General features: G+C 42.9%; 3 protein-coding genes across 6 annotated transcripts; all 3 read right to left on the minus strand.

Annotated features, from left to right (window-relative positions):
• Positions 1-12517: 12517 nt before the first annotated feature.
• Positions 12518-57326, minus strand: LOC119150299 (gamma-aminobutyric acid receptor subunit rho-2-like). Its single transcript, XM_037392717.1, is given in 11 exon segments — positions 12518-16861; positions 19865-19989; positions 19992-20049; positions 20051-20061; positions 22118-22270; positions 22497-22637; positions 24212-24294; positions 28434-28657; positions 32305-32372; positions 45516-45622; positions 55324-57326. Coding segments are annotated over 11 exon segments (1467 nt in total). The 5' UTR covers positions 55512-57326; the 3' UTR covers positions 12518-16552.
• A 120-nt stretch (positions 57327-57446) lies between these two features.
• UBE2J1 (ubiquitin conjugating enzyme E2 J1) lies at positions 57447-100414 on the minus strand. Of its 3 annotated transcripts, XM_037392721.1 has the most exons (10): positions 100328-100414; positions 95947-96048; positions 94275-94357; positions 76878-76951; positions 74963-75094; positions 73684-73768; positions 72146-72251; positions 69715-69844; positions 65616-65747; positions 57447-58620 (listed from the first exon to the last, which is right to left on the minus strand). In XM_037392721.1, exons 4-10 carry the CDS (start codon positions 76935-76937, stop codon positions 58363-58365), a joined length of 903 nt encoding a protein of 300 aa, XP_037248618.1. In that variant the 5' UTR covers positions 76938-76951; positions 94275-94357; positions 95947-96048; positions 100328-100414; the 3' UTR covers positions 57447-58362. The 3 variants fall into 3 exon arrangements, with proteins under 3 accessions (XP_037248618.1, XP_037248619.1, XP_037248617.1); XM_037392722.1 differs by lacking the exons at positions 94275-94357; positions 95947-96048; positions 100328-100414 and adding exons at positions 84495-84873; positions 89699-89901; XM_037392720.1 differs by lacking the exons at positions 94275-94357; positions 95947-96048; positions 100328-100414 and adding an exon at positions 89699-89901.
• A 493-nt stretch (positions 100415-100907) lies between these two features.
• On the minus strand, positions 100908-120109 carry RRAGD (Ras related GTP binding D). Of its 2 annotated transcripts, none has more exons than XM_037392719.1 (7): positions 119772-120109; positions 113337-113632; positions 112726-112925; positions 111607-111721; positions 105723-105865; positions 103760-103908; positions 100908-101819 (listed from the first exon to the last, which is right to left on the minus strand). In XM_037392719.1, exons 1-7 carry the CDS (start codon positions 119914-119916, stop codon positions 101668-101670), a joined length of 1200 nt encoding a protein of 399 aa, XP_037248616.1. In that variant the 5' UTR covers positions 119917-120109; the 3' UTR covers positions 100908-101667. The 2 variants fall into 2 exon arrangements, with proteins under 2 accessions (XP_037248616.1, XP_037248615.1); XM_037392718.1 differs by lacking the exon at positions 119772-120109 and adding an exon at positions 114887-115920 and having other exon boundaries at positions 100910-101819.
• Between the last annotated feature and the right edge of the window lie 2052 nt (positions 120110-122161).

Below are 122161 nucleotides of genomic sequence, written 5' to 3' on the forward strand. Positions count from 1 at the left end.
ACGGGGCTTGGATGTGAGACCATCAGTCTTGGTACCTGATTCCTTGCTATGCCAAGAAATTGTTTGGGAGCCAGACTTCTTACTAACACAATCACTGTCTAGAGCTGAGGTATTTATCCTGTGCCATGGTTTTAATTTCTCCCTTTGGTTTGCAAGAATATTTGAATCTTTATACAAGTATGAACTGATCCTTAGGAAAAAGTCTTTTTTGAATGTTTGAATTCTTTTCTGATGAGCATACAGTGAGGAACAGGCTTGTTTTCCTGCATGATCTACTAAAAAAGTCTTGATGGTACTTTCTGCCTGGGACACCCAACTTAGACCAGGCTTCTCAGGGGCCCGCAGAGTTGAATTTTGGATACCTCCAAGGGTGAAGTTCTCACAGCCTCTCTGAGCAGCTTTCTTCTTGTACCCTGCTGCAGCTTGTGACTATTGCCACTTGCCTTTTGCTGAGCATCACTGAGAACAGGTCTATGACTCTCAGAAAACCTTAAAGCCTCCTGAATGTGCTGTCAACATTGCTGGGTGAAGCAGTGCTTCCTGTGCTGACCTGGGAGTGGTGATTAAGCAGGGAACATCCAGCTCAGCAAGGTCAGAGGTGCCTTGACCTGCCATGAGCAGAAGCTGCACAGGAAAAATAGAATGCCAGATGTTGAAAAGAAAGGCGTACATCACTGGGGTTGTAATGTGGTAGGTGAGCTGCGTCACAGAAAAAGACAGTTCTTTTTTGTAACATCCTCACGTGGCTTCACTGTTGTTTCTTTTCCCTTTCAAACCAGGTCAATGCCAGCTATGTGAATCCATGCACATCCCACTAAAGCAGTCACGTGCAAAGGCCATTGAAAAGCGCCACTGAAGTGTATGAGCAAGCATGAGGTGCAGCACTGGGGGGACTGGGGCACAAAAGGTCCATCAGAAAGATCTCAGCAGCTCACTGAGGGGGAACAGATAGAAAAGGCAGTGTTTATCTTTCATGGCTCTAATTCCAGATAAAACAGAGAAAACTGGATGTACACCTCCTCGCAAGCACACCAACAGAGTGGTAGAGTTTAAAACAGATACACACACAAAAGGGGAAAGCCTCAACAAAAGTAGAAACATAATTAGTACAGGTTTTGCTATGACCATTTTGTGTTCTCACATCATTCCTTTTTTCACATTTGTCCTCTTCACCCTCTCACAGCTAGCACCTCACCTTCTCAGTTCAGCCTCTTGCTCTCATTTCATTGCACATTCAAGACAAGATATGCAGAAGTGAATGAGCCGGAGCAGCAGCAGGTCAAGGCAGCCCTGAGCAGCTGCCTGTCCCTCAGGATATGCATCTGCATCCTGGCTGCCCCACTTATGCCACCAGAGCTGTTTTCTTGTGTCCCACCTGGGACTGGCCTTGGGGACCTTTTGAGATGAGACAGGATGGGAGGTGAGCCTTACACCCAACACTGAAGTCTGTGGCTGTTCCTGTAACTGCAGCCAGGGGATTGCCTGCAATTTTTGTTTCCACTGGGGTGCAGGGACATAGAGGATAAGGAAGAGAAAGGGTAAATTTTTGTTATTGTCCATTCTCTTTTTCTTGTGCTTTTCCATCTAGAATACCAGCTTGATACTTTTTCTTGGCCAAAGTCTCAAGCTATGCAACAGGCAGCTGCACTGGGAAGCAGTGCTAACCCAGGCTGGCTTTCTGCCTCTTGGAGTGCAGTGTGAGCAGTGGTGCAGGCAGTGGCAAGGGAAGGAGTGGGGGCAGCAAGGCATGCAGGTGGGCATTGGTTGGGACCGTGGTGTAAGCAGTCACACAGGCAGGCAGCAGCAGTGCAGACAGGCAGCAGCAGCGCAGGCAGCAGCAATGCAGGCAGCAGCAGTGCAGACAGGCAGCAGCAGCACAGGCAGGCAGCAGCAGCACAGGCAGCAGCAGCACAGGCAGCAGCAGCAGCAGGCAGCAGCAGTGCAGCCAGGCAGCAGCAGCACAGGCAGCAGCAGCAGCAGGCAGCAGCAGCGCAGGCAGGCAGCAGGCAGCAGCAGCGCAGGCAGCAGCAGCAGCAGCAGGCAGCAGCAGCGCAGGCAGCAGCAGCGCAGGCAGCAGCAGCAGCAGCAGGCAGCAGCAGCGCAGGCAGCAGCAGGCAGCAGCAGCGCAGGCAGCAGCAGCACAGGCAGCAGCAGCAGCAGGCAGCAGCAGCGCAGGCAGGCAGCAGGCAGCAGCAGCAGCAGGCAGCAGCAGCGCAGGCAGCAGCAGCAGCAGCAGGCAGCAGCAGCGCAGGCAGCAGCAGGCAGCAGCAGCGCAGGCAGGCTCCCACCTGCTGGGGACACGCAGCTCCACAGCTACTTTTCCCGGCTGCCTGGCAAGAGGGTTCGCGGCGCCTGGCTGGGATGTCCACACTGTGCAGCCCCAGCAGCATCGCCCAGGGGCCAGGGTGGGTCAGGGAAGGGGGGGGGAAGGGGGGGGGGGAGTGGGATGGGGGAGGGGATGTTGTGGAGCAACTTGAGGCTGCTTGTTTGTTGGTCACCCTGAGCAAGCCATGGAGGAGTGGAAAGGGAAGGAGGAATAAAAACAATACGAAAAACTCTTTCCAAGGGGAAAAATCATTTTTACATGAAAAAAACACATGACCAGGAGACTCTGTTTAGTATATGTGTTGCTTTTGAGGGTCTCACTCATGCAATTTGATATATCAGGGAGTTCACCCCAGCATGAAAAGGGACTGTAAGCAGAGGCGTATTTATACCTGGAAGGAAACAACACCTTTCTGGTACCCTCTGGGGAAGGAAGAGGACTGGGGAGGCCCCTCACGGCCAGTGAAACTGCCCAGGGTGGGGGACGCGTGAAAAAAATCCAGGTTGCTACAGTCCACAGCTGCCCTAATGTGTGTGTAACTGGAGACTTTGGGGAGCTGGCTGAGCAGCTTCTGCAAGTAGTAGAACTCACCCAAAGTTGCAAAATCCCAAAAAAAAATACATCTATCTTTTCTTCCCCCTCCCTCTTCAAAAGGCATCACTCTCTAATTATGAAAAGCCACCTAGCATTAGTGATTTTGTTTATGGCTTTGGTCTGAATGGCAGTTTCAAATGAACTCTCAGGCACTTGAAAATGGGCTCAGATTTCTTAGGCCAAATCCTTTCCCCTCCTTCTCTGGCAAAAGTGAATTTGTTATCAGAGGCTTGATGCTAATTGCATTTGAATGGTTTATCATTAAAGGAAAATAATGTAATTATTTCAGAGAGAAATCCAGGGCAGAGCTAATAGAAGGGGAAGCAGTGGTTTGAGATGCTCTGGGCAAGGACCCAAAAAGCAGACTGTGAGCATGTGTAGTTGCAAGTTTATGGCTTTGCAGCACAGCCTGCTGATGTCAGCCCAGAAATAGTCCAGGAAAAGCAGAAATCTCCTCTGGAAATTCAGCCCATGGTATGTAAGAACATGATGGCTCAGTTTTGTGCTGCATATATAAAGCATAACATGCCTGGGAAAACAACATATGCTTGCCAAAAGAAAGAATATTCTGAGATCAGGCTGGTTTTGATTTTAACAGGAGAGAAAGTTGTTTTTTCATGAAGGAAAATGGAAACACAGCATAATTACACTCATCCATGGATTATAAACCTGCAATCACTGTAGGAAATGGCACTGCACATTTTTTCCAGACGTGGGCACTTTCAAGGTGTAAACGAGAGACCTGGGGTGTCTGATTGGGTTGCTGAGCATACCCACCGCTGTGAGGGAGTACCGCTTTATGGCCATACTCCGCTCCTCTGGGCATAGAGAGATGTGGACAAATTGCCCCATGTGCCCGTGAGTTCCCAACACACGGACATTATCATCGGTGGCCAGTGCATGGTGTACTAGACTACCACCCAGAGCTGAGCTCTGCGAACACTGCTTCTCCAACACTGAAAAAAAAAACCAAAACAGAGCAGAAAAAGACCCCAGAATCATCTTCTATTAAAATATTTCTGCAAGCTTTTCAAAGTTTAATTTTGTTCACTTTCTTCATTCCTCTAGCTTATTCTAATAGTAAGACAGCAAGGAAATGAAATAAACCCATAAAAACTACAAAGCAAACATTTCTAAAGCAGTGCGTTTCCAGACAGGAAGTGTTGGTAAATGTTTTTTTAAGACTTGATCCTTTTAAAACCCCAAAGCCCCAAATCATATTGTGATTTCTGCAATACGTTGTCTGTTCTTTTTTGTCTTTCTCTAGTGCCAGAGCAAATAAAAAAATATGGTCGGTATTAATTTGTACATGCTTTTTGCACGTGGCTTCTGCAGCTCCTTGGAAGAGCTCATCTCTCCATTTGGCATTAAAGGCATTGTCCAGTGCGCCAGCGCCGAAACAGCCATTAACCATCTCCAGGCTGGCATCCCTTTAACCGTAACTTCTTTCACAGGCCAGACAAAGTATTAGAAAACATTCAGCATTTCTGAGAGATGATCAAGATGATCTCACGGGGCTGTGCCATCTCTGATGTCAATAATCAAATGTTTTCATTTCATTGCTCACTTTTTATTGGTGTCCGTAAGTTTTCTGTTGGTTATAAATGTGGCCTGTAATTTTCATTACAGCACATGCAGGGTTGCCCATGGGTAAAAAGAAGTTGGATTTCGCTTTGTGCTGGGAAGCATAAAGCTGCTCATGCACTTCACTGGTAAAAAACAGTGTGTCAAAAAGGCTCAGAGAAGAGGCAATGACCATCTTCTCTAGAGGCTCACATCAGTACCCAGCCCTCATCGCTTGCATGGCAGCCTACTAAGAAGCCTCGTTTGCACACCCTGGTACCATCAGCTGACAGCCCTTTGGTGGTCAGGGACTCCTGGAGATGTCTTCCCTGGGCAGCGTTAGCCTGGGCAGCAGCACCATGGTGGTTTTTTTCGCCTTTCTCTGCCACAGTGGCTAGTTTGAGCTGTGGAGCAGTTTTGGGGTGCGGCTGGCCAGGCTGTTGCATTGGCAGCATGATCCCTCAGCATTGGTGCTCCTGCCCTCCCATCCCTGGGACTGGGGTGATGGAAAGCCCTTAGGGGCAACATCATGCTCCCCGATAAGAGCACAGGGATTTGCCAGGTCCCCTTAACACAATTGGCAAAAACTCTAAGGAATCACTTAAACAGAAGGTTGCAGAATTCAGCCTCGCTCACACAGCCTGTGTGCCTCGCTCCGGTTGCACCGATTAGTTGCAAAGTCAATCACCTGATACATCTCTTTTGAAGTCTTTGCCTATGACAGTATCTCTGCCGCCAGCCTTTCTCCTTGTTTGAAGTTCTTTGCCTGCACAGAACTTACTTGTTCACACACTTCTTAGAGATTTAATCTGCTTTCTGCAGCTTGGTATCATTGCAGAAAAGCAAGGTGAAACGGAAAGGAGATGAAAGAAAACCCCAGCATCTGAGGCAACCCATTTTACCTGCTGGGGACCCACGCTGCTCAGGAGATGAGAGCCTCATTTGCCTTCTATTCACATGTCGCAGCTTGTGGGGCTTTTCCTGCTTTATGTACATGTATTTTGTGTAAGTCAATACACCATAAAAAATAAAATGCTCAAGCAAAATGAAACTATTCTTGCTTTAAGCCGTAATTGTAAAATTTCTTCCAAATTTCCTATGAGATCATCAGTAATCAGTAGGAAGATTCCTATCAGATCGTGAGTAAAATGAAATGTAGTAAAAAACCAGTCCTTACAAGTACAAATCACTTTCCTGTATGTGAACTGGTTTTATTATACCCATATCCTTAGGTCACAGGATAACTAGCGATTTTTCTTCTTCAGTGGTTGAATAATTATTGACATTATTTATGGATGTTGCCAGCGGATTTGGCTTTCTAGTGAGTTTTTGCTTTGATCTCATGGCTTTGGGAGAATATCTCAGACCTCTGTGGGGGTGAGGGCAGGTGCCTTTAAGCCCCCCCCTGCAAGGGTGACACTGGCACAGCCTGGAGAGGTGGTGTCACCTGCCCAAGAACCAGCTCCTAAAGCCTCATCTCAAGGAATGTCTTAAGGGAGGGAAAGTGACCGAGCCAGTGTGAAATGCATTGCTTTCTTGCAAGCAGAAATAAAGGTTCCAGGAGTCTCCTAATGGCTGCAAGGGTAAAAGCCTGTGTATGTGTGTGTGTCCACCATGACACTGGCTTCTGGGATCCTGGTGGCTGCATGGTGCCCTGCCAAGATCCCGGCTGCTTAAGCTGGGTTTGAACTCCTGCTTTTCACAGCCAGTTTCCTTGTGGCTGCTGAAAGGTGAGGGCTGCATACCCCAGCCCAACACAGCTGCACCTCTGCTCCTCGCACCTTTCTGGGGCGATTCTGTGTCACCCAGCATGCCCTGACACCCATCGGCCAGCCTCAAACACCCGTGGGGGTGGCCAGGGAGCTGGCATCATCCCACCAGATGTGAGAGCCCTGGCATGCCTGGGGCTGCATGAGGCCATCTCCTGCGTCCCTGGGGCACGCGGTCTGCACGGTGCCCCCCTCCCGCCTCACACTGCCTCCTTCGGCACAGCCGCATCACCAGGCTACGGTGCAACGTATTGTACTCTTTAGGAAACAAGCTCAGTGCTCCTGGAATTAGGATCCGAATGACGCTGGCTGAATCATAACCTTTAAAAAATAGCAGATTTTTGGGGTTTTTTTCCCTTGGTCTATTTTTCCAGCAGTAGAAGAAAGCCGGATTTAAAGGTCTGCCGTGGGTGGATGATTGCAACCCTTGATCCCTGGCCAGAAGAATTACATTACATAATGAGTTTTTTTCTTCATTAGGAATTAATCTGTGCTAACCAACTGTCAACTGCTGGTAACAACCGTTTATTAACATGCTGCCCTCCCCAGACTAGGGGCATTTAACTGACTTATTACATTAGATGTAATATGAAAATGCACTTATCCATAACCCAGGCGTGCACGGGGCCTGGCTTTCCGCCTGCCTGCCCACACATGTGCTGGCGCAGGGGAGCGAGAGCAGCCGTGTAGGGAAGGGCAGGGGCTCAGTCCTCCTGCCTCTCCACTGCCCTGCTGCAGGAGGTGGCCTCAGCCCATCAGAGCCTCGCTGTTGGAGAGTCGAGCCGGTAAAAGAGACCCATCCTGTGAAAGTCCTGCTTTGCATTGTACCGGGGACATTATCCACCACCATGGCAGGAACGAAAGGTTGCAGTGATGCAGAAGGCATGGAAAAGCACTTCTATGTATTTATGGAATGCGTGGGTATGTTTTATGGTTAAGTCAGGAGAAGGGCTTATTCTGCCCAGTAGAATTTATGTAAATGTTCAAAACTAGTCACTTCTGGGCTGCCAGGTAACCTCAGCAGGTGTTGTGGAAAGGATGGGGCTGTCGTTCACAAATAAGTTATCACCTGTTTGCAGCATAATGCGACATTTAATAAAATCGCTGAAACACATATATGCAAAAAAAAAAAATCATCAAATTCCAACCTCAAGCCATGCTGCTTCTTCTGCAGAAGGAAATGGTAGGAGCGAGCAGGGCTTGTACAGCTTGGTTGCAGAAAGGCTGCTGTGAGGCTTTTCTGTAAAGAAACGGGGGCTTCAAGGAGGGTCACAGACAGTGGAGATCACCAAAGGAGCGAAGAGCAGAGGAAACCTGATAGATACCTGCACAAACTTAGGTACATAACCCTTCCCTCGTATCCACTGCAGGTAGCACAGGGTGTGAGAGACCCAAGTTACCGCAAGGGACATTCAGCCAGGCTACAAGTAAACACTTTCTGATTTTAAGGCTGGTTAACCACTGGTATGAACTGCCCGGGGAAGCTATGGGACTGCAGGGTTTGAAGAGCAGGCTGCATGAGCATCTGTCAGAAATTAAGTGCTGTCAATGCTGCCTCTGGGCGCGGGAGCTGGCTGGCCTCCTCGCAGCCCCACCAGGCCCACTGTGCCTGACTGCTGTGGCAGCACCGGCGTGGCGGCCTGGTCCTAGGCAGGGGGACGTGCCCCAGGGGTACGGTTCCTTGGCCGGCAAGGTGTTGGTGCAGGAACCGGGCTGAGCCGCGCTGCACCAGAGCCCTGCCACACACCGAGCCCTTGTGCCACATGTGCCTGCTCTGCCCAAGCACCCAGGGACCAAGATCAGCAGCTTCACCCTCTCCAGCCTTTCCATTTCTCGAAAAACATTTCTCAGCCTCTTTCCCTCTTCTGTGGTTGCCATCAGCTTGTTTTGGTGTGATGTCTGATGTCTTCTCGCAACCTTATGAGGAGCAGAAACAAGGATTAGGGTAGACACCAGAAGATGGCTGGAGGGGTTGGCAGCAAGTGCCTGTTGGCAGCAAGTGCCTGTGGATTCTTTGTGTGCATGACCTGCTCTAATGACAGCAGAAGGCAGGGAGGCTGGGCTGAGATATGGGCAAGGTGCTCAAGGTGTTGAGGCACATCCAGGTTCACAGAGGCAGCTGGGAAATGGTACCAGGAGCAGCTCAACATCACAGGGCTGAGCAGAACTCGACAGCCAGTTGGGTGGATGAGCCTGAAGGCTCATGAGAAATGAACACCAAGGCATTCAGCCCCATACGGACTAAACCAGGGACCAGGAGCATGCCTTGGAGCTGCCATGAGGCTTTGGGGCAGGCTCCGTTCTGTAGAGGAATGAAGCTGGGTTAATTATCATTGATAACATACAACTGTGGGCTCCTTCAGGGGCGGTGGGTTGGCCGATGTAGACAAGGTGCAGCTGTGGCTGGTTCTGTGAAGAGGTTGGGCAGCCACAGAAGAGAGAGGAGGGAGAAGCAGAGAGAAGTGAGTGTGTATCCTGGATGAGGAGAGACAAGGAGAAGGCAGCAGAGGGACTGGCATGAAGAGTGTGCTGGTATGTGATGGTAAAGGGCCTTGTTGTAGCTGGTAGTTTGGAGAGTGCTGCGACACCGCACTGGGAACGGACATGCCTGGAACTACCTATGAGCATTTTAGGGCTTAGGTGGCAGCCCAGCAGTATGGGATGGAGAGGCTGAGGGATGAAACCCTGGTTCTAAAGTGCTTCCTGGGTGGCTACTCCAGTCCTGGGCACACTGGTGTGTCCTCCTGCGGGCTGCCTGCTGGTGCTGCACCTGCCAGCCAGCTGGGCCAGGTCTGTCACAGCTGCATGCCATGCATCTGCACCGTGTTGCTTGGTACCTGAAGTGAGGGTAAACCTTCTTTCCAAAGCTGCTTCCTTCTCTGTGAAGTCAAACAGCTTTGGGTGGGAGGTTTTTTTTGCACTTTTGGTGGTTTTTTTTTGGTTCCAGGCAGGTACCTCCTCCCAATTAAAGTGCTTCAAGTAATGGGTTTATTGGACTTATATGGTAAGGAAGTGATCTTACAGGCAGAGTTTGTACTTGCAAAACAGCCTGGATGGTTTCATCCCTTGGCAGAGCACCAGCACAAAGGTGGTTTGCACTGGAGCTGTTAGTCACTTATTTTCATGGCTTTTGTCACCAGCTGAGGCGTGGGAACAATATTGACATGCTGTAATGCTTATATCAGTTGCTGGAGGACTAAGGAAGAGAAAGCACAAATGTTACAGCTGTGATTACGGAAAAGCTGGAGAAGCAAGGAGCAGCTAATGGCTTGGTAAAATACTGCCTTTGGCACAGTCACAAGAATACTTACTTTCATTTGTGGGGGTACTTTTTTCATTTACTTGCCTCTTTCGCCTTCCCTACTGTTTTCTCTTTTTTAAGGAAGCCATGTTCTGCTAAGCACTGCGTGGCTGGGCCTGCACAGGGGTGGGCAGGAGATGGGGAGAGCCCTTCTGTGGGCGACTGAGCTTGGGGAAGGGCAAGCTGATGGGCAGATCTGCTCCTGGGCAGCATCACTGCTGGGTACCATCACCACCAGGCAGCATCGCTGCCGGGCACCAGGCATTCCCGTGCATGTTAGTGAGGTAAAGAATGAGACCCACAGAGCTCCTACCCCAGCCCTACTCCATGTGAGCAGCAGTGAGAGCTCTGGGCAACTCAGTGAGTGACATTTCCATTTAGCAGCTCACTTGTTGCAGAGTTTTCCTGTCCTCTGCCATTTAGGACACAGTGTCCCAGAGCCTGGGACACATCTTTGATCCCATGTAATCAGCTGGGCCTCCTATTTCGATCCTTCCATTTGCTTTCTGTGCCATACGCCAGCGCCTCTCCAAACCAGCCCTTTGAAGCAAGAGCTCCTCTTCCTCCTCTTCTGGGCCACCACTGGGGTGAAAGGGAGGTCTGATGTGACAGGAATCTGACGGGAAAATCCTGCAAACAGGCACCACATCTGCAGACCAGGGCACCAGCCTCCCTCATGGACGTGACACACATGGAGAGCCTCCACCGCCCCAGCCCCAGAGAAGGAGAAAGATTTCCTTCATTCCTTCAGTGTGCCATCCTGGGGCCAGACCAGAGCCATTTGAGGCAGGTGGACACTGACCCCACAAAGAAAGGGTATCACAGAGACATAGAATGTTGGACCAAGCCCTGAGGAAACATCCTTTGTCACCTTTTCCCAAATGGCAGTTTGCATCCTTGTCACCATCGTGGCTGGGGGTGATGGTTAGGGTGACAACCATCTGAGATGGTGAGTGTCTCCAGCTCTGGCCCGAGCAAGGAGTTTCCTTTTCCTCCCCGCACAACCTTACGAAGTACTCCTCAGCACAGCACCAAGCACCTAAAATATGTGTTGGTTACCATCTGGAGCAGATGATATGGTCTTTCTCTTGCCCAGCTCCTCTAGGAGTGTCTTGTCTCCAGGCCTAACACTGAATAACTCTGCCTTTCCTGTTTTGTGGAGTGGCAGCTCTTCTGAAACTCTAGATGAAGAAAGAGCAGTATTTTTTCTTGGAGGCTGCTGCAATTAAAATCTGTGTGCAGCACTGAAGATCTCCCAACTGTACCTATAAAAATGTGGTCATTTCCACCTTTGTAAGAAAGGTTTAAAAATTCATGGTTAAAATGAATTTGGACCCTAATAAAAATCCATAAAAATGGAAAGAGCCAGGAGGCTAGAGAGTTTTACAGCTCTAATGTTCTGTCCCATTTCCCAAAATATATTTGTTCAAGTAATTCAAACTGTCATTACAATTAACTTCTCCTTTCATTTCCCTCTCTGAATTCCCTCTAAGCTAAACACACAATTTTCTTCTATAAATCTGCGTGACAAGTAGAGCAGTAAAATCTTCCCCCCACCCCCATCACTTATATGCATTTTGCACGGATGGAGTTGCCAGGAGCTTTTCCTAAGCTAACATCTATGGTTCCAAGTGTGCACATCCACACTCGGAGACCCCGAAAAGACTTGTGGGAGAAGTCCAGTTTGGGCAACTGGCCAAGATGAGTCTTACGCATTTTCTCCAAGCAGGAAATCTTAAAAATCAGGTGTGAAATTATCTCCTAAGGGCTTTGCTGCTTGCTCCAAGGAGCAGGCAATGCAGGGCTGTCCTGGTCACCGGGTCCCTTGCAGAGGGAGGTCTGCCTTTTGTGGCGTGCTGGTGATGTAGCTCCCATCTCTCCAGTGCTGGTGGGACGAGCTGGGAAGTGGGGGCACACCTGGGGGCTGTACATGCCACTTGGCGTTGGCATGGAGGGGCCGCTGCCGGGTGTTTCTCTGCCCAGGGCTGCTGCAGGCGTGCGGCTCCCCCGTGAAAACCTGGCTAAAGGCCAGCTAATGACACGCATGGCCAGAACCAAACCCAAACCTCTAGCCAGAACGGCCATATCACCTGCGCTGCACCACCCCTCGTGACCGCCCCATGGCTGGTGGGGATCCCACCACTTCTGGCAGAGGATTGCTTTTTCTTGCCCAAATCAAGGAGTGCCGCACAGGGATGTGTGATGCCCAGGCACCCCGTGCCTTGGGAAAGCGGAGTCCTCTGGTCCTCGCCTCCACAGCGGGCTCTGCACAGCCTGGCGGTCACCTCTGCGCTGCCACAAGAGCCCGACGCTGAGAGCAGCGCCTTGCCCCCTGCTTGTGCACAAATTCCCTCCCCACCCCTCCTTGCTTCATCTGAAATGGTAATTCCTCTGACCAGGAAAGTAATGACCCTGATACGTTATTTCAAATATCATTTTTGCAAAGGAATTAATCAGCTTAGTGTGAGACAGGATTACATTTTAATTTTAATAGCGCTAAAGTCTTGCTGTTTTTTAAATGCATTTTTCTGCTCTTTAGATTTCGGCAGGGCAGCATCTCAGCTAGATAGTACCTTGCTGTAATCTCTCCATTGTGGAAACCTGACAGACAATAGCCATTATTCAGTGGTGGGGAATCGGCCTCGCCTGTGCGCATCCCTTTAGTCCCATTGTCTGCATTAGGGATAATGGCTGAGACTGGGCAGCCAGGACCTCAGAGCAGCTTTATCTTCCATGGGTAAGTGTGGAGACAATCTTTTCAAAAGCACAAAGGAGGAATTAAATGACAAGTTTTCATTTATAGTCAAATGGAGATAGAGAGATATATACACCTGCCATTTGGGGTTTTGAAAATGCGCCCTTAAATGTAAAGTAATTATTAAAATTTCTTCAGTTGTGGGCTGCAGTTTTCACAAGAGGTCTCTGTAGCTTATAGCTGTAATTAACGGCTCGGTTTTCCCAAGGAGCTTTGCATACTTCCAAGTACTTGTGTGCCTTCCACTACATTTCTTCCACCTTTTGAGATGTTTTTTTATTTAAAATCAATTACAAATGAGGTATTTATTCAAATCCTTTACCCCTGAGCATTAGCTCACTGATAAGGGATCTCAAAACAGAATTAAAATCACATTTTAAAGTTCACGCCACCAAATGGACTCTTTTTCCAGTCTTTCCATCCATCATTTTATTACCAGGTTTGATTACAGCAATCAGCACAGTACTTACTGTACATCAAGTTTAACATCAGTCTTTCTTGCAAACTCCTCAACACTTCCTTTTTCAGAAGGAAAATGTGAAAGAACCTATAATTTTTGCCAATACCTCATTTCTTGGCCCTTGGCTTGCAATAAGAGCCTTTTTCAGTTCAACATAATAAGTTTTCTGGGAATAATAAATGGCGATTTACATACGATATATTACAATTTCACATATGTACACTATTTAACATAGGTACGTGACCCAGCATCTTCGTTTGTTATATGCTACCTGCATAGACATTATATGTATGTGTACATATATTTATATAGAGTTACTTTCTTTCAAAAACATGATTTGGGTTAGAAGTAAGTCAAAGTACAATGGAGCCAGATGCAGAATGAGCAAGGCTAACATTTTCTTTCTTTGCCATTGGAGCAGGTTACTCAGAGAAGGCATATTCATTAAGTGGCTTCATTTGCCCAGATCTCTTGTACGCTTCTGAAAATCCTGTCCTTTGGTAGGTTAATTGTCCAGATGCTCAGTGCTTCACAGAATTGGGTTGTATCCATCAAACAGTATTCAGAGCCTAGCTTCAGGCACTGTTTCTCAAAACAGTGAATCTTGAGACTAGAAGTCAGTGCTCATGGTGTCTCTTGTAATCCAGGGGAGATGAAAGGTAAAATACATTGTCAATACCACACTTTAGATATTTGTTCTAGCTTCTGGCCTAGCTGCTTTCCCCTTAATAAGCAGAAAAATACAATTCATACACCTCCTGAAGGAGATGTCTTTGTTTTATTCGCATCTATATTTTTCATCTAATTTTTTAATGAATAAGTGTAAGTGGTGCCTAAAATAAACATTTATTTGTTTTTTTCCTTTAATGGAAAAATACCCTTCTTGATGGTTTTATAGGCTGTACAATTATGTCTGGTAGAAATAGACATCAATCTATCAGTTATGTAGACATGCATATAAAATAACAGTAAGGTAGCCTCTCCAAAATATGTTTATTAGCTAACATTTGGACTACAGGCTGTGCTAGTACAGAGATGATAGGATCTAAAGTTCTGTCTTTGTTGCCACGTAACTTCTGAGGGAACAGGAGGTGTGATAAAAACAAATGGCAAAGTAAAGCACTAGGACGTCTCTTTTTTGTATGCCAGGAGGCATTATTCGCTGACAGTGCGTGCTCACTTTTTGGCTGTTGGGCTACATTTATCTCTGGTTTAATATCATTATAATGTGGGGGAGTTATCTGGCTTAATATCATTATAAGGCAGGGGAGATACCCGCTTTCTTCCAGCTGGACTGATTCAGGGGACACGTTTGAAGAACTCACTGGTAACTACGACAAAAACCTTTGGATTGAGTGACCTTCTCAGAAATCGTAACCGTGCCCCAAACACATGCTAGCTAAGCAAGTTAAGCCCTTCAGCACCTCTGAGGTAGGTAAATGTCATTGCTCCCCACTTTCCAGGTGGAGAGATGAGGCACTGACAGGTTAAATGGCACATGCCATGGGTAATGCAGAAAGACTGGCAAAACAGGGAGCACAGGAACCGAGTTTCTCACTCCCCACACTGGTGACTTCCTGGTGCAGTGCTGCTGCCTTCCCCCAGCAAAGGTCCCTTCGCTGTGCTGCCCTGCTGCCAGCAGTGGCATTGGTTCCAGTCTTACACTCAAAACTGAAGAATGCACACTCTTACGTCCAGGCTTCAACCTCTCAAAAGATGAGTGGGAAATTTCTTTAATATTTTTTGCATCTTTATTGTAGTGATCTCCATCTGTCAATGTGAGAAGTGTCCCGATTTCAGCTCCAAGAAGAGCTATGTGTGGTAAACGCACTGACCTGGTGCCTCAGGAAAGAAGTGGCAGGCTGGGATGCAGGGCAGTCCTTCCTTTCAGATACTCTCCTTCCATGGCTCCTCTTCTTGCCAGTAATTTCAGGGCTTTTTTCACTGTTCTTACTTCTATGAAAGAACAGAACTCCATTCATGTCAGTTATTAACGTGGCTGATGAAAGGAGAACACAGTTCATTTTAGTTTCTGTCATCATTTTTGTTTCCGGTAAATCAGTGCAACCATCAGGGTGACTCAGGAAGCAATTTCTGAGGCACAAGGGAAAACCTGGGTATTGTTGACAGCCTGGAGTTGACACTTCCCTGCCATCTTCTACATCCCTTGAGATTTAGGACATAAGAATTACTGCTACAGTAAGCAGAAAATTTCACACACCAAAAAATAGTTATGTTTTTATTAGTATTTTTGTTTGCTTTTTCTTTATTTTTGTGATTTATCTGAATCTTCATGGCCCGACCCCAGACAGATGTATAACAATCTTATCATTGAGTCAGCTTCTAACCTCAGTCTTGGGTCTTCGTGATTCAGGCTCTGCCCACCCTGCTGAGTTGCAGCTTGGTAAACAAATATTTTGATGAACACAACCTCTACCACAGCCAAAAAGTCACCGTGTTTTCTAAAAATAAGAAGCACACAAACCTGTACATCATTGTCTTGTTGCTATCATGTTTCTACATTTGGGTTTTGCTGCCAGTGTTGTTAGCAAAGGAAAAGGAGATATCACGGGATAAAAATTGAAATGCCAAGCACAGAAGCATGTTACAATGCTCTCCAGCAGTTTCAAAGAGCTTACATCGACCTTGGAGCCCACAGGATTATTCACTAATCTCTGACATGCCTGTGCTTCTGCAGAGAGATGTTCTGGCAGACACCTCTCCCTCTTGATCCAAAGCAGCTGAACAGAAGAACAACATGTTGACTGGGAGAGGCACATTGGGATATACAGCTTCTCTGTGGGCTTCAGTTTCCTCACAGGGCTGAGGAAAATACATGAAAGCCACCAGTGCTGCCTCCAACACTGTTTTCTGCTTCTGGAGAGAGAAAGTGATGATCCCCGTGACACTGCCCACTCACCATGTGCTGACCGTACATGCTACACGTCAGCTTCCCCTCTCGGCGGGCAGGTGCCACATATCACGTGCTGTGCTCGTTACAGGGAGAACACATGTCTACACCTCCCTGTTTTCATTACCCATATACCCTGGGAGCCATCTTCTGTGAGTCTGTGGACTTCTTTGCTCTGCTTCATCATCACTCCTTGCTTCTAATCTGGAAAAAAAATGACCACCGACTCAAACATACCATCAGCACGTAACCAGCCCTGTTGACCCTGGCCAGCCGACTGTCCTAAGGGTATGGATGAAGGTCCTATCCAGAGAAAGCAGAATTTGGACCCTAAAAGGAGGTCTTTTTCATAAACCAATGGAACAAAACATGAAGTTCATATGTCAAAGATAAATAAAATTATTTTCTCAAAAGCAGAGATTTTGAAAAGGAAAGGCCTCATTCAGTTCCCTTACAGGAGATGCACTGTCCAGACCTCCCCTTGCAAGCTGCAGTAGTCTAATCCCTGACAGCCCACATGAGCACTGTCTCCGGTTGTCCATTGCACGGCGGGCCACCAGCATGGCTAGCCCCAAGCGAACATACAGCACCTTTTGGGTGAACGGTGAGCACATATTTTCAAGTATGAGAAAAGACGCGTCTTAATGGAAGTGGGAACTGGGATGTGGGTTGGAAAGCAACCAGAACAGCAGGTACCTCCATGATGCCTGCGCATGAAGTTGCCCACTGGAGGATGTGCCCTGCCCTTTACCCTCCAAAGAAGCAATAAAATAATCAGTTTTCTGGCTTTGCATTCAGGTTAGGATAAAAAAGAACCAACAAAAGAAAGTTTTGTAAATGTCTTCTGCTTCAGTCACTGCTGAGCCAGCATGCTTAGCTAAAGACAGACCAATATATCAAATTAAAAAATATAAAGGTGCCTGGAAATATTAATCTTGAGTATTTATCAATTGCATGAGTGTTCTGGATAATGCGCAAGCCCACATGGCCCTTCAAGCCTCTCTTCCTTGATGAATTAGATTCATTGCTCATAGCTAAGTGCACAACCATCTTTTCTTGTTTTTCTTCCTCTGGGACCATCTGGTTTCTTGTATATCCTGCCAGGCTGTTGGCATCAGATTCACTGTGATTTCCATCCAGCATCATAGTTTTCGAATGAGGTATTCCACACATACATGGAAACTAGGAACATAAACAAGAAATATAGCTGAACGCTGGAAGAACACATTAGCAACAGAAATGATGCCTTTCTATTAACAGACAGCTTGTAAACAGTGGAGCTTGAGATTTTAGTTGAGATACTGTAAGTTTCTCTTTTTTTTTTTCTTTTTTTTCATGCTTGTGTTCCAAAAAGAAGAGGCGTGGTTACACTGCTTGGACGAGCAGCTTCAGAAAAGATTAGAAAAATGCTTCAGCGGACATAAAAACTAACCAAAAGGTTTTCTTAGCGATCACTGTTCAGCCTTGCTGTCTTGAGGCTCCTTATTTTGCAGTCTTTGTGTTTATAAATATTCAAGGACAAGATACAGTTTTAGCTCTGGAAATGGCTTATCTAGTACACATTATAGACAAAGAGGGGCCAAGTTAGTTCTGGTTTCACAGATGCACATGTTTTCTTTGTAAATCTGATTTTAAACCAAGGAGAGGACCAGCTAAAAGCCTGATGTAAAATCTCAGCTCTGTTGAAGTTAATGTCAAATCTTGCATTGACTTCAGCAGCACCACCAGGAATCCCACAAGTCTAAAAAACCCAATGAATACAGGTAGAATTTTGAATAGCAAATACTGTCTTCTCTTGTTTAAAATCTGCAGGTTTTCTGTTCCAGAAATATGGATTATGTATTTGTATGCTATGAAAATGGACTCCAAAACCTCCTTTCTGCTAGGTGTTCCTGACTGATTCCCCACAGACTGCTTTCCTTATCCGAAAATACTTTGCTCCCAGCTCCCTCCTCCACCAGCTTTCTTGTGTGGGTTTTCCAAGGACTTGTTTGCAAGGATAAGTTCAGCTAAAATAATTAAGTGTATATACACAGAAATGTATATATCCTGAATAGATATATAAATATATGTGTATGTAAATAAATTTATATATACCTGAATATGTAATATTCAGGATGCCACTGGAAAACTCTGCACTCAAGGCTTTTCTTCAAATTATTTAACCAACAGATCACATTGCTTACTGAAAACCTGAAAATCAACTTAAGACTTGTTTTCTGTGTTCTAGTTATAACAAAATGATAACAAAATCAGCAGATTGTGTGCAGAAAAACATGACAAGTTTGTAGCCCGTTTGCTCTACTTGTTAGACTTATCACTCCAGGAGTTTTCTGGAGCACTCCATGGGTACAAGTTTTAGAAACTAAGGTTTTAGTTTAGATACTCCATGCCTTGGTCCCAGGCACATTTCATTTCTTAATGTAGACATAACATAGGGCTCTTCTCTAGGCAGCCTAACATATTCATATTAGGATTTTCTTGGTCTTTCACAGGGGAGCAGCACTGACTAACAAGATCTACATTTACAGTGAGAAATGTCTCTTCTGCTTCTTCAAGAGCACTCATCTACATTTTGCCACAATCCCCTCAAATAATGCTGCTTGTTATCTCTGTTCCCATTACCGCCACTGAGGATTAATATTGTCACATGCTGAAGACTGCCTAGAATATTTTACCTTGTGCAGTAAAAAGGCATTTGCTGAATACAGAATTCAATGCACAAGACTCAATAAAGGGCAGATTTGTGGCATAAATAACAAGCTACGCCATCACTGGATGGGGAAAACATTCCTGACAACTTAGCTAAACAGCAACAAACCCTCTCAAGTTCATTTCATGCCTCCAACACAGTTAAAGACAAGGGGGGGAGGGGGGGGCTTTCCAAAAAAACAAACAACACCCCACCCCCCAAAAAAACCAGACCAAGTTTATTCTAGGCAAGTCGAACCTAGCAAAGATGATTTTTGTTCTTTCCCGTGTACTGTCAAGAAGCCATCTTCTTCCTACATGGGAAGTGTGAGCAGGGCTGACTAAAAGGCCACTGAGCACTGCTCACCTGCAGGGTAAGGCACCCTTGACTCACTGTGCTTGCACAGAGCATCTCTACCTTGTGTGGCAGAGAATTTCTGAGTCCTGGGTGGGGACTAGGATGGGGGCACAGATAAATCCAAGATACTCGGGACCTGTTCAAGTTGTTTTCCAGAATCACACTGTTGTTGAAAAGGCCTTGGAGAGAGGTAAAAATTCATCACAGGAGTCTGTTGAATTAATTCCAATCACTTTTTAAAATGTATCTAACTAAATTTTTGATGACATGTCAACTTGGAAAGGTACTGGGCTGATAGGTGGTCTACTCTGTACTTCAAGGAAGTCATAGGAAGAAGCGCAAGGTGAAGACCAAGTAGGTGACCAGTGCTGCCTGTGTACTGAAGTGGGCAGTTCCTAATAGGGAGAAAGAAGCTGTAAAATACAGTGATGTTCTGGGTATATGGGGACTGAAAAAATTTGGTCCCAATCCTTAGTGTTAAGAAGGTAATGGTGTTTTGTTTAATTACAAAGAAGGGCTCACAGGTATGTAGGATAGATAATTCAGGCTGGAAAGGACCTCAGGTCTCCAGTCCTATCTCCTGCTCACATCAGGGCCAGGCTGCTCAGGGCTGTATCTGGTCAAGTCTCAAAAAACTCCAAGGATGCAGGATAAGACCTTTCATAGCACATTAAAAAGTTCAAGCATGAACTTGGTTGACTGTTTGTGTTTGATAAGGGCGAACAACTCCACTATTACATCCATTGAATCCAGTTTCCAGAGTAAAGCTGACTGTAGTGGGAGGAAATGAATTTGCTCTGAATAACACCTTTAGTGTAAAAATACAGCAATTGTGGCAGCTGCAATGAAGTATCAGATTTGATACTTTCCCTTCTCATCCCCACACAGTTCCATGTTGCAGCCTTCCTCAGTTCAGATCACACTCTTCTCTGGTGTTTCTGTGAAGACCCATGAGACCAACTCCTGTTTTTCTGGTGCTAGCAATTCAGCCCGAGGCGGAGTGGTCTAAACATATCTAATTATGCACACATAGATGCCAGTGTTTTTCCCATTTATAGACACAAAACAGTCAATATGAAGACCAGATCAGCTGTAAGAAACAAAGGAACACATGGATAAACAAAAGTTTTTCTCACCTTGTCCCGCAGTTTCCTCTCCTTCCGCTCTTGCACCGTAGTCAGGTAATTCACAGCCGCGTATTCCAGCACTGAGAGGAAGACAAACACAAAACTGACCCACAGGTAAATGTCCACTGCTTTATATAGGAAACACGAGGCATGGAGGCGTTCACCCCAGTGATGATCGTGGACATGGTTAGCACGGGTGGTTATCCCTGAAAAGGACCAAGAGAAATAAATGTTATTGACTGATACAGTCCATAAGGCTTTTGTCTCAAGAAAAACAGAAATTGTGCTCCACATGGTGCTCTAAAAGATGTTAGATATGAAATAAATTTGTTGTAAGTATCTCTCCTGCCTATGCAGAACTGTTCCACTGTCTGCACTTCTGTGTGCCTGATGGGTTTAGTATTGAGGACCAACGGAGCAGCCATCATTTTTCTAGGAATAGCATGTAACTCGCTCCTTTACACCTAGGGTTTAAACACACTGCTTAGGGTCAGGTCTGCTAAAACCAGTGGTGACAAGGACTCCTGTCTCCCAGCTGTACCAATCTGTGTTACAGGCACTGCCAGAAAACAACCTAGTATTGACTTTTGGTTACAGCTAAAGAGGATTTTATCTGAATTGTTGATCCTAAAAGGAACGTGTTATAATGATAAAATGTTTTGCATGAAACCATGTGAAAAAAAAGCATTGTGTTTTTACCTGTAGGAATATTTGTCTGTAAGTTCAAGTGCGGGAATCAAAAAGTTTTGAATAACAACCATTGTATTTTATATATATAGATGTGTGCATGTGCATGTGTTTATAAGCATATATGTATGTATTTATGTTTATATACATATATATGTATGTGATTATGTGTATATATATACACACACACACATATGTGTATGTGTGTGTATATATATAGACAGAGATAGATAACATCCTGCAACATAGTATAGAGTTTTGATCATCATGTAGAAAAGAATATTTACAAGTTCCCAAAGCCACTTAAACAGAGAATACAAAGCCAAAACGCATTCGTGGCTACTTCAGCCATTTCAAAACAGTCACCACTGTAAACACAGCTACTGTTGTTCACTTTTCATTGGGATCGAATTCTTTTTTAAATAATATCCACTGAATACATTTCTTTCAGTAGAGCAGACTCTCAGCTGCCTCTTCTCATGTGTTTGTTGCAATGCCTATCCCTCTGAGTCAGAGCTGTGGGCTAAAATACTGGTTTCATGCTTTCAGTATTGGAAGCCTTACATATTAACATTCAGAGATTTTTCCCATTACGTTTTTGCCTTCCTCTAACCTCTGCATGGAGTGATAAACAAATCAGCTTTTTTTCTGCTCTGCTGAAAGAGAGCCCTGACATAGACAAAGCTCCTCCTGATGGGTTTTAGATGTCCGAAGAGGCAGATCAGTGTGCACAGGATTTTCGAAGCCATTCCTTCTTTGCTTTCCCACTCCTTCAAATGAGAGACGTCCCTAGCCCAGAATCATTGGACCCTCAGTGCGATGCCCCCTGGGAGAGGAGAAACCCAACCTCTGCCTCACCTTGGGGCTGGTGGCCTCTCATCCTCAGCGCTGCAAGTGTCAGAGGAAAGCCATGTTCCCTTCACTGCCCTGCTGTTGCCTGAGGCCTGATGTTACAGAGATGCCCTGAGTGTCCCCAGGGGCACATTACTGCAGATGCTTGTAAGACTAGACCTCTTGCTGCCTTCCTTTCCCAACTTTGTCAGGATGTGCCACACTGATGCCCTCCAGGCAGCCTGGAGAAAACCACCAGCCACAGCACTGATGCTGGATGGTTGAGGAGGACATGTACCTGGACTGGGACACCTACTGTTGCAGCTGGGGACACGGCAGCATCCTGCTCGTTAAAATTAAACAGAAGCCTTTAATCCCTGTAGGTGCCTAAACTGTAAACTACCCTCACCATGGCAACACGTGTCTCAGAACTGCAGGACTGGGACAACAGGGAAAAATCTTGATCATTGAATCATAGATACTGAAACCTCTCTTCTCTGTCCAATTTTATTTTAAAAACCACATCTCTTTCTGTCCTGAGCTAAGTATAGATCAGGAAGATTCCTTAGTGATAAGGACTTAAGGCAAACTGCAATTTTTTACATTATATTAATCATCAGATTAAAAAAAAAAAAATTGTTTGCCCAATATTTTTAACCATCAAAATGAACAGTTCCCTTTCCTGCCAAAACTTCGACATTCAAAGATTTTCACACATTCATGGCTTTTTGCAGTTGTTCTCACCCAAAGAGACTCTGGCAGGAACTGCTCGGCGATCGATCCAGAAGGACACCCAGGACAACATGACCATGAGGGTGGCGGGGAAGTAGGTTTGGAGCAAGAAGAAGAAGATGTGTCGGCGTAAAGTGAAGTTTATGTAGAGGCGATTGTACCAACCTTAGAGAAGGAAAGCCAGAATCAGTGAGAACAGCCTGGATGGTAGATCTTTCTTTTGATCTTTTATTTCTAAAGGGTAGTGAAAAGAGAAACTCATCTTTCAAAACATGTATTGTCCAAACCGTGGAGACTACATTCCGGTGACATATAATCCCAAGAGCTCTCTCACAAGTAGTTAATACAGCATTAGGTTTAGCAATAGCATTAAATCAGAAAAGGCCAATACCTGTGCTACTGTAGAAAGCCAGTCTCGATGTAGTGTGGAATTTTTGTATCAAAAACTGAGATAAAGAAATCTTTTCATCGGTTTTCAGAGATTCATTCCCATTTTTCCAATACAGCATCAGATCTTCATCAGTGTAAGCATCTTAGGGAAAGAAGAAACACAATGTGATGTGACTTTAGCTTAGAGGGGAAACAAAAGTTAATAGAACCAGTCAAAATTAACCAACACCAAAGCATCTTCATCATGAAGTAATGTCACAAACAAGTTTGTTAACACCAGTGAGTAAAAGAGATCTCGCCATGTGATATACCATGACAACAAGAAGAAGAACAACAAAAAATCCAGGTCCTCTTAATTCAGGGGCACACATCCTCTTTTTTACTCCACATTGATGAAATGACAGCTAGAATGCTACTTTTCTGAGCATCGCATATCAAAAATAATAGACAAGGTATTGCTATCTGATAAGAATAACTCAGGAAATAGTCATGGGTAAAACACCTGAACATAGAGGAAGGAGGAAACACCTCAGATTTTCTTAGAATGATAAAAGCAAGGTGACAGGTGTGATATGAAGCAAAAGTCTAGAAATATGTGATAGCTGTAATGAAAAACTTAAAAAATTAGTTAACGTACTAAGTAGTAGGAATAGGGAATGAAAAAAGGGTCATCAAGATGGTCAGGGGGCTAGAGCACATGGCATAAGGCCAGAGGCTGGGGGAGCTGGGTTTGCTCAGCTGGCGGAAGAGCATTCTGTGGTGGGGCCCAACTGCTGCCCTGCTCAGGGTCGTAGAGAAGACGGTGGCAGGCTTTTCTCAGACTCTTCTCTAAGATGCAGAGTGAAAGGACAAGAGGCAAGGGTTCAAGTTGCAATGAAGGATTTTTTCAAAGCAGGTAAAAGGAAACTTTTCAGGATGAGGGCTGTCAAACGTTTGAACAGGTTGCACAGAAAAGTTGTAGAGCCTCCATTAGCTTGGAGATGTTCAAAACCCAACTGGACACAGCCCTGAGAAACACACTATAAAGCTCTCCCTGCTCTAAGCAGGGTCTTGGAGCAGCTGACCTCCAGACTAATATAAATTATCCTGTGATTCTGTGATTCTGTTGTTTGTAAAGGAAATTTTCAGTTAAATAGCTGGGAGAACCTCAAAACAACTAGATGTTAGCCTTGCCAAACCCCAGAGAAAGATTACAGGACAATTATGAAAATCTTACTGTTCACTTAACTATTTCTGCAGAACAACGTCCCTAAGAAGCTGAGCCCAGGTCACAGTGTTTGCCGGATCATGGTTATACCATACATAAACCACACTGATGATGAAGTTTAGAGAAAATCAATGATCACTACAATCAACTTTTTATCGTGACACTTGAAAGTACCACATTCCTGTCAGAAGCAATGAACAGCGCAAAACTTCCCCAGTTTTCTCATCAGCAAGCTGCTGAGAACCAGTGTATGTTGAACATTTCTGTTCGTGGTTTTTTTGAAAGTGCCATCTACTAAAATTCATACAGGGATGCTTTCCTTGCAATTTCCCTTGTCTTGCAGCATAAGGGCTAGATATACAGCATGCTAAGTCAGTAGAAAGACTTTCAGTAACTCTGATGAACTACTTTTTCAGGCTCTATAACAGGCTGCTCTGAAAGGTGTCCGGTCTATTTTGTGGCAGCCAGCCACGGAGCGTGTGTTGCGGAGAAAGACAGATACAACGTACAGCTTTCCAGCTCCAGAGAACATGTCTGAGAGTCCAGGGGGAAGCGGCTGAAGTCCATGTTGCACATTGCTGTCACTGTGATCCTAGAAGTCAAAAATGAGAAAGGTTTTTTTCTATGAGGAGCAATGAAGAGGAGAACATTGTCACAGATAAATCATTCTGTAGCTTTAAAGCCAGCAAATATGCATAATATTAGCATAAAATCCCCAGGAAGATGCCTACCAGTTCCCCGAGTGAGATGCATTATACACAGAGACATACAGCTCCAAAGGAAGCTGTAATTTCAGTATCTATATCAAGGAATTAAAGCACCATCTTGGACATCACAGTAACACTAATGTCAGTATGGATATTGCCACTGTGGTTTATATCCAACTGTTTCCCTACAAGGCAACAACATAAAATAACTTCACCATTTACATTCAAAGGTTCCTTTATGTCCAGTTTGATTAAGGTTTCCTCATTTTCCGCATTGCTCAGTGCCCTCCATAGTCACTCCAAGAATGACTGAACCCTGAGGAATGCAACCATCCTTATTGCAAGCCACAGAATTCCTCCAGTATATGTATGTATTTAGGCAAAACCAGTTTCTTTCAGTCATCGATCAAATTCTTTTGATCTGGGGGGTGTTTGTTTCTGGGGCAGGGCGTGTAGAATGGGTGCAGCTGTTTTTCAACAAGTGCAGTTTGCCCGTGTTAAGTTTGTCTTAGCTAAAGAGCTGCAGCAATGACAGCTCCAGTTCTTAAATCAGTCCAGTTGTGCACAACATTACATAACAAGTTTTCCAGTGGGTCAGTGAACTTTCTCTTGGGACAGATTGCAGCAGAGCCCTGATTTAGTAGAGGCAAATCAGCTGTGAGTCGTTGTTTCAGAGGCCAACTTATGTCGCCCATGACCGTTTTCTAGACTCATTGCAGATGTTGATAAAGGACTTTTCTTCTGTTCAGGGGATCGTGATCCAAATCCTGTGCTGACCTGTGCACTCATCACCCCTGAAAAGCACACACTGTTCATTTTGACTATAAAACTAGAGAAAAATTTTGCCATATGAGCAAAACTTAAAGAAGTTTTTTGGGGATATACTCCAGAAGGTGTACTGTAGCAATGACCTCGCCTAGCTGTGTGTAGCATTTAAGCATTGTATAACCCAGTCTCACTACAATGTGCTATTTTCTCTCCTTGGGGTCACCTGAACTGTGGCACAGCCTGTGGTCATTATCAATTCATTAGTCAGGGACAGCACAGAAAACTCAGCTCATCAATAAGATATTGCTCAATTTAAGCACATTGTTCAGGTGTCCTTGAAATCCCAGGGCCCAGATAAGAAATGAAACATCCCTCAGCCCAGCACCAACCCCATGCAGACATCTCAAGACGCCTAAGAGCATTTCTGACACCACTGGACACCCATGCTTGGTCAGCCGAATCACGTTCTGAGTGTCCTAAACACCACCAGGCCCTAATACCATGCAGGTTCTTGTCCTCCTTGGGTTTTACGTATCAAATTATCCATTTAACTCTTGTGTGGTCAGCTGCAGTTAACTCACATCCTCTTGTGAGTAACATTAGCAAGTCACATCACTTCCTCCACAGCTCACAGAAAATTTTGGAAGTAAATACTCTGCATGTGGGCAAATGAGCAGTTCTAAATAGAGCCAGTGTTTGCCATTAAAAATAGTCGTTCCTTGATTTTGGTTATTGAGCACTGCTAACAAATGGTGTGTTGCTGGCTTCAGCACATGAGAACTGCGGGGTGTGAGCAATGGAAACTGATATTCAGTTACACTGATCAACATCTGCCAAGAAGGTCCCTACGCTGCCTCCTGCCCCTCTCCCCTCAGTGCTGACCCAAGCTTACAACTAACTTCCTTCTTCATTTTTCTTTCTCCTTCTTGTCTCTCATGCTACATAGCACCTTCATCCCCATCCAGTTCTAATAAAATATACAGCGTCTTCAGGTGCTTAGTTAAGGTGTGGGTAATCAGACCTTTCATGCAATAAACGGATTCATTAAATGGGTTCAGAACAGGGAAAGTGTTCCCAAGTGTTTGGTTAAGGTGGGATTTTCATCATTAAGACCAGGCAAAACAAAGTGGCAATATAGTGCATACTCTCTTTCTTACACAGACACACACGTTATCTTAATTTAATAATTTGTCCAATTTTGTTGTTCTTTTTATAAATAAATTCAGTAGAACTATATTTGGACTATGAAACCAGTGAACTTTAGAGCCCCCTGGTTTGGTGGCATATTGTCCTACTGGGATAATATCACCCACTATGCTCATTCTTCAAAGAGAAAGCCTCCTGAATCAAACTTTATAGAAAACCTTTCATAGCTTTTGATAATTATTTTACCATAGCTGAAGTAAATAAGTTCCAGAAAGATCCCAGAACAGAATTCCTTGGCTACAGAACATTCAAAGGTCACTGTACACTGAGAGCACATTTTCTGTCCTGGGGAAATATCCTTTTGCCTGGGCTCTCAACCTTTTCTCCTCTGGCGGCATATTTTTCTCTGCATCTCTTTTTGCATTCTTCTGAAGGACATCTGCTGGGATGTTGAAGTGAGCAGCCATAAAGGTGGCCTGGTTAGAAGGGGGAAATCACTGAGTAAAATAAAATGTCTGCTGAAAAATATTGACAGAGCAAGGGCTGCCAGCCTAGGAACCAGACACATCCTTGAGAAGCACGGCCAGGCTCTGTGAAGTGCAGACAGGGTACCTAGAAATTGGAGGCATCCTGAGATACCACTGGTAAGTGCAAAAAAAGAGATTGTAAAGGCAATTTGTTGTCTGAAAAGGTGGAAAACCTGGAAAATAAAAATTGATCTGAAAGAACAGAAAACATCAACATCTACTGGCCGACACATATCAAAAATAGAGATCAACAGCACCTACTGGCTGCCCAAAGCGGTAGTGTGATGGCTCTGTGATATGAGGGCACAATTTTTATCCAAAATAAAACCTTTCTCTCCGAGACTGTGCCATACTGCACATACTTTTCCATTCCTAAACAGGCTGAATTCACTGCATGAACTTTCTGCCAGCTCTCGGACCTCTCCCTGGGGGCCACCTGGCTAGCTGCAGACTCTGTGACACAGAGCAGACCAGAAGTGAGAATCTATTGTCTCATCAGTCCTCCTCTGGGCCCAGTTTTGGGGTTGTTTTTGTTTGTCCTCCCACCCATGGGGCGATTTCATTCACTTGATGATGGTATCACTTGATACCAGTATTATACATCATACAAGCAATCTACCACAAGTATACCTGTTATTATACTGTTGATGAGTTGCTCCACTAATGCTAAGTTTGTAGTAACCTGTAACAGTATATACCTAATTAGTTATTGCTGTTATTGGCTGTTGTTATATATATGTTTTATATATGTGATTATATATGTTTGATATTATATATGATTGATACTATATTATTGATCGCCTATAGTAATTTTCAATAGCCTGAGATAGATAGATAGATAGATACTCACTTTGTTAATCATAGATACACTTGCTAGTGGTGATTTTGTGGTATTTTACTTGCTAGTGGTGATTTTGTGGTATTTTCAGTAATCTGTAATAAGGTAGAGAAGTTTAGAGGATTAAGCCTCCATGTCCTTGTGTATTACAGAAAACTGGAAACGCACGGTCACGGTCTGCATACACCCACAGGCTGGGTAACCCTTCAGGTCATGACAGACATGCCTCAGGATTCTTCCAGCTGACAAATCTGCTAGAAAACCAGGGACTATAGGATGTCTTTAATACTGCTATTTCAGCTTCAATAAACTTAAACCTTTACATCAACACACAAATGCCAACAACAACAACAACAAAAAAAAATAACCAAGTTTTTCTAGACAAACAGGAAGCAAAATAGGATAATTATAGAGGTCACCATCTGGTATGTCAGCAGCTTCCAGTTTAATCACACACTGACCCTGAGATGAACATTCCTGCTCGACTAAGCCCTTCTCTGAATGCAAAGAGTTGGGGCAAATGCTCCCCTTGGGAGGAGATTATCCTGTTACTGCCCACAGCATGGTTTCTTGCAGCTTCCTGTGAAGCATTTTCTACTGGACATGCTGGAAACAGGGCTCTGCATCAGCAGTGGGAGTAACAGGGTTGGCAGTAGCAGTCCTGGCATCACCAAAGACATGTCAGGAGCAAAACTGACAGCAAAGCCCCAGGGGATGCTCAGGAGCAGTGGGACTGCACTGTTACCTCATGCTGTAGAGGACGTGACCATCAGGGAACACTCGCAACATGATGTTGTCTGTGGTGGTATCGTGAATAAAGGACCTTTTGGAATGCACAAAGAAGACATCGGGGACCCAGATCTTCTTCACCAGCCTGCCATCAAAGGTCATGCTCTTGTTGGTGGTGCTGGGAAATGAGAGACGCTCATCCTTCCAGTAGTGCCTTAAGTACAGTGTCATAGTGAAATCCTTCACAAAAATGGGAGAGAACAAAAGAGAGGTCTGTCAGTGTTGCCCACTACATCTAGGAAACACTAGAAAGAAAACTCACTCCTACCAGGTACATGAAATCCCTCCCCTCTCAAGTCTTGCTTCTTTCCTGGACCAATGCTCTGTGTGAATAGATTTTCCTGACAAAATAATTTCAGCCAAGACAAATCATAAACAACCAATCCATGTATTACAGCACCTGGTAATGTTCAGTCCCAAAAGGATATACATATGCCCCAAGAGAAGCACCACCCCACAGAAACGGTTCTTCAATCCTGGCAAGATGATCTTGAAGAACTATGGTATCAGCAGCATGTTCAAGAGGAAAAACTTTCAAAATTAGCTTAATGGTTAGTCTAAACACTAAGCAATGTATCCCCAAAAGAACTAAATTGTTGCAGACAGCAACCAAATGAGGGAACTGTTTTTCCTACCATACCAGTGTTTAAATAAAGCTCTCTTTAAGCTCGTTGAGGGGGCAGGAGCTTCAGTCACACAAAGGAAAACATCTGTTTGTTGATCCCAACCTGGCAGCTGCTGCTTTCAGAGCTGAACCTATTCTCTCGTGTTGAGAGATCAAATACACTTGTTTTCTTTATATTCCCAATTAAGTGAGCGGTTACGGGAGCCGCAGCTGCTAAGCCCGGGCAGGCAGCAACACAGGCCAAGACCTCCTCCTAACCACATGGCAACTGCTTTCTAAAGCCGCCGCCACCACCACATCTTGCTCTGCTGATGACAAACCATTGGTTAATCTGACTCTCTGTTTCTAAGGGCTGCCTGGCAGCAGCCACACATTACCATGAAGTTTTTCACGAGTTTGTCGAAGAAGTTGTTGGTGCCAGCCCTTGCCTTGCTGGCTGGACACCTCCCTCCCTGACCATGGCAGAGACCTGCCAGAGGGACAGTTCTGCTCACCCACCTGCAGGTACCCACCTTTGCAGACTGGTCCCAGCCTTCGTCCCTGCTCCCCCCAGGGATGCTGCCAGCTCCCGTTCCCTACTGGCCGCTGGCCACTTTCCCCTTATGGCTACAGTCCCAAAGAAACACTTCCAGCGCCTGCTGCTACCGGCATGGCTTAGGCTGCAACCTGGCTGGAGGAGCCAGCCTCAGGGCTGGCCATCAAGTTCATCAGCTTGACCAGTGCTGGGAAAAAGGAAACCAAGGAAGAGGCATAACTGGTGATTACTTAGGAGTCAGTGCCAGTTACACCAGAAGTCAAAAAAGGGGTAAAAAAGAGCCTGGCTGTTCAGGGTCACCAGTGCCCACCTCATGGCCTGGGGGCTGCCCCAGGCCATGACATGAGACAAAGGGACACGGGGCCTTGGGAGAGGAGGGCCAGGCAGCCTGAGGCTGCAGAATGCCTCTGGGCAGCTCCATCATCGGAGCACAGGGAAACGGGGGCTGATGTGGCATCAGCCAGGCACCCTCAGCACGACGATAGAGCCCACCACAGAGGAAGGGGAGGCACTGCCTGCAGGGACAGCACAAGAAAGGCCACACCGCTTTCCAGGCCACCCTCTGCCCTGTCCCATCGGGCAGCAACCCTCTCTTCTCTCGCCTTCAGCCCCCTTCTCTCTCCAAAGAGGCTTCCAATGGCCAGCACACAGGGCACAAAGTGCTGCAAATATGAAACCAAAGTGGCAGCTGGTCACAGCTTCTAAGTATAAAATCTAACTTATGGATGTTTTCTGGTGGCGTGAGTCAAACAAGGCAGTTTGCAATCACTGACAGCTTGTTCCTTTCTGACCAGCACACATGCTAGTTACAAGGAGAGAAAAGTGGTTTATTTCAGCACTCAGGGGCAGGAAAATCCCTTGAGAAACAAGTGTTGCAACAAACAGAGAATGCTAGCACCTGCCAGAGACACAGCAAACGAGCACACACAAGTGCCTCACATTTGGCAGCACATTTCACGTCTATGCCACGCTCCAGGCATACTCAAGAGCATGCCCTGCCAGCGCACGCAGCAGCAGCCCATCCATGCTGACTGGACCAGTTTTAAAACCACGTGTGCTTTAAACAGCCCCTGGCTGCTGTCATTGACACAAGCTGTCTTGCAGGTACGGTGGGCTCCAGCTGGTGACGATGCAGTCTGGTGCTTCTTCGGAGCGCTGGGTACCCGCTCAAGCAATGATAAGTAAAGGCTACCCAGCCGAGGGTCCCTGATTTCTAGGGCCAGTAACCCTTCAGACTGGTTAGCAGCAAGCCCTGCCTGCAGCTCTGCCCTGCCCGCAACGGAGAGCCGAGGAAGGCACCCTGCTTCAGGCACAGCCAGCCCAGGCCCCCTGGCCTTGCAGACAGCTTACTGCCCCCTCCCCTCTCCGCAAACACCCATGCTGGGATAGACTGCTGGAAAAAACACAGCAGCGTAACTTAGACTGACCTGGGAGACCTTTTTTCCACCCCAAATACAAGACAGCAGCTGCTGTGGAAAGTATTTACCCTATGCTAGGAAAATAGGATTGTGGAGCTATCAACAGCAAAGGGAGGGAACTGACATTATCTTGATGTATCAGAGCCCCAAGCCTCCTTGCAACAGCCGTTTCCCGCACAAACAGCTCCTTCCCACACGCTACGCTGCCACTGCATGCATCCCCCCAAACCCTTTCTTTCAATATGCAGGCAGGCAAGCTCCCTGGTTTTAATGAAGGTGTAACTGCACCACAGTAAAAACCAATCAACCTAAAGCTCTGCCTTTAAGTCTTCATGTTTTGTCCAGACCAGAGAAGGTGCCCAAGAACAGGAATGAAAAGGCGGAAGGAGGAAGGAACTAAGAAGTTTCCTCTTCTCCTTTATGCTCCCCTTTCCACTTCTCTTTCCAGTGTTTTTACCCCATTCCCTATAGTAAAAAAACCTCAACAACAAACCCTCAAAATCCCCACAAAAACCAGGAAAATAGATGTAAACACTTCTTTTGCTGGGAACACTTTGAAACCTGTTGAGGGTTAACAACTGCATGCATTTCTTCCTCTTTTTTAATTAATAAAAAAATTGAGATACTGAATCACAATTGAACTTGGTGCAAATTTCCTGAACAGTGTCATCAGTGACTGAAAGACTATTCCCCCACACCAAATTCCACTTTGGCAGAGTCAGTTCAGGCTCCCCCTGGCAGTTCCCCCTCATTCACCTCAGTGAGGTTACTCCCAGTGACAAAGATGCAGGAGAAACTCCTCATTTAAGATGCAGGAGAAACTCTTCATTTAAGTTGCCAACTTAATTTTCTAATGCTCCTCCCAGAATCATGCATTTGAAACAAATGGATGCAATGGCTCCCTAAGGAAGAAAACTCTTGCAGCAAGCGTGGCTTATGTGAACTTTGCCATATACCTTCAAACCATCATACACAGATGTTCATAATTTTGGCTGTGATAGGTCCTTCGTAGTACTGATTATTCACTAAGGTCCCTTTTTCCTTCATGCTTCTAATCTTTATCTGAAGATACAGAGACAAGTCTTTGATCACCAGGTATTATCAAGTCTTTAGTTCTGAATGCGAGCCTCTGAGTTTGTCAAATGCTGCCACTGCTTTCATCTGACCAATAATTTGAAACCCACAAGTTTCAACTGGGAGGGACTTTTTATGATTAGAAATAATTGACACTTAAGAGAGGATTACATACCATGTCAACCTCAGAAATACTGTCCAAGCTTTCAACTTGCACATCCACCCCAACAGGAATTGCAGGGCCTGTAGGAAAATGAGATTTAGATATGTAAATACCTGTTCTTCTGCATTTAATTAGAGCTATAAGGTGGCATGAAAAATATTTCTGAACTTATGTTATACTTTTCTGTCCATGACCCTTCATGAGGGGGCTAGTAAAAGAGCCAGTGAATAACCACGTGAATCCCCTTTTGAAACACTGAATTATCTCCTCCTGGGCATGCACTGCAATGTTGACACTCTGCCCAGCAGAGTGGATGAAACATCTGCATATGTTTTTAAAAATTGAGCCATCCCATCATAAACTTTAGGCCTTTATGAACAAATTTAGCTCCAAGAACAAGGGACTGAGAAGAGGAAACTGCAAGCAGTGAGCAGCTCTTCCTTGGAGGTTTCTCATTTCTTATCAACATGACAAGCTACATGGCTCTCAAGAGCCCATCACCATTTTGATTCCTATGACTCATGATGATATTACTAGTTTTCCACAGCAGTTTTTAAATTATCAACCAGAGAAGTCACAAAGAGTAAATAAGCAGAAAAACTCCAATAATAAATGCACACTCCTCTATTACTAGAATCCCTGTATCAAAATTTCACTGTGGACTGCTGCTCGTTGGTGACCAGAAGGTCCTCAGGTTACTCAAGTTCCCCACAGTGTGTCCTCTCACCTTTTTCCCTTCTCCGGTGCACCGAGGGGGTAAGTGCCCACAGAGACGTGCACGACCCACTGAGGCAGGTCAGCAGGGACTGCTGAGGAGCGGGCCAGGTGGATCCACTGTTATCTCGAGCTCTCAGTGTGTGGCAGTGGGTCTCACAGGGCTTACGCCGATGTCACTATCTAGAGCATATCTCCAGCCTGGGCACGGTCAGTGGGCCAGGCCACGGCGAAGGAAGTAGCAGCTCTGCAGACGTGTCTGGGACTTGCCCTGCAGAAATGAATTTTCTGAGGGCCATAGTGGCTTCCATGAAGGTTTGCAAAGACTTTTAGCACCTAGATTTTGAACCTGATTAGCACCTGGATGGTATTCAAGAGGCACCACCATCCCTTTGTAGATCCAGACCCATATTTGCACAGCGCCGTGCACAGCAGGGCCTGCTGCATGCATGTATTTAGCTACAGTAGCATCTTCCTCAAGACTACATCCAAGCCCTGAATGCACTGTAATAAGCCTAACAAGGCAGCAGAAATGCTGTTGTGAGAAAGCAGAGCACTTTTGCAAGCTGTCATCCACCCTGCTTCTGTACCTGCAGCAGCACGCACAGGCTCCCACGCACCTTCAGGGCTTTTGAACACAGCCTTATGTTTGCTGCTGCTGGAGGAGAAAGAAGCACCAACTCAGCTTTGGTAGTGAAAGGGTAATTGCAAAGCCCACGAGACAAGCAAGTTACTGTGACTGGCCCTGATACAGACTTTACTAGGGCTTTGATAAGCCAGTCTCACCGAATTACAGCAAAGCATGCTGATGGCGACGCTGTTCCCCTTCCTCACGCACGGCTCCAGCCTGCTGCACCCACGCCATCCGTCAGCAGCTGTACTGGGTACAGCCACCCTGAAGCAAGCCCTGTAGAGCAGGACCAGACTCCTCAGCACCACCAATTCCAATTTAAGTGACATGCCCTCAGCAATAAAGCTGAAACATGGCTAACTCAGCACTTTTAGATGACTACTAGATGCTTACAAACACCTGCATGTCATATTCAGACACATAGCTGTGCACTTCATGATTAAAAAAAATGCCAGCAAACATTTGCTTGCTCCTATTCATGTCCTTATGGTGTCTGTCCAAGCTGAAGGGTGCTTGCAAGAAAATTTTCTTGCAGAGAAATTCCAATCAATCAGCACTGTCACATCTCTTGGGAGCTCAGAGACTTTGGTAAGATTTTTCGCTCCAATGACATGAGCCCCTCTTGCTCCCTTTCAGTTGCTTATGTATCATAAGGAATCTCTGGAGGTCAAGGAAATTCTTACCCTATTAGTACTCAGTTTCCCTTCTCCCAGGTATTCCCCAAAACTGGGAAAACCCACAAAGCCCCAGTCTGCACCTGCTGATGAAATGCAGACATGTTGTCACAACCACATGGAGACTGGAGATGAGCGGCATTCCTCAGGGCTCAGTATCGGGACCGGCACTGCTTAATATTTGTCGGCGACATGGACACTAGGTCTGTGTGCACCCTCAGCGAGTTTACCAGCGACACCAAGCTGTGTGGTGCAGTCAGCATGCTGGGGGGAAGGAACCAGAGCAACCTTGACAGGCTTGAGAGGTGGCACTGTGCAAACCTCATAAAGTTCTACGAGGCCAGATGCAAGGTCCTGCACATGGGCCAGGGCAATCCCCAGCACAAATACAGGCTGGGTGGAGAATGGACTGAGAGCAGCTCTGAGGAGAAAGACTTGGGCATGTTGATTGACAAGAAGCTCAACATGGTCCAGCAATGTGTGTTTGCAGCCCAGAAAGTCAGCGGTATCTTGAGCTGCATAAGAAGAAGCATGACCAGCAGGTTGAAGGAGGTCATTCTCCCCCTCTACTTTGGTCTCATGAGACTCCCATCTGCATCCAGCTGTGGAGCTCCCAACGTAAGAAGGACATGGACCTGTTGGAGTGAGTCCAGAGGAGGGCCACGAAGATGATCAGAGGGCTGGAGCACCTCTCCCGTGAAGACAAGCTGAGAGAGTTGGGGTTGTTCAGCCTGGAGAAAAGAAGGCTCCAGGGAGACCTCGTAGCAGCCTTCCAGTACCTAAAGGGGGTCTCCGAGAAAGCTGGGGGGGGACTTTTTACAAGGGCATGTAGTGGTGGGACAAGGGGTAATGGCTTTAAACTGAAAGAGGGTGGCTTTAGGTTGGATACTAGGAAGGAATTCTTCACTACAAGGGTGGTGAGACACTGGCACAGGCTGCCCAGAGCAGCTGTGGCTGCCCCATCCCTGGGAGTGCTCAGGGCCGGGCTGGATGGGCTTTGGGCAACCTGGTCTGGTGGAAGGTGTCCCTGCGCGTGGCAAGGGAGTTGAAACTAGAGGATCTTTAATCTCCCTTCCAACCCAAGCCATTCTATGATTCTATGAACCACACCCAGCAGCAGGGCTGGAAGTGCTGGAGGACTTTAACTCTTGCACACAGCTTTACAACACAGCTGAGCTTGTTCAGCAAGCAAGAACAGTCCTCAGCCCCCTCCTCAAATTACACGGGAATGACTTTCACCAAATGGTGAAGTTGCACAAAGGAGTAGACTGAGTGCAGTGAGACCTTCTCTAAGACTGTTCGGCTCGCTGACCACAGAAAACAAACCCAGCCAAAACCAACAGCAGCAGCAGCAATTGGACTATTTTCTTCCAAATCAGTGACTTGAATCAGCCCGGGAAAAGACCTGCCAGGTGACCGAGTTGACCACCAGGGCCAGAGGTGAGAGCTGTGGAGGAGGATGGCAGGTCAGAGAGCCATCTGCCTTTGGTGGCATCGGCTCCCTCCTCATGAGTCAGTCCCTGCCTGCCAGGCCAGGAAATGTGCTCAGTCGCTACTGACCAGGCCACAGGATGCAACCATTCACCAGCTAGCAGATTTCTTCTCGGACCATTGTAACTCATCAAAGAGAGGCAAATCCATGGCAAAATCACAGATATCTTTTCCTCGTAACCCTTGCCATGCATCCTTTCTTTTGACTGCCTCCTTGTCCCGGGAGGAGACATTGCTTACCTCCGTGGCAGTTGTGTCCTTCCTAATACGCAATCCAGCATCCTGCAGACAGTGACTGCCACATGGCCCTTCTGTCAGCTCACAGATGTGTCATCTTCTGGTTTGACCAGAGGAAATGGTGGCTTCATTAAGTGGAAATATTGCAGCAATGGCTTTGCAGTATTCTGTTCCCTTTCATCCTCATTAATTGAGTAGTTGTGGAGTATGATAAGGTCTAACAAGCAAATTAGCTTATAGAGTGCTATTTTTAAGGAGGTGTTTTGTTACTTCTGGTTCTTTCAGTTGACCTATTAAGTGATGCTATACCTTACTACATACCCCCACTTGTCTCACATACAGTATTTAAGGCAGTCCTTTTCAATCTGAAATCACTCTATGAGTTTATACCTTGTTTGGAGCCACACTTCCTTCTACTCTTTACAATTATTTAGGACATTGAGTAAACAAAGTTAAAAACAACGCCAAGAGAAAGAATTTCTACATGACATACCTCCCGCTTAGTAAAACGTGCTTGTTTTTTTAAAAACAAGGTAGTAAAAAGCACTGTATCTGTGGTGATAACGAGGACTTTGATGTGCAGTATAATCAATAGGGAAACAATGCCAGCCTGCTGATGGGCAGTGCCCTGCTGGTGGCCAATTAGACTTCCTTTGCTCAGGCACCTCCTGAAGTCATACATGGTGGCCAGGAAGAACTTGGGCAATGATTCAAATACTTTTCTGTTCCCTTAATGCCTTTAAATACTAATAGCTCTTCAGTGTGGTCATGTTTGTGACACTCAACTTGGACCTCTGCTACAGCGAGGCTCGATGCTCAGGGTAAGACACACTGTGGTCCAACACAGCCTAGTCAAAGCAGGCACAGGGCTGCTTTCAGCACGGCCTCTGGCTCTTGCCAGAGAAAGCATTTGTAATTAATATTGTCTGAGGTCAGACACAGCTGTTGACGTCACAGCGGTGCCCACAGCGCTTCCAAGCAGCCGTGGCGTGGCAGGCATGGCGCTAACAGAGAAGACACGGTCTCTGCCAGGATGGCTTCGCAGCGCAGTCAGGCTGTGCCAGAAGAGGAAGGCAGCAGTTAGCCATGGCACTGCCCGCTGGGTCTCCCTGGTGCTGAGGATCTCTGTGCCCACCGCATGCTGGGCAGCCCCCGCAGCTTCCAAACTGCTAGAGACACTCTCTGGTGGGAATGCTTAATTTAGCTTTGATTCCGGAAATCAACACCCATCCAAAGTCTATGTACTGCTGCAATTTTCACGCTTGTCTGAACACTGAACACAGATTAAAAAAAAATAAATCAACAAACAACCGAAAACCAAACGCAAAAATACAAACCCACAAACAGAACACTGCCAAGTTGGTATTTGACCCTCTTTCCTATTCCTTCCCTATCTGCTCTTGAAGATAAAATACTATGTTCATATTCTTTTCTTTTTTTTCATGCTCCTGCACCAAACACTCAGTTCGGCTCCCAGATAACCAGCAGTGACCTCACTGCAAGGATAAACTTTAAGGTTCAGTCTGGAGCTGCCATGAAGCTTTATTACACTCAAAAATAAAGGGTGTTCAGTGTAGAGCTGGACAAGCTGGAAAGCCCTTGAGAGAAGCCTGAGGTTGAGTTAGGTGTCCTGTACATCAATGAAACTGCTTTTACTTTTTTTCTTTTCTGCAGTTAATCACGAATTTGAGGAGTGATAAAACAGTGAGTATAATAGAGAAAGGGAGAAATCGTTTGATCTCTGGACTCAAATGTGAAGTTCTTCATACAGACAGTATGAAGACGTAAAACTTACTTATCAGTGGAAATATTTACTCTGCCTTTCTTGGGCAAAATCCTACTACTGTCAGCAGGAACAATCAGTGCTTTTCTCTTCTCCCCCCTCCTCATTCAGCACCTGGGGCTGAGGCAATGAGAAAGCACACAAATGGGAACAAGGGCACATTGAGACACCAAGACCCTTTGGAGAAGGCTTGGACAAGAGGTGGGGCTAAGCAGGGAAGAGTGGGTGAAGGGCCTGGGAGCTAGTGGCAGCAATCAAACAATTGTCGAGCCCTGCTCTAGGCGATGAGCATAACTGATAATGATAAATGCATATTCACTTAGACCTTCACTCTTCAAAACTTCTACCAAGATGCAGTTTTGCAGAGGCACTTGATGCAAACAACACTGTAAATGCATGCAGTGTCTGAAGCAAAACAAAAGCCTTGTAAAGAAAAAAGCTCAGAAACTAACCCTGAGTTTCTTAATGTCATCTTGGCTACAGCACGTACCATTGAATTAAATGGCTGTTGGTCAGTCACCGGAAGGTGTCAAGAGATCTTTGGTCTCACTAATCCTTGGAGTGAATTAGGAACGGCTAGCTTTTTAATCTTGTCCCTCTGGAAACTAAACTGTTGAACCACTGGGGCTCCCCGTGCTTTGCCAAATTCCCCATCAATGCCACTAGGGATGAGCAAACAGAAAAAAACCTCTTTACTGAGAGGGAGCAGGGGGTGAGGAAGGTGTGACTGGGCAGGGAATAGAACAGCTGGGGTGGTATCTGACTGAACAGGTAGACAGAGGACAAGTAACTTAGATTATAGCATTAAATGTAAAAAGACCCCTCATCAACTAGCCTTTCCTTGTCATAAACAACATCTTATCAATATTCATTTTTTCTCCAGAGAGAGGAAGTACTGAGGGATCAGCTTGGAGAATTACAAGCAGGGAAAGACCTGAATACTGTAACACTGGAGGAATCTCAAAGCTCAGGCTCCTCTCTAGGATGTTCACTGCTGGACAGGAAGGTAAACAGATCCATGTGAATGCTGTGGGTTTGGCTAAGAAGAGGAAGCTGTGCTGCTTTGCTCAAAGACTGCAGCCCAGCAAGGCTTTTCAGCTCATACTTTAAAGGTCTCTGAAAAGCATCAGCCAAATTCATGGAATTATTCAAATTAAACATGAGCTCAAGTATTTATGGATCAAGGTCTAGAGAGAAATTGTATAACCTTCAACTGAAGCATTTCTTCCAGAAACAGCAAACATGTCAACATCCATTATCTCCATCACCCTCCACAGCAATATCTTGCAGAACACAAATCCTAATTCAGCAGGACTGATAAAACCAGAAAGCAAATCCTGGACTCTTAAAAAACTTCATAAAAGTCGCTGTCGTGGTTTAACCCCAGCCGGCAGCCGCTCGCTCACTCCCCCTCACCCAGAGGGATGGGGAGGAGAATCGGAAAGGAATGTAAAACTCAAGGGTTGAGGTAAGAACAATTTAATATGTAAAGCAAAAGCCGCGCACACAAGCAAAGCAGAACAAGGAATTCATTCGGCACTGCCCATGGGCAGGCAGGTGCTCAGCCGTCCCCGGGAGAGCCGGGCTCCGTCACACGTAACGGTTACTCGGGAAGACAAACACTGTAATGCTGAATGTCCCCCGCTTCCTCCTTCTTCCCCCAGTTCATATACTCAGCGTGATGTCATATGGCATGGAATATCCCTTTGGTTGGTTTGGGTCACCCGTCCTGGCTGTGTCCCCTCCCAATTTTCTGTGCCCCCCCAGCCCTCTGGCTGGCAGGGCCCAAGGAACTGAAAAGCCCTTGACTTAGTATAAACATCACCCAGCAACAACTAAAACCATCCGTGTCCTATCGACAGCGACATCGTTCTCACATCACAGGCAGAACACAGCACTGTACTAACTACTAAGAAGAAAATTAACTCTGTCCCAGCTGAAACCAGGACAGTCATAGACTTCCACCTACAGAAACGAAGCCACCCATAAACTATTCCCCTTGCATCCCAGGCACAGCATAGTGGCAGCTTCCAAGAAAACTCAAGACACTCGCACATTCATTAGAGCATTTGATGGTACAAAAGTTGGAAATGGAAAACAGGAGATTTCCCTTTTGAAGGAGATATTTACATTTGCATGTTGAGAGAGGACTTAAGTGACCTGAAGCACAACCCAAGGCTGACGGGAGCACTTCTGCATTCTCTTTTACTGGGCAATCCATTAACCCCACAGTTTCTGCATAGAATTTACATGTGACATGATGGATCATCTTTGGACCATCTCACTGTAAATGTACCGCCTTCCAAAACTGCATCAGCAACATCTTAATTCTGTAAATTCCTGCATGTCAGTGTCCTTGCCTTAAATCAAACTTGGGTATTAGAAAGATGCTCGGGAACCAGCCTGTCAAGGTGCTTGTGACTTTATATGGCTTTATTCCTTTGCCAAGTTCACAACCCAGTGTCTTGAGAATCAGTGGCAAGAGTTCTCCCTCACTTCTCTTTCCCCTGCAGTAAGCTGCCCTGTTTTGTGACCTGCTCTTCAGTGAAAACCATTACACATTCGACTTAGGTGCTGCATATAGGAAAGATGCTGTACAGTATACCTTTGGAGAAGACTCACTTAGCGCCTGCATTCAGTGGTTGTACAAGGGGAACAGACAGACCCAACAAGTCTCCATTTTGGGTGGGTTCTGACACCAAGAAGACTTTGTGGCTTGTTTCACCTTGCAACAACTCCAGTTTGAATTTCAAACTCTGCCTCAGGTTGGATGGGACACCTGGTCTGAGGCTAAGCCCTCCAGGGAAATCAGGAGGTTTCCTGAAGTCCCATTCAGGAATGACTTCAGAAATGGCCCAAAACTAATGCCTATTGCATCCCAGCGTGTCTCGGCACCCAAAATCACACACTGAGGGGAAGCATGCAAGCTGCAAAGAGTGACTTCATTCCCAGTCAGAAACAGATACTGGACACAAACATTTTTTTATTTTTTTAACACTGGAGCAGGCTTTGGAAGATAGGGAAGAGCGTGCTACCATGAAAATGCCTGGAGTCAGTTTTCCACTTCAGCTCTGAGACTAAAGCTTTGCCACATCTCTTTAATTTTTCTCTTTGGCAGCGATTTCAAAGGCTCTTTGTTCTCTAAGGCAGTCTCTCTCATGTATCTTTGAAGGAGTTAGGCAGACATAGGCCCTGAGATGAAAAATAAAATAAAATCTGCATGGGAAACAAGCAGGCTTGAGACTTCTCTACTGCCAGATATTTTGTGCACACCCAGAGAGGCTTCCAAATGTCCATAAGAGATCCCATGCCTGCAAGCTGCAAGAGTCTTCAGTGTTTCTTCATGTATGTGTGTGTGTATATATATATGTTACCTTTTTAAATGAATGTATATATGTTTGGGACCTCTTAGGTGTAGGCAGCTTGCAGGCAGCCACCACCAGGATATGCTCATCAGCTGCTACGTGCCTGCAGAGCGCTTCATTCCTCTGCAGCTCACTGACAGCTGGTCATCCAGGGAGAAGCAAGTTTTATTCCAGCCCTTCGTACTAACCGTAAGTGAACTACTTATGCTTCATTCACCCCACCATTCATCCATCCTGACAAAAAAATTGCCCAGAAATGGCAGCGAGGACCAGCTGACATTAGGCTATTAGGCAGTGAAGAAATATAAAAAGTATAGCATGAGGCTCTTCCCCAGCAAAGAAGATACAGCTATTTTAAGTATCAGCTAAAGCTGCTTATTCACAGGCTCCCTGTAAAATACGAGATGTCATAGATGAAATGCTTAAAATGGATGTTTAAGGAAGGCAGCAAAACAAACATTTGCATAACCTTTAAGTACTAATATTTGTAAATAATACCCAAACATCTGCTAGCCAGAACGAGGTCACTGACATGGAGATAACTCCCTAAGGGTCAAAACTAATGCAGTCTGGTTTAGCTTGTGGAGGCTGCTTGGAACATCAGCAAAGCAAAAAACTTTGTCATTACCATCGTACCCACTAGCTGCCTCTAACGGGCTGAGAGCAGGCAAGACAAGCATGCTTATTGGGCTGCTAATAACACACCTTACACAACATTTGCTTGCTCGCTTGCTCTTTACAAAGATACTTTTTCTCAAAAAACCCTTCACCTTTTCTCTACTGTTTTTCTTCCATGTTACCTTGCAGAACCCCAGCCTGCTCTGCCCAGTGGCCACAGCTGCGTTGGGCTGGCAGCTGGCTGACTGTCCTCTGCACGCCAGCAAGAGTCACTGTGGCCACCACACAGCAGCTACAGACCCCGTTCCCTTTTTAGCTTAAAGTTCACTGGTGAAGTTGTAGACTGGTCCACTAAAAATGTTGAAGGGTAACAGCTGCCCATCATTTCGCCAAGCTTGGGAACCATCTTAGTTGCAGAACTGGGTTTCTTTGTAGTTTAATGTCACTCACAATTCCCTTATGATATTATTTATGTTTCCCAGAGTTGAGCTGTCTTTCCCACCTGCACCGTAACATCACACGCCCCATGCAACGCCGTGAGGCTGGACCCCCCGTTAGACTGTGGCCCTTGAGCTGCTCTCAGAAAGCAGGCAGCGTCTTAGGGCAGCGACCGGTTACAGTCACACGTGTCCCACAGGCTCCTCTACTCCGCTTCTGCAGTACAAAAGCTTTTTCATCCTACTCAGGTCAGACCACATCACTCTGACTGGCATTGCCACAGCAAAGCTGGACGAACTCACAGTGCATAGCAAGTCACTGTGACTGCCTGATGAATAACGTTACAGAAGAAAATGTAAGGATCACCTCTTACCAGACTTTTGTTTTATTTCCTTTTTTTTTTTTTTTCCATCGGGCTTACCACCTGTCACTAAAATACACTGTGTAATTCTACAGCCATGCAAGAACCTGTAGCACCCAAGCTATCTCCGTGCATGTGAGTCCAGCTTTCTAAGGCTGGAGCCTCAACAAAGCTGTTGCCATATTTTGTTCCTTATCACATAGAACTTCAGCACAACTTTGCCAATACCTCACCTTTGTCCCAGGTAGCTCTGCAAGATAAGGAAGTTTTGAGCAAAAATTAAAGAAACACCATGTTTTTCCTTTATAAATAAAGTCACCTTTTCACTGAAGGCTGTTAGAATATTTTTCAATTTTATAAATGTTACTCCAAGTTTTTAAGCTCTAGGAGTACCCTAATGCCCTGATGGGAGGTAACATGGGAAAACAAGACAAGGGAGATTAAAACACAGTTTTACATTAGCACTGGAAGAGTAGCCGTGTAACTATGTATGTTTGGTGTGAACTGTGCACAAAGACGACCCTCATGGGCTCTGTGACACTGATAAAAATAGCAAAAATTTGGTCTGCAGAAATACAGTGCAGTGGTGACACCGGACATTGAAACCTAAACCATTAGGACATGTGCTGGGCAAGCCACGTGGGATCACCGATATCCATGACGGAACAGCGTGCCAACAAAACAAAGCCAGACTGAGGCAGTGGACATCCAGCCAGCACCTCACAGGTTCAGCCTTTGCAGGCAGAACAGAAGAATGGAAAAAGGAAGGCTGAAAAGTCAGGTAAAGAAAACCAAGACCAAAAATAGACAAACAAACAGGAAACTGAGCCAACAAGGTGGCTGGCTGGACAATCCCGACAGTGACCATCTCCTCCTGGAGCCAAGAGGCTTTAGGTCAGTGCATGAAACAAATCTCATGGTTCCCCAGTCTTTCATTTTTCAGAGGTCAGGTTCCTTCCTAAATCCACCCTGCTGAAAGGCTCACCTTCCAAAAGAAGCAACCTGGCAGGAGAGGAAACACCAGCAATAAACCGTAATCTCCCTTTCCCACCAGAGAATGTGGCAGCAGTGTCACTGCCAAGCCAATACCCACCTGGAGCAGGTGAGGGACCTGAGGGCAGCTCACTCCGCGTCACTTTATAGCCAATTCAAAAAGGAGCAGGCATGGCCAGTGCCTCCAGAGCCAGCTCCCAGACCTCAGCCCTGAGCCTCAGCTGCATGCCTGGGCTCCTCAGAGGTGCTCACACCAGCTCCAGGCAGATTTGCCTATATTCCACCCAGAGGACAATTTAAGTCAAACTCTTCAACCTTAGAAAATAGCAGATCAAGTTTACCACTGATTATCAAGAGCTACCTGCAATGGGCAGGCTGGACTGCAACATGTTAGTAAATTACAGCGGGGGTGGGGTGAGGACGGGGAGGGGGACACCACTAGTGATGACACGTTTTGGAGTCTGGAGTTTGGAGATATATGAATAGTGAGCATGGGGAGAGCGCTGTGCTGTCTGATCAGCACATCTGCACTGCGGGGCGAGAAATGTCTTCCCAGCCACGCCAGGAACGGACGGGTCAGTAAAGCTCTGTTCTACAGACCAGGTGCAAAATGCAAAATACCTGTGTGACCCACTGGACAGGGAGATGTTGCGCTTCACCCTAGAAGGCTGTGTTAGAAGGACGCAGTATTAGTCATTCATCAAAAACTACAGAAAAATCTTCTCTTAGCTCATCTGATCAGAAGAGGGATTTCTATACTGGTGTTCCAGTACATTTTTTATTCAGGTACTCTCTTACCTCTGCAGTAATAAGTCTAGAAAGATCAGGTGAGCACATTCCTGTAACCGGGCATGACAGAAGGCAGAAGTGAAGGTGACGGAGGTGTCCCCTCCTGCTCTTTTGGTTGCTTTGAAACAGAACAAGGTCTTAAAAAAAAGATTATGGTCAGGATGAATTTGGTACATTGCTCTGGGTGATGCTCTGTTTGTGTACTCTGAATAATTAGAAAAGTTTCCACTGACAATGTTAAAGGAATGTACTCTGAATAATTAGAAAAGATAAGGTGGGCACCTGAAGGAGATAAGGAGACCCTCAAGTCAGGAAATCGTTGAACAAAGAAAATTGAAAGGTCTATTCCACCTAGATCCCACCTATTGTGAATGGAATGATTGGGTGTCAAAATCAAATGAATATGTATGTTAAGATGTTGTGTAACCTCTCACAAAAACTGTATAAAATACCCAACTTTTCACTGAAAACTTCGGAGCTAGTTTGTCCAGTGTGAATTGGCTAGCTCCCCAATGTTACATGAAATAAATACCTTTGCTGCTTAAAGACAAAATTTGTCTCTGAGCAGTTACTCTGTGCCGTTTTGGCATCAGCTTTAGAGAGTTTGAGACATGATTTTATCTGGACAAAACTACTCCCATTTTCTCCTAGCGAGGATGGGCTGTGATCCACCTAACGAGTTCTTTACTTTGCAATTTGATCACATCAGCTGAAAAGCACATTGCAGCTTCACAACTACAAATGGACATTAAAACCCACATTATGAAACAACAACAACAAAAAAATGAGCATTGAAACCTGTTCATCTTTTCAGCAGAGGAAAACACTTACTGGGAGGGTCCATCCTGAGCTCTGGGGAACGCTAGCCAGAAGGAGAGCCAACTTCAGCAACGGGAAGGAGTGCAGGAGCTCTACAGAGCACAGAGGGCTACGAGGTGAGGATGAGTTCTCTCTGAATTGCCTCAAACATCTCCTAAGACCACCCAAGTCCTTTCCCTTCACACTGGTTCATCTGCCCAGGCATCTGGCTTTTTTTTTTTTTTTTTTTTTTTCATTAGACGATTGATTAGATGATCAGATGATTTTTGATTAGATGAGCATGAAATCAAGAGAACCATTTTATTCTCACCTCCAAAAGCCGGCCGCATGGTGAAGTCATGGTCATCGACTCTGAGAAGCTGCTCTGTCTTTCCTTTCCAGGTTTTGGTTACATCACGGTTCTTCATGTAGATGTGACTGCAAAAGACAGCAACAGTCGGTCTGCCGCCTCGGTGCCCCGCCGGCTCTGCGGCCAGCGGCCCAGCGTTGGCAGGAGCAGCAGCGCTGTGGGCACAGCCCCGGGAGGGACGCGGGGTGGCTGCTGGCACCCCAGCACGGGCCAGCGCGGCAGCCTCGGCGCTGCCGCTCCACAGCATTCACTCAGACCTGGCCTCTCCTGCGGGCAGCCTGCTCTCCGACCGGCTCCGAGACTGGCACCGTGCTCTCTCCACCTGGGCATCACGGCTCCCAGGGAGGCACCGGGCTGAGAACGCAGCGTCTCACCGAGGAGCTGGGAAGCAGCAAATGCCGCAGCCCAGAGCAAGGAACAGCAGAAGCAGCTGACTGCCCCACATGTTACCTGGCCAGGATTTGGCCAGATACCAAGGTGGCATTATCATGAGGAAGCTCTTTTTGATGGTCACGCAATGTCATACACTATTCTTAGACTACCTATCCGCCTCCTGAACACCAGTTCAATACTGGAAGTTTGTGCGGACAGAGGGCTTCCTTTCTCTTCTGACTTCTAAACAATGACAAAACCACCCGTTTCCCTCCACAGCAGCAGCAGAAAAAGAGGGTTTTTACCTAAACAAGTCAGCAAGATCTGGAATCCTCGCTTTTCTGAATATTAAGGGAGGAAAAAAATTTATTTAAAAAAACAATTATTTGACAGATTGTGCAGTAACAGCAGAACAAGGATGACAACAAGCCCCTGAGAAAAGTGCAAGACAGTCACTAAAATCACATAAAGGGATAACTAAGCAGCAGAGAGACAGCTACTGCGTGCATTTCTGGAAGAAAATCCAGATCAGCACCCCTGGCCGTTCCCCAGTGGTGCAGGGAGGAGGACTTAGACCATTACGACTCCTCAGCCCCTTTGCACTGGGCATAAGGTCTGCCAAGGTTATAAATATTGCTGCAATTAGCCGTTCGTCAGTAATTTACTAAAATAGTTAAAATAATAAATAGAAAGAACTTCATACAAAAGGGTTGTGATTCACTTGCCCGCGTGGGAGAAATACTACTGACAGTAAAGAATAAAAAAATCTTGGAGGAAAAATAAAGGGACTACTCTAATAGATACAAAAATGAAAGTGAATTAGACTTAAAATCTCGGTCAAAAACTCAGAGCTTACAGAACAATCACCACACTCATAAGCGTTGCTGTGGAAAGGGATAGGCAGCATAACTCACAGATCAGAAGAAAACTTTCCCATCAGAGCATTCATTTCAAAAAAGAAATGATAAAACCTAAGGGCTGTTGACAGCTGCTGCTAACATTGATGAACTATTTATTTTAATAAGGACGTGTGAAGGAAGCAACAGAATTTAAAAAATTGTATCAAATCGATGCTTTGAAGCAATATAAGCCCCTGTGCTCCAGGGTACATGCTCCATTGGAAAGTTTGGATCACCCTCACCTCACTTCGGGTCCTGTTTAAATCAGGGCATGGGATCATCTCTACCCCTTCTGGCTGTAAAAAAGGACCCAGCTGGAGCAAATGCACTCCGAACACGGCTGCATTAACGGTTACCCAAAAGCAGGGTGATAAACCCAAGCACAGCCATTAGCGGGAATGGTTGGAGGCAAAAATTTAGCTTTTAACTGCTTGCTGCAGGGGGACGTTGTGTTTCTTTGCAAAGGCTAGGGCTGCTGACAACACACGCCGTATTGCCTCTCTGCCCGAAAAGCTGGAAGTGGAGAAGAATGAACTTCCAGTGTCTGCTGGACTTTAACCGTCAGGGAAAGACCTAAATACCAGTGAATGTTCAATCAAATCTCTCTACTCAAAGAAGCGGGTGGGGAGTGGTGGTCGTGGGGTGTCAAATTAAAAATCAAATAAAGCTTTGGATTGCGTGTTCTATGCGGAAATAGCATGGAAAATCCTGATGGTATTACAGTAGCACCTTGTAAATCAACGGCACGGCCTCACTGAAATGCCAGGCTCTGATCAATTAATTTAAAAATTATCAAAGAGCAAATAGCACGCAGGAGAGTTGCTAAGAACAAGTTTGTGGCTAAAGAGGCTTCAGGGGTTTGTCTGGGGACACTGACACTCTGAGGAAGAAAACAGGTTTTCAGGAACTTCCAAGCCAGGGGTTGCATTTAATAACCAGCATTTAATCATTAATTCATGTTCAATCCTTCAGGCATGATGGACGATTCAGAATTTACAGACAGAGGTCTGTCATTTAATTTTTAATCAATTTAAAAATATTTTGTGGAGAGCTATTTGTAATGACAGGCAGTCTACACAGACTTTGAAATGTATAGTAACTATTTTTGTCAATTTAATCCAAAAGCAAGACCAAGTTTGTTTGAGAAAAACCATTCTTTGTAGCAGCACATGACATCAGCTATGCTGGCATCTTTTGATCCTCTCCAGCCAGCATCCCATGCCATCTCCACCACTGTTTGCCATAGGAAGCATCTCATTATCTGCAGCAAAGGTGAATAGAGCCGCCAGTGCCTTTGCAGAACTGAAGGACGCGTGGAACACTCCTGCCCATCGGGGGCCTTTACTGACAATCTGATCATCAGTATCTCATAAATCCTCCCTGATGTACTTATGGTCTTTAGCACTTCTGATTATAGATTTGTCAGGGTTTCTTTCAGCTTTATGCACTCTCTGTAATTCACCACTATTCATTTAAAGCCATCCACCTCCCTCTCTCTTTTTTGCCATGTTTTTCATATAAGATTTTATTGCTGTTTACACTTTGTTCAAGTGGGACGAGTTTGATAAAACTGTCCATTGTAAGGACTTGTTCCTGTTTGCAGAGGAGAGAAGAGGACAGGTATCTCATTAAGTTTCTGTAAAGGCTTCTCCATTATTGCCTAAATTCTTTTTATATATTTTCCTTTCTAGTCATTTTTTTTAGAATTGTTCTCAATTGCATAAAGTAGATCCTTTATATAAAGAAAATTAATTTTTGACAGCACAAGGCATGACATTTAGCAGCTCAGGAGGACACAAAAAAGCAGCAGGTATCTACGCAGACATGCGGACCTTTCCAGAGCAAGATAAAGAATTAGAAAATTGGAAACAGTCCTCGTGCTACAGGGTGTAAGGCAATGGCTGAGTGTGGAGCCTGAAGGGACACGTGATCTCCACCTCAAGCGTGGCCTAGCTGCTGGCAGCCAGCGCCTGGGAGGTTTCTGCACCTCTCACTGCAGAATTCAGCATTGACTTTGGCCACAGGATGGTATCTCATGGTCATGGGACGTTTGTTCCTATTATCCTGTTTCCTACTGGGATTCAGAAAAGTATTTCTACAGTTTCAGTGACAGTCTTACCATACTTCAGTATATTCTCTGGGGAAAAAAACCAAAACTATATAGAGAAAGGTAACTGAGGTTCGCTTCTCGGTCAACGGTAACTAGAGGGTTGATTATTGTTTGAGACTCCCAGAAGTTTTCTTAAATATCTGTAAGGAGTGTGCTGAAGCGTCGCTGAGTTTGTATAGCAGCCACAGCAAGCTGGAAGAGATGCACACTCTGTAAACCTAGCACCCAGAAAGGTACAAAACCTTCTGGTTTTTTCTAACCAACCGAGCATATGACTGCTGCAAAGATCTCCTAGAAGATAAATGAAAAAGGGAAAGTACAATAACAGTTTATGACTGCCATAACAACTTGCTCCTAGACGAGCATTCAAAATTTATTACATCCACTACGCTACGAGTGTATCCCACATAGATGTGTTATTTTTAACATTATTTGCATGGATCACATGGGATCAGATACGGTCAAGAACTTTCTGACAAGCTGGGAACCTCAAGGTTTTGGGTGGGGGTCTCCTTGCGTTGCCTCTCAGGGCCACCAACTCAAGGACCTGACAAGTCCTGACTGGCCAAGAGGCTTTGGTAGCTCCACCACAGGCCAGGTTTGCTCTGGTTTACATAGATGGCCACACCAGTCCCTATTGTTCCAAGACTGCAGGGGAGAGAGGCTCTGCTGCCCTACCTCTGCATGTAACGTTCTCCGTACTGACTCACCTGGGGTTTTATGCCTGGAGCAGGAAGGAAAGTGCCTTTCCTTGCCACATTTCTAGAAAAAGCTACATCAGACTCTGGAAAATGATGGACACAAATTCAAAGGATGTGCACAATGACTGTTACTGCACATGTTAAGAACATCTCATGGCCACATGCCCAACACACCTTATCATCTATTGCTTAGGAACTTCCATTTTTGCTTGGATTTATAAAGTATGGTTTTTAACCAGGAAAAAAAGAAAATCTGCTCTACGGTTGTTCGTATTTTTAGTGTATTACTGATTAATCAGAATACCTTTGTTCTTCACAGCAATAATTTTTTTAATTTTTTTTCTTTTTTATCTTTTGTAATCAAGCATGTCGCAAATGCCACACTCCTTGGCTCTTCCTACATCCAGCCAACCCAAAGCCAACAACAGGAACATAAGCCAAGGGTAAAATTCACAAGGATGTTTTACGCAGCGACACTCCCTCGCGAGAATAAAAGGCTCAGCCTTTTATTTTCACTATTTCAGGGCAGAACTATCCAACTTGCCTGGCTGTCCCCACGCCCCGGTCACTTAAGACGTCGTCTTGGGCTCATGAAAACAACCAAAAAAAATTACAGGCTCTCCTCACTGTGAAATCAGTGCAATTTGCACCCACATCAGCAGAAGCAAAAGTAAACCAGCATGTTTAATTGCAGAGGTACAGCACTCGGCTTCCCAGTACAAACAGGTTGCTTGGGCAGCGCACACTGCAATGAGCCGAATGATGGAGATACGGGGGATAACGGGTCTAGCCAAGGGAGCCAGAAGCTGCTGCTCTGAAGAGGCAGGAGGAGGCACGGCTGTTGAAGAGACAGCACCAAATGCACACAGGCTGGTGAGGAGCAGCGTTGCAGCTCTAAAACCTCACAGCCCACACAGACACCTACAGAGCTGCAGCACAGAGAGGGCAACATCAGCAACAGCAGAGAAATCATAACTGCAAACGTGAACCCCAGCTGGAGCACACAGCCAAGGTAAGGCATGAGGTTCGCTTCTCCGGTCTTCTGTTGCCACTCTTGCGCATGCATGCCTCTCCCTGCGCTTGTTTCACGTTGCCATTCGGCCCTGCTGTGATGCTGCAGTGATGGTAGAAAGATCTCAGAAGACATCAAACCTTGCATAACTAGAGGCTGTGCAATGCCCTGGACTTGAACCCAGGTCAGCAATGCATCTGTGAAAAACGGTTATCAACATTTGAACCTCTGAGCCACTTACTAATATTGAATCTTCTGAGAAACCATCACAGAGCAGAGGGGATCAGCAGGGGCTGGGAGGTACCAGAGGGCAGAAGACATGTCTGCAGCACCTGGCTGAAGGTCGGGGAAAAAATGCAGCCCTGCAAGGCAGCAGAGGGAACACCCTGGCCAGCAGCAGCTGTTTCACCAAGGATCCCAGCGGACCACTCTTTGGAAAACCAGTCTGTGTGCTGAGCCTTGCGCTGCCATGACCTGATGGTTGTCTTCTGCTTCTGGGTCCCAACCTAAGGCTGGCATGTAGCATGCTCTGAAAATTACATCTCTAGTGAGATACTCCAAACCGCTGACCAATTCCAAAAACCTTGGCCAGGAAGTCTTTAGCTAACAGAAGCTCAAAGCCACTTTCACTTCAAAAGCACAGTGTCTCTGCTGGTTGGAGCGTGAGGCTTCTGCTGGTGGGAGAGGAACAGGCAGCCTTGGAGCCAGACAGGTGGAGGCCACTGGAAACACGGCATTCACCGGCAGCGCAGCTGGGGTGGCAGATGTCCCCTGAGCCCCCTCTCCCAGGACAATTTATGCAGAGTAATACACATTACCAGAAGCATTATCAGCAATTTTTATAGAGCAATAAATATTAACCAAAGCACTACTTTTCAGAGTTTCTTTTTCTGTGTGGAAGTTCTGCCTGGCTGGATAGTCTAGGAGGACTGCTGGTTTGTTTGCAATTCCTGAGATGCAACCACTGCAGAGCTACTTACTGAAGAGTACTCCAAACTGTTTCAAAACCCCAGTATCGGACACGCCAACAGCACTTGCTTGGCACTTAAAGTAAGCCTGATGCTCCAAGGAAGCTTCAAGCACACACAGACACACTCCGTACTGTCAGTACTGCACACAGCAAGTCGGACACGCCTTGGCAGCAGTAGCCTAGACAGTGCACACAGTGCTCTGGAAAATCCCAGCTAGCAACACGGCAGCAGAGACCATGGTCCATCCGACACACACACCTGCACCTTTCCACATTTCCACCGTCCCCTTGAGCACCAGTCTTTTCTTCTTCTCTGGAAATGTATTCCCTGGTGTGCAGGTAAGGCTGGGGCCAACACCCCTGCCCAGCAGTCACCCAAGTGACTCCAACAAAAGGTTTTACTTTGCAGTTCATTTATCACTTTTTCCCAAACAGAATGAAACATCAAATTTTTTAACCAACAATTTGTTAATTATAAGCCCTTGGTGTCACTGAAATCAGGAATAAGAAACCTCCTTAACACCAACGTAGCACTGAGAAGCAGGCATTCCTTCACTGCAGCGCTGGATGCACAGGGGATCGTTCCACCTAACGTGCATGCCGTGTGTTACATTTAGGCAAGGTTATATAGACCATACATATGTTTATGCATTACATTTCTCGGAAGAGTCATACATATTCATTCATTTCCCAAGAACAGGTGGTACTGTGTTAATTAAGCATCGTGCACACTCCTTACAGGTATTTTAAGAAAATTCCTGGGGGTCTCAAACAACAGTCGACCCTCTAGTTACAGTTGACCGAGAAGTGAACCTCAGTTACCTTTCCCTCTATGGACTTGTTTTGACCACAGTTCAACTCCTTTTGGCAAGTTTGGTTTCAAATCCGGCTTTGCAAGAAGATCTTTTGTTTAAGTTCCTTCTTGGAATTATTAATTAACCTTCCCTTAACAACATAATGTTGCACAACTGCTGTTTGATGGCAATTATCCATTACACTGAAACGAACAGTAAGTATGTGGTGACATTGGTTTCACGCACCGTTTGTCAGTTTGCACATCAGCAAGAACACCCTCCACTCCAAACAGGTGTCACTAATATCCTTCACTCAGTTTTGCAATATAAATGACGGAGACAGTATCCCTGGAAAATGTCCAGAACTACCACCAAAGTACAAAGCCGGGAGCTGTTACTCAAAGGCACCCCCCAATTTCCTACACACAGCCTGGGCTCTCCAGAGCGTAACGTGATGCTGCGCCAGGCAATGGTCGCAGCAATGACGCACAGTTACTCCTTAAAGTCCTACCCCAACTTGCAGAAAAAGAGTTGTTATCAGTGAGGTGGGGGAATGCGGGAATACAGGAAAATTAAACACGATACAGTTTCCAATTAAGCAAGCATTATCCATTCAGCATGCGTGATACCTAGAAAAAATAATGCATTACAGCTCAACGTTAACGTAAAACAAGGGGAGTAATTAAGGGTGCACAGGCAACGCTTAACCTGGCGTTTCTTAATTTGGGTTCCGACCTCCACAGCCCTAACCTGGCTTCACCATCTCCCTTTCCCACGAAGGCACAGGCTCACCAACTTCTCTGTGTCCCTGGCAACCAGCTGTCTCGGCACCTGCAGGACCCCAAGCCCTCAGAGCTCCACGGGTAAGAACCCGTATGCAACTTTCAAGGAATGAACCAAAGAACTGAAGATATTCTGCACTTGCACAACCCAAGCTAGCTTCTTGAAATCAATATAAGGATCTTTAGATCAGGCTGATGCATCACCTTAGAGGACACACCAAATATTGAACTTATCAAATGTAGATTCTAAAACACAGGAATAATTTTTTTGGCCGTTTACTGTAAAATTTACTGTATTTCTTATGGTAAGTCAGCAAGAGAAATCCTAAGCAGAAAATGTGATGAAATAATTCTAAAGGACACTGTTTTCATTTCTCTTACACAACCAGAAAACCAGCATAGACACTATTTTTAATTTCCTTTTACTAGAAGAGTCTGCTATTCATTGCTGGTTTAGAGACAACTATGTTGTTTCTTTGTAACTGGAAGAAGAAACACTCTCTTTTTTTTCCTCCCAATAACTGCAGAATTCTCTGTTTATAATGTCATTCCTGTTTGACAGTCCCTAAAACTCCATTTTCATATACTTCTAAATAACCACATTGCATAGGAAATATATATATATATATAAAAGGCATATAGTTCCCTAGGTTCTACCTGGCTGGAAAACCATTAAACCAAATAATTAAAATCATTTTTCCACAGAAAACCAAATAGTATCAGTTAATCTTCACAGTAAATAAATAATTCTAGCAGTGTTTTGTCTTCCAGTCTATCACAGCTTCACAAAAATAACAGCACTGTAGAAATTGCAAATTATTTTAGCAATCTGTAAATAAAGTACAAAATATTCAAACAACTTTTAACCCAGAGAATGGTACTACTTTTGGTCAGTCATGTTTAAAAGAAGGATTTATACCATCTTGGTTCTTCAAAGTAGATGATCTCTACTACATGTGAACGGTTTGCAAGAAAATGCCACTATTGAATCACCCACATTCCCCAGAATATAAACTTGGAAAAATCTGCAGAGTTAAATGAAAGATCTTATTCAATAATGGAGATTCTGTGTAAATCAGTGGTAAAACTTCAGTTGGCTTTAGGACTGCAGGATCAGGCCCTAGCTGTTTGTAACATTTACGTCACTAAAAGCAAATGCTACTGTACTTTTTCAATATGTAGTAGAAATCTGAGTGCATATTGGCTATTCTTTGCTTTCAATTATATGACGTTTCTTGGTAAAACATTCAAGTAACAACACTCGCTATAAAAGTGTTGAGTGTTAAACCAGAAAACCCAACAAAATAAATGGAAAGTTGAAGGTTTACAGCCATAGTGAAGTGATTTAATAAGCCGAATAAACCCAATTTTATTTTTGAGCCCTTTGAACAATGAACAGTCTTGTAAGATATAATTGCCGCTGGATGACATAACTGCAAAAAAAGATAACATACTTTGGATTGTCTGACAGGTTTGGAAGATTATCTTTTCTAATATAAACCTCCAGTCAAATCTCAGCAAAAGGAAATCTAATAAACTACTAAGACCTTTAACTCTTTCTTTTGCCTTTGCTTGACTTTAAAATATGGGTGGTTTTTTTAAGTTTCCATGTATTTCTTCAAAATACATTTTAATTTTACAATCCCTGGGTAATTTCCAGGGATTTATTTATTATTCGTTAGTACAATGCATGCTAACCAACATTCCTACCTCAAACTGATGGAGAATAATATGCAATTTCAAAGGAACGCAAGCAGCACTGACATTCCAGTAAGCGGGGTAAATAACCTGCTCTTGCAGCGGTGCTGGAACAGTACGTAGGTTTGAACATCACTATTAACTGCAACTCCTCAGAATTCTCCCAGTAATTCCCACACAGGGCTAAGAATATTCTTACCACGATCACACTGAATTGTTCAACTTCTCTGCAAAACCTGCCTCCTTAAGAGTTAATGAAGGTTAAATACGTCCATTTACAGTTGAAACGGATTACCAGAGTTATACAAAAACATTATCTACGAAGCTGTTTGCACACACACAGACACTGACAGGGCAGATTTTTATGTCTATGTAGGAATGTATTTATAAGACTCCAGCAAGAGAAACATACCTATTTTAATAACCCTTACCTCGCCCTCTGTACCTCCAGCTGGCTTGTCCACCTCCTCCTCCTGTGCTTTCTGCTTTCCACAAGAAGAACTAAGCAAAAGATTAATAAAAGGAGTTTTGCAAAATAAGGCATCTTGCTGGAAATAGCAGTCGGGCACTCTGTACTCCAGTAAGCTCCTGTCGTATAAGTCCCCCTGGGTTTAAACATTGAATCAACTCAAATTCCAGCGTCGAGTGTCCATGGGCGATGAGTGGTAGAACCGCCGCTTTCCTGACGTGGTGTTTTCCACAGGCTTTCAGAGGCTTCTCACTCAGAGCTTCTCCCTCATCACCGCTAAATGATTGGCCATGGCTCGTGAAGTTTGCCTCACCAAACATTTCCACTGGGTCCTAAAGGATATTTACTAAAGCCGTTATGTAAAACCCCGCAATTCTGCATGCCAGCTTTTTGCTCAGTCCCCTAATCTCAGCACAGTGCTACTCTCCTGCCAGACCGTGTAAAACCAGGCTGTCCCTTTTCATTAGGTTTTCTGTTCCTTCACACAGCATCTTTTTTCAGCTGGAAACTGCCTGTGCCACGTTTCAGACATGCATATCGTTGCAAAATGTATGTGCTTTGATGGGTTTATAGCAGCTGAGATTTTATCTTCTGATCTAGTCTCACTCTTGATGCTGTTAAAAATAAAAGGTGAGCTATTTCCTCTGAAAACGATGACTTTATTTACCGTTAACTTTTAAAGGAAACTTAAAACATACTAATGCCCAAAGTACCTATACATGCAATTGACTCCTTACATAAAACAAGCTCCCATTATTTTTTTTTTAAATAGGTATTTGCACAACCAGGCATTTTAGATTTTATTAATGAAGATTGAAATAAAAGTGAAAAGCAGCTATTTCCTTAATTGCAAAAGGCTGTTTTCAGAAACCCTTTGAAGCTTATTTTCTCCCAGCTCATTCCGAGGGCAATGCAGAATGCCTCTTTGCAGAAGGCTTCCCTGCTTTACTAACAGCCAGCACGTGGCACAGGTACGAGAGCACAAGTTTGCTTGGCATAGCAGTGAGTCTCCAGGAGAGGAAAAGCACATTCAGAGCGAAGTTTCTAGAGGAGTAAGCAAGTCAAAAGCCAGCAAAACCATCTTCTGGGTCAGACCTCTTCCAGAACTCTCCTGCGAGCCCAAGCTTGCAAGACTTGAATATTTAGGGTATTCAAGCAACACACCAACTAGGAAACAAAACTTCCTCTCAAAGATTCTTAGAGGCTACAGGACGTGGAGAGGTTTGGGGGGGATTTGGTGGGGGTTTCAAGGGTTTTGTATGGTATTTTTTAATTTCTAATGAAATAAATGTACAGATGATTTAGAAATACATCAATATATTGCCATCAAATTGTTCTGCAGCAGAATGTAACTGCTGAACTGGCTGAACAAACTACATACTTCTGTCTGAACCTCTGAAGAAAACTGTTTTGATCTTTGTTCCATTGTACCTGCAAATTAGATTTTCAATAACCCACAAGAAATGTTAAAAAAACCCGCGGGTTTTGGTTTTGTTTGTTTTGGTGTTTTTTTTTTTAATTTCCATGTTTAATTTTAATTTCCTTATTTTAGGAGTTGTTATAGCTACTTTAACGTTTCAAAACACTAACACATCCTATATTTAACAAAATTTAGGAAAACTGCAGACAGCTTGGTAAGTAGTTGCTGAGAAACAGGATGAGAATCTCACTTAAGTCAGTGCTATCATGTTTGACAGCAACAAAACAAAAGTTAGCTAAATTTCACTGTCTTTGAAATAAACATGCTAGAATACATTTAAATCTGAACAGTAATACCAGATGAAAATTATTCCACTGGTTGCTTTCTTTTCGTTCACTGCAGTACTTAAAACATTCACAGACAAAACCACTCAAAACCCTAACAACTGTTGGTCTATTGCTTGTATATGTGATCTCACAGCATTCAAGAATATTACCAGTTGTTCGGGTTTTTTTTAATAAACTAATCAATAAGAAAGCCTCTGGGTCCAATACTGATTTTAGGTTAGAGAACCCCACTGTAACAACAACAAAAAAGCCCCAACATAACCAAACCCACAAACAAAAAACCAAAAGGCCATGTGACACTTGAAACATAACTGAAGATTGGCTTTAAACTGTTTATTACTACCCAGGTTTTAATAAATATTTCTCTTAAGCGTGTTCATACATATGAGAGTTTAAGTTTTAAATTTTCTTTAGTAAATAAAACCACATATGAAATATCCAGTTCAACACATTATGTATATTTCTGGTATAATTAAAAGACAATAGCTCTGGGTAAATAATTATATTACATATTTATAACTATTGCAAGAATAGACATGTTTTATATAATCTTCAAATTTAAAAAAACCAAGATATACAATTGAGAGTATTAGAAGAGGACATTCAAATCTTGCAAAAGATTATCCAATCTTTCTTCAAAAAAATAAAAATCAAAATAATGCAAGCAGTTTTCTGGCCCCTTCTTTCCTCCCGTACTCCTTTCCCCCTTTCACACACACAAAGCAGCATCATAACCAATTCGTATGTGTTCCCCCTCTAGAAATGTGTCATGGTAAATAAAAGTGGTTACTAAACTGTATCCCCTCTAAATTAGGAGTTCACTGGACACAAACACATAGCAGTGTTACATTTTATAATTCCTTCTCCAATATCAAATCTTATACTAACTGAGATGGGGTGATTAATTGCATTTACATTCCACAAAAGAAGTGAATGAACCGCTTTTTTTCAGTTGTCTTTTTCTAGTTGATAAATTACTCAGATTGATTTCCCTACCACATGCCTTAATGTTACTCTTCCACTGCACTTTCTCTTGTGGGCGCTCAATTAATACTTGTTGTAGTTAAATAGCCGACTTCGCTTTTCTTACAAGTAATGTATCTGTAGGTACATTAGCATTCATAAGGATTTAAGCGTGAATACAAAAGGTAATCTTTGTAAACAGTTCTCATGTCATACCCAATACAGAATGTTCAATGAAGCATTCAGGTCACTGCTGTCACAACGAACAACCTTAAAACTCAAATATATACTCGTTAGCCAAACATATTCTACGAAATATAAGAGCTGCCAATGCAAAAGTCAGAAGGACGATCAGAACAGTTGATCCAGTGTGGTTCATGTTGACTCTTGGTTGCTGCACCCGATTAAAGTCAGTTGAAGACGGAGCCCGTCTCTGACTCTGCTGCTGGGCACGGCGCTGCCGAGGACTTAGAGATGTGTTAGTGGACACCGGCGGAGTCTGCTCTTGACTGGCCGTGGCACTGCTATTCTGAGTTCCACAGTAAAAAGGAATCATGGAGAATTGTGAGGCAAGACAGTGCATAAGATTAGCAAGAAATAAAATCATTAGGACTAAAATGTACTCTTCAGATAACTGTCAATACTTGAAACACGGTAACACATGTCACTAGTAATGACAAGATTGTTAAAGCCATCATTTCTGCCCACACACTATCCTGAGAAGAAGTCTATTTCAAGCTTGCAAATCAGCAGTTCTAAGGACAACGTAAGTCTGGGGAAACTCTGTCAAAACAGTATTTGAATTCTAGACCGGTTCCAAATCAAGAGATTTCAAATATCTTTGTCTAGGATTTTCTTAAGTCTTTGCAGTTGAAGAAATCTTTAATAGTCCTCCAGATAGTTAAATCTCCGAGGATTTGTACTGTCACCTACACTGAAGGGGAAACAAGTTGGGGAAGTCAAGAAAAGGAGAGAAGTCGAGGGAACTGTAATTCAGCAATGCTGCAGTGCATCCTGCGGACAGCTGGGTCCAAAAGCCTGTTCACATCCCCAACAACACTGGAAAAAAACAGAACAGAAGTGCTGAACACAGAACGGCCCAGCCATTCCAGCAGGGATCGCCGAGCACCGTGTGTGCCGGCACGCACCTATTGCCCTCTACTGGTCAAACGGCGCACTGCCACTACACGCAGTAAAATATACACACGCAACCGATGTTCAGCTCGGAAGAGAACTATCCTGAAGAAAATTTTCCAGTTTGTAAGATCGAAACCATGGATTCAGAGAGTCCACCAGCCTAATCCTGCTTGCAATAGCAAAAGCCTCAAGCTTCCAACGTTTTAATATTAATAACAGTGACACAGCACAATTGTTGAAAAAAAAAAACCCCAACATTTTACAAGGTTCAGTTTTAAAGTGTTTCAAAAAAAAGTAGCTCTGACAAAAAGTTGTGGGATGGTTGGGTTTATTTCCAAGTCTTCTTTTCACTTCTCAGAACAGTTTGCAGGTATTCCCACTTACAGCAACCGCTATTTTCCAGAGTCAGCTTTCTCTGAACCCTCCCTTCTTCTAAGAGACCAATTAGCATTATTGCAGATAAAACTAGAATTCTGGACAATTTATACGTACTTCCGAGGAAAAGCCTTTTGATGGACATAATATCTACAACCCTAAGCACTGCTTCGGCCAGCTACTATATCCATAAAAGATACTCCTTCCACATGGCCAAACCGGCAGTATCCTCAATAGTGTATTGGGTTTGATGATCCACAAGACAGAAATTAGCCCTTGGTCCCGTGACTCTTTGGCCATATATCTGCATGCAGGAAAATAATTCCAAATTTTCACCTAGTCAGTGATTTCACTAGCCCAGGGAAGAGACCTTACCTTCCTTTCCTACCTCCTCATCATTAGGATTTCCTACTATTTATTATCAGCAAGGAAATACTGGTGTAATTACTTGCCACATTTCACAGCTTGCCTGTTTACACAGGTTTCTTGCCTAAGCTAGCAAGCAGCTTGGGTAGCTTCAAAAGAAAAATATTTTTACAAGATTTATTTTATCAGCAAAGACAGCCAAGAACACCACAAGCAGCTTGCCACAATTTCCACTACACTGCAGAAGTCATTCTGCTTCATATTGAACCCACTTGAAAGCTCCTCATGCCAAGGAAAATGAAGACTTAAGGAAGCTGAACCTTTGTAAAATGAAGCTCCTAGATTCACCTACACTCTCATCTTTCAGAAGAGAAGAGGGTGAGAAATTAAATCAGGAAGCAAGAACTGCAAATTCAGCAGGCAAAGCGTCACTCTTCTTAAAGCAGCTTTCAAAAAAGGAACTAAAAAAAAGTTCCAGAAATATTCCTGATCCTTCATACTCACTAACAAAAGTAACTAGTGCTGGCTGTCACCCACCTGGGTTTCTTCAAAACTGCAAAGTTTTAACTTAAAAGTAAAACAGAAGGGCACTGTTCTGAATGAGACAAGCTGCTGTACACTAACATCAGTGGAGCTGTGATTCAAGAGAAACTTCACGTACAACCGCAAGGCTTTAAATTATTTTTTGGAGGACATTATATAGATGCATCAGGGCAGCGGCAGACCGACTGCTTCACGCAAAGCTCAGCTAACCCACTGCCTGGGAATTCCCAACATAACCAAGGACCAACTATTAGCAGACATACAGAAGCAACTTAGGTAAGAAAGGAGTGATTGTTACCCAATATAAATCTGGGACCAGATGCTACTGTATCTTAAATAATACATACATCTAGATAAAGATTTTTTTGTTTGAAGACTTTAATTGTTAAGAATCCCCAAAATGGCAGATGTCTTCACTTACAGTAAGTTTTTAAATCCTTCTCAAGCAAAAACGTCAAGATTTTTAGACTAATGCAACACCTCACATGGCACAATTTCCACCCAATTTTAAGTCATTTTCTGCCAACCCATGCTGGGAACGTTGGGGATGAGGGCTTAACAGACTGAAAATACAAAATATTTAATAAGAGCTACACTGTAGTCACCTTTAGCATCAGATCTTTACAGTCACTGAATATGTACTTTGTGTGCTATATTATTTCTGAAGCTTCTGAAGAAACTGCTAGGACTAGCCAAAAACTTAGCTCCAAGAACATCCAAGTCGGATGAATAAGGCTAGTTCAGTAACATATATTACATATATACACTACATACATTAGAATTAGCAAGAAGTTCTATCATATAACAAGATGCAAGTAAGGGAATTTACACTATGTTCAGTCTACTGAAGAATAGTAGCATTCACTGCATCATTTATGTTTCCAGGCCATTATTTGAAAAAAAAAAATATTAAAATCATCAGAATGCTGGAAGTACTCAATAATCATCTTAGAAAAGAGTTTTAAAATATAGCAAGCTCTAGGAACTCAGAGCCATATAAATCCTCTGGGTTACTGAAGCCTCTCAGTTATACTCATGATCTCATTTTTTTATACTCATGAAAGATACAGGAATAAGAAGATACAAGGACCACTGAAATAATTGTTTGCCCATATAACTTCCAACCGAAGAACAGCCAAAGTTTGACACAGCATGGCTTAATAGCTAATAAGAAAAATGTCTATTTTTCAACAAATCAAAGCTGGGCAAGTACTCCTGATTGCTCAGGCATTTTAAATTGTTGCTCTAGTACTACAAAACTTCAGACAACACTTACTACTGATAAAAGGAAACCCTTTTTAACAATATATCATTCAGAAAGTATGATTAAAGGTAAGGGTTTCTATAAATCTCATGCATCAGAACATAGCCTCATTTTCTCACAGAAACCTCCATCAGTTCAAGATTAGTTGACTTCAGTTACACTGCTTATTTCATCTCCCCTCATCACAAGGCTTCACCCAGCCAGCATAGTAGCGCAGGGCACTACTTACTACAGTGGTTAGTAACAGGTGCACTGAGGTTTAATGTATTCCCAGGTTTAATCAGAGTTTTTAGCTTGTCACCTTATAAGTCGTATCAAGTATCAATTTTATTCATCAACTATAAGCACCAAGGTGGGACATCATACCACATCAACACACTAAATGTAGGTTGCTACAGGTGTGGTAGCTACGAGTTCAGGCTCCCATCATATTCCACATGGATTTAGTCATTGCAATCAGGGGTACAGACAGAGCAACGTAGCCTACCAACCTCTGCTTCTCAGTAAGCTGCAGTTCTCTCTAGCCTAGTCTAACTAGTCCTGCAGACTGTGATGAGAATATGGTATCAACATTTAGGAGACCTTTGGCATAGTAGGTGACTGAATCTGGACCCGAGTTCAACATGAGTATCTGCAATATACTCATTCAAAAACATTCTTTTGCTCAAATGTGGAAGGATCTCATTTTCTTAATGTTAAGGTGAATTACTCTTACCGAGCCCACTTCCAGTAGTACCTTGCTTGCCATTTGAATACTCAAACAGGAACAACGTACCATTACTTTGCCCTGAGCAGACATCAACAGCTACTACTACTAATGCTTTAGGTAGCCATTTGTTTTAGCCTTAATAATGCTTAAAGCCTGTTATTTGCAGCTCTGTATCCTTTTACCCAAGCTGCTGTGGCAGCATTTTCCAGAGCCTCCATGGCAGCATCGTTCCTTTTATTGTTCTCATTGCCTTGCACCAACAAACCTCAATAACGTTATGGCAAGTTCTCCTGGGAAGCAACTATCGCTGGTGTGAGAATCATCCCCTTTCCCTCCTTGTTCTTTATTCAAATAAAGTAATTTAAGTACTTGATAAATATTCTCTAAGAATGTAGGTGCACAAAATTTTAACCGCCAACGTGCAACATCTGCACTAGCGTTGCACACTTCAGTCATTGCTAGCAAGGCCATGGATGGGAACAACCAACAAGTGGGTTTGATGAAAAGCACATAGTACCAGGGGAAAAACATGGCAAAAAACCCCTTCATCATCAAGTGCTGCACTGAAGAGACAACTTCTATCCTTCCGTCTGCTTTTTAAATGGCAGGAACTAAGGAAATACATACACAGCACTGCACTGGGAAGGTATTTAGTCCTCTGCTAGAGAGCAGACTGAAGCGGACACTGTAGTAATTTTAACTGTGGCATCAAGATACTAGCTGCTGGTCTGGCAAAATGACAAGAGAAGGTGGGGAGGGAGGGCTGTGACCTAGAAGATGAGGTCAGGCAGGGAGAGCACAGAAATCAAGAGCACTGAGTGCACCTCTCCAACAGCACAAACACACCCACACGACAATTACATCACACAGTAAGTCTCTTCACAGGCAAAAATCTCTAAAACTAAAAAGTAATAAATAACACAACAGCTCACACTATGATAGCATTGCTGTTGATATAACAATTGCCATTACTAACACAAACTATTTCAATTTGAGTTTTGAATTCTGAAAAAACAAGTATCATTAACTGAAATACTGTAAGTCTTAGGGCTTCTTTAGTCAGTGAGGCTATATCCCTTTAAGTGAAAGGTGACAGAAGGGAAAGCTAATTCAAAATATCTTTTCTTCTAATGAAATGAAAAATTCTCTCTTCAGGAATAAGGCCGTGTGTGGAACAGTGAGAATGGAGTAAAAGTGATGCCGTGCCAGAGACACATGGCATTGTGCTTTTCACACAAGAATTCAGTTAAACGTATGCCGGAAAGGGCAACACTGTGCTCACAAATACCTCGTCATTAATTCATTGCAAAATCTCTGTCCTTTCAAGCAGCTTAAAAGGTAAAAAACATGGAAGAGACGATTGGTGCTGGAAGAACAAACTCACCCATGATGCAGCCTGTAGATTGCTTCTCCCATAGTGATAACATAGCCTACAGATTCTCTCCTCTTCACCTATTTACCATCATGTTTTCAACGAAGACTGGTTACATTTTAACTTCGTTACATTAAATGAAGAGGGGCAAACATTTTATCCAAAAGAAAAAGAAAACTGATCTGATGTTGCCCACACCTAACACCTACAACTTAGTAAGGTAGAATTAAGTCTTCATACAAGAACTAAGACAATAAATTGATTTTACACATGCAAGAAGCCCAGTTGAGCAGAAAGGATCCAACTTTGCACGGATACTCTTTCAGATCAAGGCCTCCGGCCCCCTACTTTGGGAAGATTTCTGTCAACTTCCACATTAATATGAACACAAAAATAGCAAGCTCAAATTCTTTAAGTAATCCTTCCTGTTACACATTTCTGTCTTCCATTGTGTGGCTGTACATTTTCACTCCCCAATGGCTCCAGAAAATTTCTAACACTCGAAATGGGGCAGCCCAGAAACAGGGGTATTGCTTCAAACTCAAACTAACAATCATGACTGTGATCCCTTAAAATATGAATCCACTTTTCATCGTTTACAGTTTATAACATGTAAGTATTTTTACCTACATTTATATATTTAAAGGTCTCATTTCACATGGGACTGTTCTGCTGAACATTAAGTTAATCATTACTTATTAAATCCGCATAACTTATTAAAATAAAATCTCTTAGAAATGGGATTAATAAAGAAAAAACAGTCTTTTTCCCCAGGAAAATGCTAGCAATGCCTTGGTATTTTGGCTAGTACTACTATATTAGGCAGGATTTGCAATAAGAAGAATAAAATAAAATGGTTTATTAAATCCTCAACAATCTGGAAAAATCCTTATTGTGGAAAAAAGTATGCTATTAGCATGTTTATATTTCTACATAGCTTGAAAATATGTTGCAAACACACAACAGATGGTCTGACGTTATTTGACGTGTTTTAGGTTTTTTAACCGATCTGCAGCCCCATCTCTCTAAAAAAGACAGCTTAGCTGGGATTTGCCCGCAATTTATCAGTGAATTTAGATTGCATTTGCCACAGTCATAACAGCAGCTGCCTTGGCCCACCACCAGGCCTCGGTCACTTCCAAAACCATTATGTAAGTCCTACACCTAGTAGTATTAAAACGTAAGTGTCATACTTCAAATGGTAAGAATATTTCAGTCAGACTTACTTGAGAGCTTATAAAAGCTAGGAAGATCTATTTAATCAATATTAAATTAAATTATTTATATATCTAATTTGCATTAATTTATATCTATTATTTATATTAAATTATTTATTAAATTAATTATTAGTTAAGCTATAAATTATCACAAACATTTTGCCTCTGGCTAAGAATTCTGTTGCAAAAGTCTGTGCTACATTATGCAGACAGTAAACTGTAGTACTTCAGACACTGCAACTTTTTAATGAACTGTTAACCCATATATTAAAGAAACTACTAGGAACAAGAATTGCTAAAATAACATTGTTTATAATTTTTAAAAGGAGGAAGTGAAAGCAAAGTGATCACTATATCTAAAAGTGATTCAGCATACTATTTGCTCATTTTACACATAGATTTTTTTATAAAAGTATGCAGTTTTAGAAGAAACGTATTAACTACATACTCTTAATGAAGCCTCGGATCAGCTTAATGGTACTGATTTCACGTTCAGACTATGTCTGTACTTGCACTGATAAAGCTCAGAGACAGACCATACCATTGCGCTTGCTGGGTCCTGGAGCACTCTAGCTGTACCATCCTGCTGGGGCTCACATGAAGCGGCAGAGTGGTTCAGTCCCGATGTGTTTGACGGTCCAGCATCAGACTTCCTAGATGAATTTACTTCTGCCTACAAGGAGTACGTATGTACACTTCAGAGGCAAGATTCAAATCGCTCCAAAAAGATTTGGCTTATTTTCAAATATGTATTTTAATGTATGGAGAATATGAGACATACTGAAATGTAATAATCAAGTACACCAACTGCATTTCAACTACACACCAACAGGTTTAAGAAATTCTCATTCTTTAGAAATGAGACTATAGATGTGCAAGCATCAGTCTAAAAAAAATTCTAAGTTCCTTTGCACATAGCAACATGTATAACATTAAAAAAATGCACATATGTATAAAGCAAAAAAGAAAATTCTTTATACGATCCAGGACAAAATAATGCCACAAATGACACCATTTTTTAAAACTTCTGTTTCTCATGTCCTTAAGACAATGCTGACTACCGTTGTTACAAATAAACTAATATAACCTGTTTCTCAGCAGGGCTAACTAGCCTCTGCTAAATGCTAGTTTAATGTGGTTATACTTCTAGTACCAACGTTGCCTCACAACCAGAGTGGGCATAAACACATGGCACTACACTGTCAGGCACACATTCCACAGTTTACAGTATTTAAATTTCAGCACAAGCAAAGCAAAATAAAAATAAAAGTTTTATAATACTGTTTTTGTATGCATTTATAAAATGCCTAACAAGCATAAATTCCCAGAATTTAGATTTCATGCATTTGGAAATTTGAGACAAGAGATCAGTAGTGACATAGAAGTTCATGTTTAAAACAGTATATATGCCTGCAATAATCCTTTGGGAATGGAAAGGAACATAGCATCAGAGTCCTGAACTGAAACACTTTAAAATTTATACATTTAATCTATTTAAGAAAAAATAAATTAATGATCAGATCAATTTTTATCAGCAAGCATGTCTCCTTCCAAGTCATGTATCTAGATCTCGATTTATTACACAAATGACAATTCCAAATCTAATACCTGTTTGCAAATGCAGATGTAAGTAGTGGTAGTAATAGTAAGAAATACAAACAGTGTATTAGAAACCAACCAGTTATGGTGATAACAAGCTGATAAGATCAAAAGATAATGATATTCTTTCAGGATACTATTTTGTGTGAGAAATTAAAATTCCCTGTTTCTTCATGTGTATTATCTCAGGAGAATCCAAAAAAATGTCACTGAAACAACCTGAAGATGAATTTAAACTTAACAACACTTAATCTGACAACACTGCTCTCCTTTTGCACTTCACTACTATGAACTGTAATAATATTAGATAGGACAAGTTCTGACTCAAATATGGACCAGCAACAAAGCATCACAGGATTATGAATAATTTAGGCTGGAATGGACCTCTGGATGACACCAGGTCCAACTCCCTCCTCAAAGCAGAGTCACATTAAGTCAAGTTGTGAGCATCCCCAAAGATTCTACAGCCTCTCGGAGCAGTCTGCTCCAGCATTTGACAACCTGCAAAGTGAATTTTCCTTTCCCATATCCAGTTCTAAGTTCCTTCCCTGGAACCTGTGACCACTGCTTTTCATACTTCTGCTTCTTCCAATACAGCCTTCATTTCATCTTTACTGTTAATCTCTATAAAGCACATACACTACAAAATGTGCATTTGATTTATTTTAGTTTAGGAAAGTACTAAGTCTAGTATGCTAGACTGAAGTCAGACTAACATTCAAATAAATAACCACCTGAAAGTTCCCAAAACTGAAGTATCTTTTTTGTCACATAGTCTCATTTTTCTCCAGCCCTTACCTCTGCTTCCAGAAAAGTTGGAGAACACAGACAACAAGGAAAGAAAATCAACATATGTAAATGAAATAATGAGGGTGAGAATTAGTTTTACTGCACAATATGCCTTGTGATGGCAATATGTAGATAAACTATAGTGTTTTACAGTCATGTGTATGCTATAAGTCATCTTTCTTTTTTTCTTTGAAGTGGAATGGAATTTATGGTATATAGCACCTAAAATGCAGAAAACAATCTGCAAGTCAAAGTAAAACTAATAAAAAAATATGCAGTTTTCTATTAAAACAGACAGGAACAAAGGTGAAGGCTCACAGAAGCAGAAAAACTAACAAGAAAACGTGGTTTATTTTTCCTCCTGAATTTCATATTCCTTTCTCAACACCTCATATGGTTTGTTTTTTCAAAAATTACCATTTTGCTTAAGGCTGGTATGAAATGATTTCTCATAATCCCAGGATCATCTAGAAAAAGATAGGAAATCTCTTCTTTAAGGATCAAGATAATGCAGAGATTGCTAGTATGTTTGCTAGTAGAGAGGCTCTCTCCAATTATACATTCAATCGGCAATCTGATGTTAAATCTTACTCCCTAAGTTGACACGGACTATATCCAAACTACTAAAAAGCTTTTTGTGTTCTCTGCTAGTAATTCATAGTATTAGTTTACTAAAAAAAAAATTAATCAAATGCCTCAACCTAACATCAATCAAACAAACAATAACAAAGTCAAGGAAAGCAGAGAAGCAGGAAGCTTAAAAAAACCCAATCCCAAAAATTTTATTTGAGAAAGGGAGGGAAGGCACAACCAGAGGACAGAACTGATTTACCTTGTAAAAAAAGCACAAAGGATACTAAAAGGCTCTAGAAACCTGAGGCTTTTGAAGCACAATGGATACTTAAAGGCTCTAGAAACCTGAGGCTTTTGTTCATTCTTCCCTTGCTGAGTGCTTGTTCTTAGCAGGTGGCGTTAAGTACGTGGACACATGAAATGCACCAATATTCTTTAAAGGTCGATGTCCCCAAGTCTTTCATTTTAAAACTGAAAAAGGTATGAAATGAAGTTGAGAGTTCTTTCTTTAAAAAAAAAAAAAAATCATACTCCAATATTTCTAGAATTTCTTGGATGAGGATTAGCAGTTCTCAAGTAAAAATTAATCATATGTATTTTAACCCTCATATATTGTAAAAAAGCCAGGAGGCAGGCAGTCCATTGCTCCTCCAAGTAGTTCCTTTTAAAATTCTGTCCCTGTATCTCCTCACCTTTGTAAAATATTTTGAGATGGTTTTATCATATTATTACACACAGACCGAACCATGTCAACATGTCTAGATGCGAGATCACACAGGAATACACAGGTCCTGCAAAACTGGAGTAATGCTCAGTAGAAGGCAATCTCACTCTCATGGCACACACACAAAAAAAATGTAGTCTTGAGGACAGTGTTAGGAGAACACTGTTGATACAAGGGGACATACCAGAGTCCCCAGCCTCAGTGAGGATGCATTCTGCACCAATGCCATATTGTCATAATATATTTCATTGTAGTTCCCCGCCCTCATGCACATCAGTCTTCCTTAGTGGCCGATTTAAAAGTTTAGTGGAAAACCCAGTGAAAAACAAGACTGTGCATGCAAGACATGCAGTTTTCTAAGGCACGTATTTGGCTAAACAAATCTTACTTTCACTGAAACACAAGCTAGAGAACACCTTTTTGGGTAACAGCAACTTCCATACCAGAGTTCAACTTTCAGTATCTTCAGCTGCAGGGTAGTTCAAAAGAATTTGCAACCATTTTTCAGTAGGAATATGTTTTATTCCTTCCATAAGCCAAAAGGAGGAAGAACAAAAAAAAGAAAAAAAAAAAAATCACAAAGGAAAAAAATTTAGGTTAGCTTTGGCCGAACTTTGCTAACACACTTACAGTAAGACTAATTCTGGAGAATTTAATCAAGTTACTAGTGACCAAAAACATGGAAGTAAAAGCAACATAGTTAGGGAGTTCTTACCACAGTGCTCACCACTGAAATCAAAACTAATCAATCGGTGCTTGAGATGCACAACTTATTAATCGGCACATTTCAAGAGATCCACTCCTGTATTTCTCTTTCAGACTGTCCTAAAAAAGCAGGTTTCCACACAGAGATTGATGAAGGTTTATGAAATGAAGCCTTCTGCAATTTACAAGTGTTTCCTCAATATTATTTTTTTTAAATTCTATACAACAGAAGTTTAAACAGTGACATCACCTTGAAGCTAATTTGTCTGGCAAGTTCTTTAGCTTCCTTGTCTGCCTGGCTTGACACGCTTCCGGATGTCAGTGGTAAGAGAGCCGTCTTCATAGATGTGCCACACATTTCACAACAGAAGTCTTGTGACCTGGCCACAAATGACACAGCTCAGAATAGCATGTTCTCATGATGGTCTTGTGCGCTTGTTTAAATAAACTAGTTGCAAAACAACCCACAGAAAGACAAGTGATGTCAAGACCAGTAGCTTAAAAGTACTTGCCACCGCCCCAAATCACACTACTCTGAAAAAATGTTGAGAATAATCTATACTACAATGACATATTCTCTTACGTCATTTAGGAAAGTATTAACAAGTGACTTACATATTGCTATTATCTATCCTTTATTAATAATTTGTTACATTTTAAAACTTCTTATCTGCAGCAAACTAAAATTGTAAATTATAAAGATCTAACTATTATTACAAATATTAAATTGGAGCCAGGAGCTCACACCTCAAATCTAGGAATTTCAGCTTCTGCAAAAGCATTACTTTTCCTCTCTTGCACACAAAATTTATCTACAGGGCACACTGCAGGCAGCTCTCCAAGCCAATGAGAAACCGCACAACCTTGATAGCACAGTATCAAAACCAACCCACTAAACCCTGCCTCTCACCAGGGCTTATTAGCTTTGACCCAGTGCCATGCTAACAGGAAAGCTGCAGCTTCCGATTGGCTCAGAGTGCAGGCAGAATAAGCTCTCACCTGCCTGCAAAATAAGTTACTAGTTACAATTTAGAAGACAGTAACTTTGCTTATAAATAGGGATACAGTCTTTCAAGTACCTTCTACTTCCCAGATGAGGAAGGGAGAAAGACCAAAAAGAAGGCAAAGGTGTAAGACTTCACTTAAGGACTATCACAGAGTAATTGAGCTTGAGAGACACCTCTGGAGATCATTTAGTCCAGTCTCCTTGCTCAAAGCAGAGTCAAGCAGAACATGTTGCTCAGGTCTGTTTCCAGTCACATTTTTAATACCTCCAAGGACAGAGATTCCACCACCCCTCTGGGCAACCTGTGCTAGCGCTCTGACCATCTCCACAGCAATAAAAAAAAAAAAGAAAAAAAAAGAAAAAAAAGTGTTTTCTTGCATCCAGATCTTGTAGGTTTCAGTTTGTGCCCATTGCCTCTTGCCCTGGCACTGGATGCCACTGAGAAGAGACTGGCTCTGCCTTCTTTACACCTTCCATTCAGATATTTGTACACGAGTAAGATCCCCTGAGCCTTCTCTTCTCCAGACTGAACACTCCCAGCTCTCCTTATATGAAACATGTTCCAGTCCCCTGCATCACCTTTGTGGCACTGCACTGGATTCATTCCAGTAAGTCCCTATCTTTCCTGTACCTTGACCTGGACCCAGACTCCAGATGCCTCCCCAGCGCTGACTGGATCTGTCGGCAACGCTCTTCCTAATGCAGCCCAGGACACCATTAGCCTTCTTTGCTGCAAGGGCACATTGATGCCTCATTAATAGCTTGGTGTCCACCAGGTCCCCCACTTCCAAGCTCCTTTCCAGCTGGTTGGCTGGTGTTACTCCTCTGCAGGAGTAGAACTTTGCTTTTCTTTGTTGAACCTAAGGAGGTTCCTCCAGCCCCTTGAGGTCTGGTTTATCAGCCACCTCTCCCTGATCTGTATCTTCTGCAAGCTTGCTGAGGGTGTACTCTGCCCCATCGTCCAGGCCATTAATGACACAGAATTGCACTGGTCCCACTGTGGACCTCTGAAGTACACCAGCAGTGACCAGCCTGCAGGTGACTTTGTGTTGCTTACCACACCCCTCTGAACCAGGCAGCTCAGCCAGTTCTTAATCCACCTTACTGTCCCCACTTGCCTTGGCTGTACTTCAGAGCCTCTGTATGAGGATGGTAAGGAAGACAGCACCAAAAGCCTTGCTAAAGTCAACAATAAACAACATCCACTGATTTCCCCTTGTCCACTAAGCTAATCACTTCATCAAGTCACAAATTCAATTAATTTCTTAAAAATCATTCACAAGCAGTTGTTTCAGATTTTTTTGCCATTGTTTCATTATTAAGGGAAATGATACATCATTGTTTTGGTTGTTTTCTCCCCCACCAACACTGACTATCAATTCCATCACACTGATTTTCCCTCCACACTGCAATTACTACTGTATCACAACACTAATTACATCTCTAAGCCTGAATTTCAGACAAACCTCTGAACTGACCACACAGTGCTGGAAGGAATACAGCCCTCTCAAATTATTTTGTTTAACCCTAAGTTCCAAGTTTGCACAATATTCCGGAAAAAAAAAAAAAAATATATACCCACAAGGCACAGACCTTTCTGTTATAATTGGAATAAATGCAAGAGAACAGACTGAGGCAACATAAGTTTGTACTTACAGTAACAAACAGTGCTTACTTTTTAGCAAGAGCTCTTCTTTCTTCAGGTGTATAATCTAGAGATCCTATTGCTCCTTCACCTTTGGTTGGCATAAATCCAATAATGGCTAGTAAAGCTGTTCTTACTAAAATGGGAAAACAAATACAAACAAGGTTGCAGAAACAACTGCTATGTTATCTCACTCTACACTCAGCATAGAAAAGCTGCAGTTCTGCCTGAGAAACTTCATTTTGGCTAAAGGAGTAGTCTGAATTTCATACAAGCAGCACAGGGTTTTTTGCTACACAGCAAGGCTTTCTTAAATTTTTAATAGTTATAATTATAAACTTCACATTATAAATGAAAGGTAAGGCCTCACTATTCCATCAGTCAACACAGAGAAGAAAAGCTAAGTTGTTACAAAAATGTTGCATCAATATCAAAGTTACAGTTCAAGACTTTAAAAATGGGTTCTGAAGTAAAAAAAAGTAAGGTAGAATTAACATAAAGGGGGAGGGGGGAAGAAGAGGATTCATAACATCGTCTTCTTTCTGTGCATGCTTTCTATTAGACACAAATTCTGCAATCTAGTGCACACAATCTCAGAGGTTTTCTTTTATGTAGAATTTGCTCCTTTTATGTCATCATGTTGGGGAAGAAGCTCACTTAAACACTATAACAGCAAATAACAGAATTGCCATCTAAAACATTATTTTAGACAATATCTACCCTTCGATTTTGTTTTACATGGTCATGAAATTTAAGAATTCAAGACACTTTGCTAGTAGATTTGGTATATAAATATCACATGAAGATAACTACCACAAAATAGAGATAGGATATTTACACCTCCTACTCAGAAGACAGTATTTTCTACTCAAAAAAACCAAGACACTACCAAAGTTGAAGTGGTCTGTTATAACACTCCTAAGATCTTAAGTACATATTTTATATCTGCAACTGATATTGAAAGAGATAATTGTTGCACTGTACTCAGCAAAACTAAAATTATAAAAACACAGAAATATTGCCTTAGATTGTCTGTGGCAACTCTCAATTTTTGCGATAATGAAACTTTAAAAAAAACCTGTAGAAAACATTCAGTTATTGTGAACTTGGACTACTTGGACCAAGTCTTTCCTCTTGAGTGTTCAGAAGTACAGCATCACAATTAAAAGCTGATCGCACTCCCCTCTATCAATATTCAAGCTGGTTTTAATTATACAAAAACAGGGTAAAGTAACAGGATTTAAAGTATTTTCATAAGAACAATTTTAAAAAAAACCACAAAAACAAAGAATATTTTAAGTAGTCTGCAAATTCTTAATGCTTGAGCATCCACTAAGAGCCTACCATCAGCCCTCAGTTTCTCAACCATTTCACCCAGTATTTATTTACTTATTCTCAAATCTTCCTATGTCGTTCTTTCATAACTTTACATTTCTCAAGTTCTCCTATACTTTTACTCCCTCTGTCTCCTTTTTCACTATAAATATTCCTTGTGAGATTATTTTCTTTTCAGTTTAAAGACTTAGTTGCTTGATGGGGGGAACATTTTCCAAATAACTGTTACTTACTACTCCATGAAGGCTGCCATGTTTCAGGATGATGGCCCGAGATGCTTAAACAAATTTTCTTCCCCACTTCAAACCTGCCATTGGCCTTCAAAGGAAGAAGAAAGGTATAGTAAAACATGCTGGAAGTTAACTCTTGGGTTTTAGTAAAAGTTGTAAAAAATCATGATCAAACGAATCTATATGCAAACAACACTTGATAATTACATTACTGCCAACCTCACAAAATTGGCATTCAGCTTTCTGAAAAAAAAGAATCATAGAATGGCTTGGGTTGGAAGGGAGATTAAAGATCATCTAGTTTCAACTCCCTTGCCACGCGCAGGGACACCTTCCACCAGACCAGGTTGCCCAAAGCCCATCCAGCCTGGCCTTGAGCACTCCCAGGGATGGGGCAGCCACAGCTGCTCTGGGCAGCCTGTGCCAGTGTCTCACCACCCTTGTAGTGAAGAATTCCTTCCTAGTATCCAACCTAAAGCCACCCTCTTTCAGTTTAAAGCCATTACCCCTTGTCCCACCACTACATGCCCTTGTAAAAAGTCCCCCCCCAGCTTTCTCGGAGACCCCCTTTAGGTACTGGAAGGCTGCTACGAGGTCTCCCTGGAGCCTTCTTTTCTCCAGGCTGAACAACCCCAACTCTCTCAGCTTGTCTTCACAGGAGAGGTGCTCCAGCCCTCTGATCATCTTCGTGGCCCTCCTCTGGACTCACTCCAACAGGTCCATGTCCTTCTTACGTTGGGAGCTCCACAGCTGAATGCAATATTTTAGGTGGAGTCTCACAAGAGTGGAGTAGAGGAAGAGTCCCTCAGCCATCTACCTCTATTCATGCATGAAGAAACCCTTAATTGATATCTCACATGTTCCAGTGTGACACAGTGGCTTGCCTGTTGCTCCTGTAACCCACACACCACATATAGAGAGCCTGAAAAGCTATAGCTCTATGAAACTATGCACAAATGTGTGCCTTTGCCCCAAACCATAGGTCTGCCTTCCGACATGTGACCAATGTCTCCAACAGAAACCAAGAGAGCCCATGGAGAGAAGGTTAAGCAATCATATCAGCAATGTGATGACTCCTAGAGTAAAATTTCATATATTAGGTGCAAAGCTTCATGTAATTACAGAATACCAAAGTCACTTCTGGTCTTAAATCAGCAGCAGTAACTGTACTATGCCACCTCTCTTACCAAAATTATAATAATTTAAATGCCAAGAATATTTCTCAGACATCTACATTTCAATTGATGATGTAAAAAGGAAAAAAACTGGTAAACATGCTTACCGTCAGCAAAATAATGCTGGGTGGTTTCATGGGATATTCAGGTGGTAGTACTATTCGCCCGTGATAAATCCCTCCATCGAAATCTGAATCTGGAGGGCCTCTAACAGTAAAATGCCATTCAAAAAGATTATCCTAAAATGCCCCCATCAAAGGGAGATTAAAAAAAAAAAGGGAAAAGTGCGTCAAAGTAGTAAACAACTAAAAACAATTTTCTTGACCAAGGACAGTCCGCAGCAGAAATTTTAAGAAGTCAAAATCAAATGAAAATTAAGATAACCAACACAGCACTAAGATTCTGGTTAAAAGGATAAAATATTATAGCTTTCCGGTATTTTTCTTACACAACAGCTTTTTTTGAAACCCTCAAATTCATTATGCAAAACTCTTGTCATAACTGATACAACTAGATACCCAACTAGATACAACTTAATACCCAACACATGGAAAACTGTCTTTGCACCAGTGAATCATTTCTGGAGAACCAAAGGGAGACCCAGCCCAAAAAAGAATATTAATGACAGCATCCTCAAAGCCCCTTCCATGACCAAGTCAACACAGGGACTTGACACACACCCCAGAGAAATCCCATCCTCTTTTGCTCCTCCATAAACAATTTTTAAACAGCTACTGTGCCTTACTGCACAACAGGTACACTTTCCAATTTGGAAAACTATTTTCAATGGACATCTACATAACTTCTCTTCAAGCATTATTTCTTCAGGGTTCTGCATTTGGCTTTGTGTATCAGATCTCACAGTGCCCACAACTCCCTGAATATTTACAAGCAGAACAACTCCTACTATTAATACAGGAGTCCAAATGAGGTTTGCTGTCAGTAAACAAGATCTCTCAACTAACGCTGAACACTGGTACCAGAGGGCTGTGACAACCTAGTTACGATTTTTTCAAGGATGGGAGGTAACTGGCAACACTTCCAGCATTTCTGTTCATTTGCCACTGTTCTCTTCCCGGCAAGTCACTGTTCTAACCCAGAAATAAGATCTTCATGTAAGTTACAAGTAATAGCATGAATTAATCCTTACATTTCACCACAGGAAGGGGAAACACAAGGTACAGATGACAACTAGTTGGTAATAACATGTATTTCATAGTACCTAGGAACACACTATTTTCTGTATGTTAGGTGCACTACATATTTCTGTGAACAGCTAAATCAACCCCCTAAACAGAATACCACAGAACATTGCCTTTTTTACTATTCCAGTGAAATCAGAAGGTGTTTCTGTTTAAGCTTCTAACCACCAGAACTTCACTGCCCTATTAGCCCAAAAACTTCACTGGGCATTTAGAAGACCTCAAGAAGCTACTATTTAAGCAAAATCTAAGCATTCTCTCTTACAACGCACCCAGAATTGCACCCATTTATATTTTTTACAGGTTGGTTTGTATGCAAAGTAGTGAACCCTAATAGATCACCTAGGCTTAAGAATTTTGTTGAACAACTCAGCAACTGAGCCAGATGTCAGGTTTGGGTGTTGTCTTAGTTTCCGCTGGGATAGAGTTAATTTTCTTCTTAGTAGCTAGTACAATGTTGTGGTTTGATGTACACCAGGACAGGTGTAAAAAGCTTAACTTAAACATAATGCATTTATGTAGTCTCAGGAAGCAGGACTGGGGGAATAAACATACTATATCTGTGCAACAAAATTACTCCGGTCCAACGTAAAATGGGTATTAATGTATTTTCACTAACAACCTGGAACTACAATACCATTAAAGTGGAATTCTGCTGTTGATTTCCATCATAGGAAAAAAAGAACTGAATCAATTTTAAATGTTCTGCTAGCATCTAAATAGGTACGTTTTAAATATATATGCACATAGAGAACTTAGAAAGCGTGTATATATAACACAGCCTAATTACAAGTTCTTGCAAACATACAGAGAAACAAACCTCCAAAGGCTGTGCGTGATAATGATCTGTAGGATCCTTCAGTTCTGCAGCCTCTTTCATCAAACGTTTGACAGCTGAAAAAGAGAAAGTGTAAGACATGAAAATAAAGAAAAAAAATTCATACACATCACATACAAAAATAGATAAATATTTCTTGAACAGCTCCTTTCAGCTAATGTTTTTCAGCACACCCCAGCTTCTTCACTGGAGTTAATAATCCAAGACACAATATAAATTACTCATGCTGAATAAACCTTAAATGACTTATACAAGCACAAAGTTATGAAAAATATGTTGCATGGCCACAGACTTTCTCAACACTGAACAATGGGACTAAAGTAGTTTTACATTAATAATTGCACCAAACACATAAGGAAAAACATAGGTGCCATTAACAGAGTTTCAGACTTTAAATACAAGATGTACAAGACTTACAACCTCAACACCTTTATCATAAAGGACATCACGTGCATCTTTTAACAACTGCTGAAAAGCTTTATCCTGACACCTCCCATGACTGTTACATGACTACTCCCTTAACTATTCCAAAGAAGGTCACAGTAAAGTTTGGGAGAAATCAACATAGCAATAATACAAGGAGATAAAAGTTTTATACTGGATCTGAAAAAAACATATGCCCAGCCAGAAAAATTCACCCAGGGCCTTTGCAGTTTGAACCTGCTACTGAGTGTAGACACACAGGTATTTTCCTATCTTAAATTCAGGATAGACATTAGTTACCCTCTCCAATCTTCTACTTCGGAACCACCAGCACAATCTGTATTTTCTGCGCCTCCCTTTTCCTTCCCCTCCAATAAGTTCTGATACACCACTTGTCCTGTCAGGTGCCCTCATGTGCATCATGCATAAATGCCTAACAAAGAACTCAGCCAAACCAAAGAGCAGACCTAAACATAAAAAGTAAGAACTACAGACAAGAAATTCAAGAATGCCATCTCATTAATAAGGTTAGGTAGGAAGTTCTTACTCCCTCCTTACTTACTGGAAAAAGTTCAAATACCAGTTACCTCTTTAAGTAATTACATAGGAGCAGGATCCCATAATCCACCCTCCACATTCAGTTCAAACCACAGAAGTCCCTCCCACTCATGTAATTATCTAAAGGAGAAACACTACCCAAATCCCCTTACATGTAAGCATAAAGACATGGTGAAAGTGAACTGTAGTTCCTTGATTTACAAAGCCTGACATCACCACCTGACTGTAGGCTGTGTAGAACACTCAGACTCCAGGGCTTTACTCACTCTCATGACACTGTGAGGGAAGCTACTCTAAACTTCCTGCAGAGGAATTTTGATTTCAATCTACTGTGAAAAGTTCTTTTCCTCCTTCACGCTTCTTGACAGCTATAAACAACAGCTCAAAGTTTGAGAATGTCACTTCTTACAACGGAAGAAGCAAACAGACTGTGGAAATTTGCTGTTGCCTGTTGTCCCAATTCTGCTGCTGCCAGGGGGAGGTGTCAGCATCCCGCCTCTGCTGAAAAAGTTTGTCTCTTTCATCTGCATTAAGGTTTACCAGTTCATTAACGAGGAATAATAAGAAAACCAGCCTGGACCAGAAAAATCTTCAGACCCAGCACTGCTCCATAGCCAACAAGCCTGGATTCTTGCCTTCAGAAGAGTGGCATGCACCAGGATGAGCTAATTCAGGAGCAAACACCTCACAAAGCAGAAGGGTAACTATAACAAAACTGAGAACATATATAATGAAACCTAACAAAGACAGAATAGTCACGGACGAGGCAGACAACTCTGTTACCAGGATTTCCCAGATGAGGGATCAACAGAAAAGAAATACAGTCCCCCTATATCAGCATTACATGCAATTACTCATATTAACTGAGGGAAAGCTAACCATTAGAGAGGGAAAAAAAATTTCAAGACCATTCTATGTAAGTCTGCTGACACTCAGAGAAAGGCCTGTACCCAGCGTACCAGCCTAAAACTGGGAGTGGAATCACTGGTAAAGCACACTTGCACCTTGGATTCGTCCCAGAAGGAACAGCCTTTTACAGCTTCAGCTCCACGGCTGTAACCTGGGTGCTGGCATGCAGGAACAGAGAAACCACAGGTTTGTACTGAGAAGTAACAGAGACAGCAGCCAGGTGGGGAAAGCAAGCAGGTGGGCTCCTGTTAAGTAGAATTTGAAACAGAAGCAAATTAAAGCATGGGGGTTTAACATATTTTTGTATTTAATTAACAGTGACAGTGATGCTGTATGTATTTTCTCATAGCATTATTTTTCTATCAAGGAGCCAGAATATAGATATTTTACGAAGCCAGCATAAAATACACTGAAAGAATATGAAATTTTGTTCCACTCAGAGCATAAAATACAGCAAAATATACAACTTCACTTTTGTATACCATAGTGATAATTTGCTTATAATAAGTTTTCAGTATTAAGCAACCTAGGTTACCTTAAGAAAAAGCAGCACAAGTATATGAAGAAAGGCTGAGAAAAAGCAGCACATTATGAAGAAGGGCTGAGAGTTGGGGCTGTTCAGCCTGAAGAAATGAAGGTTCTGAGGAGACCTGTTGTGGCCTTTCAATACTTACAATGGGCTTATAAGACAGACGTTTTACCACAGTCTGTAGTGATAGGACAAGGGTCATTTTTTTTATTTTTTTTTTTTAACTGAAAGAATAGGTTTACATTGGACATAAAGAAGAAATTCCTTATGATGAGCATAGTAAAACACTGGAACAGGTTTCCCATAGAAGCTGTGGATGCCCCATCCCTGGAAGTGTTCACAGGTAGGTTGGGCAGGCCTCAGAGCAACCTGGTGTAGTGGAAGGTGTCCTTGCCCATGGCAGGAAGGTCGGACTAACTAAGCTTTAAAGGTCCCTTCCAGCTGTCCTGGTTTTGGCCCAGATTGAGTTAACTTTCTTTTTAGTAGCTGGTACAGTGCTGTGTTTTGGATTTGGTGCGAAAATAATGTTGATAACATACTAATGTTTTTAGTTGTTACCAAGTAAAGTTTATACTAAGCCAAGGACTCTTCAGTTCCCTACGCCCTACCAGCAAGAAATCTGGATGGACACAAGAAATTGGGAGGGGACAGAGTCAGGACAGCTGACACAAACTAGCCAAAGGGATACTCCATACCATACAATATCACGTTCAGTATATAAAGCTGGGGGAAGAAGGAAGGGGAAGACATTTGGGGTTACAGTGTTTGTCTTCCCAGTAATGCAGAGAGAGCCCTGCTTTCCTGGAGATGGCTGAACACCTGCCTGCCGAGGGGAAGTGGTCAATGTATTCCTTGTTTTGCTTTGCTTGTGTGCACAGCTTCTGGCCTACCTATTAAACTGCCTTTATCTCAACCCATGAGTTTTCTCACTTTTCCGATTCTCTCCCCCATCCTGACGTGGCAGGGAAGGGAGTGAGCGCGCGGCTGTGTGGGGCTTAGTTGCTGGCCAGGGTTAAACCACGACACCAACCCAAACCATTCTGTGCTTCTATTTCCACATTGCTGAAAAATGCCAACTGACAGACCACAAAGAACAGCCTGGACTGATAAAGGTTCGTTCTGAGAATGTGTGATCCAGCGGCAAAAACATGAAACTGTTTCTTCTTTAAGCACAGCTGCAGTATTCACAAAAACAGCCACTCCTTTGGCTACTACAAAACACGACAAAAGAAACAAACGTAATTCACAGTCTGCCTGCAACAAGTACAGGACATTCTTATCCAAACTTCATTACAAAGAGTTTTGATGCAAAATATAGTATTTCAACCCACTTAAAATCAAACTGAGTCATCTGAGTAAATGTCTGGCTATGGCGCTTTTGAAAAATGAGAACAGTTGGGGCCATTCAAAATAAAGAATTGCAAACTGTCAATAAAGTCAAAATGTACCACAAATTCAACCAAAAAAAAAAAAAAAAGAAAACAACAACAAAAAAAAGACACATTCAGTTTGTTGAAGACAAGTTTTAGATACAAAATAATGAAGGTATTTTTTAACATGGCATGACTGTCAGCATGAAAAATAACAATGCTTTCACAGGTATACTCTGCAACAATTTATCATAATGTTCACTGAAATTAAATACTGAGGAAATTAAGTTTCTGGACTAACTCTAGAGAGCAAAGGAGAGTTCCCACCCTGGCAGGAGGCGCAGGAGCTCTCCACTGCTCTGGGGAGGAAAGGAAAGAGAGGGTGCTATGGGCCAGAGGCTCTGCCTGACAATTGCCTCCTGTATTGCACCAAACTCATAGAATTTTTCTGAAAAGCAAAACCACAGATGTTAAAAACCTGAGAATCAAATTGAAAGCTTGCTTTAGAATTGAGCAGCAGCGGAATAACACAATAAGCAAAATTTGTATAATCTATGCATATAAGATTTGTAGATTCACTTCTGTCAAAAACCATCCTGGTCAAATCCTACTTTTATTAACATTTATGTTAAGCTATCCTGAACTTTCTGTTCAACCCAACTGCTTGTCTTGGATACACCTTGAAGTCACATTCCAGTACTCCTGCTATCACACCCAACTAGACTAGTCTGCACCTGGTGACTGGAAAATCCTTCTGTACACAGAAAATACAAGTGATCAGTCTTCATAAATGTCAATATTACTGCTTAAAGAGACGAGATTTGAACATCGGTGGTGTTCTCTTACTAAAATATTACACCTTTGTTTAAAAAAAAAAGCAAATCATAGTCTTAAAATAAAGCAATTGTATTTAGCCTTACAGAGCTCTGTTAGTAGTCTTCTGAATTTAATAAGGAATAACTTCAGTTCATTTTTACATTATCAGTGAACAGTAAATGTTGCAATCAAATGAGCTGATCAAGGCTACATTAACGTTAACATAACACACAACATTGCAACAGGATTTATTCCAGCATAATGAAGTTGTGTACTTTTGCTCACTGGAAGTTCTGAAAATCTGATACAAGTTCCAGCTCTCTCCAACACTCAAAACCCCAAACCCCAGAAACCATTACAAGCCTCCTAAAGATCTGCTGCAACTTATCTACAAAATGCAATGGTACTCGGGTACAAAAGCTCAACAGGAGAAACAGACCCAGGGGAGACCAGCAGTAGTGGTGAGGTGGGTGACATTGTAATCAAAATCACATTTGGAAGCACGGGGAGGGCGAGGTCACAGTCAGCAAGGCTCAGCCCCTTGTACTTTCTCACATGAAGAGACAGCATTTTCTGCACGTAAAGATGATTGCGGCATCACCAGTGAAACAAATTCATATTTAAGTGATACGGGATGTGCATGACAGTATCTTCCTCAAATGGATAGCAACCATTTCATTCTACCAAATTTCAGTTCTTCTGTTTGAGAAAAAGAAAGCACATTAAAAAAAACCACAACCAAACAACTCACAAACAACCAAAGGAACCCAAAACAGCTGGTATAAAGCTAGAGATCCCTAATTTTTCAAGTTGACTTACCTGATCTGGAAAAAAAAAGGAATAAAACAACCTGATAGCTTTTACTGCTTTAGCAAATGCTTGCTGCTTTTGGGGTTTTTTTAATGGCTTCTATTTTTTTTCCCCTTCATTTTAAGTAAGATTAAGAGGTCCACTCAGAAGAAATACAGAAAAAGTAATACTTTTTTCCCATGGCTCTGCTGACCAAGGCAGCATAAGTAAGGATGCAATTTATTTATTGAATCCAGTTTTTCCAATGGATTAGTAAAACTCTTCTAAAGTTTCTCTGGGATGAAGGGGTTTATAACTACTCAACCCACTTCAGCTATTAGCAAAATACAAGACATCTTTGTTACATGTTTGTCCGCTAATGATGCTATCTACAACTAGGAAAAATATTAGACACTAATACTAGAAAAATTAAAAAATTGAAATCACATAATCAATTTTAGACAAGCATCAAGGCCCTTCAATTAGATGATGCATATGTCATGGATGACATTTTGGGAAACTTTTATTAAATCAAGCTGGCTTTGGTTTTTGCCCCTCCACTTAATACCTGACCACTGAGCCAAGAGTGCCTGACCCATGGCTGGCATAACCACCAAGTGCACAGTGTCACCTGCTGAGCCACCACCACCAGGCCTCACTGCAGCCCAAAGCACCCAGGTATCCATTCACTCAAACTGCCTGTATTTGTATTTGAAAGAAAATTCCATTTACTTTTAAATTTCACATAAGGGAAAGAAAAAAACAGTGAATCACAGTCAGTCAGTAGTTCAACTGCACAAAGACAGGATCATGCAATTAAAAAAAAAGTCAGGATTACATTTACGTGTAAAGTAAGACTTCTTGTAAAATGACAACACTCAATGAGCTTTGACATTTTAAGTAAAAAAAAAATCATGTTAAATGTGGTCACTAAAGCATGCAAGAAAACATTTAAAACAAAAAGTCATAGCAGACTGGAGACTTATGAAATACTTTTACTACAGCTCTTTGATATGGAGAATGGTATTTTTTTAATTAGTGTTGTACTCTAGAGAATGGTTTATTAAATCTAAACATACAGAGACTCTAACAGGCTCACAGCAACCTGCACAGTGTCACTGGGTAATTGTGTGTCACCTACTCCATTGTGGATGTGTTTTTCCTGGACAGCTTAGAACCTGTGAATGATTATATGACCATTAGAGAATTAAAAGCAATAACAGGGGAGGGAAAGCGGGCTTGACACAAAAGTGCCCTGAAATATAAATTACAATCCTTTTGCAGAACAGCGTGTCAAATAGTATCTACTTTAGAAATAAACCCACATTACCACTTTCAAGTGCCCTCCACATTACTAATGCTTATCTCCTGTACCATGCCATGACTTTATTGGTTTTGCCCCCCCCTTCTTAACCCTTGTGAGTCCACTTCTGTCTTTAAACAGACTTTTCAGTTCCTGTATATATTTTTGTATGTAATTTCACAAAAATGTGACTATGTCAGAAAAATTTGCGTAGCAGTTTACAGTCACTTAATTTTTAATCAAGATCACATTTAAGTTTTATTAGGACAGAGATACCTGATCTTTCTTCATTTAAAAAAAAAAAAAAAAAGGACACACATCTCAGTTGCATCCACACAGAATAAAATCCCTGGAAGACAGATGAGACTTCCAGTTGGGCAAGCCCTTAAAGCACTAATGAGGAGAACATACTACATACCCTGCTTCTTTAAAGCTCTTTTCCAAAGTGTTCCCTACTGCTTCTGTCTATGATGGGAAGTGGACTACACAAACCTTAGCTCTGACAACTCAGCAACAGAAGTATGTACAAACAGGCATACCAGCAACACACCATGCAAAGACTTTGATTTTTAGAACTAGAAAACCAGCAGTGGAAGCAACCATAACACTGACGATTCCTTCCATACTACCAGTGGAAGTATGGAAGTATGGAAGTGAAAAAACTACAAAACCACCTTATCAAACCTACACCTCCAGAGCTAGAGGAACGGGCATAATGAAGAGTCGTCAAAACTTCAAACTCAGGTGAACAGCACCACCATTTTAAAGTTGTCTCCACCGAAATCTACTGTAGTTTCAACATTATTCTAAACATCATCATCTGTGGAACACTGTTTCTCCATACTATAGAATCACATTTCTTTGTCTAAGTAAAAGCAAATGAAGATAACGAGGTTGCTCACCATTCACTGCCTCGGTGATGTTCTTCACTAGTCAAGTTCCAATTTTATGCAGATCTCAAGTAACAAGACAAAACAATTGTTCTTACAAAACTGAAATGTGCCATTGCAGAAATGTAACAACTGTCTGGGGCAGCCATATGTTCCCACACTGCTTTTCTTTTAGAATTTGGTTTGGCAGTTCCTTTGACTTCTGGTACAAAACAAATGGAAACACCACTTATCAAGAGACAGGCCAGCTGCTTTCCATCTTCAGGGTCCCAGATACATCCTTTTCCATGACCCACAAGCCTCCTGAATAGCTGCTTTACATCTTCACAGCCTCACATATATCCTTTTGCAAGACCCACAAGCCTCTTATGCTCACATAAAGTATTGACAACTGTAAAAAAAGAATACTTTTAATTAGTCTAGTCTCTCTTTCCGTTCACCCTCAGAAAGGACAGACCTTTAGTCCTCATTTCCCTCAGAGCAGCAGGAAGTACAGTACTCTTCCCGAAAGTATAATTCAAGACAACTGTTCAGTCAACACAAAGGGAGATAAAACTTATCAAATTAAGGTCCTTGTTGAATGTACTAAGATCAAACACTGTCTTCAGCCTTAATAAATCCGTTAACATCCATTCAACTTTTTAGTTTTAAAACATTCTATCTTTATTTCATACATGGAAGGTACTCAGCAGCACAATACCTACTGGCCATTTTCTACTAACTGGTTTTAATTAACAAAGAACTGATGCGTGTTTGTTGACAAGGAACACTTCTTACTTGTAAAAAGTGGAGAAAAAAGTATAGTTTGTAGGAAAAGCAGTAAATGTGTTGAAGATGACAGCTAAGAAGATCACTATCTCAGCACGTTATGTTCCTTGTGCGTCCAAGATCCAAAAGCCCTGTCTCTGGGCAGCAAATGCAGGACACGCACCATGCCTCCCTCCGCCTGCTCTCCCCAGTCATCCAGGGCCCTCACTAGCCAATTCTAGATGAGGCGGCCTGCTGAAAACAAACAAAAAGCTGCCCAAAACGAGTACTATTGTTTGTGGGCCATATGCAAGTCACTGTAAGTAGCCGTTCACAATTCTTCAAGTGTGTCTGTGCTAAATACCTGCTCAGAAGACTGGTAACATCCTACACGAAAGAGGGAGACCGTCACTACAAAAACAGTGACTGCAAGATCTGGTGTCTGATCTTGCAGCGGGCTAAGGGTCACAGCTCTTGGAAAAAAAGTAAAGAGATTATTCCAAGTAGCTGTGTTATAAATTTCAGAAAATAGGGATGTTCCCGCAGCATGAAGAGGATGAAATCTGTGCTTTAGTCAGCTGAGCTTTAATATTGATGGGAGAGGTTTATCAGCCATATGGTAGCAGGCTGATATACAGTGACTAATCCATTTTGAAATCCTAAGACAGAAAATAGCTTGCCCTTTTACAGGTGCCAAAAATAGACATAAAATGTGAAGCAACATCTTAAAAGGCTTTGCTTTATTGAAGTAATACAAAGAAGCCTGAAGTGTGGAGCGTGAAATTTCTTCCCTTCCAAAATTAATGGTCTTTTGAGAAAGGAAAAGAAATAATGTTCAAAGATGGCGTGAGGAGACAGCTTCAGGTGAACGCCTCCATACCTCTGTGCCCTTATAGAGGGTAACTGACAGGAGCCAGCAGCAGCTCAGCACACCACCCTCACCAAGTCCAGACCTTGGTGTACCTGTGGTAAACAGAGACCTGCCAAAGCACCAGCTGCACTGCTTCTCATCAACAGAGACACTATTCCCCTGCATACTACTTGTTTCACGTGGAGGGGAGTTACCATCTTTCAGCGACGTTGGGATGAATTAACATTAGCTAGAGAAACTGGGAAAAGGAAGAAGATTAATATATTGACTAGGAACAATTAGCAGCAGCACAAAGTTGTGTAGCAATATAGCTCTTCATGCAGTCTATTTTAAAGCACACAAAAAGAAAGGCACTAAGAGCCTAATCAATCCTCATTCATTAATCTGGCCTAGCACACCTACTCACAGAAGGATGATTCCATGTAGCCATGTATAACCATAGAAGAACTTCGGTTCCTGTCCTACCTCTACAGCAGAATTAATTAAAAGGCTTAAAAGGAAGATCAAAGCACAGGTTTCTTGAACAAAATTTTCCTACTTCAAATGTGTTTTCCTCTACAATATTTCAGATAAAGCCTACTATAATCATTAAAATAACTTACACTAAAACTGTAAGCAGTATTTACCTTCTTTAAAACTACTGAGAAGACAGATGTCACCATCTGCAATCAAGAGTTTGCTCAAGTCCAAAACCAGATTTGATAGAAACATAGAATTAAGTTGGAAAAGACCTTTAAGATCATCAAGTCCAATTGCTAACCTAACACTGCCAAGGCCACCACTAAACCATGGCCCTAACCACATCTATGCATTTTTTTAAACACTTCCAAGGATGGCGATTCCACCACTTCCCCGGGCAGCCTGTTCCAATGTTTCAACATCCTTTCAGTGAAGACATTTTCCATAATATCCTATCTAAAACTCTCCTAGCACAACTTGAGGCCATTTCCTCTTGTCCTATCATTTGTTACCTGGGAGAAGAGACCGACCCCACCTGCCCACAGCCTCCTTTCAGGCAGCTGTAGAGAGCGATAAGGTCTCCCCTCAGCCTCCTTCCCTCCAGGCTAAACAGCCCCAGTTCCCTCAGCTGCTGCTCATCAGACTTGTGCTCCAGACCCTTCCCCAGCTCCGCTGCCCTGCTCTGGACACGCTCCAGCACCTCAGCATCTTTCTTACAGCAAGGGGCCCAAAACTGAACACAGTATTTGAGGTGCTGCCAGGAGACTTCAACAGGAGAAGCCTCTTCCGCAGGCACAAAACGATTACTTTTTTCACTCTCTCAAGATAGCACATTCCAAATCCCTAAAGCTGACCCGGCCTTAAAGGTTAGCAGCTTGGTTCTTCCTCTATTCAAGTCAGAGCAACAAGAACAGGCACAAGGACATCTACTGGTTCTAAAGCCTTAGAGGGCTCAGTCACCAAAATAAACACTTCAGTCCACAGATGATAAACCATCTGAAACAGGAAACATGATGGATTTGATTTTATGTCGTTCAGTGCATTCACGTCAATTAAAACCACTGCAATATGAGAACGCTCTACATGTCCATCTTAAGCCATCAGCTGAATGGCAAGTGTAAGGTACCATCGTTAAACTGCACATGCAACTGTAACAAGATAGGAATTGTAAAACTTACACAAAAATATTAAATAATCACATATGCTTATCTACCCGATTAGCAAGAGAAGTGCCAGACTAAAGATAACGGCTATACACAATTACAGCCAACTAAATCTAATGGACAACAACTGCTGAAGAAACAGTATTTTTTTTTTATTTATTCAATAGCTTTTCATCCATCTTTTTTAAACAGAGATGTCACATATATTAAGCGGCTATTGAAATGAGTGGTTTAAATCATCTTACAGAGATTTTTAAAGTGATTTAAATCATTTATAGACTTTCAGCATCCATATGGAAAGAAATAATTTATTACATTAATATGCTATAGAGCAAGTTTAATTTGGGAAAGCAATATTGACCCACTGTATGAACTGTTCATCTTTGCCAAGTAAGGTTCATTTTACTATGGAACAGCACAGGTACTAAAAATCAGCTCCTGTAAAGGAACTTGTTTTCTCTTGAAAACAAGGGGGACTAGTAACAACAGAGGGGAAGAACATTTCTAATTAAGCCACAAGTATTTGCCCTCCACACCCAGATCCCAGGAGGCTGTCATAAAGCACACCACCACTATTTCCAATGACGTGGCAAACCATAACTAGTGAGCACATTTGTGTGACTTTGTAAATTCACATACGTAACACATCTGGCATATCTCAGAAAAAAAAAAAAAAAAAGGTCCTCCTTCCTGATACTTCAAACTATAACAAGTACTTCATTTGCTTTGTGATCCTTCTTATGTTTCAGTTATGCGACTTTGGTGTGAGGGCGAGGGATATAATTTAGCAATAGATTCATCATCCACATGAGGCATGTTTTGCAAATAAACCTGTCATTTACATTTGTAAGGTACAAGTCATCATAACACTCAGTTTCTCCCCACCTCCCAGGCTGGTAATAGGACAGTATGATTAAAGAATAAAGCCACTATTCATCATAATAATAGGAAGCTAACAATATCTATTTCCCAAAACCTGATTAGAGGAAAGCTGGGGCAGAATAGCAACCAACACACAAACCCAACTGGCCCTTGCAACTTGGGGAAGAGGTTTTTGGCTCAGCAGCAGCGGCAGGCCTCCAGCTGCACGCGCAGCTCCCAGGTGAAGCCCAGCTCAGCCAGCGAGGGGCCGCTGCTCCAGCACAGCCGGACAGGAAGGTCCCCACCTGTCTCCAGTTTCCCTTCCTAGGAAGCAAGACCTTCCCTTCCAGCGCTGCTTCTCGAGATATCTCCAACATCTCGAGGCACCTCTCTCACAAAGATTTACAAGAAAGTCTAGGAGGTAAAAGGCATGAATTTTAACACAGAATCCCACGAACACATGTAAATACAGCGCATACGGTAACACTTCTATAAAACAAACTTTTAGGCCACCCAAACTAAGCTATGGTTGTCCCCTCACACGCACCTACTTGGAAAGGAGGCGATACCCAGGGGAACAGGGCTCAGCCACCTGGAGAAAAAGGTACGCTTCGACGAACCAGCAAAAAAGCATGGGCACACACACACACCCCCCCGGGCAGCCGGGGCGTTCCCAGCGTTGCGAACCGACTTCAGCTCCGAGGGAGTCCTCAACGCCACCGCGCTGCGGGCAGCGGGGACCCGGCCCGCCTCCGCCCCGGCCCCGGCGCGCAGCCGACCCGCACCCGTGGGCGTCGCCGCGGCCCCGGGCCGCCATCCCGCCTCCCCTCCGCGGCCTCGGCCCGGCCGCTGCACCTGTCCCGCCGCACCCCGGGAGGCGACAGCCGGCACCGGCCCCCGAACCCTCCGCGAACCGCGGCGGCCCCGGGGCGGGCACAGCCGCCCGCCCACCTTGGCAAGCGGCGGCCTGGGCAGCCTGAGGCACGGCCGCGCCCCCCCGCCCGGCCCAGCCGCCCCCCCCTGCCCGGCCCAGCCGCCCCCCGCCCGGCCGCGGCCTGCAGGCGAGGCCGGCGACCGCCTCCCTGGCGCCCAGCGGGGCCTACCGCGCCACCTACCCGGGCTCTTGAGGTTGTACCGGGCCTCCATGGCAGCCGGCACCGCTCGCTCGCTCTCTCCCTCCGCAGCGTCTCCGGCAGCGGGGGCCGGGGCCGGAGGAGGAGAAAGGCCGGGCCCAGCCCAGCCCGCCTCCCCTCGCCTCGGGAAACTCCCCTGACGTGGCAGCGGCGGCAGCAGCCCCGCCGTGACCGCGGAGGGAGGCACCTGCCGCGCCGGCACCGCCCCCGGGGCCTCGTCGTCCCCGCCCCGCGGCCCGGCCCCGCGGGGTGGCCGGCGGCAGGGCCCGCCCAAGCCGGGCAGCGCCGGAGCAGGGAGCAGGCCGCGCAGCCGGGGCGGGCGGCGGGGGCGCGGCAGGGCCGGCCGGCGGGCGGGCAGTCCGTACGGCTGCGCTGCACAAGTGGGAATTCCCAGGCCGCCCTTCCTTCCCTGTGGCAGCGTGGGGGAAGCAGCTGGTCTCCAGCAGCGATAGCTGACGCCGGGCCCCGCAGCAGAGCGGCGGCTCCGGGCGCAGGGGCTGCGAGGCGATGCCGCAGTCTTTAGGCCGCGGCTCTGCCGTGGTGGCTGCGGCCGTGACGCTGCCCCCGCGCCCCCTCTCCCCTCAGGCTCCAACCGCAGCTGCCATGGGGTGAGGTGCCCCAAGACCTCTTGGCAAGAGCCGATTGTTTCGTAAACTGGGGGCTTAGACAAGGGGCTTCCGGGACCCCACAGATCCACCGACACCCCCCTAACCCCCCCCCCCCCGAAAGACTTAACCATCCTCTCAAGACTTAGCAGCATCTTGTTTGTTGGTTTTCAGGATCGCAAAAGACTGAAATGGTGTCATGACACCAACGATCGATCGTTAATTTAGGCAAGAATTAACTAGCAGGAGCTTGACTTGATGAGGAAATCACTCCATGCCGCAATGCCAGAGGAGTATTTGTTTGCACCTACAACTTTGGTTTCTCTCCCACCTGGTTACAGCCACAGTACACTTGGGATAGCACTTTTAAAAATTTATATTTAAGGAAATACATAAATTAAAGTGGTTATAATCTCTGCAGTCACTTTCCCTTTAATTCAGTACAAGCTGTAAAACAGAAACATCTCAGCTTTTATGTGCTTGTCTTCAATAGCATAAGCTTGAAACTCATGGCTCTAGTTCATGATTTGTCCTTAATTTCACCCATGTTTCTCTAACATTCTTTTAAATCATCTTTACAAAAATAGTTTTTTCATGTTTTGATGTCTTAGTTGTCTTTTCTTTGAACAGCAATGGAGTGCAGTTGTAAACAAAAACATTTGAGTTTTTCACCTCCTCATGTTCTCAGAATTGCAAAACAAGGTGTTACTCTTCGCTTACCTGTTCTGTTGCACAGTAATGCGGGGGAAACAGCAATAAATCAATAAAGCAACTTTACTCCACCCTAACAAGTAGCTGAATTTTCAAAGGGGCAAAGTGATGTTCCTTTTTACAGGACAAAGCACTACAAATAATGTAAAGTACAGATAATTATATATAGCAGAAAGGAAGGGATAGCATCAGACCTTGGGGTTCCCTCTTACACCAAAAGCACCCCAGGGTACATTTGATGGCCAGAAACTCTTGAGGACATCTCAGCATTTCTGGCTAAAAATGGCTGATCTGACTGCTGGAGATGGTGAGCTGCAGGCACTGGTTGTCGTGCTTACAAACTGTTTTGGTTGTTCTTAGCAGGTATGTCCCACCTTTCCTCATTTGCCAGAGCCATCTTGCTGTGTGGTAGGAGAAGGCCTCTGGGACCATCTGTGACTACACCTTGCCTTTCCCCAACGTAGGACAGCAGTATTTTGCATTTGAAAATCTGAATTTCCATGTAAAAAGTTCTGAGATCTATTTTGATCAAAGATAATTTTTTAAATGGTATTATAATATGAATAATGGCATGAATCAAGAAGTGATAGTTATCATGAACTACTTAAGAGTAATGCGGAGTTTGGCTTTCCCTTCTGGGCTCTGGCTTTTGACCCTGACCACACTTACAAGGTCATTTTATATAGTTCAAGGAGGAAGCACCTGCTGTTAACATGCAACTTGGGCTTTTAGCTAAAAAGAGAAATACACAGGCACTGTAACTACATGACAGCTAAGCACTATTGAAAATAAGCTGAATAGACCTAAATTTTAAGTAACAGAAATTCACTGATAGGATGTATACATTGTCCCTATTTAAGCAAGCTACGTTGTGGCCTGGCTGGGTGCTGGGGCAATCGCCACGTGAAATTGTGCAGAGCTAGCAATACAAGACCGCTTTCATTTTGAGATGTATTATTAGTTAAAAATCAGAGCTGCAGGAGGTGAATGCTGCCAGATGAAACTGCTGATTCCTGTGAGGTAGTCAGCATATGAGGAGAAATCTGGGGATTAATTCCCAGCCCCTCATGGCAGCAGCTGCTTGGGGCAGACAAGGAGCAGGGACAGCACCGATCTTGCACAGTCAGCGTTACACGTCCCCACCAGCAGCCTCCCTCCTCTTCCTGCCTCTGATCAAAAATGCCCTTTGGATTTGTGTTTTCATCTGCCTTTTGTTTAGACTTTTGCACAGAGAAGCCATTTTGTGCTAGAACTTGTGAGTTTTTTACAATTAACAGCCAAATATAGTAGCAAAATTGCATTCAAATCCTACATGCTGGCAGCACTTCAGGTAGCTTGTGTATCCTGTCATATGATCTAACTTGCTGAAAAAATAAACATGCTCAGCTGAATCATATAGAAACTGAAAGTTTGCCTGAACACTGCTGCAACAAAGATTTTATTTAATACCATGCTGAATTCTTGCAGAAAGATTTCATGCAACTTCACCAAATTGGTTGTAGAACAGCAAGAATCAGTTTTGACAGCTCAAAATACTAAAAAATTGAGTGGCTTTAGTAAATGTTTTACATTGAAGTAAGGCTTCAGTTTGACAAAAAAAAAAAAATCTGCAATAATTTCTAACTATTTTTATTTGATTTTTGGTTTCCAGGAAGATGGTTTTGCTCATGTTTGTATAGTTTGGTGAAGCTGTGGTATACTGAATTTTATTTTTTATTTTTTTATGAAAACAGAGGCTCCAATACAGCCACCTAGCTTCAAACTGATGAAGCATATAGGCCCCTCTGTTGCAAAAAAATATTACATCTTAATTAATGACAATCATAAGGTTTGATAAAATGAATAATTCTTCAATTGCAGCCATTTCTACTGGGCAAAAAAGGCCAAATCAGAGTAAGCATATGGGCAGAATTCCACTGGACAATTGCAAACTAGGGGTACATATTTCTGAGCTGATTACCAGGGGCTCACTTTATAGCTAATGGAGAAAACCAGGAGCATTTACAGCAGAGTTCATCTTGCCTCAAATAGATGTTAGCTGTAGATCCAACAAATCATGCTTTCAGAGTTCCTGGATTTCTCCATTAGTTGCAAATGGAGATTAGGCTAAGTCATCTCTGTTCAAGACCATCCTAGTTAGGTATTTTCATATGTGTGTACGTACAGCTGCATCTGATATATATAGCTATCTATAACTGATACAAATGTATAGTGCATTTCCCCTCACTTGGAAAGAATTACAAACATTTCACTCGATAGACCCTCTTATTTTTAACAGTAGGACTCTACTCTTGATGAACTGACTTTAAAAGTCTGAGAGGAGAGCTCAGCAGGTAGGAATGGGAATCATGGAGTTCAGCATGCGGAGCTGGGGGGATGGACACCAAGAAGCCCCTAGCAGAAGCCCCCGAAGAGGGAGTTACTCCTGAAACCTCCCCTTTCTCTGGGCAGCAGGACACCTGTGTGACACAGGCGTTCGGGTTTTGTACTTGGGTCTGATGTATCAGTGCATATTCTTGCAGATCTCAGGGATTTAGGCTATGTGATGTGACGTTGAACTATTGTTCATTTCTCTGTGCAGGTCATATAATTGTGTGAGGTAAGGTATGTTTCAGCAGTGTATACTGTATGTTAAGTGCTCACCTAAAGTCAGTTCATTGGGGTTTGTATGCTTTGTAGGCTGTCTCGTCAACTGAGTTACAAATTATTTCTTCTAGAGTTTTGAGATCACACAAGCTTACGAAAATACAATAATTATTTGCACAAAGCATCCACACCCTGCTTTCATAATTCACAAAATGTAGAGCAGTTTGCTTCATTTATAATGCTATTCTGTCAATACAGTTGACTGCAGAATTAAACTCTAATGGAATTAAAGAATCTAATATTAATATACCTATATTATGAGTGGGAACAGATGTGACTCATTTGGAAGAGAAATCATTATTGCGCTCATTGGTGACTAATACAGTCTCAGCTTTTAAAATCCTTTATGTGAATTCAGACCTGGTAAATCTGGATTCAACAAGTGCACCTCCTCCTCACCGATAAAAACAAGCACGGCATTGTGTAACCAATGCCCTGTAGCAATTGCACAGATGCATGGTGCTTCTCAGGAAAGTGATTATTGTCTTTTCTTCAAGCTTAGTTCTAAAGCAACCATCTCACAAAACAGGCGGCTTTGCCAGCTGACTTTTAATTAGCATTATTTCAGAAACAGAAGAGAGAATGAAAGAAGTTACCAGATTGGTGTAACTGTCCAAGCAAGCAAGTGCCTGATCTGGAACATCAGTGCAGTTTCTGGAACATCTTGCAGTAGTCCACACTGTGTGAAGTCAAAATAAAGGCACTTATTTATCACCCCATATTTATCACCTTTTTTTTCCCCCCTGAAGAATGGGAAGAGTCATGCCAGTCACTTGACTCACACCCTTCTGGCCTCATTGTTGTAATAGTTCAGATGGTTTCTAGTTCAGAAGAAACATGCAAAGAAAGGCACAAATCAAAGTTGCTGTTCATGACTCTGGTTCCCTGATCTAGTTACTCTGTGTTAGTAACTACAGATAACGACAGAAACTTTCTCTGATGCATATTCTTTACCATGCAAACTGCAGAGAGCACTAGATGGTTGGCGAGTAGCTGTGAACTCCTCATTAAAAATTATTTTGCTCCTGTGCCACTATTCTGGGAGAAAATACCAGGCATAGACTTTGACTCATGCAGCCAGTTTTTCATGATCCTCACTCTCCAGAGCTTCAGGCCCCAGATTTTCTTCATGCCACTTTTTCCTTATGTGAGTTGCTCCTCATGCCCCTTCACTTTAACTTACTCCCATAAGCTTCCTTCTGGGAAGGTAGCATCTGTCTTCACAATTACACAGCAGCTAGAGGGAATGCCGTCAGGATTACATCTGTTGGACTGCCATCAAGCAGTCTTTCCACCCCATCCATTCCGAAAACATTACTCACAACTTTAATGTGAACTTGTGGGTACCTGCTTGATACAGCTCCTACTGACTCAGCAATGGGAATAAAGGATTTATGAGCAGGCTTTTAGTTTAAAGCTCCTCAAAAAGTGTTTTACAATCCGTGTAAGGATGATTACAGATTACTGTGTCATTAATCAAGACATACTGAGTTATCAGGTGTCTCCACCAGCCTCCTGCAGATATCTGGGACACCCAGGAGTTTCTCAGATGGTTGGTGGAAAACTAGGGCTTGACTCAACTGCACACATATAAGCATCTGATGCCATATGAGGTATCCTAAGGTACGCCAGATACCCATACAGAGCAGAAGGGTATGATACGGGATACTGGTGCCATTCCGAACAAAGCAGTAGGTGAAGGGCACGTGGAGTGCCTAGAGCACCTTCAACGACACGAGGGACCCATGGGGGCAACTGGACTAAGCCCCTAATCACAGGTCAGGGGAGCCCAGAGAGTGGCTCTGATGACCACTGTACCCACCCTCTGGCAAACTGCACTGCTCTCTGGGCTCCAGCCACCTGTATTAACCCAACCTCCACTGCCTGGCAGCAAGTCACCACCTCTGCAGTTTCAGCTGCTTGAGCTCCACAGCCCAGCCCCGCAGCCTGGGTTCGGCACTCTCAAGGGATCGCTACGCCATGAGGAAGGGCTGCACAGCAGAGCCAGGCAAGATAAGGCAGAACTAGAGATGGAGGGAGGGTTGTTGAGATGCGGTCCAGGAGAAACAGACCAATGTGCAAAGGTGTAAAATGCTGGAAGGAAAAAGCAGAGTCAAGAAAATGGCAGTTTGGTGACACTGGCCAGTCAAGACTCATCTGGTGTCTTGCAGAGGGATGTGAGCATGTTAACGCTAAGTCTAGTAGCCTACTAGTCATAGCTACCTGTATTAACCAATGAATTACTTTACAGTCCTAAATTGTGTGTACCTGCTTGCAGGCTTTTTTGCAGGTGGTGAAAGGTGTCTAGCAAAGTGACTCACAGCGGTGCAGACTGGCAGGGGACGCAGGCTGCAGAGGAATTTTGTTATTCTGAAAGATAGGTAACAAAAGCTGAAAGCCATTGTGCAATCTGGTGTTAAGTATTCAAATCAGAAACTTACAGCTTGAATTTTATGGGGACTATTAATGGTAGCAATATAAAGAGGGGAGAGAAGTGAATGAATGTCTTCCATCCTGAAGAACTTTTAAGGATGCAGTCAGTTCATGGAGCAGGAAGCTTTCATGGGAGAGGGTGCACTGAGAAAAGCAGGAAAGGCATCTAAAATCCATCAAGAGGACACTCCATTTAAAACCAGTACTTAAGCTTCTGCATAACGGGCTTTATGAAGAATTGCAGAACTTGGAATGACAACTGCTGCTTTATAGATAGAAAATGTGGGATTGAAATATGAAATGAAACTGCTGAAGGAACAGGACTGGAAACAGTGCTGAGCAAGGGGAACAGCACTGGTGGGAGCGAGTTGATTCGTGTGCCTCTGCTGCAGAGCTTGCATTCAGCATTTAGGATGTGAGACCAGACAGCACAATGAATGGCGTAACAGCAGCGAAAAGGAGTTCAAGCAGCTGCAAAGGGAGTATTGAAAGAGAAGCAATTTGTGGATCAGATCATTTGGCTCACCAGACTCAGTCTTTGGAAAGGGCACTGCAGAAAAGCAGAATATGGTTCCCCTTCTCAGTGCAGGTTTTAGAGACAAAAATGTTGGCCCCTGGGACCTTTTGATTTGGCTCCACTGGATTTCCCAGAAGGCACACCCCTCTTCTCTCGGTATACTGCTCTGCGAAGGCAGTTGAAATAGATTGTTTCCCACAGCTCAGATGGCTCTGGCCATTATCAAAGTAGCCCCCAAACTGATATGGATACACATGAACAATAAGAAAATTCAATCAATATTCAATCAAATTCTGACTTAACCTCAGAACAAGTAGGAATTGTATCACAGGTGTCAGGTCCCTGGAATGATACCACTGCAAAATGGGTGGCGAGGCTTCTGGAAACCCTAGGAGTTCTGGTTAAAGATTTTAACTTTATTGCTAAGGATATCCACCACTCCATCCAATTAGGCAGCTTTAGCAGCAGCATTAGAGGAACTCCAGCTGCAAAAAGGTACTTGCAGCATTGGGTGTGAAGGAATCTGAAAGCATTACTGGCTCCCCACCTGCTGGATGGTTGTTTTATCTGGAATAACAGAAAGCTGAGGACGGACGTGGGCAGCATTTAGCAAGGCAGCACACACTAAGTACAAGAGCCGGGGTTTGTATGGCAAGGAGCAAGGAGGCAGCTCCGTTAGGAGGACCAAGAACGTAAACTTGCAGCGATGAATGGATTGCTACTAGCTGAGCAGACACCTGCCTGACATACAAACACCTAAATGCAAACATGAGTTCATCTGGGTCAGAAACTCAAGAGTGTTGGTGAGAACATGAGCTAAGACCATAGCATTCCCTGATGCTAGCAATCTCCAGGAAGTGACATGATCACCACAACTTATACCCCTTTTTATCGACAAGCTGAGGTTCCTCTTGGACATAGTCAGGCTATTTGCTATCCCTGCACTCAGCAGAGGCTCCACAACATTGCTGCTCTCTTGCTTTAGAAATCCATTTCTGATTTCCAGTGTGAACACGTTCACGCCTGGTTTATACTTACATTTGTACTGACACTATCCTTTACTTCAGCAGAGTCCAGAATGGCTTTTAGTTCACACTGAGTGGGGGTAAAAACCTATATAAGAAGGGAAAATCCTGCTATAACAGTGAAGTCAGCTGATATTGTCCTGCAACTCCCTGCCTACTACATGGGCCTTTGAGGACCACACGGTGCAACTGATCTCACGCAGACCACCTCCACATGGTTCAATGTACATGCATGCAGCCTGTTGTGATAAGTGCATCATCTTTTCCTGGCCTGCATTTTGTGAAAGAAGGCAGCTTCGAATGGACTGTCAAATGTTCTGGCCTGCACACTAGGCCACTGTGGGTTTTTTGTCTCTCACGTTTGCACTCATTTGTGAGGTGATTTGTGAGGATCCCAACCCTCCACAATTTAGGCTAATGCAGGTTTAGTTACTGGTTTGGTGTTTTGTTTGGGTTTTTTGTTGTTGCTGGTTGTTTTTTGGTTTTTGGATTTGGTTTTTGGGTTTTTTTCAGAAAGGATATCAATAGTTTTTTCTCTACCTTCTGGTACTCAGCAGTTCTGCAATAAATAATCATTCCTTCTCATCATGGCTTCTGGTATTATTAAGGAAAAGATTCAGTAGATCATATCCTCTGATAGTCTCCTGAAAATCTTTTACCTTATTAAAAATGTTAGTTTAGTCCAAGAGACATTATGACAGACTGCTGCATTAGATCTATTTTTTCCCTGGACATATCTATCCATATGAATGTTATCTTGTAAAATATGTTCCAGAGATGATGAAGAAATGTTTAGAATCTGACTGCCAGCATGAACTGTAACTTGAATATGAACATGTATTTTATGGTGTGCATACATACCAAGCTACAGCATAAATATGTTGAATAATTTTTAAGGATGTTAGTAGCATGTAATGGATTTTATACAATTCAGCTATTTTTGTACTTAGTATTTTTTCAGTAGCTTTCTTCCCCAAGACCTAGCCTGTAGCTCATAATGCCTATAAGCCAAAGAGAAAATAGACTGGCAGGAACCAAGGGAACTGGGTATCTGACCTGCTCATGACAAAACACCTACACAGAGACAGCAAAATGAGAAAGTTAACACAGAAGATACCAAGGCAAAAGCAAAATGAAAAGGAACAGTCTGTTAGATTCTTTTTAAAATGTAGCCATTAGAAGAGATGTACATGAGCTAATGTGCAGATATCAATACAGTGGGAAATCAAGTGGGATGTCAACCATATGCACCATATCAGAGGAGCCCAACAGTTTCCCAACCAAGCTTATTTCTCATTTTCCACACAGCTGAAGTGGGTGAAATTGAGGTGTTTGTTGGTAATTGAGTAAATTCATATGTGTCTATCAATAAATATTTAGAATCTGAATACGAAATTTTGGTGTTAATGATCAGATTTCCCCATTGAAAAGGACAAAAATAAAGCCGCGGCAACAAAGATCACTATGTAATAACATCGTGCACATCATTCTGCACAAAAATGGAAAAAGCTCAATGTTCAATTTAAGAAAAAAATATTCTGCAATGACTATTGCAAATGACAGGGACAGTAAACATGTCATTAAAGCAAACAGTTGCTACTGTATATAAAGACCTGTTTAGGGTGATTTTCTTTAATTCTTCAACTTAATCTGATGATACATATAAAAATGGCTGGAGTTTTTAGGTTCTTTAAAATTTATTTTAAAAATCACTGCAGTACTTTCACAGAATTAACTCCCTTAGTATAAAACTTTATCACAGGAGTGCAATTTCACATGCAAGAAAACCCAGAATTTTTCTTTTAATGAGAAAAAAATAATTGTTCCATCACAAAACATGCGGCTTCAAATGATCCATTTGAATTATACTTTATCAGAGTAGTTTGCTCCTGTCAATCACACTTCCACGCTAACGCATAGCATGTCTGTAATCACAGAATTTTAGAAAGACATTCCAGCACTGTAACATTTTAATATCCATGTTCCAGTGCATGCTTAAGGATGCATTTTAACTCTTCAAAGAATCCATTAAGTACTCCAGGCCACTGCCTATTGAATTGCTTACAAAGATTTCCTCAACTACAGCAAGTTGCTGGAACCAATCTTTTACAGTTACACAGCTCCTGACTTTAAAGTGTCTATGGGATGCTAAATTGATTTAGGTTTATTCTAAACCAGTGTTTTAAAGAGACATGGCTTGTTCAATAATGGTCCCTATTGTGTGTAGGCAACTCCAATGATACATAAAAATGGAGACTCACAGATCAGGCATTTTGGAAATACTGCACTATTTGGAAAGTGATTACTTCTTGCACAATTTCTAATTTTAAAAATGGTACCTCAACACTGCCTTGTCAGAAGTGGCTCTTGTAGCATATGGGGTATTACCCTTTAAAGCCTAGGATCTCAATAAAATCTAAAAGAAAAAGAAAGATTTGAAATACAGAAACTTTGCATTTGCATTGAAACCACAACTGAATTTAGACTTGCTAACCACAGGTTAAACCCCTCCTTATTCAACACTGGGGGCTCTTAACTCACTGATAGACATGTAGCATTATGCCTTACCTTGGCTAAGGGAAAACTTTCACATTTCAATTTCCCATCTGTCTCCAGAACTATCTCAGCTAGGGGTAGATTAGTTATGAATGAGTGAGGTACCAGCTCCCCTTACCTGTCTCTGGTGTATGGCAAACTGCCTCTCATTCAGCTCGTGCTCTTCCCTCTCCCAAGAGCTGCCGACAACACTGCCGGACTGTGCATGCGATTGGTTTGTGGCAGGACTGGGGGAAAAAAAAAACAGTTGCTCTTCGGACTAGAAACTGTAATTTTGTATCATTAATTAAACAAAACCAGTGGATACAGAACTCAGAAAATAAGCTTTACTTTTTTAGGTTTGAGAGTGCTCTGCTGTCCTGGCTGCTCCTGTGGTAAGTCTGCCCATGTTCAATATTAAAATAAAAATTAGTGATGTACGCTGATTACTACAACAGGTAAGGTTGACCAGTCCTCATTTTAATGGCCTCTTCTTGATTTCAATCACAGACATACCCCTGTTAGAGGGAACCAGAACACACTGCCAACACCTTTAGGACTTTCTATCAGTACATCAGAACACCAGGGTGGAAATACATAAAACATTCTTCACTGTGCCAACTGTAGATGTGCAGGCTCTCAAATCAAACTTAGCAATTCAAACTTTCAGATACAACACCCTCCTCTGAAGCCTTATAAAAATACAAGTGCAACATAGAGCCATTTTACAAAACAATTTATCTTTATAGAAAGGTATTTTAGTGGTATATGCTGAGGTAAATAATAAAAACAGACCCAATAGAGGGCACAACCAGTGTTATGGAGAACTCCAGATGAAATCTGGCCAAAAGCCTGTTTTATAAAAGCTAATATTTACCTACCAGTTATGATCCCTGGAAAGGTGCTTATTGCTGTAATACTTCAAAATTATTCTTCAGTTTACAAATTGAAAAATATATGAAATTAGATCTGTATGAATGTTAGGTATTAGCTGTCACAAATTTTTAAAGGCATTGTACCAAGTTTTCTTAATTGTTTACTAACCAATTTGATTGTAGCAGGTAAATAAACTACAGCATACATTTTACCTGACACCATGCATCAAAATCACCATAAAAACTAAGTTTATCAAAGTCCAACTCCACAAGTAAAACATGAAAAAGTGCAAATTATGTACCCAGTATTTCTGTCACAGCTGTTTTTTCTTAATATGGCATGAAAAAGGTTTACAGCATATATTAAGAAAATTCTTACAAGTGTTCACCTCAATGCTTATATATACAACATTTTTGCTCAAAGTGCTCACTATATGAAAAAAAGATTGGATAAAAATATTTAAACAGTGCTTTCTGAACATTCAGGGCAAATTCATATAATACATCAGTCCCGTTTGTTTTTCTTTTCACTCAGTGCAATGAGATGCAGAAGTCACATCAACTTCAGGCAAACTTTGCTTGCCACACTGCCAGGAAACCTCAGTTACAGTGGCATTCTTGGTGTCCCATTGGGAGTGGGTCTTTTATTTTTTTGCATGTGGCTTTGATGTTTTCGAGATCTTACTACTTTCATTCTTACTTCAAATACTTCTTGTATGGCTTTTCGAAAACAATGGAAATTGTAGTCTATTAATCCTACAGAGACAGAAATATTCTCCATATTAATAAAAACATTTATATACATTAAGTAATGAAAAAATTGCTTATATTCTACATTTAGTGAAATACCACACTCTCTCTCTGGAGGTCATGATCAGTGAATTTTCCGGGCATTTTCTTCTGTGCTAAGCAAAAGCACGTTTAATTAATACACATAATTCACTGAGCATTACAGTTTCATACTACATCTGATACTAAACATACTTTCTAGTCTTAAGAGAAAACAAATAGAAGTTCACTGGCAGATAAAGCTTTAACTTAATAAAGAGCTTTGAAGAAGTGCTCATCACACTGCAAGAAAAAATATTTCAGAAGATATCGTGTCATTTTGTAAATCTGCTTCACAGAATAACTGTGATAAAAATAAGTAGCATCTAGTAATTAAAGAATTTTCATTTTTTGACAATGCGTAAGCTTTGAAACAGATACTTTATAGAAATATCACCAAATAAGAGCCAGCTATATTTCACCTTACATTGTAGCTGAAAAATAACACAATAGACATGCTGTTAGATTACATATATACATAATAGGCAGATAACATTACCATGTGAGTAGGCTGAATATGATCCCACAGAAAAGCTGTAAAGCCATATTGGTAGTCAATTGGAAGACACTGGGTGCTACGGTTGTATAATACTGGAATACAATTTTAGAATTATGGTACTGTGCGTATGACCTCATTCCAGGTTAATGCAGTAAGTTTTCTAAACTGAAATACTGCAGTGTTTTCCACTTCAATTTTGCTAAGAGGACATGGTATATATTTCAAGTGGTTTAAACTCTAACCATGTTACACTTTTAATTTTTTTCCAGGAATTTTTTTTCTCTCTCCCTATAGTTCAGACAAAATATTATGTGGAAGTCTCCAGGCACCAAAAGCTAATCTGCATTGTAATACCAGAACTGTACTGTTGAAGAGTACAGGCTACAGCACAAAGCGTCACAAACCATACAGACGCAACAACTTGACACAGTTGCGGACAAACCCTAAGAGCTGTTTACTCAATATGGTGTCTTTTCTGAAACAGTGTTGTTGTAGGTATGTAGAAGTAACACTCCTTATGCTTACAGCAGAAAAAGAAAGTGACCACATCGAACATTCATAGATAATAAAGGTGGTATGGGTATGAAAGAGAAATCTGACCAGTTGAAGTTCTATAAAATAAATGCTAAATAGCTGTCAACAGCTCAGCAGACATGGTAGGAGTACTGCATTCACAAACACACCAACACTGACTGGTGAATTAGTATCAAGATGGCTACACAAGCCCAAATGATGGCTCGTTCTTCCACTGCTCAGTTCTGGTCTCGGCATTTCACTAAGACAAGTAACTCAGTGAACATCATGCCAGCAAGGAGAGCAATTATGAACTAAGCTTTCAGTATTGACCTTGATCAGAGTCAGAGATAACCAAGAAATTTTATGCACTGTAAAACAGCAAAATATGAAAGCCACCTAGGTCCCAAATACGCAGCTTTTCAAAAGCCTCCTTTCAGAGATGAGAAAAGCAAGAACATATTTCTATCAGCCAGTTCCAGTAATTTTCCCGTGGTTATGGCACACAAGCTGTTCCAAATGCATATGCTGGCGCCAACAGGCACAAATCAATGTCAGCCAAGATAAACTGACACATTCTACTGTTGCAGATGGAAGCTTTACTGCTCTGGATGTAAACTTTCCTATGCTTTCATATCAGAAAGTTGTCAAATACGTTTATGATTTCATTTTATCTTAATGCCAGCATAAATACTTCATGCCTTAAACATGTTACGTAAGCTCTATCAAGCTGTACTTACCTTTAATATTTGTGATACACCTAAGAGACCGTTATCAGCTAATGACAACCACAGTTATTCATTAACTCACTAATACAAGGGAAAAGTAATGCAATACTAGAAAAGGGGAAAAATACCTTTTCTCTCAAAGCTTTCTTCTCTGACAAAACAAACAAGAGCAAGGAATTTCGTCACCTCTTTTAAATACAGGACAGTTGTATTGTTCAGTTTTATGATTGCCATTGATTCTTTGTCATAAGGAGTTCCAGTGCCATCATCTTTAAGCCTAAAGGGTAATATTCAAACAAACAAACAAACAAGGAAAGATAAGCCACCAGACAAGCTAACAAAAGTACTCCCCCCATTGGTTCTTTCACCAGATGATCTCAAATTTTATGAAATTTACATTTTAGCCTTTCAGAGAGACTCTTCCTCAAACTACACTTTACGTAAACTAAGACGACATAGAGATTATATCTTTTATCCAATAACATATGAAATCTTAAGATTTGGGGCTAGAAATCAGATTGTTTGACTGCAAAGTACCTGAACTGAAGCTTTATTTTTTCCTCTGTTAGTTACCAACCTTTTAGCACAAGGCTGTATTTTCTTTTAATCAATGCACTGTATTATGACTTTATCTAAAACATGTGAACCAGTAAGTCTGTACTGATAATTCCAAATCCAGTAAACTTGCTTGAGCAGTGGCAGCTGGCTGATAGTTTAAGCCATCATGAGACTTGCCTCACGAGATGCTGACTTTTGCAACATCCCATCATGAAGAGATTTCTCTTTCACAGATGATGTGTCATGATGATCACTGTATTAGTTTTGTACCTTGCAATTTTGCCCTCGTTCCTGAATGCACACACAGATCTTGTTAAATGGGTAGTTATCACCAACCTCCCATAAAAATTAGTATCAATAACATATTAAGGTAGCAAGTTCCACAGACGCTTCAGGAACAGAGCACAAGAAATTAACTGTAGTATCATGCCTTTACTCTACAGCTAAAACATGGCAACCAGATTTCTGGTGATAAACGCTAAGTGGTTACACAAAGACAGTGGCAGTGTGACATTCTGTGAATAGAGTGTTCCACAAGTGGTGTTATACAGGCAATAAACACACGTATAGTCTTTTGAACTACGCAGCAGCAACTTTCTCTGTACAAAAAAAATGCCACAGAATCAGCATCCTTCATTGTGCACGTCTGTAAAACACAAGTTCTTCTACAGTTACTGAAGTGACTGACTCGAAAATCCGGAACACACAGTAGAATATACAAACCTAAGAATCTTTAGAAAGATATTCAAAATTTTCCTTTCAAAGTTCTAATGTTTATTGCACACCTGCACCAAGATTCTCCCTTATACCTTCTCCAACAGTGCAATACATCTGTCAGTGGGTAAAAATGGAAGGCCACCTAAGAATCCCACACTCTAAGCATGCTGTGATTTAGCCTCCAAGTCTTCTTAATGCACTGACTCTTAATGTGCCCCCATCTTTCCCAGGAATAGCTGGCATTACATTTGGCCAAGGGCCAAGGCATTTAAAACATAACTTGCAAGTAGATGTACATGCTACCACAGGAGATCTCCAGCTACCAATGTATAAGGAGGAGAAAATGAAAAAAAAACCCACAAAGGTCATGTAGGGAAAAAGAGGACAGACAATGAAGAACCGAATGAAGCAAGAGTGAAGCAGCTCACTAAGGCCAGTAGAGGCCACTAGCTATTAAACAAAACTAAATATGGCCCCAATTTTTTTTAACATGTGAGGCATCCTTCTGTTAAATTCGTCCCTGGGGAACAAAAAAACGTTGTTAATGTTTCCTTTTATTTTAGGTTGGTTACTTCCCACTCCTTTCTCCAAAAAAAACTTATTAGAAAAGAAGGTGTTCACAAAAGAGGCTAGGCTGGAAACAGTGCTTGTTGCTAGCAGGGGATCTGTACCTCAGAGGCCTGCCGTTTCCTCCTTCTTACCTGTCCTGACAAATTACACATTCTCATTATTGTTTATACTGACATCATTCCAATTCTGAAGGCCATTCGGATTCCAGGTACACAGTTTTATGAATAATGTTAACAATTTACTTACCCATATATACAAGAAATGTCAATGACAACATCTATCATATCACAGCAGAGCTCGTAAGTTTGCATATCCACTGGAGTACTGTCCGTTGCAATATAGATCTTACTGACTACATCAAATAAAAATGCTTTTTCAATCCCAGAATTCTATTTAAGAAAAGAAGAAAGAAAAATAAAATGGAAGCCATGCCTTCAAATTAATAAGCTTTTTTGTTCCCCTACTTGTCCGTTACATAAAAAGCTAGGCTGAAGAAGTGGAAGTTAAACTGCAATCAAGCTCATTTTGGAAGAACTGTACCTACAGCACTCTCATATTTGTAGCAAACCTTGATGATTACAGACCTTCTGACACACTCTGCCTCTGAGCAGACATGATGCCAAGTTACACTCCCATACTCCCCCCTCTGGAAAACATCTGGAGAGATTACATTTATTTTCAGGGGGAAAAAGTCTTCCAAGATCAAGCTTTTGGGTTCTTGACTGTAACAATGGACATATAAAGACAGCTGTAATTTAAAGTTATTCTAGCTGGACATGCAAGAAGGTAGAAACAAGAAAAAGAAAAATTTAATGGACAAAGAATGCAGCAGTGCTTAGGCACTAATTTCTCAAGGGAACTGAGAAATTGTCTCTGGGGTTTGTAGATGTTTTAGTGTCTGGTTCCTTAGAACATCTTTCAGAACCACAGGAGAAAGAGCAGTATTTTGATGGTGCTCTTTCAGTTTTCATGTAGCATTGGTGGTTAAACCCATGTTTATAATGCTAAGGCTTGCTAATGTGATGACAGCTATGTTCCTGTCACCCTGCCAAGCTGATTACGACTCACTCCATACTGGAAATGTATTGTATTCATGGTTCTCAGAGGCTAGCCAGGAATGCTAGCTCATATTCTTTGTGTAGATAAGGTAAACTGCCATAAGCCTCTGCTTCCTGGACGAGGAAAAAATATGTACTGCTTAACTGAAAACAGTAGTTTGCTTGCTGATACCAAGGGATTATTGCACCTGAGCAGCTGTCCCAGCATGAACACAATGGGCAATTTCCCAGTACTGCTAAAACTCAAGCTACAAAATGTCCTTCAGAATTCACATATACAGGAAGAGAAGCAACTTTCTTCATCAAACCAAATTTTCTCCATATATGGGCTTCCCTTTTTAATATGGTTTGGGACTGCTGCCACAGCGGTTTTGTAGCTACCAAAACCACACTGAAAGCCCCTGACACACTTTAATAGCTTCAGCTTCCTTCATAGTTGCAGAATTTTTCCTTTTTTCTTCTTTCTTTTCCAAGTCAACTATTTAACAAAGAATTAAGAGATTAAAAAGTGACCCCCCACTTTCCAAATTTCTTGAAATAGGTAGAAAAATTTTAATGCTAGGTATGCTATTGAACAATGGCCAGCAATATTTTGGCCATTTTCTTCTTAAAGAGGCTTAATTCTTCCACCATCATGCACACAGCTGAGGCTGGGAACTTCCATCAATAATAAGAGCCCAGAGGTGAATTTCTTGCATTTCATTGTGGAAAAGACTCTGTGAGTGGCACATTTCAGTAAGTCATTAATAAGAAGCAATTTAAAATAAAGTATAAACTGTGGATACCTTAGGTGCATAGGCTGAAGCACACAATGTACAAGGATAGTCTCAAAAGAACTGGCTTTGTTCAGCCTGAAGAGAAGAAAGCTCGTTGCTATCTACAAATACCTAATGTAAGGGTGCAGAGAAGACAGAGACGAAGTCTTCTCAGAGCTACCATGTTGGAGGACAAGAGGCAAAAGATGCAAGCTGAAATTCTAACTTGATACAAGAAAAAAAAAAAAAAGCAGGAGAGTGATGAAGCACTGGGACATGCTGACCTCAGAGTTTGTAGTTTCCACCCCTGAAGATACACAAAGCAGGGCTGGATCCAGCCATGAGCAACCTGCTCTAACTAGCCTGACTGAGCAGGAGCTGACCTCTAAAAGTCCTTTTCAGCCTACACACCTCTGTAAGTCTACATTCTTTGAGCACTAAGAACAAAAACGTATGCATGTTTATTTTGGTTATTCTGGCCACAAGTGATAATTCTGTAATTTTAATTTTTAAATAATAATTCCGACAGCACCTCACAAACTTCAACAGATGCTGTAAAATAAGATTTATCACAAGATTCACCTGTAACTATTATGTAAGTATATAGCCATAATTCATTGCCAGAATACGTATTTGAAAATAAGTCATTTTAGACAAAAGAAGTTGGAACTCAAGCCCTGTAGTGTCATTCATGAAGAATCAATTATGAACTTTTGCATTATATAGAGAGCTATAGTGACAATTTCAGCTGTACAGGTGAGACATATTTTACATTATTGAGATGCAGTGACAATATAATAACATTTAACAATGAGAAGTGATTTTTCCATCTCAGAACTCCAGCTGCTGCAGCCTGCCTGCTGTACTCATAGTGACAGTTTAAAAGGTTTTTATCTGGAGACATCTGCCATGTCAGCAGTTATGCCTGATGGTAAGGGCTGAGCTTGGTGTCTTTACTTAAACCACGCTCATTGTCACTGAAATTAATACATCGTGGTAGGACTTACTGAGAAACTTTCTTTTCCAAGTCAACTATTTAACGAAGTTATTGACAGACTGCTTCTGTCAAACTTTGTATGATGACAGTAACCTCTGCAACAGGGTAGGATAGACTGCCGGGAGTAGTAACCACTGAATTGTGCCCATATGACTCCAAAGATTTTATTTGCCCTGGGTTTTAGTACCACTTTAAACGAAAAAGTAAAGGATTTGCCAGAATGTTTGAGAGGAAACTGCTCAAGGGAAAAAAAATAATCACAAACAATAATTACAAGTCATAAAACAAATCAGGAAACAGTGAATAAAAAATACTATTCAAAGAGACATTACATCCTTAATGCTCAGTCAGGGAAAATGAAAATAAGAAATCAACTGTTTCTGTTACTTCAGCAGTAGGGTTCCTTATTACAGAAACAAAGGCCAACAGCTGCCTTACACAACTGAACAAAATGCTGCCGCTGATGTCAATGAGAGCAGGGTCAGAATAAGCACTAGTTATCTCTGACACAACCCTACAGTCTGGAAAGAAGATGTAACGTGTGCTAGAAGCTTTATCAAGCACTCTGAAGTGATGCAAGACTCTTCCATGGCTAATCTGAACCCAGAGAGTCACTATGAAAAATCTGCACAAATATATGAGATTTTATTTTAGATAGGTAAAAACCATGAGGTAGTTGAAATTCAAACCATGTTTCTCAGCTACACTTGGTATGATAAAGTAGAAGGCAGTTTCTATTCTTTAAATGGAACGGGTTCAATAAAACTGGCAGTATTACTCCAATTCCTAGGTTAGGTAAATAGGCTTATCTTTTTCCTTCTTGAAAGTATGAAGAATAAGCCAGAATTTGGCCCTAAAAAGTAATTTTTACAAGTCACTTACAGTTAGGAATGAACTTTGGACAATTATTTAGACAGGTCTTGCAGCAAACTGCAGATGTCCTGAATGAGTTTTAGCTTGAAATACTACATTTGAATTTACAAATTATAAAATTTAAATAATTAAATAAACAAAACAACTTATTTTTATCATGATAACTCATTGTTTGTTTTTTTAACATCTCTCAAAGAAATCCCAACAACGCTAAAATGAAAATCCACATTCCCATGTCACACAACTTGATTGCTTGGTAAGGTCACAGTAATTAAAAACCAGAAATCCATCTATATGCTGATAAGAGTTAGTCAGGTAAGGTTTACATGGGTTCTGAATGCCAAACCAACTGTTACTTCATGATTTACAAGCAGTTACATTAAAGAATGTAGAAGCTGTATTAACACACTGATGGTTCTTCAAACATACAAGCTAACACACTGTGGCACTACGAAGGTAGGCAAAAACCTGCTGTGAACTTAAGAGTGATCACAGATCTATTTTTGTAGTCATCAGCTTTTCATGTTGGAAGTCTTCATGGCATAAATGAAAGCACATCCTCATGAATGTTGCTGCAAAACTCAAACTAGAACACCAATACACCCACACTTGGATATCCACCACACTGGCTTCCTGAAGTAAGGCATGACCAAAATCCACATCAAGATTTGTTGTCACTAAAGTGCTAAAGTAAAGAGGCACCTGCTAACTAATTCTGTGCTGGAGAATGATGTTTAGTCTTCTTGTGGTTGCAAATAGTCATTCCGAGTCTCCTGTCTACAGATAGAAGACACTTGTAAAAACAGACAGTAAGCATGCTGAGGACATAGTGATACAGCTAAACCTTCCTCTAGGTCATTAACAAACTGAGTTTTGCTCTATTTGGAGCTAAGGATCAGTTTGAGACTCTTTCTCATACTGAACAAAGGAACAAATCTTTTTTGGACTTCCCATATATTTGAAAGACTCATTCTTCCTTACAAATTACATCTGACATTCTAGATATTATTGGAGCTGCCTCCTGGGTGTTCTGGGTGCACAAGCAACTGTCGTCAGTCATTCAGGTAGCAGCTTGTGCTTGATTCATCTGGTGGTTTGGTACAAATTCTTCAGCACCTCCAAACAATGAGGAGACCCCATACAGAGATGTGACTCACAATATGAGTCACTGGGGTGACTCTGGCACAAGCTGGACTATCATTCAGACAGCTTTCTCTTTAAGACTGTGTGGCTTATTCAATATCCAACTGCTCCAGAACTTCTGTCAATACTCTTCTGTCCTAAGTGGATTTTGACACTGGATGGCACCTGGTATACAGTCCATTCATTGTGAAACAGCATAACTTGCTACTTAACAGTAGGAGAGTATGTTTTGGAAAGACCTTCCTCTAACCCTAGCTTTCCCTTTCAGCAACACATCCAACTCTTCTCTCTCTCCATTTTCACACCCTACACTGAGAAACTGTGAAGTCTAATTTTATTTTACAGGCTGTTGAATGATATTAAATATTTCATTACATCAAAATCACAAAAAAGGAACAACAAAATGCCTTGCTTGGAAATTGAAGCCTGACAAATCAATGCTAGATGCAAGGTGCAAAATTAGAATATTGTGAGAAAGGGTGCAGTTTCAGGAGCTACTATGACCTGATTTAACGACCACCAAAACAGGGAGTTCCTCCTTTTTACAACCTACTCACTGTGTTCCCCTTTGCTCATGGCCACATGTTCCCATCTCTTGTCTTGTGCCAAAACAAGAGCATGTTGGACTCCTCCATGACCTGCTTTTAACTAAATTAAACAGCGCATTAGTGTGTGTCAGTGACTCCAGGAGGGGACGCGTGAGTCTCAGAACCAGTATAAAGGAGAGAGACCACACATACAGGAACAGCGGAGCCTCCACAGTAGTAACAAGCCACCAGATATACAAAGATCCCTAACTGGCCTTCAGAGTAACTACAGAAGTGGTGAAAGTTGTGATGGACTCTATCTCTAAAAATTTCAAGATAAGAAGAGATGTTTTTTTTTGAAGTGGGGTAAACTTTGATACAATGTAGAATGAATTCTAGGAAGCACTATAGACAATTCTCCATAGGAGGTCAGACCAGATGATGTTCCTTTAAGAATTCATTTACAGAAGTTTTAAGTACTACTTAAATGCATGCAGCACAGACCTTTGCAACATTCAGATCAAGGTATGAGCAGAAAAGGGACAACTGCTAACCCACTTCATGTGATTCAGGAAACACTCTCAGCTGCGCAGCAACACTGTGTAATAGACAGGGAGGCGAGGCCAAGCTGCATGTGGGTACATTTCAGCTAAGTTCTGGTAATTTCTCTGAGAGTTCACATTGCTCATAATGTCTCAGAAGGCAGTGAACAGAGTATCTGAACATGCATGTTGGACAGAGCTGGATCTACAGACAAAGTATGTAACAAGTACTTACTGAAATAAAGATGTTAAGCAGGTTTTCCAGTGTTGGGAGCTGCGGAATCAGTTTCTGTACCACTTTGCTAAATGCTTCAAATATAGAATGATCATATATGCTTGTCAGATAAAAGCTGGAAAAAAACGTCACCACATTTTCCTTTTAGCCACATACTGTGAACATGATGTACCTTTCATAGTATGAGTGAAATGAAATATTGTCAAACAGCAAGTGCCTACATTTTATGCAATTACCCCTTGTGATCAAAAGTCATTTGTTATGATTGAAGCATAGGACTTCATCTCCATACAAAAAAAAAACTCTAGACACTGCAAACTAGGCCTTGATGTAGAACTTCATGATGCAACTCCCACCTTGGTATTCCTAAGAAAATATTTTTCAAATTGCAGGAGAGCAATATTACTGAGTACATCTGTTATGATCTATTTTTTGAAAGCTGTGGACCTATTTATCAATTCAATGATGCAGTCAAGTAAAGAGCTCTAAAGAGCTCTTAACTTGGAGCAGGTCTCTCTTTTTAATATATTTGTACTTGGCTTTTGAATATATTTGTACTTGGCTTAAGTGCTAAAAAAGCCATGACAACTTCATGTCCTCTAGTTCCCAGTCTGCAGAAGTCCACTATTTTCCATTATTTGTACAATAATCTGCTTTATCAGCAGACAACGCAAAGATACAGCACCTGTCTTCCCCAAGTGGCTCCAAGCAGGCTGCAGCAGTGAGGACTAGCGATTGGGAGGGGACTGTGAGGCAGAGAGATATCAAAGAAGGCAAAAGCAATGTAGGTGGCATATACAATCTACTGTCTGGAGCTCTACTGGTTGCTGCCACTGTCCAAGAAACTTATTTCAAGAGAGCAGCTGCAGCAAAAACTGGTAGGACTCTGTCGTATTTGTCATCTGTTTTTAAGCACATCTCCTCTCCAGCTTTCCCTCCAAGACAGCAATCAGAAATAAAATACTTTGTTTGGCTCAGGTCAAATGCAATGTCTCTGATTATCCTTTTCCTTCATATATCAAAAGCTCGTTGCCTGCTACTTCAAGAGAACAGAAAATGGTAACTTGTCAAATAAACTGCTCTCCTCTTTAGGATTCTCTGCATAGCAGCTTTTCTCACCTGAGGTGAATCTTCTCCAATCCAGCATCTGCAAGGTCATCATTTGCCCTCTGGTGAATATCTCTTTGTGTTTCAATCTTGTGATCATCAGATAAACCATCCACTTTATGGATAAAGATTTCAAAGTTGATATCTGGATTCACTTTATAGGCTCTGGTCACAGTAAGATGCAGCCGAGCTAATGCTTCCATATAATCATCCTAATGAAGGAAAAAGAAAAGCTACAACTGTTGGAAAGTTCCTAAAATACATATACAAAATTTTGCAATACTTACTTTTAGATAATGCTACAGTTCAACAACAGCTTAATTTTTAAATTCCCTAGAAGCCTGAGTCTACATCCAGCATGTGCATCAATCTCATGCTGTCAGCACTTAGGAATCTGAGCAAGACCCTTGAGATGTTAAAGCAAATCAGGTAACTTTTGAACATACTGCAAAGAGAGCTTAAAAATAACCAAGCAGCTCTTCAAGTTTTAATGACTTTCTTTTAATGCATTTGTGATCTAAGTTAAGTACTTTATTTGCTCTGTAAAAAAATATCTATGCTTTCCAACCCATTTATTGCTGAAGGAAGAAAAGGAAAAAGTAGTTTAAAGCCCCCTTTTTTACCTGAGAATCAATAACAAATATCAGTGCTCCAGTGCCTCTGAAAATCATCTCATAGTCAAATGTAGGATCAAAGAAGTCAATTTGCCCAGGAAAATCCCATATCTGAAAGTTGACAAAGGAGCTGTTGGAAACATCCTCTCTGCAGATCTTGTTTGTGCTCTCCAAGAAGAGAGTTTCATTAGGTGACATTTTGTGAAAGACAACTTTCTGAATGGAAGACTTCCCACTTCTTCTCAATCCCATGAGCAGGATTCTTGGCTTAACTTCAGTACTGAAGGGATCATTGAAATCCAAAACTGAATAAAATCACACAAGAAGAAAAGTAATAATCTATGGCAATACAATCAGTAACTACCAAATAACATGCATTTATTTTCATGCCATGTTTACTTGGATTGATGCAAAAGTTACCAATTTTTAAGCTTAGGGAGCAGTGCTACAGGCATCTTAACTTGAATTATTTGCCCCTTAGCCTATACTATCAGAAAACCCACTTTTCACCTGTAAGAGGCTGCAGAAGGCTAAACCAGAAAATTTTCTAGTCCTGATGCAGTTATATTAGCATAAAGGTGGCTATGGGAGTAAACTATACTGTTATATCTGTGAGGACATGAATGTATAGCTATCCACACCTGTAAGGACATCAGCTTCAGTTTCAGGTATCTCTAATCAAAACAGCTACAACAGTCTAAATTGATGCATTTAGTTGGCCTATAACTTTTAAAGTCCTTTGGTACTGAGCTGAAAATTACTCTACACATAAATGGATAAAAGCTTCCAAACACCCCTGTGATACCCTGTCTGCACCATCAAACACAAGCAACACAAAAAACTGAGTTGTCAATGCTAAATCTGCAGAGTAAAGTTCACAGCACACAGTGGTCAGGTTTAAAACACTGATCAGACAACAGGCTAAACACACTAGCTGTCAGGCAGACCTTCTCCCACTCGCTGCAGTACAGACTATTCAACATAATTCATAGCACAACATGAATTGTATTTCTTTCTCTTTTTCTGCTGGGATAAATTTTGAATTGCAGAAAACTAACACATAATTGTTCATACACATCCTTCCTGAATATCCCCCCCCATACGTTAAGTGATCAAGTTTACTCCAAAAGTACAAAAATCCAAACCAAGAAACCTCAGCAACAAACTGAACCTGTTGATTTATTACATAGCCTTACAGGTTGAAAAACATGGAAAGCTTGAAGGAACCCTTTGCCTAGGTGCATGTTTCGCACCCAGGGGTGGCAATCACATCTGTCCTCTTGCGCTCCTCAAGCCTCACTTCCAAGTTTCAAACCAGAAGAGCAGGACGTGCCTTCAGAACCTCGTTCACGTCTGGTTTTGCCTCCTGAACTTCAGTTACAGAGAATGAGGGCTTCTCCACGGAAGGTCTCGCAGAGTTAGCATAAAAGCATCCCTCGGCACCATCTACTGGCTCGTCAGTGGTTACGCCACTCAGTGGGGGCCCCTACATCCATTATCGGTGGGATCCTATCCATTTTAAATCCATTTGAAAGGCCTTGACAGGTATTAACACTTACTGTGCTCTTGCCAATTATCACGCATTAAACACTGCCAGGCTGGAGCAGTGAGCTCCTTCAAGCAGAATAGTGACTGGTAACTCCTTAAGAACCTCATCCTCCTAATGCAGCAATGGCCAACTTCTGCTGACTCAGACAATAAATTTAGGAAGTAATAAACCACAGTCAACACGTTGCTCTACTCTTCCTGTCCACCAAGACAGTGATAGTACCCTCCTGCGGCTGCAAGAAACACGTGCCTACAACACTTCCCACCTATAGAAGAGTAATAAACATCTGCTCTAGGACAACGTAACAATATTTCATGTTTTGGGGGTACAGTCTTGTCAATAAAGGAAACCAAAGGTACAGGATTCAATGGCGTTTCCTCCACCCCACTCTCTTCTTTAACGCACAAAGTTTCCACAGCTGCCAAATGCAATTTCATTAATGTAATTCCATTAATGTGCATATATCCATATATCATGCAATTTGCATTTCGGTCATCAGAAGGAAAGAAAATTTATTCAGAGCTTTACAAGAACTTTATAAAGGCATGTAAAGAACACTCATCTGGTTGAGGCTTTATTGCATATTTCCGTAAGTTTAAAAAACTCCCACTTGCTCAGAACTTACACAACAGAACTTATGAAGCCTAATTTGCTATGGATTTGTACTTTGTGTCCCCTTCCTCTCCCCACCACAATAACCCCAACTTCTCCCTGCATGTCTTATGACATATCCTGCAAAAAACAGATATGACATGCTATGGCTGATCTGGAGCTCAACCCATGCTGGTTGGCTAAACTGTACACGTGTACACCAGTTTGCCAGCTGCTGCCACAGAGAGTGCACACAGCTGCTCCCCTGTCCCTCTCAGGACACTTTCATGTGGGTCTCTCCTCTCTTCTGAATGCCAGTTTTCGTCAAACTTGTGGGAACTTAATCATCCTTGAGATGTCTTTCATTCAAATTTGGTTGAAGGTAGACAGCAGTTTCCAAAGTTCTGACTGGTGATGAGACAACCAGAAGACAGGCTACCTATGTAACTCCCTTTTCTTTAAGAAACAGGCTAAAAACTCACATGTAGCTAAAAAAAAATATTTAAAATAACTTGGGGTTTAAAATTGTTGTTGTATTAAATTATCCCGTACTGTTAGATTTTTATGGACTGCAATACTAGAAAGAAATTGCTTTATATTAAAGCCATACTAAAAAAACCCCACAGTTGCAGGCACAGAGTTACCAATGAGAAGAAGGAACACCAGCTCTTCTGCTAGTAAGACTGTTATTTAACTTCTGAAATCCTGCCAGTTCAAAGACAGGGAAATGTAAATGAGTATCATCCAAACCTGATTAGATAGCAAGGCTGCTATAGCACTTTCCTCTGAAAGTTAAGAGATTACCTTATATGTAATGGAATTGGACGATGCGCTGCCTGCCCACATTCCTTTGCAGAGTACATGACAGCTCCTTTAATTTGCCACAGAAATGCCAGTAGATGTATCACTGCAGCTTCCCAGACTAGGTTACTGAGTGAGATCATAATATGCCTAAGAGAAACGGTAAACTCTTCCCCATTCTGTAATGGGAAAGATAACTTTCCCTATTGTGAGATGCAATGCATTTCTTGCTTCATTCACTTTTGCAAAGAGTAAATGTTATAAAATCCCAGTTGCCAATGCATATCAAAGTCCTTCATATTTCAACTTTTCTAAGCAGCCATAAAGAACTGAAGTAACGGAAGTCACAATGGTTAGAACTGGTATCCTTTGAAGTATTCACAAATTAAACTTAACAAAGCCAAAAGTACTTTCCCCACAGAGAAGCACTCAATTCCTTACAAAATTTCTGTAATTGCAGTTGCCCTGGTTTATGGAGTGGAATTTATGTGCATTGCAATATGCAGAAGAGCTGAGGAGTTAACTGAGAACTGCACGTAGTAGCCCTGACCTGTTCTCACCAGGATGCACAACTCATAATGAATACTTCAATATCTCCATGCTATTAGAGATATTAATTGATAATTAAAATAGTTTTTGAAGCCCATCCTGTATTCCACATCAATTGCAATTAATTGTCAGAGCAGATGACTATCCGTGCTTCACAGGCATACGTGATGGGGATGCCACGTCGGAAGGTGTATTTGTAGATCTCGCCAGTTTTCAAACATCCAAATAAAGCACTGCAGTTCATCTGCTCAAATGATGTCAAGTCAAAAGAAATTATTTTGCTTATGTTACTGTCCATAAGGTGACAAGCCTCTGAGTTTAGTTTTAAACTAATACAGATCATAATGATTTATTTTTTTTTGCTCACTAATGCAATTATGTCATTTTTAAGTTTTAACCTTTTTTGTGTAAAGGAGAATTAGGAGTCCCAAATTTTCCATTCATGTACTTTCAAGCCCACTGATCTCATAGCATTTCCAGTGCTACTATGACTGTGATATCTACAGCACTTTGGAGTGCTGTCAAAAGACAGTAGCCTTACAAAACACATACAATGAACATCTTCAATGCTAACAGATGGCCTGAGCCTAAACAATTAACAGAAAAAGCTTGTAAGTAATCAGGAGAGCTGTTCAGCTACTGTGGGTTTATAAACATTGCAGAAATACCTGGTGGAAGGAAATTCTTGTAGCTAAAGAAAAGACTCAGAACTAGAAGACCTCGTTCCACTCTGCCACAAATTCATCAATCTGCAACGATATGCCTTAAAGCTACTTCCCTGGGGACACTGCAGAGGGTTTCCCTGCTTCTAAATACTTTTTAATTGCATATATCAAAACTACGACTAGGCTTTATGTAAACTTAAGTGCTTTAAGGTCTCTGAATATGACCATACTTATAAAGTAAGAAGATTAAGAAGAGGAGAAAAGCATGGTTTCAGCATTCAGGCTGGAGACAAGAAACCAGTATGGGGTGAGAGATAACCAATATGAAGTTTTGAAATCTCTTGTATGCCTACAGGCACAAATTACGCTTTTACTTTTAAGCCTGGCTTCTCCCTTCACTTTCAACAGCAACTGATTGAAGCTGTTCTCCTTACACTGCCCTTCCATTCTTTCTGTGTAGATAAGTGGAGGGTATGACACTGAATTTTGGACCACTTACCGTACAGATCCAGGAAGACAGAGGACAGAAACTGGGAAAAGGAAAGTCCCTTGCCTTGCAGCCCAGTATTAAATACACAAAACACGGACCCAAACCGCAACCCCCTCCATTACAGATGCTCTGTGTCTCTCCAGAGAATTCAGAACGAAACAGAAAGCCAGGGGATCTGGATTGTTAAAATGGACCTTTGTTTTAATTCTGTGTAAAAAAGGTCCCTGCATGGACTGTCTTCTGCAATTCAGGATGTAAAGGTTCGTTTCTGTTAAGTACAATATTCTGGTGTTGCTACGGAAGAAGCAATTGAAATTTTTAACAGCCTAACAAAGTTCCTATTGAAAACCACCCAAATAAATTCCTCTGAGGACAGAATACAGATTACTTCTCTATGGAAAAAGCTAAGTTCGTTTAGCACTAAAGAAATATGCTAAAATATATTCTCTTTGTGTCAAAATAAAAGGAATTATTTAGCAGTTGCAAGTAAGATTTTAATTAGTCTCAGCTACAGCTCTTACATCCTAGCATTCCCATATTCTGTAGCCATGAAGGATTGTACTCAAAACACCCCCCTCCCCAAAATTTCATTAGTCAATGTGATACCTCCTAAAGCCCGCAGGACCGGGCCTTTAAGGAGAAGGTTCTGCATGCTAATAACCAGCGTAGGTTTAACAGATGTGGCCTTTCCTTATGCTATCATAAAAAGGTAGCTCTTTTTTCACTCGGAGATACTGAGCGTTCTCCAAGCTCCTTTGTGAAATACATCTCGGAAGAATGAATTCAGGCTCTGAATGAAAGCAACAGGCTCTGAGCTGGCATTGCCTTTTTTTACTGAATGAGACTGCTTTTCTTGGTAAGCCTGTCCTTCCCAGCATCACCATCCACACTGACACAGATACGCAGTGAATAACGTGGGTCCTCATATGCACAGACACATGGACAGCAGACATCTAGCGGAGCCTGCCACTGTGGGAACTGACATCCACAGCTGCAGAGCAGCCCTGCACACAGAGCTGCATGTCACCGCCACCTTTTATAGCCTGACACCCAACCCCCCCCATCCCCCGCCTCCTTGGCACACTCAAGTCACATCAGGCTGTGGCCACCAGTAGCCAGCAACTCTCACCCCAGACATGGAAAATACTGAAAGGAGATTACACACACACACACACACTTTGCCTGCACTCCTTTTGCCTCCTCCCTTATCCCCAGTCCCTTCTGCTACCTGGCAGACCTTGCCCTGCTCCTGCCTCTGAGCTCCCCGCTCTCTCTGTCACGGCGGTAGCCCCCCAGGAGCGCCCTGTCCCCGTCCCCTCCCCCGGTCCCGTCGGCAGCATCCCCGCTCAGCCTGGCCTCTTACCACCCAGCCCGGTCCCTGCGAGGCCTGCCCTCTCCCCGGACGCCTCGGCTCCCTTCGTGCCTTGCTCACCCTCGCCGCGTCCCAGACGCCGCGGGAGGCCCGGCCTCCTCCCTGACCCGCAGCCGTAGGCAGCCGGGCCCGACCCCCGCAGCCCAGCCGGGCCTCCCCGGCGGCGGCCCCGTCCCGCCCGCCACCGCCCCTGCCTCACCTCGGCCCCCGCCCGCCTCACCCGCACCTCCGCGCCCGCGGGGCCGGCCCTGCCCCGCACCGCCTCACCCCACACCCGCAGTCGCGGCCGGTCGCTGCCCCAACAGCCCCCTCCGAGGCCGGCGCCCGCCCCCCCGGCTCTGCGGGGGCAGCCCCCGCGGCGGCCGCGACGCCGCTCCCCGCCGCCCTCGCTGCCGCGGCCGCTGCGGCCGCCCCGGGTGGCACTCACACGCCTCATCGCCGCCGCTCTCCGCGTCACCGTCCGAGGACTCGGCCCCGTCGGCGTAGCCCGCCAAGCCCACGATCTCCTCCTCCTCTTCCTCCTCCTCGTCCCCCTCTTCCTCCTCCGGCAGCTTCCTCGGCACCTGGCTCATGCCGGCCGCGGTCCCGCCGGGGCTCCGAGGGCCCCTCTGCCTCCGGGCGGCCTCGGGGCGCGCCTGGCCGCGGGCGCGGGGGGCCCAGGTACCGCGCTGGCGCCGTGCCCGCCGCCGCTCCCCGCCGCCGCCGCCGCCGCTCCCCTCCCCCGCACGGCGCTCGGCGGAGCGCGCGGCGCAGCCTGCCGGCGGGGCGCGCACCCAGCGGGCGGGGGAGGCGGCGTGACCCGCGTCACCTGACGCGGCCGGTCACGGGCCGGCGGGGCCTCCGCGCTCGCCCAGGCGCGGCACCGCCGCGGGCACCCGCCGCTGGCAGGCGGAGCCGGGCGCTGCGGTGCTCACGGGCGCGCCCCGGGGCCTGCCGGCCGCCGCCGCCTCCCGCCCCGGCCCTGCTGTCCCGCGGCGCCCTGCGCGGGCCTGGAGGCGCCCGTGGACGGCGCACAGGCGAGGCGCTGCCTCTGGTGTGCGGGGGGCCGAGCGGGGCGGCGGGCAGGTGTGCCAGCCTGCAGGTGTGCCAGCCTGCAGCACCGCAGTGACGGCTGGCGGTTTTGTTGCAGCCAGCCCTCCCGGGGGGCCTCCAAGTCAATCGGGTCCTTGTCCCGCGTGGAGCCCAGCCCCACGGCAGGCTCTCGAGGGTGGTCCCCTGCGTCACCCCCACGGGTGCCTCTGCCTTCGGCTTGTGGGAGACCCTGGGCCTCTGGCAGGACCCGCGTCTGCCCGGTGCTGCTCAGCCTGCGGATCCACTGTGCCCGCTCAGGGCCCAAATGGTGTTGGCGGCGCTGCCTGCGGCCGGCCTGATGGGCCTTCCATGGCGGCTGTGTCATCGTATGGCCAGGCCCAACACGTTAAGCCAGGCACTAATGGTGAGTGGTAACATCTGCAGTGTGGGTAAGAGAGATTATTTTGTTAATAATACCCTGGATGAAAGGAAGACTAAAGAAAGCCATGGCAGTGAAACCTTCTTGGAAGAGGATGAGGTTTTTGAAGCCCCTGACAGACTGAGGTGCACTCATCTGCCTGCCATTGCTTCCTCCAGACCAGCACTGTGAGGACAGACCTTCTACCCCTCAGCAAGGCCCTTTCTCAGGTGTTTCCAGTGCTGCTCTTGTCTGAGCACCACAGCATGTGCGTTAGCCCCTGGCGGTCATCCCGCACTGCCTGCTGTAGTGACAGGCAGCTGAGTTCCCAACTCTGCGGCAGCACATTTTCCTCTGTTTCTCTCTTACTGCTTTTTCCTGTCTTGTCCTCCCTCCTTGCATTCAGTATAATGGTTTGACTTACGTTCGGAGTTTCCATATGTTCCCTGCAGCTCATTATTTTCCTACCTCTGTGCTGCGTGACAGTCTTCCCATAACCAGGCTGTTCAGGCTGCTGTAACCCACTTGAGATAATGGAGGCACACTTTTGTCCAGAAATGGGGGAAGAAATCCCCCTCTTTTGCTCCAGATCGTGACAAAGCTACCAATACACAAATGTATTGAAATGCCTTTCTTTATTCTCAATTTACCAACCTGCTTGGAAGTTTTGCTTGAACAGATTAACAATGTACCAAAAGATTATGGGAAACATTTCAAAGTTAAATCCCTTACGAGGAATTAGGACTTAAGTTTTAAGCAGGATTTTTTTAGCAGTCATCTTTTCAGCATTGTATCGTGGGACAGCCCTGGGAGGCATTAACCTGCTGAAAACTGATGGAAAGAGGAGGAGAGCTTCCAGGTCTGTAATGAATGAGTCTGTCTCATTCACCAGCTGACCACATCTGCGCAGAAAGGACTATGAGGTTTCAGGGCTGGTTATGGGAAGTGGGTCTTGCCCAGAAATCTGACTGTCTCTTAGGTTTCTTTTATACTTACACAAAGAGCTATGAAACATCACCACTGAGAGAGAATAATCTGGAAATATTGAAATACTAAATCAAGGTGTAGAAGCTCAGGAATGAAAGGACTGGTTACGATGCAGCTCTTCCCACAACACTGATGTCAGTGACCTCCTGTTTGACCACAGCTTTGGGGTCAAAGCCACATAGACTCCAGGCCCATCGCTGGCTGGGTTTTTAGAGTAGGGCTGAAGCACTTCTGCCAGCCCCTTGGCAATATAATCTGTCATGGCCTCTGCATGAGCTTCAGGATTTGCTCCTCCTCTGTCCCTTTGCCACCAAGTTGTTTTCTGTCCCCTCTGCACCTGGCTTTTTTCTTTCCTTCTTTTTCTTTTGTCAGGTCATGTAACTGTGAAGCCTTTTGCACAT

Source organism: Falco rusticolus, chromosome 6 (genome assembly GCF_015220075.1).
Source record: "Falco rusticolus isolate bFalRus1 chromosome 6, bFalRus1.pri, whole genome shotgun sequence".
Taxonomy (NCBI): Eukaryota; Metazoa; Chordata; class Aves; order Falconiformes; family Falconidae; genus Falco; species Falco rusticolus.

What these genes read in the sequence shown, in the direction of transcription:
- UBE2J1 (XM_037392720.1), bottom strand. Translation starts at nt 89,729, where the DNA reads ATGGAGGCCCGGTACAACCTCAAGAGCCCGG. An exon ending in ATCACGCACAGCCTTTGGAG is followed by an intron (nt 75,095 to 76,877) that starts GTTTGTTTCTCT and finishes GGGGCATTTTAG; the next exon opens with GATAATCTTTTTGAATGGCA. An exon ending in AGAAGAGCTCTTGCTAAAAA is followed by an intron (nt 69,845 to 72,145) that starts GTAAGCACTGTT and finishes ATTTGTGGCCAG; the next exon opens with GTCACAAGACTTCTGTTGTG.
- RRAGD (XM_037392719.1), bottom strand. Translation starts at nt 119,916, where the DNA reads ATGAGCCAGGTGCCGAGGAAGCTGCCGGAGGAGGAAGAGGGGGACGAG. An exon ending in TATTTGTTATTGATTCTCAG is followed by an intron (nt 112,926 to 113,336) that starts GTAAAAAAGGGG and finishes TTCCTTCATTAG; the next exon opens with GATGATTATATGGAAGCATT. An exon ending in TTGGAGAAGATTCACCTCAG is followed by an intron (nt 111,722 to 112,725) that starts GTGAGAAAAGCT and finishes GTTTTTTTCCAG; the next exon opens with CTTTTATCTGACAAGCATAT.